This window comes from Telmatherina bonti, assembly GCF_933228915.1.
Source record: "Telmatherina bonti genome assembly, chromosome: 8".
In the NCBI taxonomy this organism is placed as follows: domain Eukaryota; kingdom Metazoa; phylum Chordata; class Actinopteri; order Atheriniformes; family Telmatherinidae; genus Telmatherina; species Telmatherina bonti.
This window is the reverse complement of record NC_136626.1, coordinates 31484461-31606888: the sequence shown is the minus strand read 5'-3', so window position 1 is coordinate 31606888 and position 122428 is coordinate 31484461. Positions and strand designations below refer to the sequence as shown.

General features: G+C 40.8%; 6 protein-coding genes across 9 annotated transcripts; 4 read left to right on the top strand and 2 right to left on the bottom strand.

The window, feature by feature from the left end:
- Positions 1 to 3573: 3573 nt before the first annotated feature.
- On the bottom strand, positions 3574 to 14236 carry ndnf (neuron-derived neurotrophic factor). The gene is made up of 4 exons (XM_079245351.1): positions 14093 to 14236; positions 7375 to 7569; positions 6861 to 6985; positions 3574 to 5710 (listed from the first exon to the last, which is right to left on the bottom strand). Exons 2-4 carry the CDS (start codon positions 7566 to 7568, stop codon positions 4314 to 4316), a joined length of 1716 nt encoding a protein of 571 aa, XP_079101477.1. The 5' UTR covers position 7569; positions 14093 to 14236; the 3' UTR covers positions 3574 to 4313.
- Positions 14237 to 43046: 28810 nt separating this feature from the next.
- cpeb2 (cytoplasmic polyadenylation element binding protein 2) lies at positions 43047 to 62757 on the top strand. 4 transcript variants are annotated; one of them, XM_079245057.1, is made up of 11 exons: positions 43047 to 44398; positions 45793 to 46062; positions 52585 to 52675; positions 54243 to 54293; positions 55073 to 55096; positions 56830 to 57003; positions 57081 to 57170; positions 57351 to 57469; positions 58319 to 58433; positions 59997 to 60178; positions 60271 to 62757. In XM_079245057.1, the coding sequence occupies exons 1-11, from the start codon at positions 43466 to 43468 to the stop codon at positions 60496 to 60498; spliced, it is 2277 nt and encodes a 758-aa protein (XP_079101183.1). In that variant the 5' UTR covers positions 43047 to 43465; the 3' UTR covers positions 60499 to 62757. The 4 variants fall into 4 exon arrangements, with proteins under 4 accessions (XP_079101183.1, XP_079101185.1, XP_079101184.1 ...); XM_079245059.1 differs by lacking the exon at positions 54243 to 54293; XM_079245058.1 differs by lacking the exon at positions 55073 to 55096.
- Positions 62758 to 65819: 3062 nt separating this feature from the next.
- Positions 65820 to 71764, top strand: c1qtnf7 (C1q and TNF related 7). Its single transcript, XM_079244693.1, has 3 exons — positions 65820 to 65916; positions 67257 to 67493; positions 71033 to 71764. The coding sequence occupies exons 2-3, from the start codon at positions 67265 to 67267 to the stop codon at positions 71659 to 71661; spliced, it is 858 nt and encodes a 285-aa protein (XP_079100819.1). The 5' UTR covers positions 65820 to 65916; positions 67257 to 67264; the 3' UTR covers positions 71662 to 71764.
- Positions 71765 to 73989: 2225 nt separating this feature from the next.
- cc2d2a (coiled-coil and C2 domain containing 2A) lies at positions 73990 to 91254 on the top strand. The gene is made up of 39 exons (XM_079245480.1): positions 73990 to 74025; positions 74227 to 74280; positions 74901 to 74981; positions 75064 to 75211; positions 75729 to 75820; positions 76463 to 76564; positions 76648 to 76725; positions 76815 to 77030; positions 77111 to 77267; positions 77351 to 77487; positions 77580 to 77711; positions 78725 to 78934; positions 79020 to 79126; positions 79202 to 79342; positions 79614 to 79770; positions 81531 to 81805; positions 81914 to 82091; positions 82206 to 82359; positions 82446 to 82593; positions 83723 to 83861; positions 83936 to 84139; positions 84221 to 84313; positions 84407 to 84498; positions 85014 to 85028; positions 86486 to 86653; positions 86724 to 86781; positions 86865 to 86974; positions 87991 to 88087; positions 88172 to 88270; positions 88346 to 88522; positions 88719 to 88733; positions 88870 to 89061; positions 89155 to 89244; positions 89326 to 89439; positions 90169 to 90303; positions 90386 to 90508; positions 90577 to 90635; positions 90707 to 90884; positions 90997 to 91254. Exons 2-39 carry the CDS (start codon positions 74275 to 74277, stop codon positions 91180 to 91182), a joined length of 4863 nt encoding a protein of 1620 aa, XP_079101606.1. The 5' UTR covers positions 73990 to 74025; positions 74227 to 74274; the 3' UTR covers positions 91183 to 91254.
- A 7-nt stretch (positions 91255 to 91261) lies between these two features.
- On the bottom strand, positions 91262 to 99313 carry fbxl5 (F-box and leucine-rich repeat protein 5). The gene is made up of 11 exons (XM_079245479.1): positions 99224 to 99313; positions 98427 to 98642; positions 96948 to 97043; positions 96595 to 96790; positions 96006 to 96191; positions 95700 to 95825; positions 94849 to 95003; positions 94685 to 94767; positions 93605 to 94333; positions 93022 to 93170; positions 91262 to 92387 (listed from the first exon to the last, which is right to left on the bottom strand). The coding sequence occupies exons 1-11, from the start codon at positions 99305 to 99307 to the stop codon at positions 92311 to 92313; spliced, it is 2097 nt and encodes a 698-aa protein (XP_079101605.1). The 5' UTR covers positions 99308 to 99313; the 3' UTR covers positions 91262 to 92310.
- Positions 99314 to 101783: 2470 nt separating this feature from the next.
- On the top strand, positions 101784 to 119958 carry nek1 (NIMA-related kinase 1). The gene is made up of 35 exons (XM_079244678.1): positions 101784 to 101918; positions 102011 to 102107; positions 102233 to 102330; positions 102530 to 102613; positions 102708 to 102775; positions 102881 to 102967; positions 103419 to 103473; positions 103701 to 103901; positions 103992 to 104064; positions 107565 to 107677; positions 107931 to 107996; positions 108315 to 108374; positions 108451 to 108498; positions 108707 to 108787; positions 108892 to 109088; positions 109179 to 109301; positions 109385 to 109487; positions 111474 to 111560; positions 112035 to 112118; positions 112222 to 112299; positions 113442 to 113537; positions 113638 to 113820; positions 113915 to 113968; positions 114067 to 114304; positions 114421 to 114546; positions 114623 to 114799; positions 114901 to 115038; positions 115127 to 115232; positions 115377 to 115453; positions 115542 to 115759; positions 116300 to 116457; positions 116711 to 117075; positions 117330 to 117463; positions 117568 to 117700; positions 119313 to 119958. The coding sequence occupies exons 1-35, from the start codon at positions 101802 to 101804 to the stop codon at positions 119324 to 119326; spliced, it is 4137 nt and encodes a 1378-aa protein (XP_079100804.1). The 5' UTR covers positions 101784 to 101801; the 3' UTR covers positions 119327 to 119958.
- Positions 119959 to 122428: the final 2470 nt, after the last annotated feature.

Below are 122428 nucleotides of genomic sequence, written 5' to 3'. Positions count from 1 at the left end.
TCTGCTGTCTTTTCACCATCTCTGTCCGAAAGTGTCTCTCAGCATTCAGAGTGCAGCAAATGCATCCAGCGACACTCACAGATACAAACAGAAAAAGCTGTGTTTTTCATTTTTATAGTAATTGAAATATTCTAGTAATTTAGTAATATTGGGACTTACCGAACAACTAAGTGCTCATCTTTGCTTTGCTTGATGAGTTTTCATTCAGAAGGTTACCTATGGTCCAAAGTCAGGAGAAGGCAAGATTTGGGGGGGATGGGGGGGAGTATATCAAAACAAACAAGGTGAGTTGGTGAGTAATAGAGGTGTTAGTGGCTCCTTCCATCACAATCTATAGAGATTGCGATGCCATGTTGAACACGAGGGAGGGAACGCCATCTTGTAAGGCATGCTCACTCAACATCTCTGTTTACAATCATTCTCGTCTGTTATATTTTGATGCATTTTGCTTAAAACAATAGAGGAGAGAAGAGGTGGAGAAGAAAAAAGAGATGGAGGGGCATCTAAGGAGTTATTATGCTAAAATCTGATTCTCCATTAAATCCATCCCTTATTTTTTCTGAAAGATTAAAATTACAATCCTTCCAGATAGATTCATGTTTTATTCAGGAATCGTAACATTCAATTAAACTGAAAATGTGTTTTTTTTGTTTTTTTTGTGGTAGCACGTGGTAAACATGTTTAATATTTGTTCTTGAGGAATAGAGTTGAATTGAGATATTTATTCCCTGATCCTATATTTAGAGCATTAAAACATATCCTGATGATTAATGCTGGAGTCCTGATGATTCAGAATCTGTGCAAACTAAACATTAGAATAACAAGTGAGGACATACAGCATGAATGTACCTCACAGTCTTTTCAATATCCTACAACTTTACACTTCACTGTTAACTTTGGTATGTAACCGCCCTCATTGTAAATTAGGTTGGGCACTAAAAACTTGGTTTTTATGGAAATTAGATCTACTGAGTCAGGATTAGAAATATCATGGCCCCCACTCCGCTGCTACACTAGATTAACACTGCAAAGCAATGTAACATGGGCCATGATATTTATTTTATTTTATTTTATTTTATATACAAAGATTAAATAATGAGAGAATAAATAAGAACTCTTTGACTTGCTGATTAGTTATGATACACTTGAACACGTAGCAAAGAGAAAAAGACCAGTCACACATGAGTGCACATATCCACACATACTGAGTAGCCTCAAGTACATGGAAAACTTTCTTTTTGATGTGGCCAAGAAAAGCAGCTGTTTCCTAAGAATTGCCATGTTTCCATCATGACTCTGATTCTGGATAGCCTCACTCCCATTTACCACCTCCACTCGCTGTCAATCAAGCACTTCTTGGTTGCAGGAAATGCAGCAAAGCTCCACCTGGCTTCCATTAACCTGCCGTTGCCCTGGAACAATGTGAAGGAGCTTCCAGAGAGCAGTGGGAGTGTCATGGGTATCCCTGTAAACTGCCACCAATAAAAGCTGGCCAGACCTGCTCAAATGTTATCTTACACGTGTGAAGGATATCAGCTGTGAAGCTTTTTTTTTTTTTTTTTTTTTTTTAAAAAAAAAAAGACGACCAGCTCTCTGGTGAGAGGTTTAGGATGGAAAAATGTATAGAGCAGATCTCACCTACATTTATGTAACCAAGAACATACAGAGAAACCTCTGTCTGAGAGCTTACCATGTGCAGGGCTCACTATGTTTATCTTTTGCACAGTAATGAGTGCAGGGCTTTGATATATGAGGTTTGTATATAAGTGTGTGGCAGAGCGAGGAGCGGAGAGAGACATGTAAGGCCATGTCATACCCATAAGTGGTGGAGTAATCACTGCAGTGCACGGAAGAGCTGCCTCTGATTTCTTGTGGTTCTTTTTATTTACCACCAGATTTGATTCAGGCTGATCAGTTGCATGAAACAAAACAAATGTAAAAGTTTGTGAATAATTACTTCAGATGAACCAAGGTTGCTAATACTGTGACTGGGTAACTGCACACGTGGCATTAAATGAAGTAATGTTTTATTAATTTAGCTTATATAAAATACAGGGTGTTTAATGGTTAGCTTGAATTCTGAGCTCAAAGTTGCAGCTTGTATTTGTCAGACAAAATTAGCTTCTTGTCCAAAATGTTACGCTCCAGCCGAGATGTCTTTTATAAATGCACTTAACAAAGAAAGGAATTAAAAAATCTGAAGCTGTGCTACACTGACAGAACTTTACAAGACTCATACTGGCATTAAACAAACCTATTAATGAAATTCTAAAATCCTTTTGTTTGCATAATACAGTCAGCTAATGGTAGATACTGTCAGCTACCGCGTATGAACATTTTAATTCATACAGGTCAACATACTATGGTGTCTAGTATTTTCTGTTTTGCAAACAAAACTCTAAATGTTAGCATGAACAAGATAGGCAATAGTGGCTAACAGTAGCTAATATGTAAACAAAACTAAACACACTTTGCAGAACAAAGACAACTAATGATAGCTAATGTTGGCTATCCTTCATGAACACTTAGTTGTTAGCTTTTTTTGTTTGTTTGTTTTGTATTTACCTTGAATTAACACTCCTAAGGCATTTTATGAAGTCATGTGTATTGTGTCATGCTGATGCTCAAACAACATGGTGCACGTTCATTTTTAGCCATAGCATGTCTCGTAGTTCAGATTCTTTCTTTTATTATGAACATTTTTAACCATTTATCATTATATGGTGAATATGTGTATATTTCTATGTTTCTTTATTTATTGTTAAGTTTCTTTTTAAGGTCCTTTAATTGATCCTGACTGAACATACAGAAACAAAGTGGCAAAACGAGTGAAAAAAATAACAGACCTGCTTTATTTGCTTACTGAAAGAAAAGAATAATATATATGTGATAGCTTATTATTTGAGATGTTTATAATACAATATGCAGAACCAGTAAAAAGTTTGGACCCACACACTCAGTCAAACTTAATGAGTAGATGTGTATCTTGTCAGGTGGTGTATATGGCAGGTTGAAGTTTTTTTCAAGCATTTTCGACCTGTTGGACCATTCATTGCTACACTAACATCATGTATTATTTAACATATAAAATGCAGTTTCTAAATTGACACCATCAGTTTTCTGGAGTCACATTATTGTATTTGATCATTCTGAAAATCATCATACAAACCAGTACCATGACTACTTCCATATAGACATCACATTTACTCTTGTAAACATGTGCATCATCAGTATTTTGTGATCTAAAAAGTTTCTGCAACTTTATCTTTTTCTTTTTTTTTTATTACACATAAGAACATGAATGAAACTCAAGCAGAAATGAAGAGAAGTATGAAAAGCAGTATGCAAAGATGCATCTCCTGCCGATCAGATAATCCCCGAAGTGCTTCTTTGCATCAGTGTCTGATTATGCAACCATGTTTCTTTAGAAAGGTGTCTCTTTAGAAACAATGTGCAGTGAACTCGTTCTTCTCGATGGTGACGTTAACTGCTTGGTAAAAGAACATGACACCCAGGGTGACACAGGGATTACTTGTTCTATATTTAGTCTTTATGTACATGAATATTGGCAGGACAGCTCTGTACATGTGACGCACACACACATACTCTCATACGCACGCACGCACACGCACACACACACACACACACACACACACACACACACGCCAATACAGTGATAATAACACAGATCTCCAGCACAGAACACATTTACAAGAAGGGCTCTAGAGCCAACACTGGCTGAGATACATAAGGGAATGTCTGAACTACCACAACTTCCTCATAAAACTGGAACTTTCTTGGAACAGTTATTACAGTCATCAATAAAAACATCAAAAAGATAGACGAGAAGTATAAAATAATTTAAAATCCTCCTAACACATGTAGCGAGTATGCAGTGAGATCTATACAAAGCGGGCAGCCACTGGATCTCCCTCCAGCCAACATGATTTGTAACTGAAGGATGTGACAAATATGACAGACAAAAGCAAATGTCATGCAGCAACAAAGAAACATACAAGGTGAAATATGATCTTCTTTGAAGTTCTGCCTCCCCGTTGGCAACATGGCGTCAACACGACAGGACTGCTGACAAAGCAATGGCCCACTCAGACGTGCCACAAAGAAATGTAAACATAAATATACAGGTTGATATCTCTCTACAAGCAGTTCAGTCACTGCCACAGGCCCACCAGCTGAGTGAGTAGTCAGTCTGTATACACTCCTTAGTAGAATATCACTTAGTGTTAAATAAACTTATTTAATATATTTATATATTTATATATATATAATAGATTTCTTCTTTGCAGAGTCATTTAGCAGTATTTCCTTGTTTTCACCAGTTTGCTCTGGTATTTCACAGAGTGACCACTGTGTCCCACCACGTAAACGTCCAGCAGGTAGGTCTTCCCTGGCTCCAGACCAGTGATGGTCTCTGTGGTCACAGCTTTCTGCAGGTTCGGGCTGTGGAAGTACTTGCACAGGACCTTTTCTGACTTCCTTCGGGTCTCTGGCCCGGCACACTGATTTTGCTCCCGTCGTCGCTGCTCTTCGCCGTAGTTGTCAGCCACCTCCTTACGGTAAACGCAGTACTTGTTGCGGTCCTGCGTGCCCAGCCAGGCCACCGTGACGGAGGAGCAGGTTCGCAGCTTGTCAAAGGCCTTGATGCGAGTATCCTCAGGAAGAGAAGGGAAAGGTTGTTTGCTGCTGGGTCGTGTGGTGGCAAGCAACTTCAGAGTGGAGGCTCCTTTTCGGTTTCCTCGCAAGCGGATCAGGTACTTGGCTTTCGGCTTACCCCGCAACTGGAACTGCCGTACTCCTTCAACGTTCTGGGAGAGCACCAGCTTGCCATCGCGCCTCACCTGCACCTGCACCGCATCCAGACACGAGTGGACAAACAGAGTGACTCTTTGGTGAGAAGACACAGGAGCGAAGCGCAGAAACTTGCTGCCCTTTCTCTTGATGAAAACATCCGATACTTTGCCGTCCTTCAACTCCAACGTCTTCTGGCGAGCTTCCTCTTTAGTGCGAGCAAAGGTTCCTACATACGCTGTGCTGGTGTTGGTAGCAGAATTCACAGCAAACACATCAAAGTAGTACTGAGTGTCTGGTTTAAGCTCTGACACTGTAAAAATGTTTTTATTGCCAATGCACACCTTCTGAATGTCTGATACTTTAGGCTTGACTGTGTACGCCCGTGAGATCTTGTTACTTGTAAGGCCTCTGTCCTTGCCAAAACCATTGTCAGGGGGAACAAAGCCAAAGTGCACAAAGTCAAACGGGTTAAAGTCTCTGCCGGGCTTGGGAGCCAACATAAAGGCATCATCGTTGCTGATTTTAGCCTCAGCAGCACACATGCTCTTGAAATTGTGCTCTTTGTTGATCACTACGCAGTACTGAACAGGTTGGCCCATCAGAGAGCCTGTTGGTGTTGGCTTCCAGGCCAGCGTGACAGTAGTACGGCCCAGACCGGTCACATCCACGCGGGGGTCGTAGGGCAGCTCCGGATAGGGCTGGTCAGACTCTGGAGTTGTGGTGGCGTACACCTTGAAGTTGCTGTCTTTCTCAGTAGACAGCAGCTCCAGCTGGTAGAGACCAGAGGGTGTGCTGGTTGCCACATAGGACTCCACATCATTACCCTTGTAGGTGAAGAGCTCTGTGCCCTCATCTACAGTCACCTGCTGTTTCTGCTGGTCCAAAGGTTCAGGCTCTCCTGGAAAGAAAAGCAAACACACACACCATGAGCTCTTTACCTGATATCATATCCAAACTGAGGTTACCAATATTCACACAGATCTGAAGCCATAGCCTTCAAATGTGTTCCTTCTATGTCCTTGATGACAAAAAATCTCCAAATTTCAAAATATTTAATGTTATGAGATCATGATGAATCTCTTAAAGTCTCATAGATGATTAGTTCCACTGACATCCCAGTCATGTTTTCACTCCAAACATCCCAAAGGATCACAGGTCAGTATTCAGTGGGCCTTCCAAGGGAAGCTCTGCTACAAAGAGGCGCCTTGTTGCTTCCCTTTGAAAGACACAGTCTGAGTTCTTACTTCAACTTGAGCAAGAAACCATAATATTATGTTTGTCAACCAAAAAGTGTCCTCAGCGGTGTACTAAAAGTTAATGCAAAAAAGATCTACTCCCACTAGAGATATCTAACAAAAAAAGGGCTTCTAAGACAGCAAGAAGCTCTGGCGTAACCAATGCTGCAGGACACCTTGTGAAGTCAGACTAAGTGCATACTGCTGGCACTGCTGTGTGCTGAGGTCATATTTGTCATTATTCTTTCAGTTCAGGATGGATTCTTTTCTCTTGAGGCAAAGCTCAATTCATCTCAACAGTGAAACCAACCAATAACTCATTCAGGAGTATTTGATCTGACAAGAGCACACACACACACACACACACACACAGGTGCTCGTGTATTGACATTCAAATATATGCTCACATAACACATCTATGTTCTAAACCGCAGCCTTAGTCATCTGGCAAGATCTCCTTTGCTGAAAGGACAGCGGCCAGATGGAGAAAGTTTTAATGTGGAGCACATAAAAAAAAGGAAGGAAGGCGGGCATAGAGCAGCAGGATTTACCTTAAGAAGACCAAAACAGCTTAAGTAAAGGGATGTAATGGCTTTGATTCAGTAGGCTGACAAGAGTAGAGCCCTTCTCTGAAAATTACAGACGTCAGACCTTATTAGTGGTCAGACTAGACACTATGACTGTGACTTAATTAAAACCCACCAAAACACAAAGCCTAACATCACGGTGTAGGTTAACCGTGTATGGGGGAGAGTGATATTTCCACATAACATGTCATTAACCTCTTCCACCACTGCCTAAAGTCAGTTATACCTGATCCCTCTCCACTGGGCTCTTCTGGCAGCTCCTGCAGGGTGAGTTTCCACTCCAGAGGAGCATCACAAGGTGTCACTGTCACAGACAGGGGTGTGTTGTCTTCCTCCACCACAAAGTAGTACCTGTGAAAATAATAGGTTACCATATGAACACCGGCATGAACCCGAGTACTGGACAGTGTATTTACGAGCAGACTGAGACAGCAGTGCTCAATAAGGCAGTGATATTGTTATCCCATCGACCTTGTTCACTCTCCTTCTGAGGTAACAGACGGTCTCATCTATTATTTAGTTTTGCTTTAGCAAAGAAAGGTCATATTACAAGGAAACATCTGATCTTTCTATGTATTTACACACAAAAACCATCAATGATTTATGTTTTTAAATGACAATCATGGCAGACAGCAGCCCCAGGTGGAAGTGGCTTATTTTTGCAGTCTTTAATTGTTGTAGGCTTTTAAATTAATGATAATGCTGTTCATTTAGTTAAAGTATGCTTGCACAGCTCTTACCTTTTGGGTGTGTCCCTGAAAAGGTATCCACTGATCTCAGCTCCGTCTGGAATGACAGAGGAGTCATGGAAGAGCGACTTGTCTCTGATCTGCATCTGAAAGAGTCCTTCATCTCTCGTGGGCAGTTTCTGGGCCAAAGATCCAAGCCCTAGTAGCATCAGCAGCACTGAGCTCCAACCTTTACACTGCCTCATTCTGGGGAAAAAAAAAAAAAAAAAAGAAGACTTGAGACTTGACTAGGAAGAATGTAAATATGCTGGATTTGACTTTTTTTGGTTGAATAAAAAGGCTAATTTCTGCCAATAACTGTGTTTGAACATGAAAATGAAAATCTAGTGATCAGTCAGTTAGCTTAACTGAGTATGGAAGCTAAACAAGGCAAAAGAGTCCATGAAGGACAAGTAAAACTGAAAAATGAACATTTTACTTTGGACTGTATTAATAGATCTATTCAAATGTTTAAACTTTTTAAAATACACGTTTTGGAAAAAATTAAAATGTAAAGTTGTCAGTTTTTGGAGTGAAATATTGAGAAAGCCAGGCTAAGCTAATTAAGCTAATTAACACCTGGGTTTAGCCTAATATTTAAAACTTAAACATGGGGGTGCTATTAGCATTTTTATATAACTCGGAAAGATATTTTGTTCAACAGCATCAACATTTTGTAGCGTTAAGCAAGATGGTATGATTTAGTAATCCTATTAAAATAAGCTTTTGGTAAATTTTCATTTTTATTCAAGCTATTGGAATTAGCAACGTGTTAGCCCTTGCATTCAGTATTTACTTTAAATTAAGCTAAGATATTTAGATGCTGGTTGTAGCATTTTTTATGTTAATGTAGCAGTGAAACACATCCATCCAATTTCCATAGAGCTTAATTATATCCAGGGTCAAGGGGAAGCTTGGTGCTTTCCCAGATGCTAGCAGGGGAGAGACAGGGTACTCCCCGTGCAGGTTACCAGTATATCACAGCGTGAAATAAAACATATCACTTTAAAAATAATTACTAAATTAGCCTGGTTAAGCTAATTAACCTAAGTAATAACTGAATTTACACTAATATGTAGACATGAGGGTTGGGTTGGCAACTTTTCATGTAACTCTTGAAAATATACTTGACCATTTTAAATACAGCATCAACATTTTCTGAACACTTTCTAAAACTAAACACAATGCTATGACAAAGTAAATTTAGTTCAGATAAGCATCTGGAAAATTCAGCTTTTTCTTTCAACCCCAAGGCATTAACTTTTACTTTTACTGTTTACTGCTAAGCTATTCAGCTGCTGGTTGAAGCCATTTTTACTGTTAACTCTGAGCAGGAAATCAAAACTCTTCTGTTCTTAAATACTGAAAAAGGCTCAAATAACCAAGCTAATTATTGGCTGAATTTAGCCAACTATTCAGCATGTAGAATCCAGGTTGGTGTCAGTCGGCTAAGAACTTATAGCCTTTTTTTTCCCCAAAAGTTTCAGCATTTTTTTTTTATTTTACAAAAATAAACAATGCTTTTATAAAGTAAAGCTGATTAAGATGGGTTTGTGGGTAAACTTGAGGGGTTTATTTATCACAAAAATTATCAAGGTGTTGGCCCCTTTTTTCTGTTTTTAAATCACGCTATGCTATTTAGCTGCTACTGCAGCCATTTTTGTCAAATTTCTGCTAAAGTTGCTTTTTTAACATTGAGAAAGCAGCAGATAGCAAATAAATGCCTGCGTTTATCCTAATTTTTAGCATATAAACATTGAGCTTGTGTCAGTCACTTTTTAGATACCTTTGGCACTTGTGCTGGTTGTGCTGTTCAGCTGCTGGTTGTAGCATACAAAAATCTTTGCTATTAACTCATTATGAAAATCAACAAATATGTTTTATTTCCGACTACTTTCATTGTTACTAGTGCTTTTGGCAAGCTAGCTCATGATATTCTAACCTGATTGATTGATTGTAGATTAATATCAGTATACAGGCATAGGTGTGTCAACATTTTGCATGTTACTAAAATTGGTCAGTGCTGCCTTAAAGCACATTAAGGAGAGTGGCTTTCATCTTAGTAATATTTCTAAGTCATAAAAAAATGCCAAAAAGTATTCTTTTTCCATTTAAACTCAATTTAGCATTGCCTTAAATAAGAAAAGATCATTTCGCTGAGTTGTAGCTAATTTTAGTTATATGCTTTAAGTAATTCCATGATTAAATGCGTTGCCATATTAGACTTTAAGTTTTACCCTTAACATGTAACAAAGCCCTCATTACAACAATCCAATCCATCTGTGGGAATTAGATTGTGAGAAACATAAAAGAGTAAATGTGTACTGCTGGCCACAAAAGAGAGGGAGGAATTAGATTTAAACAGGAATGTGTGAAGGAAAAGACATTGCTTAGCGCCCCAGGGAACCACACTTCAGTATTTCATAAAATTCTACACATAAAATATCCCCAATCCATGTCGTTTGAGTTTTATTGATGCTAATATAAAAATGTTTGGTGGTACAGCCCACAGTTGGAGCAGCGCTTAGGGGAAGAAGCAGCTGACTATGCCTGAGAGCCTCTCACGTATCCCTTGTCTATTGATTTTGCCCCATTGATTGCAGCTGATGGGAACGCCAAATCCCTGGTGATTTAATCAGTGTAATGATGGCAGATTAGCCAGATACTTTACTGCCATTTACTGCAAGCAAGATGGTGTCCTTTTAATGACCCCTCTCCCTCTCGCTGCCGAACCTTCCCTTTTTCCGTCTCTTTCTGTTGATCACAGGTTTTGTTTTAATCAAACAAATAATCTCTTTCACACTTATGCACAAACATCTTTCTCTTTAGGTTCCTCCTCATAAGTTCTCCTCCTTCAGTGCCTCCCGTAACTTGAATGGATGATTAGAACCTGCGGCTTCAAACCTGAATGGACCTCCTCGTTGCATGAGGGTTTATTTCTCCATTACAGCCCACTAAACATGAAAGCAAGAGGGGGAAAAAAAATCCCTTGACAGCTTCTGTCAGTCTCGGTCTCTGCTGTTGTCTGAGCCGTACCTCCCGTCGAACCACAAGACATCAGAGAGCAAAAGAAAAGCAGTCTAAGTGGTACTTTGAGGTTTGACTCATACAGTTGAGATCCAGTTGAGATCAGCTTGTCTCGTTCCACTTCAAAAAAAATGTGTCAGTCGCAACAAAGAGATGTCTATTAATACTCAAGACAGCTCTAAGGTGGTATGTACATAGCTGCTTGAGCTGTCTTTCATTCCAAGCATCCCCAAACACCCCTCAGACATAGCAAGATCCCCTCCCCTCCCTCTGCCAGCTAAGGCCACCACACTGATGTCACCGCACTCATACGCCGAGGCTTTTATCGGCCTTGTCATTAACACGTTTGATGACTACTGAAGGCAGCTCCTCATGTGTGACACTTCTCCCATACATACTGCAGCAGTCAGTTCCTCATCACAGAACGCAGAATATTGCAAAGAGATGACACCTAAACATCTCAGCAGCTGTGCCGGGGTCAGAGCAGTCGCACGAACCATCACAGTGTCAAAGAGCCTGCACACTGGAGGAGTCTTTAAAGCGAACGCCAGTTCTTGAAATAACATGCCAAAAAAAAGTGCATCTGGAACATATAAAATTTAATGTTTAATTAGAACTGCAAAGAATGCATGATTGCAGAATCATGGAGGTTTAATTTCAAGCTAAAGTAACGTGCAACCATGCCATTTTTGTTTCCTTGTTGCTCTTTAGATGATTGTTTACAGGTTTATGCTTCCTTTTTATTGGGACTTGCTGAGATTTTAGTGAAGAAAACATGTTGTATGATTTAATTGGAAAGCTGTGGAACCTAAAGAGCTGTGTAACTGGATTATAGGACAAATGTGACACTTGACAGTGTGTGGAAATGGTCATAAGCTTTTTTCCCATGGCTGTCTTTGCTAAATAAAACGTTTTAACCGAAGACTATGACCCCAAATCCATTTGAGAAGCAATGACATCCTCTCAACAGAATTTCTTTATTAAATAGCTTTGACCCAGCTCTAATTTTGGGGTCATTACAAGCAAATCATGTGCAAAGCCAAAACACTGTTCACACTTTATATTTGCATCCCTCAGATGGATGCAATTATTTCAGCGACAACAGTCTGCAGCGAAATGAAACTCATTCACAATCCCCGAAAGATTAAAGCAAGTAAATATCAATTACATGCTGCAATTTCCATCCACCTGATATCTGAGTGCACGTGTGTGTGAGGGGTGTGTCTCCACCAAGCACGTACTGATTACAAGCACACAAATCCTGTTTGTGGAGGAGGCTGTTGAACACAACGTGGGTCACATCTCGGCCCTATCGTGCGTGGAAGCACGTATGTGCTCGTGCATGTGCACAGTATGAAAAAGAAAAAAAAAACCTGCCCTGACCTCTTCTTTCTTCCTTCACTTTGTTTAACCAGGCTCTTTCTCCTTCCCTCCAACTCCTTGTCAAGATGGATAAGCCTCCTGCCTGCTGCCACATGGAGCTCATTACCAGAACGAGAAAGGAATAAAAGACAGTTTAATTTCTACACAAATAAAGAGACATTTCAGATTCCACCCAACAAGACGCCTGGCACTCGCTCGCAGGACCTGAAGCCTCCCGTGCGTTTTCCTAAAACGTCTGGGGGCAGATTTATGGTGGGTCCTCAGTGGAGTTCCATCACCGCTGTCACTTCAGGGCCAATGTGGGGATTACAGTGAATGGGTGGTGGGGGGCAGACCAGGAGCCAAGGACAGAACCACACAGGACCTGAACCTGTGCTACAGGCAGGCCAAACCAAATCAGGTCTGGATCTCTTGGACAGCTCAACAGCTCTTTTATGAACTGGTAGAGACTGTGGTAACAGCTCCGTTCCAGGAATAGAGATTTTTATCTGGCCTGTGTGTCCAAACCATCACATTCCTCTTTTCCACTCTGTGTATAAGTCTATCATCACTCAGAACCTGTCACCTCGCCATCCACAACATCGCTCGCAGTTCGCAGTTGGAGTTTCTGAGCTTCATCCACATCATCCGAGCCACAAAGGCTGGCACATAGCATCGTGGAAAGGAGAGCCTGGTTTCCTCCCAACCATTCCCTCCCCAACCAGTTCCTTTGGACCTTTGCTTTTTTTTTTTTTTGCATCCTGGAATGTCTCTATGAGGAGGGTCGGGTCGTAGGGCCGCTTTCTGCCTGAAAAAGCATTCAGATGGAATTGAGGGTAGGGGGAGTGGCGGGGGCTCTGACTGATGTGCTGGTATTGTGGCTGTGAGTGTGATTATAGATTACAAGAACAAATGCCCCCCCTCTCCCACTTCTCCTCTACCTCAATGGGAAAGTCATCCACCCACTGCCCATCATGTGAGAGAGGCACACACACGCTGCGTCGTGGGAAATGAGTCCATCACGTTCCGTGATGCTGTGCACAGAAAGCTTGTTCAGCAGCTTGTGGAGGCAGGCTCGGCCTCTTCTTGTGTCCGTCTGAGGGAGCATAATGAGGGGGCTTTGCAAAGTGAGCGAACCCGGGAGAGAAAGGGGGGGGGGGATGCGCATGGGATATGATGAATAATTTACCAAGGAAATAAAATTTAAAAAGAAAAAAAAAGCTGCACCCTTATTTTTCTACCACTGACTCTGGGTGTGTGACAAAAGGCAGGAGACTGTATTTACACTGAAGCATGTCACCTCTGTGGACGCGCAGAGCTGCAGCAACACTGGCGGAATTCTTTCAGCCACACTTTTTCATATGCAAATCACGGTTTAGTTACGGTATGCCACGCAGACCTTCCCATTTTAACACTTTTTCCCCCCGTTTTTTTTTTTTTTTCCCCTCTTTCTTGTTGTTCATGATTCATTCTCCTGAGAAAGCAGAAGGGAGGCAGTGTAGCTTCACCCGGCTGCTAAATACAGTTATTCAGATCCCCACTCCGGGTATGTCTCCCATTAGACACCGACTGAGAGGATCTCACATGGACCGGATGAGGAAAACAACTGCCAACATGAGCTAAACCCTTGATTAATTTGATCTGATTAAAAACAAATGTCAATATATTTTCCTTAAACGTATTCAAATGTATTTATTTTAAGTATATCCTCTTAGCTCTCCACTGCTTCGCCTAAAGGTCTATCACAGGTGCGTAAAATCACCCACGACTGAAACTTAGATCAGTAGAAACTACACTAAATATCAGGGGGGTAAGTGTTTCTCTTTGTAGTTTAAGTAGCAAGAGGGGGGAAAAGGCAACTGCTTTGACTCAGCTGGAAACGCTGTGCGTATTGATAAATTTATTGGGTGTTGTGTCACCTCTGGGAGCATGGGAACCGTCTGTCGGGACTGAGCCACAAGCAGCAAAAGGATTCTTCCGCAGTTTATCATTACATCAACACCACATATCAGAGCTTACAGAGATTTAAAAAAAAATAAAGTAAGGCTGAAATTAAAACAGCGTGCGAGTTGGGGCTTGATTGAAATGGGTTTGAAACTTTTAACTTCCCGGAGTTGTAAAACCGCAAAAACCTCTTCTTCCCCCTTTCAAAGGAATTAAGTTGAAGCAGTCCCGTCGGCTTTGATCTTTTACTTGGTTTTTTTAATGCATGTTGTGGATATAAATGAAAGCTTCAGAAAAGTTTTTAAGTAGTTTTTTTTTTCAGATTTCAACATTCCCCTGACGCTCCGGATGAAACGCTGCACACAAGACGCAAAGCATGCGGCATTTACAGTCTTACCTCTTAGGATATGGAAATACTAAGTTATCAGAAGGATGCTTCTCTTCTTGTTGTCAACACTCCTCTGAAATCAGAAAAAAAAAAAGTTCAAGAAAAATGGGTTTTCTTAGAAGGAGGGGAAAAAAACGTCCCTCTCCGGTGTGTCCGGTAGTTCCCTCCGTTTCCGCGCGTCTTGCTGGTGCCTATCAATCGGATTAGGCGACTGCTCTGATGCGTGTTTGCAGTTTTCCTGAGGATTTAACTGGTCTCTAGTGTGCAGGAGTGTTTGTGAGAGAGTGTGTGAGTGTGTATAAGTGGGTATCCCAAGTGCTGGCAGTGCGTCCCTCCCCTGCCGCGCCGCTGCTATTGAAACCTCCTCTGGATTGGAAGCAAAAAAAAACTGGTGCGAACTTCTTTTCTTCTTCTTTGCACTGTAGACTCAAACACACAGAACCAGCCCACTTCTTCAGGAGCACGCCACAAAAACCAGAACACCAGACAGTCTTCCCTTCTGTCCAAACTTTAGGAATAAGAACAAAAACTATATATTTTCTTTTTATTTAGATGCATTTCATTGGTAGCTTTGTGTCACCAAAGCATAAATCTAACGCCCAGTGGATGTTGGAGAGCGGGGTTCCCCTTCACACTTTTTATATCCTCGCTATTTGCTCTGATGCTCCCTGGAAATTATTGGTTTGGGCAGCAGCACCCTGCCAAAGTCACGCAACCCTCCAGGCTACTGCGCGCAGGCAAGTTTTATCACGGGCCCTGATACCTGGGGATGGTGTACAAACATGATCGCAACATGCTGCCGTTTTGCGCCTCTGTAAAGCTAATTTCTCCCTTTTAGAAGCAACTGGAATGTGGCACACACACACACACACGCACGCACGCACGCACGCCCAAACTTTAACTGATCAGCTGTGGAAAATCCCAGCGAGGCATCACCAGTGTTGTTGTTGGCTGTTCCTGTGTTGATGTCCTGAGAAGCAAATATTTATCCAAGATAAGAGCCATTGACTGTGTCGGAACTAAACTGCCCAGAAATTTATGACTTGATGGCTGTTCGCCTGTGAGGAGCAGGATTTAGAGGATGCTGCCGTTTCCTGCTGTGTTCCCCCCCACCACCACAGAAAGACCTTTTTATGCGGCTTGTCCGCAGATTTTATACACAGCCAGGTTGCATTCAGCATCCTGCATGACCAAAAAGGCCATTTCTTTTCCACTGTTTACACCCAAATGTCCACCAATAAATCTATGCATTTTCACTGATATGAATGTCAAGTGTTTTTCTTAAACAGTCATTTTTTTCTACAAGTTAAACAAACAGCTGAAAACATATAAAAGAAAGAGAGAAATTATACATGCATACACGGACATGTATGTCCCAACGTTATAATTTTAGGAAGATTTTTAGGTTTTTAACTTGTATGAAATAAAACCTCATATTTGAGATGTTTCTATCTGGAGGAATGCGGAGTGTGGCCTGACAGACAGAGTTGTACAACAGCGGCATCTAGCGTTTGCATGAGACATGACACCGTGTGAGGCGTTCACTGGTCACAGACTCACAATGAGCTCACTAAAGTTCAGTCTTATAAAGTCTGGAGTTAAATGGTCTGGTTTAGTGTTATTTTTCTTTCTGAAACGTAGATAAAGGCATGTTTTTTTTCTGTTTTTTTCTTTTATTACTAATTTGGACTGATTGACATAGGCTAAATCCTAAAGTGGAAACAGCTAAAATGAGCTCTTTTCTGTGCTGTAAAATCTAAAAAGTTGGCTTTACTTTTAAAAAAAAAAAAAAAAAAAAAAAAAAAAAAAAAGTACCAGTTGCTAAAAAAAAAAAACCAAACTAATAAAGGTTTTTAAAATTTGTGTTATCTGGAAAGATCTAAGTTTGTAGAAGTTGGTCCACAAAGCTGAGAATAGTTGTGAAGGCAACCAGATGTGATTAAATTAATGGAAATTAGAGCTGATGATTTACAAAACCTTGTTTTCATTTTTCAATACACACAAAAATTGAATATGAAATGATGTGTAGACTTTGCAAAACTGCTGCCGCATCACCAACCTCTCTGCCACCATGCAGCAGCTGTCTGTAAACCTGTTTTCAGACACAGGGATGCAAGTAAAGACCATAAACACATTGTTCTGCTATGACTTGAAAATCAAAGGTGTTAACAATCACCAGCAGAGATTCTAAAGCAACACATTTAAAATGAATTAAAAATAAGTTTAATCATCAGTCAGTGTTCATATAAAAAGATAAATAGTATTTTTTTAAGTCTATAACAAGGGTAAGCAACTACATACCTTGAGTTCACAGTCCTGCAAGTGTTTGGAGTTTCTCTGTTGCAACACACCTGACACAGACTTAATTAGCAGACCGGTCCAGAGCTTGATATTAAACTCTGCAACAGTCTGATAATTACCCACTGATGTGAGTCCTTGAGGACCAGGGTTGCTCGACCAAGATCTAGAGTGTCTGCGTAGGTCAAAACACTGCAGTGGCACCAGGATGAAAACAGCGGTGCCCAAAGTCAGTCGTCGAGGGCCATTGTCCTGCAGATTTTCCATGTATGCGTGTTTCAACGCACCTGGCTTACATTAAATGGATCCAACAACCAATTAAGTGATTAGTTAGATAGACCGATCAGACTTAGTTTAAGTCAGTTGTGATGGAACAGGGATACATGGAAAACCTGCAGGATTGTGGCCCTCGAGGACCGAAGCTGGACACCCCTGTACAAAAAGATTCTAGCTTTAATAAGTTTCCTCAGATAGAACGGACTCTCGATGAAATTTATCCACTTTTTTGTGGTCTTATGACTTGTTAATCAATCAAATTTAAAAACCTTTTGAGTAGTTTCATAGTTTGCAACGTTGTACTAAAAGATGCAGACAGTAAATCGCTTCTGCTTTGTAATCTTTAAACATTTGACATCAGCTAGAAATGAAATTATTAGATCATTTATTCATAATCAAATCGTCTTGGTCCAATTCAGGATTGCGGGGAAGCTGGAGCGTATCCCAGCAGTCGTCTGGGGGGGGGGGCAGACACCACGAACAGGTCGCCAGTCCATCACAGGATTGAAAAAAAAGTTTGGTTATTTTGAAATTCCCAGAAACATGTATCCCAGTGAACCTTTAGGTGTTTGAGGGCTTGCCTCTGGGGGATTTACCATCAGAGGTACTGTTGTTCTATCCTTAACAGTGAGTGCTTGTCTGTCTTGTAGTTTATAGCTTATAGCACCAGTATTGTACCTTAGGGGGGGGATTTTCACACTTTGGCTCTCCATAAACTGCAGTAAGTGTAATTCAGCATCCACCCTGTCTCTTCTCTGAGCTCTCTCCAGCCGGTAAAAGTCATTCCAACTCTAGTTTTGTTTCTTTGTGTCTTTTACTTACTTTGTCCAATGATGTCGTCATGCATCGTTTTGCTGGATGAGTAATGATGCACGTTCAGAACCGCCAATGTGTTGATCTACAGCTGTTGGTTTGTATCATAAAGCAAGAAACAGTTGTCAAGTGAAACAAGGAGTTTGATAGAAAAAAAAAAGTTGTTTTAAAGTGATAACCTTGTACAGAAATCTCTCTCTACACAATGTTCACGTGTGTGTTTTGTATATATTTGTATACATTTATACGTTTTATTCACAACTGACCATAGAAATCAGTTGTTGAAAGTGAAACATTTTGGCGTAACATGAAAAATATCAGCTCATTTTTCATGTGTCCGCAGCAACATGTCTTAAAACTAGTTTGGATAAGTCCATGTTTGCATTTGTGTAGCATCCCCTCTTCTGTTAAGGAAAATCTGTAAACATCTGGGAACCCAGAAAAGCAGTTGCGGAACCTTTAATGGAGGGATATTGTCCAGTTGCTGTCTCCCAGGCTTCTAGCTGAATCTTTCCCATTGTGCATTTCAACATGAACCAGTCCAGACGGCAGGAGACCAGTTCAGCAGCCAGACTCCTCCACTCTGAAGCTATGCTGTTGGAACAGATGTACTATGTGGTTTAGCTTCATCGTGCTGACACATGCAAAGCCTGGAAACGAAGTCATCAGGATGGAAGCAAACCTCTACGTACCTCTCCGTACTGATGGGGACTAAACGAATGTGCAACCCCAAACCATCAGAGCTGAAAGCTGTCAAACTAAACCCTGATAACAAGCTGGTTGGTCCCAACTTCTTTGGGATATTATTCCTTAATAAATCCCAACTTCTTTGGGATATTATTCCTTAATAAATCCCAACTTCTTTGGGATATTATTCCTCTATTTTTCGTCGTTGTGGAGCAAAACACCCAAACTAACTAAAAGCAACGACCTTCCTCTGCTGCAGATCCTGACATCTTCCTCCCTATCCGTTGTTCTCTTCTCTCTGCTCTCCTTCCTTTCGTTGCCTCTCCTGCTATAAAATCTGCAACTTGATATGCAACAGAAAAGGCTGTTTTACAGCTTTTACATGGAGACATTCGTAGCTCTCTGGACTGGTTTTGGAACTCAAAGAAGCTCTCGTTTTATCTTAAAATTGCAACCATGTTCTGGCTTGTTCCTAAAAAGTCACTGAAGGTTCAACTTTTTGTTTGGTTAAAAGAACATGTTGAAACATTTTTGACAAACATTTCGCTCCACTGGTAAGTTGGCTTAACTGTGCTTTATTAAGTCGGATTGTATTTCAGTGATTTTGGCTGCTCCCTCCTCATCTTCACAAGCCTAAAACCAATCAAAACATTTATTAAATGGCGGATAAGTTTAAAGTCAGAGATAAAAAAGCAGTTAATATGTTAAATCTGGATTTTTTTGTGTGTGATATAAAGTTTTTTATATGTTTTTAAGCTTACACTTGCTGGTTTGTGTGTGTTTGTCACGATTGTTACCGTTGTGACTTCCAGCAGCTTTTAGATTAAAAAGATGTGAAATTAACCGTTCTATTGGCCACAGCAAGCAGCTGTGAAAACAAATCTGATTTGGATTGTGTGTCCCTCACACACACACACACACACACACACACACACACACACACACACACACACGAATGCAAATACAGGCAAACACATTTACGCACCGACCCAGTGGATTACCAGAATCTTGAAAACGTATCCACACCAGGGACAGTTTGGTGCAGACGTGGGGAGTCGGAGAAGTAGGAGGTCTCCGCTTTCTTCCGCTGCAGAAACTGGAAAAAAAAAAAACAGAAATTCACATTTTAATAGATTTACAGGGAAAAAAATGCACAACTTATTTTAAAACACTCAAATTGTTTTGCAGCAAAGTCCAGTTTCACACGTCTGCACAACCCCATGTTGTAGCTGAGAGAGTTTATAGAAACACTGATGAAGATAATGTCTCATCTATGTGTGTTTCAGCTGAAGCTGAATCTAAACAGGCCAACACGCTGAGTAATGATGCACATAAAAATGGAACAGCATTCAAGTCAAAAGATGAAATTATTTATGTATTATGTATTACTCATGTAGCAGCCAATGAAGGTGTTAAATACTAACCCAGAAAAGAGGGCACAAGGCAGACAGATGCGCAGCAACACAATGTTATTTATGCATCAAATAAAAGCAAAGGTCATCTGAAAAAAGGACATTTAAAGGAAAGTTTAAAGGTTTTTGTGGAATAAGCAACAGTGACATTTTGAGTATCAACCCTCTGACAGAAACTCATCATAAACAACAGCTAAACAGAAAAAGCTACTGAAGTTATATTTCATGGAGTGATGCTACATAATAAATGTTAGAAGTCATATGAGTTGCATTAAAAATGGAATATAAAATTATTTTATATTTGTCTGAAGATTTCAGAAACCAAAACCTCTTGTACCAGTGATACTTTTCCAGCACCGCATCTTTTAACATTATCTGCTCATCTGACTTTACATGCACATGAACTTAAGTGGCATCTTATTCCTAATCCACAAGGTTTAATATGGTGTTTGCCCTTTGCAGCTATAACAGCTTCAACTCTTCTGGAAAGGCTCTCTGCAAGCTTTAGGAGTGTGTTTATGTTTCCAGAAGGACATCTGTGAGGTCAGACACTGACGTTGGCTCGCGGTATTCACCCCAAATGTGTCCTATCAGGTTCGGGTCAGGAGTCAGTCAAGTTCTTCCACACCAAACTCGCCCATCCATGTCTTTATGGGTCTTGCTTTGTGCACTGGTGAGCTGTCATGTTGGAACCATCCCAAACACAAAGTTGGGAGCATGAAACTGTCCAAAGTTTCTGAGTGTGATGCTGAAGCTTTGACAGTTCCTTTCATTGGAGCGGAGGGGCTAAGCTCAGCTCCTAAAGAGAAACACCACACCACAATCCTACACCAAACTTCACACTTGTCCTGGCAACCAGTATAACCAGGCTCATCCATCAGATGGAGAAGCATGCTTGCTCCGTTAAGAGAGCAGGTCTCCTCTGCTTTGCATCGTACTTTGTGATGTGTGGTCTGGATGCAGCATCTCTGCCATGGAAAACCAATTCCATCAAACTCTCTGCATTCTGTTCTGGTGCTGATATGAAGACCAGGTCTGACGCACTCTGTCTTTCCTGTCGTCTCCACCCCAACCAGTTGAGGCAGATGGCTGCCTTCCCTGAGCCAGGTTCAGCCGGAGGTTTTCTTCCTGTTAAAGGGAGTTTTTTCCTTCCCACTGTCGCCGCGTGCAGCTCAGGATGGGGGATTGGATCCAAGTCATGACTCGATACAATCAGTTGGTTTCTATTATATGTATGAATTGGCTCGAAATGATGTGTATGTTGATTTGTGTATGTAAAGTGCCCTGTGACAACATTGTTGTGAAGTGGCGCTATACAAATAAAGCTGAATTGAATTGAATTGAACTTGACATTAGAAAGTGGCAACCCATGATGTGCCTCATCATCCACTGACCCCCACTCTGTCGTAATACATGGTCTAAGTTACGGTTGTTTCTGATCATTTCCACTTGCTTTTACCACTGATAGTTGTGTAACACTTAGTAGCGAGAAGCTTCTGGACCTACTGCTCAGGTGGCATCTTACCGCGACACCATGCTGGAATTCACTGAGCTTCTGCCAGCGGTCCGATCTTTTACAAGTGTTTGTAAAAGCAGTCAGCAAGCCTGCTTGACTTGATACACCTGGAGATCATCCATCCAGTTATCTGGAAGGGTGAATGAATACTTTTATATCGTACGGATTTTTGCAAAAGTCATGTCAAATTAAAATTTTTTATAAAGCCCTTTTCTACGGTGGCTGAGAAGGGCAAAACACATTTGCACTTAAAACAAGATTACGTTTACATTTTTGGGAATAATTTTATATTTCACAAAACATTAAATTGTGAATTTAATTTACATTTTATAGAAGAAAAATGACAGCATATAAAAAGCAGTTTGCCAAGACAAATCTGCAAGTAGCAAAACACGCATGGAAATCTGCCAAACAAGAGAGCAAAAGACATCTCTTAAGGGAATGTCAGAAGTGACACTGTGATGCCTTTGTTGTACAAACAAATGATTTGTAGTTCAGTTCCACACAGGAAGTCAGCGGCGGTTCTTTAAGGACAAGAAGTGAAGACTGCAGGAGACGACGTTGCACAGCGGTCCGTAAGGTGGGAGTTCTCATCTCCCCTTTTCACAAACTGAGATCTGGGGAAAGTTAGAGGGGATCTGTGCATCTCAGAGGTCTGGAGGAAAGTGAAGCAAGAACAGTGTGAGGCTGACAGGTTTTTTTTAACCAGAAATGAGTGGCTGCAGCATTTTAGAGGTGACCAAGGGATCCCCGATTGATACACAAGTACAAGTAATAAGGAGGTGAGAATAGACAGAAAACATAAATAAGCACTTCAGAAGAATTTACTGATTTATGCCTGAAAAAAATAGATTGTCACATATTTTTAGGGTTAGAATAAAATATTCTTCTTATTTTTCTAAATGTTTGGGGTGAAATTTAGTGAAAGATTGCCTTGAAAACAACAGAACTGACCAGAGCAAACAGAATAACCTCAAGTTATTGAGGATTTAAGATTTCTTTTTTTAATATTGCAATTGTACATGTTGATCTGTCTTTCCTGTCCTCTCCACCTCCAACCAGTCAAAGCAGATGGCTGCCCTCCCTGAGCCGGGTTCTGCCGGAGGTTTTCTTCCTGTTAAAGGGGAGTTTTTTCCTTCCCACTGTCGCCGCGTGCAGCTCAGGATGGGGGATTGGATCGAAGTCATGACTCGATACAATCAGTTGGTTTCTATTATAGGATATGTATGAATTGGCTCGAAATGATGTGTATGTTGATTTGTGTATGTAAAGTGCCCTGTGACAACATTGTTGTGAAGTGGCGCTATACAAATAAAGTTGAATTGAATCGAATTGAGTATAAAATACATCACCATGTCGAGGTATATGATAAAAGCCGTCACATGACCATTTAGAAAAGCAACAGCAGATAAACTGAGTGTCTAACCGAACCAGACTTGGAGCGGGCAGCACATCTACCTCCGCCAGCTGAGGAGAAAGAGCAGAAAAAGATCAAAGAATGTCAAGTAGAAGACAGAAAAACCGCTATGTTGAGCGTTTAGAGGGCTTTAGATTAGGCCAGCACAGACAGCACTGTTAAGGTTCATCCTTGAACATTCATTCATGAATTTCTATACAAAATTCCACTTTTTTTAACCAAACATCATTTCCATGTCTTCCAGACATTTTCCTCAGCTGCCTTTTATCCCAGTAGCTTGTAACAAACCACTCACGCTTTCTGATTTAAGACAGAATTTGCTGGGTTTTATGATTTCTGATGAGCACAGGTGAGTTGTGACAACAACTTTGAGTCATCTCAGACTGTTTGCTGTTCGCTGTCTGTTGTCTCACAGCTGATCTCACACTTCCCCGTAGGCTCATTACTTCAGGTAATCCATTAATGCAGGAAGGATGGAAAGTATTACCCGACTGGTCTGAAATGCATTCAGATGATGCTCAGCTGAGCCTGGAAGGTGTAACCGCCATCACTCACCTCACATCCGTTTAAGCACATCTGAGAGGCTTCTCACTGCCCGCTGTGGAAAAGCAAGGGGCCATGTCTGCCTTTTAGCACTCTGCCTCCTCAGTACTGAGTTCATCATTAACTCAGCAGAGCTAAGAGCTTTTTCAGACAAACACCCACTCTGCAAACATCTCTCCCCACCATTTTTCCCCTCCTGTCTCCTCCTAAGTGGTGTGGGGAGGACAAACAACATGTGAACTCTGGCCTAACTAGAGCCGGAACACGTCTTGGTATTAAGACACACAGGTCAAAGTAAGCAGCTTTTGCACTGAAGGCATCGTCCCTGAAGAGAACGGCAAAACAGAGTAGGAGGACAGACAGAAGGTTACGGTTCAAGGGAAGGAATGAGGGAGGGAAGGATGATGGGAAGCTGGGCTATCCAAGCTTTACCCACCTGGCCTTCAACTGATACCTCTGTCAGCTCCGACAGAAAGAGCCTTTTCAGATGAGAAGGCCTGCAGGATTGGAAAGTTTCTGTTAATTTTGTTGATCTGCGGTGAAGAGATGTTGCAGAGGATAAAAGGAGATAAACATTCAGGGCATTCAGGTTCAATCAGTGCTTCTAAAAATAGTCCACAGGGCATCCTCCAAGTCACTCTCCTCTTTTTTTCTTCTTCTGCAGAATCTCTTTGAAAAGACTAAAAGCCACAATTGAAAGCAGATGAAAGAAGACAGTGGTGAGGAGCGCATGTCGTGTCAGCCTCTAGCTTCCTCTCATTATCCACTAAGGCAGAAGCTGCTGTTAGTGTTTGACTTCATCCTATTATGCACTGAAGGAGCAGCATGTCTGATGTGCCTAAAATACTCAGGGGACGGGGGAGGAATAAACAAAGGGCAACGTTTTAGACCCGCGAATCGCTTGTTCAGACGCAGGCAGATTCAGACTGCAGTCTGTTGAGGCTTTTTAGTGAAACTCTAGAGCGTAGCAGCTTCAGGCGTGGTATGTCCACTGTAAACACAGCCACGAGGAAGCAGAAACAAGCGGAGGAGGCTCTGCTCTCCTGACTGTTTTCTGTCTGCAAGCAAAGGGACAACAAACCAGGAGGAACTTCACATCATGTGTACGTTACACAAGGGGTTCTTTTTAATCATATCAATGCATGATGTTTAGCTCCATTAGCATGTAAATATGGCATTTTATTTGTGGAAAACATTGCATATAGAGCTAAACATGTGGGTAATAATCCATCCATGAACTGAAAGACAAATGAATGGCAGCCACTACGTGCTGATGAAAGAGTATTTTTTATTAAATATTGTTAGGAAATTGACGGACCATATTTACAAACAGGGCAGGTATTATAAGATTGTCTTCTTCCTGCTCCTTTTCAAGCATGGCTGCACAGGGCTGTCCAGTTTTATTTTGCTTTTGCACAGCCACGTGAGAAATAAACTGTGAAATGGAAACTGAATTTATTCAAGTTCAGCAGATTTCATTTGAGTCAGCCTGAATCGACAGTCAGTCCAGTGAGTTGCTTGGTTTTAACCAATTAATTTGAGCATGAGATGAGAATTTCGACAAAAAAATAAAAAAAATAAAAGCTGTTAAATATTAGGTAAAGTATCGAGTCATCATTGCTTCAGGAGATGATTTTTAATATTAGTAAATGCATCCTGAGATGTACAACACACACAATCTTACACCAAAAAGCTGCAGGAGCAGTGTGTGTCAGATTAATCACACCCTCATCACTTCCATAAAAACTAAGAGGATCAGTGTCAGCCAGGAGCTGCCAATCAAATGCGTTGTATTAACTCATCATTAAAAATATTTGCAATTTTCTCAGCCATGCACCTCTTATAAAGAACTAACTCAGCATCTTGCATCCTACCTGTACTGTTAGCTCTCTTTAGCCAGTTTTATCTTGACTATTGCTTCTTGCTCTGCGTCTGTCTTCTTGCATTTCTTCGCTGAATCTGCCTCATCGTGTTCAAAATGGCCGGTGTGTTTATATCTACTTGCTAGCATGTGACACAGCACTTAAAGCAAGACTATGTAGCATCGTTGATGAAAACCTGAAGTTTCTCAGCTTTGGGACCCTTCTGGGAAGCGGAGGCTCCAGAAATGCACATAGTAGCTGTAAAACGTTAAGTTTTACAACCAGAAAGTTTCATGAGCTTGATCACCTGCATAAAAGCAAAAGTTTAGTCATTTTGCTGCACCTTTAAGTTGTGTGTGCAAACAGAATACAGAGGAGGAAAGACATCAGCTATGATTCTACAGAAGCCAATGTTGCTGTCCATTGATATAGGAAGATTTATACGTTTTCCAGTGGAAGAAAGATTATTTACAAGTGGAAAATGTCACAATTGGTGTGGAGATGAGGACCCAAATGCAGGAACCGGAAAGCCAGGATGCAGGAAAGTAGACCTAACTTTAATCCATAAACAAAATGAGAGCAGAACTAACAAAATGAACCAGCGGTATAAATACATAGAAGAAGAAACTAGACACAGGTGAAACAAATCAGAAAATCAAACCAGGTGAACTAATGAACAGGAACCCAGACATGAGAGAACTAAACAAGGAAAACTATAAAACAGGAAACCAGAACTAAGGAGAAACACAAACTATCATATTCATTCATTCATTTATTTTCTAAACCGCTTAATCCAATGTAGGGTTGCGGGGAAGCTGGAGCCTATCCCAGCTGTCTTTTGGGCGAAGGCGGGGTGCACCCTGGACAGCTCGCCAGTCCATCGCAGGGCACAAAACATTATGACAGAAAACAATTGAGACAGTCACCAGTCTTCCCAGGAGAGGACATCTCTGCAACTCCTACAGAAAAAAACTGCAAAAAGTCCAAGAGCTGCAACCGCACAGGCCCCAGTTAGCATGTTAAAGGTTGACGTTTATGGCAGTAGCAATACAGAACACGGATCACTTGTTTGTTGGGATTAAGTGAGAAAGCACACCTTAGGTTTGCAAAGTTGCTTCTAAACAAACTACAACTCTTCTGGAGCAATCCATGTTGAACAGATGAGCAGGACATAAAGAGAAACCCAAACACAAGCAATCAGCACAAACACCTCACAGCAAATGTCAAGCATCAAAGTGGTGGAAGGCTAACAACAAGTTGTGCTCGTTTCGCAGCCACAGCACCAACACAGCTTGCAGTCGTGTAGGGGAGCATGAAAATATTCTGGAGAGAAATGTGAGGTCATCTTTCTGAAAGCTGAAACTGGGTCACACAACTGGATAATCAAATCTACAACGGAGTGACTGAAAAAGAAAAGAAGCTTTGTGATGATTCAAGAAAATCTCAGACATCAACCTGATTAATAAAATTAAACAAACGCTGCAAACCTCAATGAACTGAAGAAGCATTGGAAAGAAAATTCATTTAAAAGTTGATAACATCATTGAGAGGCTGCATGGTGGCATAGTGGTTAGCACTGTGACCTCACAGCAAGAAGGTCGCTGGTTTGATCCTCAGCTGGGGATGGGGCTCGAACGGTGGCCTTTCAGTGTGGAGTTTGCATGTTCTCCCCGTGTATGCATAGGTTCTCTCCAGGAGCTTCCTCCCACCATCCAAAGACATGCATGTTGGTTACTCTAAGTGGTTTGGATAATGACTGAATGTTGTGAAGAATATGATCCTTACAAATTGCTGCTGATAAAGGTACGTGGTCGTGAATATTATGTTTAGTTTTAACACTTGGTGCGATGTGTAACGTTGCTGCTCTTTATCAGAGGTTGTGTTCGCCGAATTTCAAGACCTGATGAGAATCAGAGAAGTTTTTATGTCCTGAAACATTCAAATTGAAGGTGTACTTACAAGGATATTGAGACGATAAAAAGACAAGACGTGGTTTGGTGTTCAAACATTAAGAAAGTAGATTTTCATAACATTCAAAGTATTTTAATAAAACTGATATAAGTTTATTTGTACGGTTTTACTACGCCAACTACTGTTAGCGCAATAACTCCCACCGCACAGGGTGTGTTTAACTGGTGAAACAGTGTCTTACTCCAACAACCGGTCACTGTATTGCAAACATTTATTGAATGTGCAACACACAAGCTAGCTACATTAGCCTCCACACGTAACCGTGTCGTTGCCAGGTAAACAACTGGAAAACAAAATGAACAAACAGAATATTAAAGCACGTACACTTGAAGAACAACACATGTACGTTATACATGAAATACATAGGTTTTTAGGTACAACGTCTCTTACCAGCTCAGCCTCACCAGCAAACAACGATAACTGCGCAGAAAGACAGATTCAACCGTAAGAGACGCAGACGGGCTTACGTCACGCCCTAGTTTTCACAATTAAAGCCCCACATACACAACACAGAGAAAATAATATAACAACTTAGGATAACCACAGAGTGGTGGCTGGCTGATAATAAACAATAACACATAAGCAAATACCCCAACACACCCCAAAAGGAGTTCACTCCACACATTATTAGTTTCCTTGATGCCGTGTGAGATTTTCCTCCCCGGTGATGAAATATAGTTCATGCTGTGACACATTTTCCCAAATGCAAGTTTTGAGGATCAGTCTCTGATAGATCTCCTTTCCTTTAATAATAAAAGGGCAACAATCCCAACCTGATTTCCATCTCTCTGATGAAAAACACCTGATCCTAATTTCACCTTTAAATTAACTGCTGATCCCCAGAGGCTCACATAAGCAGATACCCAGAGACATTTATTAGATCATGTTCCTCTATAATGAAATGAGTGAAATCACGTGGAGCCTTCAGCACGTATCAGATATCAGTTTTTTGCCTAAACTAGTCACAGCTTATATTTCATCCAAGGTTGTTCTTTTTGAGCTCTGAACTGCAACATTTGGAATACTGAAGTTAAAAAAGCACCTTTTAGTGTCCACATGGTTGTCTTTCTTCATTTGCTTCAATAGTAAAAGCAAAGTTGTGCTGCATGAAAGAGTGAACCACATCATACAACAGCATAGTGGATGTACATTTATGTCCAAATATCTCTGCTTTCCTCTATGTGGAGTTTAGGCTCTAAACATGTTGACTCTATTTCTGTTAACTGAAGTATAATATTGTAAAATTAACACCATTTAGATGTTCCTTATAATTAAGAATCTGTTGGGGACACATTTTTCTTTGTCTTTTCTCTGTTTTTTACTATTTGAGATGTCAAGAAGCATTTAAATTCTAATAAAATGCCCTTAAATTTCCAGAAAATTCCAATAAAATTAATCTCATTTCATGTGTCAATAGGACAACATTTATTTTGTCTTTAATCTGCAGCTTCAGTAGCTGTGATTTCCAAAAACAATATCAGCTTTCCTCTTGTCTGACAACAATTTCCCAGAGTTTCTGGATCGTGTTAACGTACACGTTCTGTTCTGAATGATAGATATTAACATGTATTAGTTCATTTCATGGTGAACTAAGGCAACAAAATGTTCCAGATCAAATGCAGGGATTTAATAAAATATGTTTGCCTGCTAAATATCTTTTATCAAAACAAATGTGACATTTTACAGCATAGTGAATAAAATATATCCCACAATAAAATTTGTTATTTAAAAGATGTGGGTTAATATTTTTCAGTGTTGCAACTAAAAAAAACAAACAAAAAAAACAATTTAGATTCAGTTTAAATAAATACTTGTTAATTAAACTCAGGGAAAAAAAAGAAAAACTGATCCAGGATCCATCATTCTTGTTCTTCTAAAATTGTAAATGTAAAACTAACTCATAAGTAATAATATAAATATTTAGAAATGTAATGGCGAGCCCAACTTTCATCCTGAGTATCCGTTCAAAGTATATTCACCTTGTCTACTTGTATCAATCAGGCAGGTAAAATATAACTGATTAATATTATTCAGTATTAAAACTACTTGTTATATTAATCTTCTCCAGTTAACCCCCAACCTGTGGAAGGGGGTCTAGGGGTTGTGTGCAATGTAAACTGGGTGGCAGCTGGGTGGCACCTCGGATGGTCCGACCCTCAGCAGCAGAAACTCACACTGGAGACTTGGAACGCCACTTCTCCGACTGTGTAGGAGCCTAAGCTGGTGTGTGAGGTTGAGTGGATCTGGCTGAATAAAAATGGACTCACATCAAGCCATGGCTTGGGCTCTGGAACCAGTATCCTCGAGATGGGCTGGCCACTAATCCATTCTGGAGTTGCTCCTGGTGAGAGGTGATGAGCAGGTGTGGGTATACTCATTGCCCCCTGACTTGGTGCCTAAACGTTGTGGCTTACCCCAGTGGACAAGAGTGTAGCTTGCCTCTGTCTTCAAGTGGGGAGACAAGTCCTACTGTTGTTTGTGCTGCTTTATGCACCAAACAGCACTTCAGACTGAGGACTCGCCCTTCTTGGAGTGTCCGGGGACTCGCTGGGGGACTTCTATGCTCACATGGGCAATGATAGTTGGTGTGTTTCCATTACACCTAGAATTGTGCAAAAAATAAGTATCGCAATTTTAAAAAAACATCAATGGAAACACCTACATTTTGAGAAAAAAAGTCTCAAATATTGCTAAAATGTTTCTACGCTCTCATGATGTGGTTTTTAAACATTTTGATATAGAAACATTGCAAAAGAGTAATGGAAACACTCTTTCGTATTTACGTATCCCCGGACGTGACAAGAGGGGTCATGAATAGTTCATTTCCGGTAAAAATGGCGCGGTGCGGAACAAACAACAGCAAATTTCAGAGTTTTAGAAAATAAAAAGAGGGAGAAGAGCTGCGAAAAGCCATAGCAAACTCTCCACCGCAAGTAGAAAACCCTCAAATAATGTTATGGCTATCTTGCATAAGCAGCAATTTTCATAAAATCTTGTAGAAGGAACGAGATTTCATGAGACTTGAGACAACTGCCCTAAACACTGTTCAAGGGAAACACAAATCTCAATTGTTGTTTGTCTAAACTTATAAATATCGCTTTTATTTTGCAAAAAAAATGTAGTGTTGTAGTCCAGGGTATACGCAGATATCCGGGGTATACCCACTTCTAAATCCCCTGTGATGCTTTTAGAATTACAAACGTCCCTACACATGTACCTACGTCACCCAGTAGCTCAGCTAAGGTTACCTATGCTACACTGGTGAGGTTAGCCATCAGCTGTTTTAGCTTTAACCTGAACATAGACATAAAAAAAATATATATATGTCTATTAATCTGTCTCTCACTGGTCAGTGTGCCAGTATTGGTTTAGTCTTTTCATAACTCTTTCTCCCTGAAACTGAAGAGTAGACATTGTGTGACAATGAGCAAATATAAGTAAAGTAGTCTTAGATGTGACTTTTTCTGAAACAGAGTTTTTTTTGGGGGGCTACTCATTTCTATTTTTAAAACAAGGGCAAAAAATTGAGAGTAAATCCACTTCTTGAGAGACCACTAGACCACTGATCCCTTATAATGTCTATTCAGGGGTCCTAGTAAGGAGGATCCGCTGGAAAGTCAATCCTCAGTTTGAGGAGTATGTGTGGTTTTCATCCTGGGGAACAGTGGACCAGCTCTATAGGGTCCTGAAGAGGCATGGGAGTTTGTGCAACCAGTGTAAGTGTGCTTTGTGGACTTAGAAAAGCCATCCGACCGTGTGTCCTAGGGACTCTATTGGGAGGTGCTTCGAGAGTATTTAGTGCCAGACTCCCTTGCATCAGCTGTCTAATCCCTGTAGAACCGGTGTTGAAGCTTGGTTGGCATTGCAGGCAATAATATGGATATGTTTCCAGTGAGGGTTGGACTCCATCAAGGCTTTATCATTGATTAACTTTATGGAAAGCATTTGCACCTGAGGTGTTGATGGGATCCGGTTTGGTGGCCTCAGGACTGTGTTTCTGCTTTTTTGCAGAAACACAATCAGGTTCTGTTGGCTCCATTGGGTCCTGATCTTCAGCTCTCACTGGAACAATTCACAGCCAAGTGTTAAGCAGCTGGGATGAGGATCAGCAACTCCAAAACTGAGACCATGATGCTCAACTGGAAAAGGGTGGAGTGTCCTCTCAGGGTTGGGAATGAGATCTTGCCCCAAGTGCAGCAGTTCAAGTAACCTGTGGTATTGTTTATGAGTGAGGGAGGGATGGAACCTGCATTGGTGACAACTCTGCATTGGTCTGTCATGGTGAAGAAAAAGCTGAACCAAAATTATAAGGTCTAGATTTACCAGTCGGTATACGTTCCTCCCCTGTGTCTCTTCCTTATAAGCAGGGTGAGAAGCTCAGTCATCCATGAGGGGCTCAGAGTGGAGTCACTGCTCCTCCATAGAGGAACAGATGAGGTGGCTCAGGCATCTGGTTAGGATGCCTCCTGGACACCTCCCAGGCATGTTCTCCTGGAAGTAGACCCCAAGGAAGACCCAGGACACACTGGGGGAGATTACATGTCTGCAGTGGCCTTGAAACACTTAGGGATCCTCCAGGATAAACTAGGGGAGAGGGAAGTCTGGGCTTTCCTGCTTAGACATTACATGTACTGTAATGTGTGCACAGTTGTATTTTAATTCAATGCTTAATCATCCACTTACACTTAAAAATAGTATAATGCTGAACTGTTGATGATGATGATGGATGTAATGGAAAATAGTCGACACAGTGATTCAGATTTGCAGATTTTACCCTGCAGAGAGAAAATGTTTGACTCATGACAGAGACATTGAAAAAGCCCAGCAAGGTGCTCATACTTTATTAGATTTGTTCTGCGGCTGTCAAGGACTACTTTCTACAAAGATGCTGGACATCTTTATGGTCAGTGAGGAAGATTTCCATTCCCATAGGACACTTTACCAAAAAAGACCATAAAATCTTCTCAAAGGCCATTCCAGAAACAATAAAACATCCTACTGGAGTAAACTCAAGTTAATGATATTGGAACACACACAGACAGAGAAATTCACATTCGCTGTCTTAAAGCACTGGTGACAAATTGACAGAAAGAGAAATTCAGATCCTTGAACTGAGAAATATATCAACTAGGTGCATTATGAAAATAAAAAACTGTCTCATGGATTTTAATGTGGGCACATTTACATGCAGTGTGAAAGCAGATGTGAAGAAAGTAAAACGTGATCAGAGTGGGCTGAAGAACCTGGTGTGAAAACCCCCAATGTCATCCTGGTTAAGGCCAAACGAGGAACAGGAGCAGAGATGAGTTAAGCGTTTAGAAAGGAAATGCTGCGCCCTGTTGGCCGGAGATTGCCATTACAACTCCTGTGAGGTAAACCTGAAAACACCTATCCAAATGTTGTTGTTGTTGTTATTATTAACTTAGTATAAAACTGGAATTATACATTAGAATTTTTTTTAAGAACTAAATTTTTCATTTAAAAAAAAGGCATGTTTATCAACAAACTGAAAAACACACTGGACACGACTTTCTGATGAAACAATTATTTTAAGTTTCTTCAGTCAGAGGCTTTAAAGGTGGAGTATGTAAGATTTTAAATATTTTCCAAATAAATTAACTAATAAAATAACTACAATCAGAATTAGATAGTTTTTTTTTTAACATGTAGGTTCCAGTCTGTCCATATTTGATGCATCATTGAATTACAAGTTTAATTAATGACAAATGACAAAAAGCACTTTTTTTTTTACTAGTAGGCAAACATTTAAGAAGGGTCTTTGTCATTAATTAAACTTGTAATTTAATAACACATCAAATATGGACAGACTGGAACCTACATGTTTAAAAAAACTATCTAATTATGATTGTAGTTATTTTATTAGTTAATTTATTTTGAAAATATTGAAAATCTTACATACTCTGACTATAATAACTCATTTATGCCAACCGACCACATGAGTAAGAAAAACAAACTCATTCAGGTTTTATTTTATTTAATTCAGATTTTTATTTGTTTTACACAATAATATGCATGTGGCATGTGTCATTGTTATTTCATTTTTTCAGAGTCAAATTCAATGGAATTTAGTTTAACTTATTGCATTTCTGTTCAGTAAAATTTAATTCAGTTTAATGTTGTTCAGTTCATTTTATTTTAATTCACTTTAAATTATAATTAAATCAGTTAGTTAAATCAATTTAATCATCGTCGCAATAATGTCACCCTAGGCTTATTTGTTGCTATAGCTACTTCTCCCAAAAAATAACTGAGGATATAAAAACTACATTTATTGGCAGCAACAGCAACAGCACTGTAATGAAAATTAAAAGATGATTAGATTACCCATTTCTGACAAAGGAATGCCGTTAGCAACACTGTTTATTTTAATGCTGCTGTTTGCTTCACTAAATTTATTTTAAATTATCTTTCTTTGTTTTTTCCTTTCTCTGAAAATGTGCTTGTCATGGCAGTCATAATGAAAACATTGAGTGTTCTGTGATGCTGTAAACATCAGCAGTAAAGTTCAGACCAGCTGGGATGATGCAGCTAAAGCAGTCTGCAGCTGGCAGGTTGGTATTCATGATCAATATGTTCGAAAAGGAAGAATCACATCAACACTAAAAAAAAATAAATAAAAAAATAAAAAGAAAAAAAAAGAAAAGAAAAAAATGTATGAATCCTACATTCTTCTTTGAGTTTCAGTTTCTGAATAAAATAAAATAAAATAAAATAAAATAAAATAAAAATTAAACTAAATTAAATTAAATTAAATTAAATTAAATTAAAAAAATACCTGACACCAGGCCACTTCTGGCTGACCTTTCTAAAGCATTTTGTCCGAGCCTCTTTATAAGCCTGCATAGGACACCATCTGGCACAGCTGCTGCTGCGTTCACCTCTCCAGCATCACTGGATAAAATGTCAAACTGAGAAACACAAGTCAGCAAAGCCAGAGGAGATTCAGTTGGGGGTAGGGAGGGTTTTTACAACATAAAAACCAACTCATTTTGTTTGATCTTTTAATTATTTTTTTTTTGATTGTTCAGGTTGTACAGGTGTTTTATTTTGTTTTTTTTTACCTATAATAAAAATTCAAGGGCTTTTATTTGTAAGAAACATCTCCTTTCTCTTTGCTAGAACAATCCCTCTACATGTAAAAACAAAGTCTGGCATGTGCATCTATCCATGCAATATCTGTACTTGTGCTAAAAATATTCTGTTAAGCCCTTAAAAGATCAAAATGCTGACTGGAGAATTACTGCCTTCTCTATAGATTACATGCAACCTGCTCATTGTGTAGCACAGATGCAAGTCGTACCACTGAGAGGCAGTGATGTCCAAATGTCACTGTTCAAACCACCACAGCAGCTCTGAGGAGGAAAACACACCAAAGTAAGAGATAGAGAGACATTTTCTGATTCATTATTCAATGGAAACATCTGTAGATGTAGATTCTGTGGAAATCTGGCAAGGTTTATCTTTAATTAAATTATTTTTTATTTAAAAAAAAATAAAAAAAAGATTGTGTCATCACTTCATCTGCTTGTGGGAACTTTCTCTCAGGCCTCAGCTGCAAGGTTTTCCATGTAAAGTCAGATTCAGATGCAGTTTGGATGCATTTTTAATGAGGTTCATCTCTTCTATGTCAGAGTAAAATTTATATTTGGATCAGGGGCTGCAAGGTGCCAGTAAAGCCAAAACCAGGATTAACCAAATTAAATCTAATTTTATTTACGAATCACTTCTCACATCAAACATCAACACAAAGTACTTTACAAAGTTTTCATCATAAAACATCATAAAACCAGATCATGTTTCCCTGAAAAGCTGTTTCTGGTAAAATTACAGTGATTTTCTGAATCCAAGACTCACCTGTTCATCCCAGTAAAGTGTTGGATTTCTTGGAGACTTCTTTTCACGTCTGGCTTCGACGGTCCGTCTTATTGAACGAGTTTTTTCCGTCCATTGTTGGAAAAAATCACCAAGAAAGATTCAATAGTTGTTTTTTAATGCAACTATTGTTTGTGATCTGGCTTATAAACACAGTTACATGTTAGACTGATATGGATCTAATGGGTTTGTTGCTTTATAACTGGACTACGATAAGTTGGACGAAGTAATTATTAGGCTACGTTGATTATAGCTTCATATATATTTTACTTACTCAGAGGGTCTTTAAATATGTGAAACTGCCTCAAACTACTTTACAAAAGATGGTAACTGAGCCACAATGTCTGAACCTGGTAGTAACTCTGATGAAGAGACTGGTAAGTTTTACATTATAATTAATTTCATGTTCTAGTTGCTTACAGATGTATTAGAAATATAATGATATTGAATTTTCATACCTCTTCAAGCTGTTGGAAATCATCTGCTGTCAGTATTTATCTTATCTCTGGTTGCTCTGCACCACCACCATTAACCACCTGGAAGGACCCGCTTCTCACACTTCAGGAAAACATTCATGCTCAATAAATCTGTTTTTACTTATAAAAATAAGATTTCCAGGCCTCACCAGTGGATTCACCAGTTTGTTCTTCTCCAGCAGAATCCATCTGCTTTGACAAATCCCGCTCAAGCATTCAACCACCACAGCAACTTATCAATCTTATCAATAAAACCTTCTCTGATGGCAATCAGACGGTTTGTTTTTGTTTTTTCTCTGTTTTTAGTGAACCTGCCTTTTATTCCAAACTATACCAGCAGGAAGCGTCAGCATGTCGGATATCGACTCAAGAACAGAGCATCACCAGTCACCACCTCTACATGGATAACACGTACTCGCTGATCCACACCACCAGCAGGGACATCTATTTATTTCTATTGGAAAGGGAATCTGCAGCCTGTTTGCAGCTTGTTACTTCTTTTAAGATGAAAAAATATAACAGTGCTTTAAGTGGAACAAAATAAGTGGTGGTACTCCCTTAATGTCCTCTCCCTTAATAATCCCTGTCAGTTTGTCACGCAACTATGGGACAAAAACATGGGTGATACTTACATGTAGATCTATACATTAATCTATAGATTAACAGTTTTATAGCACAAAAATGATTTTTTTTAAAAAAAAAAACAAAAAAAAAAACAAACACGGCATCAACATTTGCCAAATTCAAAGTGCCATGGAGACACTTTGATGAACTTCAAGCCTCATTGCATGGACATTAAAAATAACACTGAAAAGTAAATACATGAACTTAAAGTTCATTAACCCTTTCATGCATGAATTAATAATAAAAACAATGCAAAATTGTTCACATTTTTGGAAAAAAAAAAAAGAAACACTGAAGTGGTTTATTTACAGAAATACCCTCCTCATTCATGAATATGCAAGAAAAAAGCTTGCAAATAGGTGCCCACTACAGGGTCACTGCATGACAGGGATAAAAACATAAAAAGTTCTACATTTAGACTTATTTAGCTTATTACCAGACTAATTTAACAGTGTATTACTATTATACTTTTCCTCTGTGAAATATGTTTTTCCCATCATTAGGCCTGGTCCATGCAACTTAGCAATATTATCTAAGCTTTAATCTAGAAATAATCTTCAAAAACTCAAAATACTGACCAGCCATACGCTTAGATTGCAGCATCTGACCTTCATTGTCTGGTGTAGTAAATGACTGTTAAGTAGGACTACTGTCATCACTTAACTCGGCTCCAGTTTGTAACATTACAGCCGTCATAGTTTTATTTCTCCACCTTTCCTCACATTCAAAGCACGTCCACCTCAATGTGAACACAGAAGCGAGTGAACAATGTGACGTGCTGCGTGACGTTGTGGGCTACAGCAGGCATTCTGCATCTAAACAGGTCTTAACAATTTTTTTTTTTTTTAGGCGACTTTTTTTTCTTTTTTTTTTTTTTTTTAATTAAAATCAAGATATATAAGCTGTAATATGTAGTGAAGTTGTAGAAGGGTACACTGATTGCTGAAGAAAGCCGGTAAAAGTCCTGGTATGCACTATACGCTGTAAAAAGTAGTCCCGGTGTGCAAAGGGTTAGAATTTAAAAGTGCCGGTACTGTGTACCAGTGCGTACTGGCCCACTCAAAGCACTGCTTACCTGGGATTTTCTGTTTGCTTTTTGATATAGAAACTGATTTGATCAAACATACTTAAAATATATAGTCTAGATCAGTTTCACAAGAGCTATCATCCAACTCACCTGACCTAAATTAAATGGCTCCAACAGCCAATGAAGGTCTGCACAACGACTCATTAACATGAGTCAGGTGTGTTGTTGCAGGGATATGTAGCAAACCTGCAGACTGCAGGCCTTGTTGAATAGTCCTGGTCTGGATTTTCACCAAGTCTTACAGTCTTGGTTGTTTAAAAAGAAAATGAAGAAAAATTCAAACCAAAAAATCCCAGCAAGCATGTTCAAACTGGGATGCTTCAACAGAGCAATAACCATCACATGTTTCAGAAAAAGCTATTTGTTTTAAATGTACATGTAAAGCATGTTTCATTTCCACACACACACCGCCACACACACCAAATCCTGCAGAAGAACTGCCTACTCTGGTATCACTTTAGCCACTCGCATATTTTAGTTTAAACTCGTCATATTCATGTTTTAATCCAGACTTTTTTTTTATCTTTTCTTGATTTCCGTTCTGTTATCTGTCTTGTAACTATCTCGTTATGTGTGCATGGATGCAAACTGTCTTATGAAATGAGGAAAAAAAATGCTGCTCATTTGGACTCGACATCATGTGTTTGAGGAAAACTGCAACAGCATTATGCAAAACATGAACATGGTTATCTTAACTTATCTTTCAGCTGAGGTTGCGCAAAAAACAGAAATTAGCATGTTGTATTGCTACACCTGCCTGCTTTCAACAAAGCATCTGGAGGCCAGAGACACCTGTCAGTGATGACCCCTCAGCCCCCAGCTGCAGCTCTGCCCTGCAGGCACAAGAGAAACCTTCTTAACAATGCAGATGAACACACAAGCAGCTACATATACAGTGCATGTGCAGACACACATCTAATTGCATTACCTGTAATAATACACTGACAAACAGGTGCTTCCCAGATTTGATAAGAAACGCACCCCCTACGTGTGTGTGTGTGTGTGTGTGTGTCACTGGTTAGGCTATGGTCCTCTTTGTTTCTCCTTTATACAGCATTACAGACATTTCCATTTGCTTTAGACCCCTGTTTAGGGTTGATGTTAGTGGCTGCGTGTGTGCTATTCATTCACGTATTTGTGTGCAAATAGCCTCCCTTTGAGAAACAGAAGGCTTGAGGCGGTTATCTGCTCATGTGAATGTTTGCTGTTACAACAGGGGTCTGGCTTCTGTGCAGCAAGCAAAGGAAATTTTGTCTGACGTTAAGATAACACCATCTCTTCCCTTCTCTCTCTATCTCTCACACATGCAGACAAACACACACACATAAACAAGCGAAAGCCAAGAGAGCAGACAGATGTGACGCAGGCACAGTCACTGGAGAGCACTCATGGGAATATTGGGAACAGGATTAGAGGATGCGAGTCATGAGAGCGTTAAGACAAAGAAAACAGGGTGAGGTTGATCAAAGATGATGAAAGCTAAAATAATTTGAGCGGGACTGATCTTTTGACTTCACCTCAGTGTTGTCAGGTCTTATGCAACTCAATCATACTGAGGTGGATTACACCCTGCCACGCTTATAAAACGTGTGAAGCATGGCAGATGTGTCTGCTACCACCATGCAGAAAATCAGCCTTCTAATCTGCCATAAAATGCAAATATGAGCCATTCTTTATACTACTGGCAAGGTGTTTTTTTTAAAACCTTTTTGGAAGAAATAGTGCCTTAAAGAGGGCGTGACCTCTGCGGATGAGCCCCACAGATTGAACGCGAGATGATGTTATCCCAGCATCCGTTCTCACTGTATGCCAGATCACGATCGGACGTGGCTGTAACATCGTTATCGACACCTCCGACTTGTGTATCTGTGTTTTGCGTGTGCGCACATGTGTGACTGAGATGACTGTTTGCAGAGGCTTTATCAGTCAGCAAACACAATGAGCCATTCAGCGGCCAGAGAGACACAACAAAGGGACAATTTACTGCAACAAAGACACCTCCATCCTGGAGGCCATGCTGGGTGCAAATTAGAACAAAAAGCCTCCCATGAGCCTGTTTTATAAATGCCAGAGATAGAACAAGACTTGTTGGCCATTAGCCTTGATAAGCGGTTGAAGGGCCAAGAAGATTGTACACTAAAAATGATCGCTTTCCAGAATCCAGAATGTTTCGTACCTCCATCAAATATGCAATAAGGAAGTAAAAATTTGATGCTTTATGGCTATTTTGCTAACAAGGTGGGTGGCACCCTCCCTCCCTCACAAATCCACAACTGAAAATATCCATTACCTCTCAACTCACCTCAAACAACGCCTCCTTGTTAACAAATGAGAGGGCAGAACCAGTACCAGATGATACTTCTTCTTTTTCTGTTCTTCTGTTACCATCACACTCTTATATTGTAATGAATTAATAGAACTCAGTAAAGATATACTGAAAAAACAATACGGATATTCAGCTATTTGTGTGTCACAGTGCAGCTAAAATCCACTTTAACCTTTACAAGCAAGCTTAAAGTGGCTTTCTCTAAACTTTTGAAAGCATTTGTACATCTATTTAATATCAACATGCACACTGCATTGCAACAAAGAGACTAAAGGAGTTTCTGAAGGACTACACCAGGAGTTTTTCATTAAATTAAAGGTTCTATTTGATTACCATCAGCACTGCAGCCTGTTGTTATGTGACTTATTAGTGTTACATATTATGATCATATTGCATCTTTTCTGCCTATTATATTACAAATATAATCATTCAGAATAAAGGCTGTAATTCTGTGTTACTATGCTATGTTGTTGTTTTGTAATGCTGGCTGCAAACCAATTTCCCTGTGTGGGACAATAAAGTTACTTTGAACTTTGGTTCAGTGACAGCTTGTAAATAAACTTCCCTCTATATATATATATATATATATATATATATATATATATATATATATATATATATATATATATATATATATATATATATATATATACTGCAACATAAAATGTCAATTATGGTGAAATATAGTGAAACATTTAGCTGTGTTTGTAATAATGACCTCATGTTCACCTCAGAAAGGTGTTGTTTAGAGGTTTGGTTTTTTTTTTTGGTTACTAACTTCTCATCAGTAGTGGGATAATTGTAAGATAATTAATTTCACTTTAAGAATAAATCAACTATTCGTGCTGCACTTAAAGTTTGTTTATTGTTTTATAATCCAGTTTAGAAATCTGACTTCTTTTTGGCCTTCTGTATATTTTTTTTAATTGAAGATTTGAACATCCCAAACATTTTCTAAGTAGAGTATATTTATACTTGGACAAGTTACATCTAAACCATTGGAAAATGTGTTTTAATCTGAACTCTTTATTTGGCCCTTTAACAAAATGCAAAACAAACAATTAACAAAAATAAAGTTTGTCTATTTACCATCTATTATTGTATGATATGTCCAAATTATTGTAGTGCGTTGATGCGTTAATATTGCATCCACCAGGGGGGAGAAGACAAGTGTCAGATTGTTCTCAAAAGGGTTTTGAGCCATAGTTGTAGCGTAAAATGATGCAAAAGGTGTCAGTTACTGGATGTATTAAATGTAATACATGCAGCATTACAGGATTAATAATAACATGCAATGATTTTAAGAATCGGATTTCATTGCTCTGAATGTTTGGGGGTTCCCTCAGTGAAAGTAGGTCAATAGCGCCTCATCCCAGTGACAACTGTGCAACCCAAGCAGCACACAGGGTGGGTGCACCTCCTTCTCGCTGAGATTGGATTAGAAAAGATGGAACACACCCCGTCAATCCCAGAACAGAGTCATCACCACTGATGGATAAGTCTGTCAAACAGCTGATCAATGCCATCAGCCCAACCCTTCAGAACATACAGAGCAAGACAGAGCCTGAGTCAAACACACTAATCAAGCAAACAAAAGGCAAATGCAGATGACTTGTTGCTATGACGACTCCAGCTTGTGGTGTGGCAGCCATGCCCTCTGACAGAGACCTAAATAGATCTGGCTTTACCAACGTGGTGAAATTTGATATTCCTTGAAAGGCCAGGTGTTTCCAGATAACTAAGAAGAGCAGCATAACCTGATTTGAACGATGATGCGGCTCCTTGCGGTTAAAGCCTGCGTGCAGACGTGACATTTCTGCTCTCATGTTCCTTCTTACTGACACGGCATGTTTACATGCAGGTAGATACAGATGTGAAGAGAATATTCAGACGTCTTGGACTTGAGTGTCAAATTCTGCAGAGCAGCTGGAATCAGAGTACGGACCCCCACCCCCCCTTCTTCCTTCACTTAACGCCACCCAAGCGGACCCCCACCCCTCACCCCACCCTTAGCTCATCATCATCAGACACCAGCAGCTGGTAGCCTGCCCCCATTGAACTCCCTCCAGCACTTACTGGGGCCTGGCTAATCACTGGTGTTCGCCACCAGCCGCAGTCACTACACCTGCCCCCTCCTCCTTCCTTCCTTCCTAACTGGTGGAGCTGTCCCATCTGGGTCCTTGCAATGGGGGTGTTTTTTCACTGCTCAAAGCAGCTCAAGGTGGAGTGAGAAGGGAGGATGAAAAAAATGATGAGTCAAATGCCATCATCTGACATTTTAATGTTTTTATACTGTGGGAATGTAATCCCCTAAATGCACACAGCACCGCTGAATAACAATACTGATGGTATGGTAATGGTGATGAAAGTGATTCAGGACCTTCCTGTGTACACCCTTGGCAGACTCTTAGCAGTCATAACAATCATCTTTGTGGAATTTGTTTTCTAAAAATACTTCCTGAGTTCATGTGAGCTTATGATTATAAAGGCCGGTGTTTTAGTCCTCAGGTCATTTTGATTTTTTTTTTTTTTAAAAAGGTATTGTGAAGGTGACAATGCAGGGCGGTGTGCTGATTGGAGTTGGTGGTTAGATAAGTCATTATCATTAGCAGGGACCAGATGGCAGATTGATTAGGGACATTGCTTTGCTGCTCCGATTTCTGTCCTTCTCCTTCTCAGGCAGATACAAACAGCGATTTGTTCAGCTTTAGTTTTACAAAGACAAACGATCCTTGTCTGTTTTTTTTAAACAAAAAGAAAGACACAGGCACCAGATGACCTCCACAAAACTATGCCTTTAAAAAAGAAAAAGTTAAAAAAAAAAAAATAAAAAAAAAAAAGATAAAAGAATAGTTTGTATTCTAAAATGTATGAAGCATTCACAATTAATTTACTCAGATTTACTAAAAACCTTCTATAGCTTTCATCTTTACTCTTCTCAGTCAGATATTGTAGAACATAAAACATTCTCCATCTTTCATCCACACAAAAATAGAAATGGCCTGTAGTCATATAGTGCTCCTGCTGCTGCTCTGGTGGCCATTTAAGAGGGAGATCATATGGTAGGGTTTCCTGTCAGCTTTGAGTACAGAACAGGCGATGGAGATTCATCTCCCCTGACACGTCGCTGACATAGAAAACTATATTTAGCTTTTTGGCGTCCGTGCGTAAAGTGACGCCGCCGCAGACGCACGCACAATGGTTGTGAACTGAATACTGATAAGCTCAAGAAAAACTGGACTAAATGTAGTGTGTTGATGTTGAAGCTTGTGATGACCAGCAGACGTGGCACATTTATCCGCGTGTGACACGGAAAGTTAGAAGCTTTACTTATCTGGCTTGTGATGCAGACTATCAGAGGTTCTGTGATGAATAAAAGAAAAATGTCTCTGGGTGGATTCAGCCTTGTAGACAGACGTTTATGCATTGGTTATAAGCAAGCTAACAGCTCTGTAGACTGTCATCCTGCAGAACAGCCTGGTTAGCAACTATTTATGCTGATAGAATAATAAAGTCTTATTGCTGTAATATGCCAACAACGCGGCTCGCCCTACCGTGGGCTACTTTTCTGGGTGTAGTAAGGGTGTAGGCCTACTGCACTTTATGAATAATGAAAAAGTGACGTAAACAATGCGGTCCTCTTTGCGGCTCAGGCTTGGAGGCTCGAGGCGGGCGCACAGAGGCGTGATGCGGCCGTGACGTAGTTTTGGTCGGGGATCTTTAATCCTCTGCCGCAGCAGCACAGCCGGTTACCAGAGGAGGGGGTATCACGGTCGGACTGGAATGGACCGCACAAGGCTAGGCTAATGTACAAGGCCGGAATATCTCGGTCTTTAGATAAATAATAATATCACCGAGAAAAACAAAAGGTTAACGACACGAACGAGGCGAGTATATTCATTAGGCCAAGACCCCCTCCTCGCTACGCTTTTAGCCTTCAGCCTATTCACAGACATTTTTCCTGCTGGGAAGACCACATAAAAACTGGGGGTTAAATTAAATTTTCATGAGCATATTTTCTCCATCTAAACGTTTTGTTTTTTTGTTAGTGTTTCTAGTCGGCGCACGGATACTCCGCGTCGTCCTGCCGGTTTTCCGGTGAGCAGCTTCTTCCCCGGTTCGCCCTTCACAAGCGTCGCTCGTCCCCGCTTTTCCTGTCAGCTGCTGCGCATCAGCACAACATGCAGGATGAGCCTGTGGGGGTGACAACCACGCAGTTACCCCCGTCATCCGAAGAAGAGGACAGCAAATCTGCAACGCAACCGAACCAAACCGACAACCTGCTGAGCTCCTTCACGTCGGATTACAGCCATCCAACCCAGAAGCCAGCTTTCTCCCATTTCGACCGAGAACATTTTTGCCCGACGCCGCAGTCCATCTGTGACCTTCAGCACAGCCGAAAGAGACATCAGCAGTTAAGTCAGCACACTGAGTTTATCCCAGCAGAGTTTCCCCCACCCCAGGGACATTTCAGTCACCTGCCGCAGAGGCAGCCCTTCCCCGCAGCCGACACTTGCGCCGCCGACCACGGCGGCTCTCCCGTGGAAGAGGCTGAAGCCGATGCTGCGTCGTCATCGCCCTCTTCCGTCAATCTGAACAAGATCCAAATGGACTCCCCCATCGCTCACCATTTAAATAACGGCAATGGCAGCAGCAGCAGCAGCACCGGCAACATGTTGTCCGGAGGTCTCGGCGCCGCTTTCCCGAACCTCCCCACCCAGGAGATACAGAGCGCCAGCGGGGGGTCGTCTTCGCCTTCCCTCCCTGGATTCGGCACCCCTTGGTCGGTCCAAACCAGCTCCTCACCCCCACCCGCACCCAACCCCATCAATCCCATCCACGCGAACGCCATTAACCAGATGCCCAACACGGACTCTGAGAACAGCTTCTACCCAGGTATCCCTTCCTCTATCAACCCGGCCTTCTTCCAGAGTTTTTCGCCGGTGTCAACTAATCCGTGCGCCGGGATTAACGTGCAGGGCTTCAGCGGTCCCTTCTCGCCTCAGATAAACGTCCCTCAGCAGCCGCAGAGTCGCAGATCCCCGGTCAGTCCCCAGATGCATCCCCAGCAGGGTGCCTTCCTGCAGCAGAGGAACAATTACAACCAACACCAGGTGAGCTGCAAGAGAGCACAAATCAACACGAAGGTGACACATTGTGAGAGGCAAATCTCCCATCCAGTTAATCTCCATGTTAAGTGACCAAAATAAGACACCAAAACCATCCAGACCTGTCATTTCTTTCTTATTTTCATCTAAATGAAGCCCCTGTAAATTTGATCTGAAGACAAACACTTGGATGTGTTTAGATTACAGATCCCCTTGTGACACAGCAGAGCTAAAAGCCTAAAAATGTGTGTTAATGCGTGTGTGTGTGTGTGTGTGTGTGTGTGATCGGGTGCATGCATATACAATTTAAAGCCACGGTCTTTGCAGGATAAACGGTTCCTTTCATAATGTATCATGAAAAAAAAAAAAAAAGAAAAACGCATGATGCTTTATGCAAGGGCCCAAGTTACTATCTGAGGCGAAGGGAGGGAGAGCTGCACAAGGGAGCATCGCTGAATCTGGCTGTTGTTCTCTCCTGGAAGCTGGCAGTGGGATGGAGTCACATGGCACCAGACCATCCCTGTCTTGTGGTTCACTCAGTGGGAACACAAAGGCTCGCAGGGTTCTGTGTCCTAAATGGATGCCTATTTGGGTGAAATGAAAGCATCCAGTATGTTGGCGGCGTCATGGCAGACAGTTTCAGGGGATGTGGAAAAGACATCAACGGCAGAAGCCTGAACGTTCTGGTTATGCAGCAGCTTACGAGCTGGTAGCCACAGCTTCAGGTTACTCATGTGATTTGCAATGTGTGTGTGTGTGTGTGTGTGCGTGGGAGCTTGTGTGTGTGTCTGGGTGTGCCTGGAGTGCATCTGGTGTTGTTTCACCAACCTCTAACCCCCTTGTCTTGACTCCAATGTAAATATATTTGCATTAAACCATCACAAACAACACAGTCACGCAATTGTCCCAGAGATCATGTGATCACACTCCAACTGAATCAGAAAAAAACATGGCATGCACAGAATATGATTTTTGGTGTGTTTTCTGCGTATGACCCTTTGTGCAGTGGTAGAAGAGCTCCTTTTAAAAGCATATTAAGAGCTGAGCATACACATGAGGCAGACAGTGATTTTCTACATGGGATTAAGCGTGACGAGACTCAGTGTATGATGCATAGGAAGGGGACACAAAGTCCAGGTGGAGGGAGAGTGTGTAAGTTACAGTGGTGGTGTCGCAGGGCACGGGATACTTAGTATTAGTCTTAAAGCCCTAAATCTTCTTATCTACCCACCCGTTACAGGAGCAGATCAAGTTAGCCAGTGGCTGGTGGGTGGGGTGGGGGGGGTGTAGAGTTACAGGATAGGATTAAATAGAAGTAATATACATTTATGTGTGAGTGCAAAAGAGAAAAAAAAGGTGGATTTGCTCCTTGTAACCTCTCCTGTGGCTCTCTCGTGCAGCCCATGGTGAAGCCATCTCCGTGGGGCAATCACCAGGGAAACGGCTGGGGCTCCGGAGGGATGTCTTGGGGCCGAGACCACCGCAGAGGGAGCGGCATGGGCGTACCTGGTTCGGTCAGTCACATCTCGCCGCTGAAGAAGCCGTTCTCTAGCAACGTCATCGCTCCGCCCAAGTTCCCCCGCTCTGGAGGATCCCTGGGGCCGAAGTCCTGGATAGAGGAGAACATGTTCCGTACAGACAGCAACAGCAACACCTTGCTGCCTCTGCAGGTTCGTGATTTCGGATTGTGTCTGGTCCCGGCTGGCTCCGCGTGATGATTGGTTTGGCGTGTGTAAAGTGTGTGTATGAACTGGGAGATCAGACCAAAGGCAGGATGAAGTCACTTGGTAAAAACGGCCAAAACAGACTCTGCATGGTGAGGATTTTAATCAGCTGGGAGGAGTTGTAATTTAAGTTTCAGGGAACTAACATCTTATTTATGAATCAATTTCAGGTTTCAACTAAATGCAAAGCCTTTACATGGTTGTTTCATGCTCACACCAAGAATATCACCATCAGAAAGTATATAGTATATAATAAACCTTTAGAAATGAACATATAAACATATTTTGTTTGTTTTATGTGATGCAACTGGACATTTAGATTCATGAGTCTACGCTGCATGTAAGCCTTTTTTTACACGTGCACTGCTTATCCTTATTAGACATTACCAAGAGGAGCGGCATATGGAAATGCAAATTCTTGAGTATGTTTGGATGCAAATTATATTCACTAAATCCTGTCCCCGAACAAAATAACCATATATTGTCCAACCAAGTTGCTCTACGATTGGTTCAGATAACGAGGCCTGTAGCAATACGCAATAAGTCAATTAATCGCAAGGTAAGAAAAAATGTGCTCGATAAGTTTGCCGGACGCAATCATTTTCATTTGTCTTTCTTTTCTTACCCAAAGTGAGCGAGTGTTTTAAGACAATATGAACTAAACACGGCAAGACAACAGACTTCCATAGACCTTAACAAACACTAGCTCCATCTTCCAGAGAGTCCACAATCAACTGCGGTGTTTAACCGATAATATTGTCAAAAAGGCGACATTTTAAAAAACGTCGCAAACATTTCAGACCTAGCATGATTCGCCTGGATGAACATGCATGTTACAAACGGCAACTTTACAATGACGTGAAAAATGACTGAAGGCGATCAAAGACATTCAATTTTTACCATTCCACCTCTGGTCCAGTCCAAACATGTCCCCTTATATGAGTTTTACCATAGACTAAGTAACTGTGTTACATGGTGTTTAGAGACCACATGTTCCAGATCACCACGTTGCCAAAACCACAGGAGAAACACTGATCTGTTTCAGCAGACCGGGTACTGGATGAGCATAAAATAGTCTGCACATCGAGCTAAATGTTCTTTAGAAATTAAAGTATGTTGATCTTTGAAAGGGTGTACTTTCATTATTATGGGATTATTGTTATTTTAGTTGAAAATGGTCTCAAAATGACAACAATAATCCCCTAGTGCAATATTATCGTGTATCACAATCATTTCTAAGACAATTAATCGCATGGCAAGATTTGTCACCATGACAGGCCTACAGATAACTGGACATCATCGGTCCTGCCTCTTTCACCCTCTGCTCAGCCACCAAGCTTCACTTTGACCAGGAAATATTCCCAGTAAGGAGAAAACAGCTGACACAGGTGGTTTTCTGTGTAAATAGATATATAAATAGATATATAAATAAAAATATATTTTTTTATTTATATATAAATAAAAGTATATAAACAATATATATAAATAAAAATATAAATATATAATTAAAAATAGCTTATTAAAAAAATTTAAAATAAAATTATTATTAAAAATACCTTATATATAAATAAAAATAGCTTATTAAAAAAAATTTAAAATAAAATTATTAATAAAAACTACCGGGCTGCACGGTGGGGCAGTGGTTAGCACTGTGGCCTCACAGCAAGAAGGTTGCTGGTTCAATCCTTGGCTGGTTTGGTCAGTGGCCTTTCTGTGTGGAGTTTGCATGTTCTCCCCGTGTATGCGTGGGTTCTCTCTGGGTACTCCGGCTTCCTCCCACCATCCAAAGACATGCATGATAGGTTAATTGGTCACTCTAAATTGCCCCTAGGAGTGAGTGTGAGCGTGAGTGTGGTTGTTCATCTCTCTGTGTGGCCCTGCGATGGACTGGCAAGCTGTCCAGGGTGTACCCTGCCTGTCCCCCAAAGCCAGCTGGGATAGGCTCCAGCTTCCCCGCAACCCTGAATTGGAATAAGCAGTTCGGAAAATGAATGAATGAATGAATGAATAAAAATACCTTATATATAAAAATAGCCCTTTGCTATGAGAGAGGGAAACTCTGGAAAATGTCTGGGCATGTTTCTCATGATATTGTCTGGAGTTTATGGCCACATTTCTCATCTGTGAAACTGTTTTAATCTCCAGAAAGCTTCATATCCTCTGAAAGCATTCAGCCACTGGCTTTTAGACACACTACAGAACTTTTGCCATTTTCCCCGTCATGCGCCCCCCCCATCGACGGCTGATCCAGCATCCATCCTACCTGTCCTGTTAGCTCTCTCCAGCCAACAAAAGACGATCTTACAACTTGTGACTCTTGTTTTGTCTCTTTCTTTGCTGAATCAGCGACATTGCATGAAGCCAAACGTCACGTCACATCTGGGATGTAAAAGTTGTATCGTGTCGGTTTCTCAGCCTTCAGATGCTGCTGGGTTGCAGCGGCTCCAGAAATGCACATAATAAATGTCATTGTGTCATCCAACAAGTCCAGGAAGCAGAGTTTTTAGGTCAAGAAGTCACAGAATGCTGCTTTAAGTCTTCTTCGCTGACTGCTTATTTAAGTGCTAAAATATACAAATCCTGATGTTAGGACAATATTCCACTGTATATGATTTACCAATTTTTTAAAAATCATAATCAATACTGTGTAAAATCTGTCAGAGCAGTGCTGTGGTTTCCCATAAATCCAGTCTAAGAATAACAGCACTCTTTCCATGACTCACTGAAATTACACTCACAATATCACTTAAATAATTGTACCGAACTGTAAAGTTATTGGCGGTATCGGTGCCAAGAAGTTCAACACTTCCTCTTCCAGGAAACAGGCCCGACTCAGTGGATTGTTAATTTCCATAAACAGTGTCGGAGCAGGAATTTTTCACATTCCAAGTCTTTTCCTTCCTTCCTTTCTGCTTAATGTTGTGCAGTCAGTGACAGACTGAACTACCGCTGTGTCACGTTTTTGACATAACACAGGGATGAGCTGCACACAACAGGAGGAAGTTCCTAAAGCGCTCGGCGAGCGTGTTACGTCATATTCATATTTCATATTTCTGAACAATGGTCAGAAAAGTAAAAAAGAAGCATCTGCATAAAAGTTCCCATTTCTTAGTTAATTCCCACGTAAGCTTTTCTCAATCCAAATCTTCAAGCTGTCATGAAAGCTACTCAGGATTAGCTTAACTGTCTTGTTTAAAACCATCGGTTTGGTGACTTTACTGGAAAATAAATCAGATTTGTACAAATGCAGGTTTTGTGCTGCATCCTGCGTGAGTGTGGGATGTCTCTGCTGATGATGCTGATAATGTGTTGACCTGGAGTGAAAAGCACCGGAGTCTGTAGGGATGAATTCCACATACCCCCAAGAGCTTTTTTTTTTTTCAATTTGCATCTGCACCACCGTCGGCAGAGCTAATGCAACACAACAGCCAGTCAGTGGTTCAGCAGGTGAATCTAAGCTACTTCCTCCATCGTTATGGACTCACTGCAGCATGAGCTTCACCTGCTATTTCTGTTGTGCGTTGCTGTTCATACAACCAATGTTGAACCATAGACTGTGTATAGAGATGGGCGGAGCCTCTGTGACGTCATCCGTAGGTTTCTGAAGAGCTGAATTGAAGCTCGGTGCGCGGTTCCTACCATCGCCATCTTGGCAGCGTCGTGCGTGTCGCCTCAACCGGAAAATTGAAAATATGGGCAAAGAGGTGGAGCTGAGAGGGGGGCTGTGATGGCGTCATGGTGGATGATTGACATCGAGCAAACTCCGAGCTTTATGTGGCTAAGAGCTAACCGAGCTAACAGGAGCTAACCAGCTAACGGAGGTAAGCGGGCTAAAGCTAAGTCATGTTGTTACAGGCTAAAATTAGCGGTTGTTCTACGTTCTTCTGACTTAAAGCGGGAGATTGGTACCTGTCAATCAGAAGGACACGCCCCTAAATGTGCCGAACTTCGAGATTAAATTACTTTTAAATGGGCGAGTTAGAAAAAAATCACTCCCCCTACAGTTGTCATGAAGGTAAACCTGACCTATTAAAGCTAAAATGCATTTTTGAACCAGGCTGTAAACATGTTTATTTCTGCTGTGAAGTTGGCCTTTTTAACATGGGAGTCTATGGGGGTTTGCGCTGTTCTGCAGCCCCTAGTGGATGAAGGGGGAACTACAGTTTTTCGTCCATCTTTCATATACGGTCTGTGTGTTGAACCAATCTTCACTTGTTGATGTTTAGACGTTTATGATAATGCAGGTTTATCTGAGGTGCCCTCCTTGGTCGTACCCCTCTGGTTTGCAGAAGAAAGACGCTCTTTTTCATATCCAGATCATAGTGTAATGTCTTGCCATCGAAATGAGCCCCGGCTCGAGGGAGGTGCAAAGTTCATTGTCTTGGAAAACACACGGAAGAACAAAATGTCCCACTCATGCCCATCTTTAACAATATATGATTAGCATCATATAGAATATGAAGGAAAGGAGTTTAAAAATAAGTAATGAAAACACCTGAAATCCTACGTAAATTATATGATGTCTGGATGATCACGGCTCCATGATCCGTAAGAGAAAACAGGCACCTTATTTCTGTCAAACACAGGGGTAGGGGAGGATCTGGGACTGGGCCAGCGTTGCTGACAGTTCCTCTGGGCTTAGAGAGTACCGTCGTTCAGGAAAAAATGTCAAAAATATGTGGACACCAGGTAGAGCTCTCCCCCTGAAACAGTAGTAAGACTATTTAAAAGCTTCAGTCTGGAGTATTATAGACAACCCAGATAACAGACAGGCATGTTCGCGCCCCTTTTGGTTGTTATGGCTCTGTTATGACACGGGCCAGTGTTGCGTGGGCCAGAAGTGGACCAGAAGTCTGTTGCCAGCCTGGTTCAGATCATAGTAAGTCTCCTGTGGGTTACATTTGGCCCATATGTTACTTTTCAGCCTGGATGTAGATTACTGCAGGCATTTTGTGGACCAGAAGTGGTCTGAATACAGGAAGAAGCCTGCCTGAATAAAGGTTAAAGCAATTTTGTTTTGGGCTGGATTTCAGAAGCCACACACACATTTAGTCAATGACTTAAAGACGCATTACATAACTTTAACTTTACCTTAAAAATCTCGTCCTGGACTTGTACAAAGACACAGTGACATCTATCATGTGCATTTCTGGAGCCGCTGCTACCCAGCAGCATCCCAACACTACATAACCTTTACAACCGAGACGCAATGTGACATTTTGCTTCACGGTACAACAAGGAACTGGCTGTTCTGAAAACGCAACGTTGCTGATTCAGCAAAGAGATGCAAGAAGACTGAAAAAGAGTAAAAAAAGAGACACAAGAGTCATAATTAGATCGTCTTCTGCAGGCTGCAGAGAGCTAACAGGATGCAAGATGGAGGCTGAATTAACCGTCGATGGGGGGGCGCATGACGGGAATATGACAAACATTTTGTAATGTGTCCTTAAAGAAAAGGGAAATTTAGGGTGAACAGAACCTGTACATCTGCGCCAAATGTTTTTATCTCCAAACAAGAAGCTCTTTGCTAACTTCTGGTTGATGTTAAAATACATTTAAATTGGAATTTCATTAAACGTCCCCTTCAGTAACACAGTTAAGTCACTTTTAATTGCAAGTAATAATTTTTCTCAACAATATTTCACCAAATTTTCTCATCAAAAGATCAAAATCTTCTCAACTAGACTAACTGATCAAACATTTTCAGCTGGAAATAAGCTGATCATATCAGCTTCTCTGATATGGCACATCATTTAATTCAATCTGTGTTTTCTATATTCAGATTTACTTTCACTGTGACATAAATAATAATATGAAAACAACACATAGATCCTGTAAATCCAGCCTGGAAGCTTCAACCTGCCGCTGTGTTTGGTGTAAAACCAGCTTCACACACAAACATTTCACGCCACAACAGGCTTCTCGTTCACTTTGACCTCAACAATGTTATGTTTTCTAACCGCATTGCAGATCCTCTGCAGGTTCGCAGTTTATAATCTAACAAATTGCATGTCTGATCTCATGACTGGTTGTTGGTACGATTGCGTGCCCTCCATCAACTGTCAACACATCGGATTTGTGCGAATCCTACTTAAGAACTAGCTTGCTGGCATATTTATGGAATTATAACCTGCTTCCAAGTTGTGTCGGCCCTGGTTTCCATCCTCTTTGTCTGCCTCTGGGAGCCTTATCAAACATCATGGGGAATCCATTGCATGGGCCCCTTGCAAGCTTACCTTTAGACTTTTAAACCGGATAAATACGGAAAGAATGTTCATCTGAACGTGAGGTACTCGCACATGTAAATCGCCTGCATGTTAGGGCGAATAGCTTTGCTTCAGAGCCTTTTTTAATAAGGAGCAAAATCATAAAAGTGTGCTGGAAGTGTGCAGATTTAATCAGGCGTCACAGTGCGCGCTTGTTAGGTCAGACTCTCCATGTAAAAAACCTCACACTTGTGTTTTTCAGGACCGCTCCAGAATGTACGACAGTCTGAACATGCACTCCCTGGAGAGCTCGCTGATTGACATCATGCGAGCTGAGCAGGATCCCATGAAAGGTAAGATGGCCTTTCCCTTTCAGCATACGAGGTCAGAGCGAGGCGATCGTGTTCGGGGAGGCGGAGTGGTTCGTTTGCAAGGCCCACTGCACACAGAGCTGTGTTGTTTTTCTGCACACAAGCTTATTTTCTCCCTGCTGAGAGCTTAATACTTGTGCCACCAGCTGCACATTTACATGACCTTAAAGCTCTGATCCTGCTGCTGCTTAACCTGGGCAGCACACAGAGCTGGCTAAGAAGCGGAGAGCAGGCGGGAGAGGAAGTATTGTGTTTTTCTTTGCTGATTATCTAATTACTCTTAGCTGATGTATGATCATTAAAACACGTCACATAAAGCTTTAGATTATTGAACTAAAAGATATCTGAATATGTCCTGAGGATCCTTGGGAATTATTCCTCACCGTTTGGCAGTGGCGAGCGGCGAATGTACTGCAGGGTGACACTTTCGCAGCCTCCGTGCGCTCAGCTGCTGAACATCAGAGGAGCAGTGTCAGATGACTGCGCCTCTCCTCTCTGGCCGCTCATAGCTCATTTACAGCCTCGCCTCACTTTACAATATCACAGAGAAAGAACATGACCGGTGAAAGCAGACATGCGTCGAGCTGTCGCTGGTTTGCATGCGTGTCCAGCAACAAGCACAGACGTTCTGTTTTTTTCTGATCATTCGACCTCAGCTCTTCTTCGTTTGGTCGAGTTTGTTGTGTTTTTCCTGCCGGATTAGTCGGAGGGGGGACATGGGAATGCAGAGCAAAGCGAGGGACATCTAGGCTAATTTTAGATGTGATTACACTTTCACACACTGTACATGACAGCCAAGAAGGGGGGGGGTGAGAGGGAAATGGGGTTGCAAAGGTCATTTATAGTATAGCTGCAGCCAACACTGGACAACAAATTATAAAGCTAAATTTACCAACGTAATACTGCAAGAATGTTTCTTAAATTAACCACTGAAGCTTCGAAGCCTGCAGCATAAACATTTTCATGCATTTGTTTTGATTTGTTGTTTTATTTTTGACTCCACTTGCAGTGTATTTAATCTCCAGAGACGCTAACAAGAGTTTGAACATTTTAGACTTTGCTAGTACTTAAATAATCCTGTATACACATTAAAAAAAACCTAATCTTTGTATTTTAAAGTAAGAAATGTTTTATTATGTTGTCTTTGCATGTGTTATAAAATCTCTTAACATCCAACATGTTTATTATCAACTATTTTCACATTATGGACTCTTTTAGACTAAAATAAAATACAAAAGATGATAAGAATAATAAGCAGGTAACTCATGAATTGTTCCAGCTGTGACTGAACGATAAACATGACGTGAAACTGATGTTGAGGTTGCCGTATGATCTGACATAAATGATGAGTTTTTTTTTCCTCCTTATGCCATCAGTAAAGATGTTATATAACATTTCCAACACCGTCTCAGGCTGTTTTGTGTGTTCTACGTCCATGTCCATGTTGCCGTCCTCTCCATCTGCCCAACGTCTCATGTCTGTGTTTGGATCTGTTTGTATGTCTGTCTAAATATACGTGTGTGTAACACATGTGTGTTTCTCATGTCAGGCCGTGTGGGATGCCCAAACCCCGGGGCTGACGGCCTTCTCATGCTCAATGGTAATTATCTCTCAGCTCCATGTCCCTCCGTGTCTCCAACTCTCATGACGCGTCCTCTGTTTATATAACCTTAATCAACACTCATGTGTCTCATGACCACAAGATGTGAAGTGTGTATGTGTGTGTGTTTGTGTTTTCTTAATTTCATCACAAATTTAGCCCTTTCTAATTGCACTCTCATGACAATATTGCTTCCATTGTTATGCTGAGTCATGAGAGCTTCCAGTGGCCTCGAGTGGTTCCCGGCGCGATCCTCCCTTTAAGCTGAGAACAAACGTTCCATCTCATGTGGACACATATTACTATGATGTTAAATCTGAAAATTTGTCTCAGTAGGACGCAAATTCAGGTCAGACGGCAGTCCCAAATAAAAATTTGAGAAGAATAATCCTGTCTGATGTTTGCTGTTTCCTCTGGGTACGCTGCAGTCAGATCTTTATTTACGCTCCTGTTCGGAGGCAGTTTGTGGCTCGTGTTTGATGCCACGCGTGTTGCTATGTGTGTGATGAAGGACATCCAGGAGTCGTGCAGTCGGTCTTCAAAATGTTTATCTTTCCGGTTGTGAAACAGGTCAGGATGCTTTTACAGAAAATAAAAGAAAAACACTCAGGTGTAGATATTTCCCTTCATAAATATGTGTATTTACATATATAATATATATTTCTTGAGCGGTGGGTTAAAGAGGTCATGTGGTGAAGGTTTTGGTCTCTTTTTACAAATACCCTTTGATAAATGTTTGCACAGCTGAAATATGCATTCTTGTGCTTTTCTGCATGCAGCCAGGAGCTATGGGAGACGCCGAGGTAAATTCAGCTTTTCCAGTGTCTTTGTCTTCTTGTGCTTTGTTCTGTTTTATTACTTACAGTAAACAAATCCCAAACTGAAGCCTTAAGTCTGCAGTGAGACCTTATTGTCTTTCCACTTTCAATTTGTAGAAGAAGACATTTACCTGTTTTTTTGTCTTTTGTAATGACATAAAGCTGAAAACCTAATTAATAAATCATGATTGGTGATTAAAAATACAAGAAAAACACCACGTCTTAGTTTCCAGAAGTGCATGAAGACAAGGGTTTCAGGTTTGGTCATTTAATGTTCAGACCGTGGCTGTGCCGCCTCCCTGTAGAATCCCAAAGCATAAACGCTTTATTGTGACTTATTACTGTCTGTACTAGATGTAATGGGACATGTCTTCAGTCTGATATGTTTGGTTTTTTATATTTTGTTTCTCAAGGAAACATCTTTCATTACACCCTGCAAACTGATCAGTTACTCTCATGTTAAATCACTACTACCCGTTTGCTCGCACTATAACCAGGTTGATGGACCAACACTATGTGGTGCTTCCTCTGGCTGTGTAGTGACATAGCAAACCCATGGTAGACGTGTCCATTGAGAGTTCTGCTACAGAAGACATGATGGTGCACATCGGTTTTGACTGTGCACAGTTGCTAGCTCTGCATGGACTAATAACCAGTTGTCTAGTCGAGCTGAAGTAGGCTTCAGCTAGCCAGCTAATGAAGCTAACACACTGATGAACGGCTGCCTTCTCTGTATGTGCAAATAGGCGGCACTTACACGGATTTTTCTGAAATTGCTCTTTAATTTGATTTTAAAATAATTATGCTGCACTTTGTCTTTTTTTTTTTTTTACATTTGTTTATTTATTCACATCTTAAAGTTCCTCTTTGTAAAGTTTGCAGTTCCTCCTTTATTAAATCACGAGAAGTTAAAACAAACATATACATTAAAAATAGAATCGCATTGCAATCTGAATTTTTTAAAAACAAATTTTCTCCGGTGCCAATTCAATTTAAATTGCAATTCTCACAATTCTTCAGTATTGCTGATTTTGTATATTAAAAACAAAATAAATGTACAAAACTTTTTTTTTTGGCTTGTCATTTTTCTTGATTTCAATGAGGAAAAAACAACACAGTAGCCAGACCATCATTCTGCCAATATAACGCCCAAGAAGACAAGTAAAAAGATCAATAAATACATTTTTTTTAAAAAACCAATAAAAATGACAAATATTTTATTATGGATTATATTTATTTGTTTGAAAGAAAAAATGATTTTTTTTAACTAAAAATGTATTTTTAAAGTTGTGAAGCAAAAAAATCCCTCACTCTGTGTATTTCCGATTTTTAAATTCGATTTTCCCACCCCTAATCTCTACCCAGTGTTAAAATGGTGGCTATTGATTATTAAAAGAAAATGAAAATGAAGAAATAAATGGTTGAGCCTATAAATCTAATCTGTCAATGGCTACATGAGAAAGATTTTTTTTTTTTTTTTCATTAGCCAAGTCTTTGACCCAAAGAGTTCAAGCTGTGATAAAAGTCACAGGAGGCGCAACTAAATACCAAATGAGATTTATTTTGGGGGTGATGATTGAATTTCTTTTATAAAGCCAGAATATTCAGCTTCCTCGCTTTTATTCATTTGTTTTTACTAAATAATAAACCAAAGTAAAGTGTGTTTTAGTACCTTTTTTGCTGCATCCTCACTTGCTTCTTTTTTTTAACCGTACCAGGCCGCTCCTCTCTCTTCCCCATTGATGACAATCTGCTTGACGATGGCCATGGCAACCAGGGTGTCCCAGGAGTCCTCGGCTCCCCTAACTGTTACCCCCACCAAAACGGGGAGCGCATTGAGCGCTTCTCTCGTAAGGTGTTTGTGGGTGGTTTACCTCCAGACATAGATGAAGGTAAGGATGCTTGAAATGATTTATCCATCATGTGCCTTTCTTTTCTCCTCACTCATCATTTTTTAATGCTCCCTCAGATGAAATAACCTCAAGCTTTCGTCGCTTTGGTCACCTTGTTGTGGACTGGCCACACAAAGCAGAGAGCAAATCCTACTTTCCACCTAAAGGTACTGACAGAAGCGCTGAGCTGTTGTCTCTAAGCCCAGCTGGGTGCACATTGATATGAGATGGATGGAAGCTAGGCTGCAAAACAAATTATTTAAATTAGCTGAAGACTAATTATGATCTGCTGTAGTTTTCTATGTGTTGAAGCAGATATTAAAGCCCTGGACGTGTGTTTGTCCTAGGATATGCATTCCTGCTGTTCCAGGAGGAGACCTCAGTGCAGGCTCTGATTGAGGCCTGCATGGAGGAAGACGGGAAGCTCTACCTGTGTGTTTCCAGTCCCACCATCAAAGACAAACCTGTAAGTTCCCGCAGCTCACCGAAGAAAAGAGAAATAACTAATATTTCCCCTCAGGCCCAAAAGCAATCATTTAGAGCATGTTCACGTCTAGCTTTTTCATTCAAATCCGAGTCCGTTTGCTCTGAAAGTGCGCTTTGTTTGGGGAAATGTGAACACACACTCAGCCAACCGACAAACGCAGGTCTCGGGCTGCTTCAAGCAGACCAAACACAGGAAGCGGACTACAAAGCAAAGTTTATTGTGAGTTTACTCCACAAGCTTTACCTGCGCCACAGGTAAACACCTGCTGTTCTTCTGTTCCATTTTCCCACACAGAACTGGGAAAAGGGCCTTTGTCTACTCCGCTCCGACTACGTGGAACTCTTTTCAGAGAGACTGGAAATTGTCCCAACTTATTTATTTGAACGGTTTTAAGTCCAGAGTGAGAGATTTTGAGATGTCCTCCTTTAGTTGTAATTGCTTTTAATTACTTGTTCTGTTTAAGTGGTAACATGTAAATTGCCTGTAAGTCTTGCTGCCTCTTGGCCAGGACTCCCTTAAGAAAGAGGTTCTTAACCTCAATGGGACTTCCCTGGTGGAATAAAGGTTAAATAAAAATAAAAAAAACACAACCAAAGTGACCACGACAGTTTTGCTCGGCAGAAATAATTGAGGGGGAAAACGTGGAAGAATTTGGTCCAAGTTGTGATAGAAATCTGACAAACTGCGATCGGATGCAGCTTCATTTATTGTTTGCCTTTGGTTTGAGACGTGCGGCGTGGAAGCAGTCTTGGTCCAGAATAATGCAGAGTCGAGCAGACCATCCTGATGTGACGCATCCTCAATCTTGAATTTGACTTTTCACACCAGGTGCAAATCAGACCGTGGAACTTGAGTGACAGTGATTTTGTGATGGACGGATCTCAGCCCCTTGATCCTCGCAAAACCATCTTCGTGGGAGGTGTCCCTCGTCCTCTGAGAGCAAGTGAGTACGCCCAGTTTGCTCAACAGACGGAAGTAGATTGCAAACACATTATTCCCTGGCAAAGATCAGACTTCACTGGTTTACTGGTTTCCTGAAAGGTATGGATGCAGTTATAGAGACATTTTCAAGTTATCTGATTGGTTCAGATAGAGAGGATGAATGACAGAGATAGGGAGGGTGGGAGGAGGGCAACCCCTGATTGGTACATGTGGTAAAAAAAGGATGAGATGGGGTGACGGAGGATGGATCAGGAGGAGGATGGAGGGATGGATGGGAGAAAGAAGAAGGATGGAAGGGTGAGAAAGGGAATTGGGATGAAAGGGTGGGGAGGGAATGGTGGAAGGATGACAGGGTGAATGGATGAGGAAGAAGGAAGACAGATGCATAAGGGATGAGATGGGTGGGGGGGGGGGGGGGGGGGGGTAGAATGAAAGGATGAACAGGCAATGGAGAAGAATGGAGGATGAAAAGAATAATGAGGGAGAGGAAGAAGTTGGAAGGATGAATGGGTGAGGATGGATGAAGGAGGAGAGGATGGGGAAGTGAGGGGAAGGATTAAAGGAAAGAAGTGATGAAGGATGAAAAGATGCTGGATTGAAGTATAGATGGATTAGCAAGGGGGAGAACAGATGGATGAGGGAGGATGAGTGACAGCCAAGCAGCAACCTCCAGTGGTTAAAAGTGAAGCCTATGTGGAAGTGCATAAAACTGCAGTTCCCCCTTCATCCACTAGGGGCTGCAGAACAGAATAAATCCCCATAGACTCCCATGTTAAAAAGGCCAACTTCACGGCAGAAGTAAACATGTTTACAGCCTGGTTCAAAAATCCATTTTTGGTTTATAGGTCAGGTTTACCTTCATGACAACTGTGGGGGGGAGTGAATTTTTTTCTAACTCGCCCGTTTAAAAGTAATTTAATCTCAAAGTTCGGCATATTTAGCGGCATGTCCTTTTGATTGACAGGTACCAATCTCCCGCTTCAAGTAAGAAGAACATAGAACAACCACGGTTTTTAGCTGGTTAATAACGTGACTTAGCTTTAGCCCGCTTACCTCCGTTAGCTGGTTAACTCCTGTTAGCTCTGGGTTAGCTCTTAGCTACAGGCAGCTCGAGTTCACTCCATGTCAATTTTCTACCATGACGCTCACAGCTCCCCTCTCAGCTCCACCTCTTTGCCCATATTTTTTATTTTCCCGGTGAGACAACACGCATGCCCCTGCTAAGATGGCGATGGTAGGAACCACCCACCGACTTCAATTCAGCTCTACAGAAACCTACGGGTGACGTCACGTTGGCTCCGTCCATCTCTTTATATACAGTCTATGATGACAGCGATAGGGAGGGAGGGGTTGTGAGACATACAGAGCTGAGGTGGTGAAACAGGTATAAGACTCACCAGGTGATCGGAGGTGTAGAGGAGGCGTAGCCACAAAGTTGGCGGGTTAGCTTCATTTTAAGAGCTGCAACACTGTTGTACAGCTTCTCATCTGCTTCACATCCTGTCATGTCACACTTCGCCTTATTTCACACTTCGACATCCTTTTTTTTCCACTCCGTGATTAGTTGAGCTGGCCATGATAATGGATCGCCTCTACGGTGGAGTCTGCTACGCCGGCATTGATACAGATCCAGAGCTCAAGTACCCTAAAGGGGCGGGACGAGTGGCCTTCTCCAATCAGCAGAGTTACATCGCCGCTATCAGCGCGAGATTCGTCCAGCTGCAGCATGGCGACATCGATAAACGGGTACGATGTCGCCGTCTTTAAAAGTTACCACAACCTTTATCTAATGGTCCGTCATGAGCACGCACATCAGCTGTGTATGCTCACGTCTGCAGGTTGAGGTGAAGCCGTACGTCCTGGACGACCAGCTGTGTGACGAGTGTCAGGGTGCACGCTGCGGAGGGAAATTCGCCCCGTTTTTCTGCGCCAACGTGACCTGTCTTCAGTACTACTGCGAGTTCTGCTGGGCCAACATCCACTCCCGTGCAGGACGAGAGTTCCACAAGCCGCTGGTCAAAGAGGGCGCTGACCGCCCACGCCAGATTCACTTCCGCTGGAACTAGAGATGTGACGACACGGTCAGAGGAAAGGGAAACCCTGGCTAAGAGGAAAACAGAGCTCTGCCTCTCCTGCTTACCTAAGCTATCAGTATAATCAAGTGCATAACACTAGACAGTATATACACAATATATATAGCTATATATCTTTTGTAGCAGCCAAACACCACAAGCCTCAGTTTTTCACCAAAACCCCCCTCACATCTCAGGCTCTGACAACTCTACAACTCTTTTGTGGTACTTTCATCTTTTCTAAGAGAAGATTTAAAAAGAGATTGATTTTTGTAGCTTTTTATTATTATTATTATTATTATTATTATGATTATGATTATGATTATTATTTTTGTATGTGAGATTTAAAGTAGATCCAGGAATGTTTTTGCATGGGGGCAGCTTGTCTGTCTGTTTGTCTGCTGCTAGCAACCACACAGTGCGTTCAGTGCACACTTTTCCGGGAAAACTCTCCAATGTCGACGCCTGCCACAGGTCATTTACCAAAGGTAGCAAAAATTATAGGAAGCGTAAAAATCGACCCATTGTCGCCGCGAAACAAACCTGTTTTTTTTTTTTGTTTGTTTTGTTTTGTTTTTGTTTTTTTTATGTTGCCACGAGCTCTTTCTTCTTTTTGGAGAGTATATTAAAGAAAAAGACAATAGGGTTATGTTTTTTTGCGCTCATGTTGACCTGTAGAGTGATACCTCAAAATACAAAAATCTGGTTCCACAAACTGTATTCAACATTTATACTTAACAAGCTACGTTAGGAGCTTTTGCTGCTATATATACATATATATGAATAGATGTTTAGGTATATTTAATGCCATTTATAAAGCCGAATCATGTCAAATTAAATGCAGTATGCACTTGACCACTTATGGCCCCCATTGCCATAGAAGGAGTTTGAGTGCATGTAATCACGATAGGCTTAGCTACAATAAATAGCATGCAGGATAGATGTGAGAAAAACAAACAAACAAACAAAAAAAAAAAAGCAAACCACTGAAATCATACTTAGGCAAGCCTAAAAATTTTGTAGTGAGTAGCATGATCAGTACAGAAGCCTAAGAGGGAAAAAAAATCTGATGAAGCAAAATAATTAAAACCACGTCATATGTAAACTTGCATGCATCGATGTTTCTCTGTTGTTTGATCTGTTTACATAATATCAATACAAAAAAAAGTGATATTGGTTCAACCGTAGACTTAGTGGACGCCATCTTTCAGTGGCTTGTATGGCGGAAAAAATAAGACAAAAAACAAAAAAACAAGCTGTTGATAAGCAGAGTGGTGTTCAGTGGTTTGTGTTTGTGTTGTCCATGTGCTGTGTGACTGTTGTTAGTGGAAACTTAGGCTCTAGTTTAATAACCAACACGATTACAAAGAGGAGAGTCTAACAACATGCCTTCACCCTTCCTCCCTTCTATCTTTGCATTGTTCCAAAGGTTAATCTGAGAACGCAGACTGCTTATTTTATAACCTTACGTGGCTGCAGATCCATAAAACTATGAAAGCTGTGGCCCAGTTACCCGGCGATGAAGCATCTTCGCGTCTCCTCGCCACGCTCACACTGAGGAAGATGACGGTTAGCCTCTCGGCGAGCCAAAGACAAAGCTCTCGTTGTTTATATACTGTTTGTTTGATTCTAGAAAGACTCTTTACAAACTGTTTAGGGACAATCTTTCTGTGAGGACGGCAGCCCGGCCGTCCGCTCGGTACTGTACAAGTGTGTCGCTCTCGTGTCGTTTCTGGGTTTTAGTGTTCCACGCCCCCGTGTGTGCTCCTCAGTGACAGTGTTAAGGCGTCAAAAAGTGTGTACTGTTATTAAACCTTAATGGGATGGAAACTTAAAGCTTATTTTCTTATAGCCGGGTCCGTTCTTATTTAAAAATCATTTGTGTCTACTACTTACCCATCACTGGCCCTTCAATATGTTTTGGATTATATATATTATGCACTACTTTTCTATAACCTTCTCTTCCCGCCTCCTTTCTTCTTTACACCCTGGAGTGGTTTCAGTGCAGATGTATGCGCCACCTATTTATAAATGTATAGATGATTTATTAAATTTTATTTTTTCATGATTATGTATTTAAGATGTAGCGTGAAGCAGTGGTCTTAAGTTATCTTTGTTCTGTGTGAGTAGAGCAAGATCCTGATATTTTCTAATATATTCTAATGTAATCTGGCTGTTGCGAGGACCGGGAGTCAGAACGGCATCGCAGGCTGTGGTTCGATAAAGCTCCCGCTACCTTCCTCACCCCCTTCAACCCCCCCCCCCCCCCCCCCCCCCCCCCCCCCGTCGTGGCTTTAATTCTCATGGCGTCTGATGATGTTTGGATATCGTCACCTGTAACACTTGACTCGTGCAGTTTTTTTTTTTTTTTGTGAGGTTCTATTTTCTATGTTAAACACTGTTACTTTGTTCTGTATGTGTCCTTGTTTTTGTAAAAATCATATTTATTTCACTATTTTTGTAGACAAAAAAAAATGACTATTTGATTTTGATTGTATTTTTCTATTTAAATAGGACAAATATTCCGATTTATTTCCACCCCCCCCCAATTACGTCCAAAAAGTTCTGTTCAGAGGCAAAGAATCATGTCACGAGTGGCATCATTGAAGTTTTTTGATACACAGTTGATTCTTCTTTTGGTACACATGACAAGTTTCATTTGAAGGAAGGAAACACGAAGGTTTTATTTCATTCTGGGAAGACACTTGAGATTCTCCCCCGTTGCATCGAGGCCCCGGCTGCCTGTCCTCGTAGATGCTCTGAAACTTGAATATAACACATTTTGAAAGGCTGACTAACCTCGAATCTGTGTTGTGATGTGCAATACTGTTTCTAATGTTTGTATAAAAAGTAAGAACTACAGTGTAAACCTTTTTAATGCAGATTTATTTTTTTCATTGCATATTTTGCAGATTTCTGATCCACAGTGTCATTTTTTACTGTCAGAAAAAAGAAACCCCGTTTTTTCATTGCAAGTATTTTTAAATCCAGATATCTTTGTACTGATGTAAATGATTGTAGTTATTTTGGATAGTGTTTTGCTAACTAAAGGAGAGACTTTTTCATGCATATTTCTATTTCCTTTCATCTTGTTTTATCCTGCATTTTTATTTCGTTTAATAGTAGCAAAATTCTTGGAATAATTTTTCATATTTAAACGTCATTGGTATTATTTTGTATTTTTACGTGAAAACACACAATATATAATTTAAGATGCTAATTGCTAAGATATTATTTTGAGTTGGATTATTTCTAAAGCTAAATATTTGTAATTTTATTGTTGAAGTGACTAATTTCTAAATCAGAGTTTGTGTATAGATTCACACAAGTGGTTTATGAGGTGTTTGGATTGTAATTATTACTGAATGGTTCTTTGATATGCAAAATGAATATCATGTTTATTTTTATTTTTGTTGGTTTTGTATTACAATGGGGTGTTGATTACAATCTTTTTTTTTTTCTTTCACTTCCTGAATAAAGACCCATTCTGTTTGGACACAACTTGGTTGCATATTTTTTCTGTTTTTCCTTGTTTGGCTGCGGCTTCTGTCTGGGTTTTATGTTGCACATAGTGTCATAAAACAAAGAAAAAGGTCTCAAAAAAGTTAACAGTATTCAACTTAAGTTTGAAACTTACAGAACATGTAAAAAATTCTTGTTTCACAGAGATTATATCATGAATAGTGTTTTAGTAGAATAATGTAATGGAAATTCCTTAATCTCAAACTACTTCTTTGAAAGAAGAGTTAGAAACAGTGGTGGGAACACTGCGACATAACATATCACAGTTACCTTTCGAGTTACCTTTATACACTATTTTGTGTCCATTTGAGCCAATATTATTAATTACATTTTAGTTATTTCACAATAGTTTAACACCCAGTGAGTTAAATTATACAAAGCTGTACGTGACAATCTATAAATATACATATGTAAACGCATACACATGCAATAAAATGCAAATGCAAAAATATCTATATTCATAAGTACATACCTACATACAAACTCATATGTACATACATGAAAAGGTATGAATACCTATATATACAACTATACTCCTACATATATACATTTGTATTAATATACATACAGATATATATTTAAAAATGGTCAGATGTGCTTAAATATGGGCCGTTATTCTGTCTACCTTGTTCTAACATTAATATGAATGAGTTTTTGAACATGTATAAAGGATGTGAGTCAGGTCAACACTGATTTCTCCACACTCTTACCAGCAGTGTTGAGTCTGTTTTGTATACTTAATTATAATCAGAGGTGTTCTAAAGTAACTCACTAACAATTTCAATGCATATTCCTCCCAAAAATGAAAGTTGATATTAGTAAAGACATTTTCACATCCCACACTCATCCATCACTTCTATTCCCAGATCTTTTTCCCATTAATTTTTAATATGATTTATTTGTTTAGAATATGATCAGTTTGTCCTATTAAATGTTTTAAACTTGGATTTTTATACATTAAGATGTGCAGGATCAGGGGATGAAGTTATTGGAGAGACTTTTTTCTGTAACTTTTTCTTTTTAATATATATATATATAACACAGTTACTTTCTATCCTCTCCAACCAGTCTGCCCATTCTTCTCTGACCTCTGACATCAACAAGACATTCTGGTCCAGAAAACCACGGATCGCTGGATATTTCCTCTCCTTCAGAGCTTCTATGTAAACACTGGAGATGGTTGTGTGTGAAAATCCCAGCAGGTCAGCAGTTTCTGAAGAACTCAGACCAACATCCACACTGCCTTCAAAGAGACTAAGAACTTTCTTCCTCCTTTCTTCCTCCTGTTCAGCAAGTCATCTTCACTGTGTCTGGATGACTGAATGCATTGAGCGGCTGCCATGTGATTGGCCGATTAGATATTTGTGTGAACAAGTGTACTTCATATGACAAAACAAACCATCTGACATCATTTTTGGCGCCATCTAGGGACTAATGTCAAACACACCTAGAAGTTCGACACGCTGAGGTCAGCTAATCACAAATCAGGTCTGTCATGTGTTGACTTTATTCTGCAGGATGTGAGTGGCTGGCCTCTGTACCGAGGCTCACACTAATCACACCAGTCCTCTTGCATGACATAATGGTGTTGGAGTCTGAATGCATACGCTGTGTTTTGGCTTGATGACAGTTGTTTGCCTTGGGAAGTTTATGGAGCATGGAGAAGGGAGTGGATGAAGGGGGAGAGAAGTAGGAGAGAAGGAGAGAGAGAGGGAGTTCAGGCTGCTGCTGCTGCACTGTGAGATGGTGTCAACAGCAAAGCAGCTGAGATATGCAACCAAATGCATAAGACCAACATGTCCACCGTGGACTCATCCAGCGAAAAAGCCGGAGACAGTCAACAGTGAGAGTTTTCATCAGCCCTGAAGAAGAACAGCTGCAAAGTGTGGGGTAAGAACACATGAAATGTTACGTTCTTATCAAGAGAAGATGCTGCATGTGCATGCACGCCCTTATGTAGAGTATTGTTGTTTCACACTGCAACTAGGGTATGGTAAATAGCCCTACAAAAACAAGTTTAATACTAAATTGGTTAAAATATTAGGACAGGAAATGCATGGATCAAGAAGGACTCAAACTCTCATTGCCTGTGGTGGGTTTAGACAGGATTTGCTTTGATCTTAGAGAAAATTATGTTTCTGGATTCTGAAAATGAAAGAAATTCAGAGGAAAACCTGCAGCAAGACTTTAAAACAAATAGGAATTTGTTTGGGATCGTTGCCTGTAATATCAGGTCTTCCTCGACTGTCTTCACGTGTTATAAATGAGGCCCACTTCTTGAAAGAAAGTCATTTTACCAATGCTGGCATCATTTCTGCAGAGCGGAACTGAAAGGCGGGGCTTCTCAGTAATTAATACCCTAAAAAATCAAAAACACTATAATATCAGCACTGTGGCGCTGCATAGAACTGCCTGCAGACATGTATGTGTAGAACTTGTCTGATGTGCAGGCGTGCAGCACAAATAGAGAAAAAATCTGTTTTATGTGCAAAGACTGGGATGATCTTTCTCTGAAGACCTGACACAAATGTTCCATCACCGGCGCTGACCAGAGACAAACAGCAGATGCAACACTAACAGCCTTACACCCACGTTGGCAAACCTGCCAAGAATAAGCTTGTGTATTAATCATATCTGCAAATCTCACGACTGAAACTCCCTGCAGATTTCTCACAGATCACATTTTGTCAGTATACGTCCGTATGATTTCATTAGAGTGGAATGTTTGATGTGCAACATCTGTCAGGTTCCCAGAATGAAGAGAAACCCTAAAGTTCCTGCCTGCAGGATCATCATCACCTCTGTTACTTTCTACTGATTCTGTCTGTGAAATGCAGCCGAGTTTGTGTCTCCAGTTTTCTACTTGATTGTAAAACATCTGCTCAGTGCCATTGCTTCATGTTTAGGTCCCCTTGACAGAAACTGTGTCATAGCTCAGGAATGTTTTAGGGGGAAAAAAGACGGCTTGGAACAGAGACAAAGGTTTCATTTGAGATCTTTCTCATGTAATTCTGCGATTGGATGAAAGTCAGGAACCAAATGCTCCAAATTATGAAATCCCATCTGGCCTAATGCTGCATTTGATAACAAATTAAGATTCATTGAGGCGTAATGTGCTTTTGCTCTGCAAGTATTTTGTGGGAGTTTGGAACAGAACGTGAGGAAACAAAGGTTTATCTGTGGAAAAAACGCCGTTAGATGTTGTGTTAAAGTCTACTTTCCCTCCGCAGGTGTGAAGATGAGGGCGCTGATGGGAGTAATCTGTCTCTGCCACTGCGTCTTTGGACATCTGTTTGAGACCAAGCTCAAAGGAGCGCCACGACTGGTCTGCAGTGTCCCAGGGCCACCGGGCTTGCCTGGCAAATCAGGTCTCAGCGGGCCTCCGGGAGCAGTTGGGAATGTGGGTATCCCAGGAAGAGATGGCAGAGATGGCAGGAAGGGGGAAAAGGGAGAAAAGGGAGACACAGGTATAATACAAAGCATAAATAGACAGTTGATGTGTGCTGATAGAGAATTACTGCTATTCCTTGCGAAACCTGACAAAGAATGGCTTTGTTATCTCACAGCTGGCATCAGCCTGAGAGGCAAAGGGCGCTTCACAGCTCATGCACTTCACAGGAATTTAATTACTCAGTGATATTGTAGTCAAATCATGGGATTTGTATAAATCAGCATCTGCTGCTGCCTTAAATATGAATGGCAACTCAGTATGAACTCTGATTCTTAAAAAACACTATTAAGATGGACAGCTGATAGCAAGCACAGGCACTGTGCTTTAATCCATTACCTCCTGAGCATATCAGTATATCTTTCTAATAAGAGACAGAAATTCCTAAAAAGCCTGTCCTAAGTCTGCTTACTAAATTTCATGTAATGTGTAAGTGAAACACCTGCTTCAGCCTTGTTTTGTGGCCAGCATTCACAGAGTAAATCTGATTAGATCCAGCTACCAAAGGAAGGAGCCAAGGATGGTTCTGGAAAGGTTTTCACAAGAATGGGCACAGAAATTACACTGAAATGACGAGAAGAACTTTTTCTGAGCTAAATCACAAGGTTTGCAAGTGTTTCTTCTGCATTATTGGCGACTTAACTTTCCACATTCATCACATCTGGTGGCTTGATGACCTTAAAATGTAAACAGTCAGGACAGAAAAACATGTGATAACACAGGCAGGCTGTTGGTGAGATGATGATGTATAAATGCCGCATTATGATCAATCCTCTGCTTTTATTTTACCTTCCTTGGTTCATCACTTTGTTCACCTGTGGTCGGTGTAAAAGCACTTTAAAAAGAAATTTATGATGATGATGAATAATATGGTAGTATTGATGTAGAACATTATATAGAAATACATTGCGTGATGCATTCATTTGCACCTCTGCATCTGAAGAGTACCCAGGTAATGTTTGGATACACTATATATTTGTGCAATTTTGATTGTTTGTTCTTGGGGTTCTTGGTGGTAAGTTTAGAAATCACCTGTAATATGGTTGTTAATATTTAGCTCTGAGCCTATACCAAGATTCCAGACTTAATCCATTACTTTTGGCATTAGTGACTAAAGCTGAACACTAAACTTTAGACCACAGGTGTCAAACTCTAGTCCTCGAGGGCCGGCATCCTGCAGGTTTTTGTTGTCTCCATGCTCCAACACACCTGACCGACGTTCATAAATAAGTTGACAAGAAGCTGCTGGATCCATTTGGTTTGAAACAGCTGTGTTGGTAGTGGGAAACAACAAAAACCTGATGGATTCCTGCCCTTGAGAACTTTAGTTTGACACCCCTACCAGACCCTCTTCTTTGGGTTCCTGAAACCAAGTCATTTCAGATTTAGCTTTCTTAAAGTGGAACTATTATGTGCATTTCAGGCTAATTTATTTTTATTTCTGAGCCCTGTATGGCTGGGATTGATCGAGTTATTGTCACAAATCGCTTCATTTACTTCAGACCAACCCTCTCCGTAGGCTGTCAGATCAGCCTGTGGGCAAAACGAGTGGATTGAGACTCTTCCGCATTAAGCCCCGCCTCCTGCCAATGCACTATATCGGGAGCGCGCACCGCACCTGCTTTCGCCATCATTGTAACATCTCATAACCAGAAGAATTAGGCTAATATAAACTCAATAAAAAAAACAAAATACAATGTCAACACATAGCATACAGCCCTACATGTTAGAACCTGAATCAGAGCCTGAAAACGAAGTGGAAAACAGCAACCCACAGCAACGAATGCAGCAGGATGTCTCTCTTTGGTAAACTCACCAGCCATCGTTGGAAATAACTTTATCCGACGTTTTCCACCCGCCTGATGTATTTGTACATGCCCTTGTTAACCAGTAGAAGGTAACCAATCACCGAACCTTATCCCCCGGGACGTCACAAATTTCCAAGTAGAAAAAACTCTCTAAAACGAGCGTTTTTCGTCACCATGGAAACCGAACGGAGAGCGTGCTGGAACTCAAACTCAAACTCAAACATGCGTTTAGGTGATAAAAAAAAACAAAAAAAAAACGGTGCCGTTCACATGTCTGATGAGGATTCAACACTGTGACACTGTAGAAAGCTCAGAAAACTCCAAATACCATAATAGCACCCCTTTAAGCTAAATACCTGCGTATCCAGCAAGCTGAGGATAACACATAAGATTTGTCAGGGGCCAGAGTCCCTGGTGAGATAGTGCTATAGAGCTGAGTGTTGTTCCCATATTTATCAGAAACATCATCTTTTTTGTCATTATTCAAAAAGTAAAGCAAAACTGAATGCAATTAGTTAGAGTCAGTAAGTTAGCATGTAGATACTGAACAATTAGGGGGCCAGTATGGATCCTTGGGGAACTCCTTTGTCTGAGTAGATCTGTAATGACCAATAGGAAAGTCAAACATCTTTAGTTTTTTCTTTGACATTATACAGGCCAGGTATCAGGGAGTTATCTCCAGTTGATTGAAAATGTTGCAGCTAGAATCATTACTGGTACAAAAAGGCACTTACACATTTTACATGTGTTTGCTTCTCAGCTCTGGCTTTGTGTCAGATTTTGTACTAACTTTAAACTTGAAGTGCTTAATACTTATAGTGCCCTGTACTTAAAAATGTCCAAGACTTGCTGATCTAATCGGCAGCAGTTAAATTATTTTCAGTATTTGGTTTATGATGCTGCTATTTAAGAATGAAAATACTATTTACCCAAACTGTAATTGTACTTCTACGCTATATCAAACTACAGGACACAAAATAAGACAAAAATGAGACATCTGAAGCATATTTTTAAGAAATTAGAAATTTTTTAATCTGAAAAGGCAAAGTAAGTCAAGGACAGATTTTTTTTTAGGAATTGGGAACTGTTTCATCCGTCTCATCTGGGTTTGGCTGTTTTTATGTGAACAGAGACTCGTTAAATCTCCCAAACAGGCCTTCAAGTTGCACATCACAGCTTTTCAACCTAATGAAATTAGATTCTGTAATGTGGTAGGTCCTGACCTTTCCAAAGGTTCCCACACCGCAAGCAATTTATCATGATTATTCACAGATTTCTTTTCTTAAGATTACTGCAGAAGTTAAAGCTTCATCAGGACAGGATGCCATAAGGTTTCCTCACTCAACAGGAATGACAAACTGATGTTACCTAAGAAGTCTTCACTACAATAAATCTGTCAGGGTTAAATACATGTCCCACTTCTGTTTTTTCCATCTGTAAAGAGTCGTAAATTTCTGTACACACCTTCACGCTCGCACAAACAAAGTGTTTCCTTGCTCCAGGGTGGATGTGATGACGGGATGGAAGATAGTTTGGAAAAATCAAGCCAAAACTACACTGTTCTAACATCAAGGTGGCTGATCTCCAGTTGTGACTAATTGCATGACTCAGGATAGAGAGCTGTGCTTCCACTGATTTAAGAGTCTGGTTCAACAAGCCTGGAACTTCCTAACTGAGTATTGACCAAAAGAGCAACAATGGCATTTCGGCGCTGCAGAACTGACCTTCTTATCTCATGTGTCTGTTTCAGGGCTGAAGGGCAGGGTAGGTCCAACAGGTAGACTTGGAGAGAGAGGTGAACGTGGTCCTGCTGGTAAACGAGGCCCTACAGGCGAGAATGGAGAGACAGGCCTGCCTGGTCCTACAGGTCGTGACGGCGATAAGGGGGACAAGGGCAAACGAGGACCTCGTGGAACTGCTGGAGTCTGCAAATGTGGCAGCCTGCTTCCTAAATCTGCATTCTCTGTGGGAATCACCAGCAGCTACCCTGCTGAGAAGACCCCCATCAAGTTCAACAAGGTCCTGTTCAACGAGGGCGGACACTACAACCCACAGACGGGGAAGTTCATCTGTGCATACCCCGGCATTTATTATTTCTCTTATGACATCACACTTGCCAACAAACACCTGGCCATCAGTCTGGTGCAGAATGGTCAATATCGCATCAAAACATTCGATGCCAACACAGGAAACCATGATGTGGCATCTGGGTCCACCGTCATGTACCTGAATCCTGAAGATGAAGTTTGGTTGGAGATCTTTTACCATGATCAGAACGGTTTGTTTGCAGACCCTGGTTGGGCTGACAGTCTGTTCTCTGGCTTCCTGGTCTATGCAGACACAAACTACTTTGACACACTGGCAGAGGACTATGCATAGAACCTAGAAAACACCAAACAAACCCACAAACTGCAAGTCACTGTTGTTTTTATAGTTCTAAAACATATTCACTATAGCCAAACTATATTTTTACTAATCTTTGTACTGCTACTTATATTATTAGAGACCTGTCTTGTGATTCGAGATTACAATATTTAATAAACTTTCTGATTTAATGGAGTTAAAGTCAGGTAAATGACAACATGAATAAATATTCCTGACAGGTAAAGCACGTGAAGAGATTTTAATGTCCTGACTATTTCATGGTTTTCTACATTTCTTTTCAGGAAATTAAGCGAGGATACAATGTTTTCTTCTAAAGTTTCCAAAAATAATGAAAAATGTTTCTGGTTTGGAAAACAGTTTGATGAGGTTTTATCACCTTTTTTTTGTAAAAATGATCCATTCAGTACTTATTTTAGTGAGGAAAACCCTACAAAGTTGTTATAAAAATCTGAATACTATTAGGAGCATACTTCTAAGATTGAAGACTGAATGTTTAGAAATATGTCAAGAAATTAAATTTGCTAGAATAACTGCATCCACTTCAAGTTAGCATTATCTAATCTAAAGCTTACCATAAAATACGTCCAATGATTTTTTTTGTAAACCATATTCCAGATGTAAATAGGGGGCACAGTTCATTGTGCCCTCTAAAGATTAAATATGGAAAACTTTAGTCCATATGCTAAAACTCTGTGGCATGTAGTTTTTAAATTAATCAATGTTTTAAAAGATATTCATACTTATTATCAGCTCAGTGTGCAAAGAATTGTAAGTCTATATATTATATATATATATAGTATATATATATATTTATATTTATATATACATAGATAGATAGATAGATAGATAGATAGATAGATAGATAGATAGATAGATAGATAGATAGATAGATAGATAGATAGATAGATAGATAGATAGATAGATAGACAGATAGATTGATTGAGTTTTTTGATTGATTGATTGATAAAATTGATTTCTTTCTATTTATTTTTTTTTAAGGAAAACATACAGAGATCATTAGCAGAATTTTTAAATCTGTAAGTCACTTGGGTACCAGGAGGAATAAACTGCCTAAAACAAAAATTAATGCAAAAACACAAAAAGAGCTACTAAAATCCATTTAAAATATATTTTTCCAATTAATACATGTGACCATTTTTTCTTTCATTTCTAAGCTACTTTGTTATTTTCCCTTAGTTTATTCATAATTTCATTTTCCAGTTACTTTATTTATGTTTATTATTTCAGCCCTGCTTTTACAATATTATTATATACATTGCCCTGATTGCCTAAATCATTCATTTGACCTTTTTGTTCTCATTCTATAGTGTATTTTTCATTTGATCTTTGTGTTTTCTGTTCATAGAGGTATCTATCTCTGACCCCTAAATCAGTGTTTTTAAACCTTTTTTGAGCCAGGGCACACTTGTTTTTTTTAACACTGAAAAATCACAAGGCACTCCACAAACCAAAATGTTTTTTTAAAAAAACAAAACAAAAACAAAATTTAAAAAAAGTCCATATTATTATTACTTTTATAAAGTCCATCTTGTCAAAGCCTCTTGAATACAAATCAGATAAACACAAGAAGAAGGAATTTTATTATATTTCACTGGGGCCTGTTCGGGTGAACACAGAGCTGCTTTTTAGACCATTGAGGTGAAATTGGGTAATTTCTCAGGGCACACCCAATAATCTCTGACGGCACGCTAGTGTGCCACGGGACAGTGGTTGAAAAACACTGCCCTAAATAACACACACAAAATAAATAAATAAATAAATACATTTTTAAAATTCTCTCTGTAATAACCCGCAATAGAGAATGTTTGGTTTTTATCAAATGTTTGTGCCTCCTCGGATACTGTAGTGGGTGGATCCTGATGGAAAAAGGAAGTCAATATTTTGATTGACATCATGTCTGGCGAATGGTTCAACTCCATTTAAGTTTGTATGCACCAGCGCCATGGTAGGTGGAGGAGTAGTTTATGTGGTTACTAGGCAGCGCTATAGGATTTTATTTGCCTGAAAAATAAACCCTGAAAATATAAAGTTTAACAACAAGCTACAAGCATGTAAAACCTTATAAATTAATGTAAAGTATTTTATGTAAAGCTACCAATCAGTTTCGGGAAAATATTCACCAAACTGGCTTCCTCAAGGTAGTTTTTCTGTTCTTTTAATGGACTGAATCGCTGATGTATTTGCATTTCTACGACTTTTATATGTTTTTCAGATATTGAGGTTGTTCTAAAACAAATACGTATATCTTTTTATAGCGAAATTCGTGAAAAACTGCAAAAGAAACGACGGGCTTTGCAGGCAACCTTAGCGAAAAACAAAGATGAGGACGACGTCCAGGTAAAATAATACAAGCCTTTTTTTTTTTAAGATGATAAATTCTAAATATTATCTTTAATGTTTTATTGTCAGCCAGCTACCTAATTTAAATCTCCCAGAACAACTTGAAACAGGTCTTAACAAGTCTCAACATGAACTGGAGGTCTCAGACTAGAGCATACCTGGGTAGAAGTATTGCTAAATCTAACTATGACCCAATAGGCTCTGGTTCCGTCTGCCAGGTTGGCTGTGAGGAGCCGACAAACTACGATGAAGGTTAGTTTGTGTTTTCCAGCTTAGACTGTAGGCTTTGGTTGCTCTCCTCTGTGTGCTGCTTGCTGCTCAACGCCAAACTCCTTTCCTCCTCTCCGCTTCCGTGCTTTCTAGCTGTAAAAAGCCGGATTGTTGCTGTTTTTTTTTCTAAGTACTTCACCTTGTTACTTCTTAAGGAAGTTGAGATCTTTTCACATCTGCACCAAGATGTTGCATATCTTCTATAAGTCTGTTGTGGAGAGTCCAGTCAGCTTTGCAACCATCTGCTTGGGGTAGTAGCATCAGAACCAGAGACTTGAAGAAAATCAACAAACTGATCAAGAAAGCTGGTTCTGTGCTGGGAGTAACTCTGGAGCCGCTGGAGCTGATTGTCCAAAGAAGAATGCTGCACAAGCTGATGAAGATGATGGAGGATTCTTCACACCATCTCCACAACACAGTGCAGAAACAACAAAGTGTGTTCAGTGAGAGGCTTCTTCAGGTCCGATGTAAGACTGAAAGATACAGAAGATCATTCCTGCCAGCAGCCATCAGCCTCCTCACAAGACCTCCTCAAGTTAATTGTATACTACAGTATTGAATTTCATTTTTGGGGATTAATAAAGCATTTTCATTTCATTTAGGAACCTGAGGACAGCGAGGAAGACCCTGGGGAGACGCTGAAACGCACATTGAGGGCTCAGAGACTAAGGCGAAAGAAAAGGGTGCATCTCCTGTGATTATACATTTCCAGCTGTTTTATACCTGTCAAGACCAACACAGCTGACTGCTTTGTGTGTTTATTAGTTGCTCGAGCAAAGTTCAGCCCAGGAGTTTCATGGTGACGATGTGGAAGAGGTTTCTACTGTTCAGCACTACAGTTTAAATGAAGCATCGGCTGAGAGGCAAGATGAGTCTCTGGATTTGTCAAGACCTTCAACTGGATCTCAGAGAGGTTTGTGTATTAGCCAGATTGCACCAGGCATTTCAACACATCTCTATTAACCCCTTGTTACTGGGCTTCATTTTGCTGCTGTACAAATCAAAACAAAGCTTATACATAAATGCTGAAATCACTATGGTTTTAGATATTTACAGGTTTTTGGATCTGCTCATCAGCTTAATTGTTACAGATTTTCTAATAAGACATAACATGTAATTTATGTGATATAAGAAAGGAGAGAACATATTTGTGATTCTAGGCTGTCTAGCAAAGTTAAGATTAACAAAGTACAGTTGGTACTACGGACTACTCTGAATGCAGAAATATAAAGATGTGTCTAATATTCAGTATTATTCCCTAATATTCAGTATCATTCCACCCTTCCTGATGCTTCTCATCATGTGTTGCAAGAACAAATGTCTTGGCTTGGCTGTGTTTCCAGGAAAGGATTAGATGCAACTCTTCAGATTTGCTGGATCGAGCTGGAAATGTTTGGATTGTTTCATGACATGTTTTGTGTTTTTTTTAGGTCTCTCCTTAAAAACTCAGGATGCTTCCACTTCTCAGCATTTAGATGAATTTGTGACACGGCACTTTGAAGAGAAGCTAAAAGCAGCAAGGGTACTTTTTTTGTTTCACAAAATATCCTCTTCTGTTTAATTAAAGCCTTGTCTGTATGAATCTGAGTTTTCCGTAACAGTTTTTTCTAAATGTTTACGCCCATGGTGTCCATGATTACATATTTTGGTTGCTTAAATTCAAGGTATCTTCAACCTCCAGCCATGTAAATACATATAGAAACTATGGTCTGAGTTTTGTCTTGAGCACAAGGCAGCAAGGTTTTGTGGTTTTTAGGCATCAGATTGTGTTCTGTTTTTTGCTGTGTTCACATGTCAGCTGGAGATGTTGGCAAGAGCATGCCAGCATCAATGTTAATAGGACTTTTTTATGTGTTGCACACCAAACAGTAATGAGAGGAGATCACACACAATAGCAGGCACCTTTGAACTGAAAAGAGAAATGGCCTAGAATATAAGCTAAAGTTAGCTGACACTGTTATGATTCTGAGTGTTTTGCATTGCCACAAGCTGTGCTGTTTAGGGAAAAACAGGAAAAAGTCACTGGGATAAAATACCCATGTTCATGAGGACAAGGCATTAAAAAACCAGAACTCGTATTCATCCAGAACATGTCAACATGTGTACTTGCTAGTCTGTAAGGTAAACTCTAAATAGATCTTTCTGTGTTTATACTGCATTATAGTCTAAAGTTGAGAGACTTGAACAAGAGGAAGCCACTGCAGAGTCTGTCAGTCGCCTCCAAAGCCTCAGAGACAGAGACACTGTAACCAGGTTTGACAGAGAGGTTAGTAGCTACTTTACTTAAACCACAACTGGACACATGAAATCCAGTCCAACAGTGAAGGTTTATTCCCAAATGCTTCCCAGGTCGATGCAGGCAGAGCAGGACATGATGCCCCTCCAGCCCTGAGCACCAGGGTCAAGTTCAGAGAAGCTGCAAGACGAGTAAGAATTATATTCAAACTAGAAGCCTTAATGTACAAATCATATTTCATGTGTTTATTTAAATACCTTTTTTTTCTTTGCTGATACAGGTAGGAAAGGGCCTCCCAACTACAGAGGAAGCATACAATTTCTTTACATTCAGCTTTGAGCCTGATCCCCCTGATGAGACAGAAAGGCTTGGCAAGAAAAGAGAAAAGCAGAGAGAAAGCACTGAGGAGGACAGAGATGAGGATGGAAGTGAAGAGGTTGAGAAACAGGAGGATGCTGATGCAGAGGAGGAAGATCAAGATGAAAATCAAAACCAGGTAACAAACCAACCGGCTATTTGCAGCTGTTGTGTAGGTGCAGCTGAAGAATGGTAAGTGTGCTTCATCCTATGTCTTAGGATGAAGAAGCTCCTCTGGTACGAAACGAAGAGGATTTATTTGTTATTGACCAGTTGCCCCAGGATTTCTTGGAAGTGAAGAAGGCAGAGTATATCAGATACCGAAAACGTGTTCAGCAGGAGAGTGAACTCCTGTTTACGCCGAGCTTTCGAACAGGTAAACGTGTGCTGTCTTAACTCCGTTGCTCTCAGCTCATGATAAAGTTTGTCACTGACTGGAAGTATATGTCGTTTTCACAGTTCCAACCTCTGTTAAACTCCCTGAAAACATGAAGCCTCGTTATCTGGAGGATGAGGGCCTCTACGTTGGGGAGAGGCCCCCCGTCTCTGTGACCAATGAGAACATTTTGGAGAATCGCATTTTGAAAATGAAGGAGGTATTGTCTGCGTAGACACCAGACGGCTAAAATATTGCCATGCTGTAGTTTTGTTTCTGCTCATCATTTTGTTTCTGCTTGATATTATACAGGGAAGGAAGTGGTTTGGAGACGATGGGAGGATTATGGCTCTGCCTGACCCCATTAAGGAATCATCCACCAGACCTCCCCTCTTTCACATGGAGGGCGACCTGGATCCTGCGCTGCAAACTGTGTACAGGAAGGTCAGACACACATCTACTGCAACAGTCACTGACACCACCACGCACATTTGTCACATCGTACACTAAAAGTGATGTAGCGTCCTCAGATTAGAGCCTTCTCTGAACATTTTGGTACAAAGAAGCGGGGGTAAATAGGGCGTTGGTTAGCAGAGATGCAGCAGAGGTGAAAGCCAACACATCTGTTACATTTCTTTCTTGTGACAACAACTTTCAGCATAAAAAAACTCTTAACTGTAGGCTTTAAAAGTTATAAAGAATGAGGACTTGCTTTTTTTTAATCAGAACTGGAATTAAAATGAAAGTGGTAGAGTATATAAACTGGGGGTGGGAAAATTGAATCGAAAAATCGAAAATCAGGATTTTTTTGCGTCACAATTTTAAAATCGATTTTTTTATTTTTGTTAAAAAATTGATTTACTTTTCAAACAAATAAAAATAATTCATTATAATTTTTTTTTTTTGTTGTTGTTTTTATTAATCTTTTTACTTGTCCTCTTGGGCATTATAGCAGCAGAATGATGATCCGGCTACTGTGTGTTTTTTTCCTAATTGAAATAAAGAAAAATGATGAGCAAAAAAATAAGTTTTACACATTTATCTTGTTTTTAATCTACAAAAATCATCAATATCGAAGAATTGTGAGAATCGCAATTTAAATCGAATCGCCAACCAAAAAAATCGGAATCGAATCGAATCGGGACAAAAGCATATCGTCACAGCCCTAGTATCAACACTTGTGTGCTTTAATCGCTCAGCTCTTGGTTAGCTCCACATGTTCATTTTCATTTTAGAAAAAGACATAGCTGAGTGTTAGTTGTGTTTTTGGTGTTTATGATGCATCACTGTAATCCATGATTTTTCATTATTGCTTTTCCAGATAGTTTGTAACAATTTTCAGTTATCTAATACACACGTACACACACATTCAGGCAGAGTTAAAGTCCTAAATCTTTGTCATGATAATTATCTTTTTCCTGAACACTGAAAACAGACGGTTTTATTTTGTCCACCAGGCTCTGAAGTCCAAGTATGCAAACCAGTACATTGGTGGTGCAGCAGACCCTGAAGGAGACTACCAGCTCGACGTTGATGTCTCTGGTCTCATCTTCTCCCACCACCCACTCTTTAGCCGTGAACATGTCCTGGCAGCTCGTCTAGCTCAGCTGTACGACCAGTACCTCACCAGGCAGCACAATAATTTCACAGGACACCTCACAGACAAGGTAAACTCCAACAGACAGCTGTCTCGTCATTCCCATATACTTCAGACCAGTGTATCTCTTGTCCATTTTCCTCGTTTGCCATCAGTTGAACGGCTTAAGGAACGCGCTGCGGAATATAGTGAGGATCCATGGTGGGCAGAGCATCACTCAGGCCATGCAGCAAAGGATTTCTGAGTACAGCCTGGAAGTGAGGTGAGGTCTTCGTACGAGTCCTGCTCAGATTAGAAACGTAACCTGGAAACTGAACTGTATGTCAAAACGTTACAGGAGCACTCGGCAGCTGCGAGATGCCGAGCAGGAGAAAGACAGGACTCTCCTGAGGAACATAATTAAAGTTTGGAAGGAGATTAAGGTGCTAAGAGACTTCCAGAAGTTTACCAACACGCCATATAAACTCTACCTCAGAAGGTAAATGCTAAATATTTCCAACTATAAAGTTACATTTTAGACGTTTAATTTCTGGAAGCAGTTTTTTTTATTTTATTTTTTTTATCTAGAGTAGTTTCTCTCCGCAGTAGCTACCATATGCTAATTATTAAAGGCATATTTTTCTGATATGAAATTTGAAATTTTTCCTAAATCTATGAGCAGAATGTAAAGTCTGGTCATTTGATCAATTTGTAAATTTTTTTTTTGTATTATTTTGATTAAATTGATGTGTTGTCTGTTGCTGGTGCAGAGAGAATGTGGATCGAGCATCAGATGAGCAGCAGTATGAGGGTGAAATCTTATCAGAAGTTTTGGAGTTGGAGGCAGAGAGTGAGGAAGACTACCAGAAGAAGCTGGCCGAGTACAAGAAGCAGCTGGAGGAGTGGAAGCTCTGGAAAAAGAAGCAGGTGCCGACCAGATAGAGCTTAGCTTTGGCTAAGCTAAGTAGAGGTTTTTGGGTTTTTTTAGGGTTTTTTTTTTGGGGTTTTTTTTTCATTTCAACACTTTAATAGGAAAATACATTTTTCTTAAAGGCATCTTTATTCTGGCTCTGGATGTCTTGTTATGACACAGCTGTAGAGCTTTAAAAGGGCTCATGGTCCGAGGTGTGTGAGCTGGCTACCCATCCAGTTGAGCTTTGTGCCTTAAAATATTTTTTTTTCCCTTTTTCTTATTTATTTTTAATGTTTTTTAACTGATAAAACCCAGCTCGTGAAAAATTGTGAAAAAGATAACTCCTTTTTTTTTTTTTTATATGAGGTTAATATGATATTTATTACAAAGCATTCTGGTGTCCATTAAAGCTGGGCTAGGTAATCTTCCTCAGAGACATTGTTTACCAACAACACAGGCAGCTGTTTCCTCTTTTTACAGCCACTTTGAATTTTTAACATTTCTTAGATAACTTTGGTGTTTGTGTTGGTTTGTGATTAGCCATCTCTGACTTTCTGGAGGAGACTTCCTGCCTGTTCAGACAGGAAGCTGCAGCAATCAAACCACCTTTGACTCTCGTCTTACTTTTCTTGTCTATTTGGCTCAGACAAGTGGAAAAAGTTTTAGATTAGCAGGAAAAGCAGATCACACCCTCATATAAGGAAATTTCATAATATTCTGTGTTGTACATCTGATTTTTATTGTCAAATCTGTTTTTGTTTTTCCTGATTACGGAAATCATTAAGCTTATTCTTATTCAACAGTCTAAACCTTCTTACACAAGCTCTCCTGCTGTTTCTTCAGGAATAGCTTCCCAGGTTTCTTGAGGACTTTCCCAAGCTGTGCTGCTCTTTGCTTTATTCTGACAACCGGATCTTCATCGCTCCATCATACCTGTAGTCACTGCTTATTGGTCCAGTTTCATATGACGTACTTATCTCTCTCTTTTTGTCCACGCTTCCCTTCTGTAAGAATAGCTTCCATTTGTTCTTTCACTCATTTCTGATGAGACTACAGTGAACTTTAGACCTTCCACTGAAGGTCCAGATGCATCTCTTAGGTATTGTGTCGGGTTTTTAATGACACTTTGCTGTAATATTCTTTCAGGACACGGTCTACCTTGCAGAGAGATGACAGGTTTTCGGTTAGTAGGTCTTTAGCAATCAGCCTGTCAGTGCAAACATATTGTTATATTCTGTCAAACTATGTTATCTCTGACTTTTTATGCAACTAAAATGTAAACACATTAGGTGTATTTACAAGCAGCTTCTTGTAAAGATGTAACTTTAGTTCCTGGACTGAGTAAGAAAACATGGTGTCCAAAAAAAGACCTTGGAAAAAACCCTGCAGAATTATTGCTCAAGTCCACAGGTTTAGGAAGGCCTATAACAATAAATTACTTGTTGCACTGGACTGTTTATTATAATAAGTAATTATGACATAAGGTTACACAGTGGTGTAGTGGTTAGTTTGCATGGTCTCTCTGGCTGCTCCAGCTTCCTGCCACCATATAAAGACATGCATGTTAGGTTAATTGGTTTCTGTAAAATTGTCCCCAGGAGTGAGAGTGAGCATGAATGGTTGTTTGTCTCTGTGAGGCCCTGCGATGGACTGGCGACCTGTCCAGGGTGTACCCCGCCTCTCGCCCAAAGACTGCTGAGATAGGCTCCAGCTTCCTCGCGATTCATCCGACTAAGCGGTTCAGAAAATGAATCAATGTTTATTATGTTTTCAGAAAACCAAAAAGAAAAAGAGAAAGAAGAAGAAGAAGAAAGGACAGGTGCAGGATGACACAGAGGAAGAGGATGAAGAACAGGAAGGGAGCGAATCAGAGGGGCCCCTCGAAGAAGGTCCCCCACGGCCGGAGCCTCCTGAGAGGCCAGACTTTAGCTTAATAGAGCAGCAAGTGAGAGAGAAAGCCTCCAGGATACGGAGGAAACCTGGAGAAGCCGTCCTGATCCCAGAACTGTCTGCATCAGGAAGCATCACTGCCAGTGAACTCTGCCCCAGGTAGTGATTCTGACACAGACAGCCAGTTAATCCACAAGTGTTTTATTCCACACACTTTAAGGCCGGTCCCCATTGCAGTTTAAATTAAGTTTTTTTTCTGTCTTTTAGGGCTGAAGTAGCTCGAAGAGAAGACGTTTCCAAACGATCTCTTTTCATCAAAATCCTTTACAACGACAAGGAAGTTTCCCAAACAGACAGCCGCTCCCTGAGCACTGACTTCAGGGTTCACTTCGGTCAGATTTTCAACCTCAAGATACTTAATTGTCCCCAAAGTATAAATCTGCAGGTACAGTGAAGAGAAGCTGATGGTACCGCAACACAATAGTCTAGTAGATGGCTGCTGGATTTCTTTACTTTTCACCATCTCTGCCCTTGTGTTTGTGTGTGTGTGCATGAGCAGGTGTTTGAGGAGATGGGATTGTCCTGCTCCCTCCTGGCTCAGGTGTTTGTTCCGGTACCAGATCCCTCAGTTGTCACAGGCAACGTCCCGATTGAGGAATTTGAATTCAGCAGCAATCAGAGAGTGATGTTTGACCACGAGGGAGTAGGAAGTGGTAAGTGTCCTTATTTGACATAACTTTAAACCTGAAGGTGCCCCTTCTCTCTTCCTCTCTGACTCTCTATCTCTAATAAACCTCAGATGTACCACTGTCATTTGAAGCCGACGGCAGCAACAAGCTGACGCTGCTGACCTCTGGGAAGCTGTCCTGCTCTGTATCATGGGGGATTGGCGAGGACGATGTGCCGCTCGCACCTCCGGTTTCCCAACATCATGGTGGCATACACAGGTAGTCCGTCTCACAGAACACATGTAGATTTTACATCATTTTTCCACAGGATACCACAGATGGTTGCTCCCGCGTTTCTACAGCTGTCAGCTTTGTGCTTTATACGCAGCAGGGCCGTTTCTAGCTTTTTGCAGGCTCTAGGCAAGATATTGTTTGGGGGCTTCTATTTTGTCAAACTGTGATGAAGATTTTCCGAACCATTTAGATGGTCTTCTATCTACCATCATGCCACCATCTCTTACAGTTCTTGAGCAAAACAGGCTGCAGGTACATGTAAAGATCTTTAAGCTGAGCCAAGAATTGTACTAAAATATTTCTTGTTATGCTATTTACCAAAGGCATAAGGTAGCTACATATAAATAAATGTATACATGAATTTGATTCTAACATGTTTGATTGTTTATTAATGCATTTGGATTTATCTGGTCAAATAACAAATTATTATTCAACCTTGTGAAATGTAATTCCACACAATGCTTTTGATATTTCGCCGGTTATTGCAACTATATGCTGAACAAAATATGGGAATAGTTGCTTTCTCTTGACTGCGGTTGACCCTCTCTTTTTTACATTTATTATGCTATCAATATAGAGATACAGTTGTACAAAGTCTGAAAATAAAGTATTGTATCAAAATTGTACAAATCAAAAGTTAACAATGGAACGTGAACAAAACCAGAAAGAAAGAAAGAAAGAAGAAGAAAAAAAAAAAGAGACCCACATAAAACACAAAAGACTCACCATAGCACATCATCACTCATGAATTGGTGGTGTAGGGACCAGGATGCAAACAGGTTAAAAAGTAAGCAGCTCTACCACCTTTAATGCAACAACCTAATATTAGTATAAAATAAAAGACCAACCACTGCTTACTATTGCAGTTACTTTATTTAGGCCAATGTTTATTTTTAAGCCTATAAGGGGAGTCATAAACACACAAGATAGTTACAGATAAAAACAGACATTTTATTTCTTCCTCAGAAAAAGCTGAAGATGCAGCTTTGGGACCCCCTGGTGGCTTGGAGGCCCTAGGCATCTGCTTAGTCTGCCTGTAGCAAGAAACACCTCTGATATGCAGTGTATTATCTAAAGAGTTTATGTAATACTGACTGTTGTATCTGTGTTTTAGTGGCTTGGGCCATCTCGATGCCGTCACATATATCGGAGCATCGGGGTTATATGACATGAAAAAAATCAGTGAATGGGCAACACAGTCGCGACTTGACCCAAACGATCCGAAGAACGCCTCTATCATGCAGCTTCTCAAAGTAGGTATCCAGATACAACTTTCAAAAATGGATCAAAATTGAGAATCAGATAAGTGTTTGTTTTCCACTCTCAGGTGGCCAGCAGCGGAGAGGTAACGGCTCCAGAGTACTTCCGTCTTGAACATCTGCAGGAGGAGTTTAATTTTGTGCCGGATGAAGAGCTGGAGAATTCCAGAAGACTTCGTCTGCTCAGGCTGAGGAACCAGGAAGTTGCAGAGTTTCGCAATTACAAATTTGTTCCTGCTTTTGACAGAGAGGTCTTGGATAAGGTGTTCTATGTGCGTTTTCCGGCCAGTGAAGTAAACGACAAAATGAGAACAAGTTGAACCTAAATTAATACCGCTTCTCTTTTGCCTTAGGAGTATGAAAAAAGGTTGAAAGACGAAGATGTCATTGACACCAAAGATCATTTGGATTCACACCGAGCTTTAGTGGCCAAATACCTTCAGAAGGTGAGCAGACTGCTTGTGGTGGAAGGAGTGTTTCTTCTCCAGTGCTGACCACACCAGTACCACTTTACTGCGATGCTGCTTTTTCTCCCATAGATCAGAAAATCGGTCATCAACAGATTTCTTCTCGCCAGACACGACTACATCCTGTCTGACTTAGTGGTTGAAGAGGAGATTCCAAACATTGGGTAAAAAATTGATGCCAGACTTCATTAACAGACTAAATAACTCATCCTTTATAGTTTGTTTGTTTTTTTTTTATCTTCATGCTTCATGTAACATTGAACATAATTCCTTCTTGTAAAGACAAAGACTGATCCGAACGCTGATTTTTGCTTTATTGCCATTACTGATTTCCAACTCATCCATCTCATTCTAGTTACAAAGCGTGCCTGATGCAGCTTTGATTGCATTGAAAAGTCATATAATCAAGAAGAGGGACGGGGCCAACAAAGGGTTTCTTGGCCCCTCACAGCTTTTTAATCTCTTATGGAAGCAACCAGGATTTTATTTTGCACGAAAACATGACACAGAAAATTAAAAGCTGTGATGTTTTGAGCAGATTTAGACACAACTACAGGCAACAAAGCCAGTCACGCTGTTGGGTGTTACCCTACACATTTTTTTTTGGCATAATTAAAACTGAATGCTCTTCTTCTTCTTTTCCATGTTTCTGCTTTTCTCTTCCCACTCATTTTTTCAGTGGTGCAGGTTCAGGGTATGTTCTTAGTGATTTCTTCTTTTCCTCTCCCACCCCTGTGTATTTTTAGTTTGAACTCCCAAGTACCAGTACCATAATGATTATAGACACTTCGCAGTAGTCAGTCCTCTCAGGAATTTGCTCAGTTGTTGCTATTTTTGGGGTATTTTACTTTTAAAAGGTAAAAACATTGTGTAAGTTATAAATAATGGGCACAGTGAAGAGAACGTTTACAAAATCCCAGTTTTAAAAAGTTTGAGTTCTGCAGAAATGCGAATAAAAACACCTACACATAGAAAACACGTCAAATGTTGGATATCAGACATTTCATTGTCTCTGCACGCTTCTAATCTGAAGCCAATGTGTTGTAATAGATGCAGAAAGTTACTTAGCAATGTCTTCCTGAAATGTGCAATACGTTCCCTGATTTGCAGCAATACCTTACCGGGTTCTACAGCTTCTCTCCTCGAAGGCCACTGTCTTGCAGGTTTTAATCATTGCCCTGCTTGCACGCACCCAGCCGACATTAATGGCTCATTAACAGGATTGAACTGAATCAGGTGTGTTATAACAGGGAAACAACTAAAGTCTGCAGGCTGGTGGCCCTCAAGGACTGGAAATAAAGAACCTTGTTTTGTTTTGCTGCATTGATGCTGCCTTTTAAGGTGTGTGAGTTTCCAGTTCTGTGTGCATCAATGCACCCCCTATCTATCGGAGATACTTCTGAACTAAGTGCAGATAACAAGCGGCTTAGCAGTCCAGGCGATGCAGCATCCATGTGCAGAAAGATGCCTCTGACTACGTTAAAGGATTTTTTACCGGATATTTGGCACCTCTTTTAGGAGCTTTCTTTATGCCCAGTCATTTTACAGACCATCTGCCAAACGGCTACAGTTCCTGCAACCTTTTGAGACATATGGCTACCATAAAATTAAGATGAGAGGAAATTTTTCAGAATATAGATAAACTTTCAACATTTTGTCTTTCATGTTCAATCATAAACAGATATTCATCTGTTTGATTTACAAACCATTTCATTCTGTTTTAGTATACATTTTAGCTTATGAACTTTGTTATTTTTTTTAATTTAAGCTGCATAAAGATGTTAATTAAGTTACTAATCAAAATATTAATGTATGCTTTCACCTAGATATCAGGAAAACAAGAGCTGCACTTTTTTATATTAGTTGCTAATTGTCAGGAAAAGGGAACTAAATGTTTTTTTTTCTTTATAACCAAATACTGCCATTAGCATTTAAGAATAACTTTAACAACAACATGCTTCACATATTTATACACAAGTCCTGTGATTGTCAGAGTGTAAATACCTGGAGGTACTGAGTACTGATAGTGTATAATGATCCCATCCTATAATTTCTAGGGCTAAAATGAGCTTTTTCGCTCAGACATTCTGGTTTGTTTTACTTTTATCAAGATAAAATATAAAATGAAGTTTGCATTGTTGCCACAATCAGGATACTGGGAATTAACCTGTTCAAGCTGGCTGAACCCAAGCGACCACTAAAGCCTCAGAGGAAAGAAAGAAAGAAGGTGACAGCTCAGAATCTGTCGGACGGAGACGTCAAGCTGCTCATCAACGTCATCCGTGCCTACGACATTCCCATCCGCAGGCCCCAGAACAAGTGAGCGCCGCCAGTCAGTATTTAGAATAATTAACATTTAGATCTCTTAACAAGATGGCTTTCATTTCAGTAGACCGGGACAATCTTCACAGAGTGCCCTTCAGGACAGCGATTGGTATCTCAGCCAGGTACAGAGCACACGCCAGCTTGATTTCCTAAATGGCACCAGTGTCGTTTACAAGAAATAAAGAATGTTTTTTGTGAAATGTAGGTACAAGTGAGACCATTTGTGGAGGTTTCCTTCCAGCGCATAGTACTTCAAACAACCACAGCTGAAGGACCAAACCCGAGCTGGAACGAGGAGCTGCAGCTGCCGTTTAGGTGAACAATTGCAAACCTACTGGTTTATCTTCCTGTTTTTTGGTACAGAGTTTTAAAGATTTACAACAGTGAACATGTACTCTATGAGATCCAGCTTGGTAGTACTGGGACCTCCTTTTTCCTTCAGAACTGCCTCCATTTTTCGTAGCATAGATTCAACAAGGTGCTGGAAGCATTCCTCAGAGATTTTGGGTTGTATTGACATAATGGGGAAAAACCAGTTCAAGTTCAGGAAAGCGGTTGGAGATGATGTGAGCTTTGTGACATGGTGCATCATCCTGCTGGAAGTTTCCATCAGAAGATGCTACACTGTGCTCAGAAAGGGATGGACATGGTCAGCAGCAGGACTCAGGTAGGCTGTGCTGGTTAAACCATAAATGAGGCAGGAAAATGTCCCCCATGCCATCACACCACCTGCAGCCAAGGTCGGATGGATTCATGATGTTTCCACCAAATTCTGATCCTACCATCTGCATGTTGAGCTGAAATGGAGACTCATCAGACCAGCAACGTTTCTCCATCTTCTATTGTCCAGTTCTGGTGAGTCTGTGTGAATTGTAGCCTCAGTTTCCTGTTCTTACTGACAGGAGGGAACCCGCTGTGGTCTTCTGCTGCTGGAGACCATCTGCTTCCAGGTGGCCTTTCCACCTCTTCTGACATCAACAAGACATTCTGGTCCAGACAACTGCTGCTCGCTGGATTTTTTCTCTTCTTCAGACCTTCTCTGGAAACACTAGAGATGGTTGTGTGTGAAAATCCCAGTCGATCCACAGTTTCTGAAACACTCCAATCAGTTTGAACTTCAGCTAAATCTCTTGGCCATGTCTACATGACTAAATGGAATGATTTGCAGCCATGTGATTGGCTGATGTTTATTTTAACTAGCAGCTGCACAGGTGGACCTAGTACCCTGGGAAGATGGTATACCTCCATGCATTTTTCACCCACATGAAAAAAAAAGAGTGAGTGTACAACAAATCAGCTCACACACTGTGGTTTGATGAACTTCTCTGCAGCGCTCCCAACGGGGACTACGGTACTGCCAGCTTGCAGTCGGTCAGAGACGAAGTCTTCATCAACGTATTTGATGAAGTGATTCATGAGATCGGAGTGGTGAGTTCACATCGCCACTTTCTCTCTCCTCACTGTTTCATATCCTGCTCCTCAGATTGCTTTAAATGGTATTTTGTTCCACAGAATGATAACGAGAGGGGTTCATCCATTCACACCCAGATAGAGAAGCACTGGTTGGGCTCCGTCAAGATTCCCTTCAGCACCATTTACTCTCAGTCCAGGGTAAAATTTATGGTTTTTTACAAGTAAAAAGTTGCAGCTGAACTTGTGGTTAACCTTTCTCGCTGCATCTGACAGATTGATGGGACGTTCAAAGTGAACACGCCAGCTGTGCTGCTGGGATACAGCAAGGAGCGGAGCCACGGTAATAACGGCGGCTATGATGTGTTACGCAACCTGAGTGACGGAGCCTTTATTACACTCTTCATCACTATCGAACCTCCGCTGATGCCGGGAGAGTCTGTTAGAGAGAAGGCAAGCTGTTTCACTTATGGATGGATTGGGGCTCATAGTTCATTCTGCATCACTGCGCTTGTTTCTTTTTTTTTCCATTTTTCTTTTTCTGACAGATTTATGATTACTGAGATCCATTTCAGACTTTTTTCAGTAGGTTTAATTTGTTCTTGTCATCCTCTTTCATCATTCTTTGGTTTTTGCTCTGCTGCGTTAGATTAAGGAAGTAAAGGTAATTGTTCATTAAGACCCAACTCCTTTTTTATTTTAATATCCATTCACGGCATACATTTCTGCATTATTTGTACATTTATTTACCCACTGCTGGTCCATGTTCATCTGCAGTAACTTTTGTCCCTTTAATGCAGTTCGAGAGTCATGAGGACGAACGTTTACTTCAAGCTTCAGGGAAGTTTGACAAGGATGCAGCTCTCTGCTACCCGGACCGACCCTGCATCACCACGGTGACTGACCTCAACGGGAAGACGGTCTTCATCACTCGTTATATACGACCACTCAACCCCCCACAAGAGTTCCTTGATGAATTCCCGAACAACCCTGTGGAAGCCACGGTCTGTATGACTGGAGTGAAATTAGGAAGATGTATTTCTACTTGACTTGCATCCTGTCGGTTGACACTTGTTCCTGTGCAGTCACTGATTGCCAGATTTGTGTCCCTCCTACCGTCTCTGCCGGACCAAGTCTTATTTTCTCGAGCCTGCGGCCTGTGGAGCACCTGCGACGTGAGTGAAACCTCTTTTATGGGTTTTATGCGAATACGAGGAAGAAAGCCCATCTTTCAGTGCCCTGTTGTTTTTTCTCAGCAATTCCTCACTCTGCTCGCGGGAGATGAGGAAGAGCACGCTGTGCTGCTGTGCAACTACTTCCTGTCTTTGGGCAAGAAAGCCTGGTTGGTAATTGGCACCGCCATACCAGAGGTGGGTGACTTTTACATGTTTATCATATGTAAAAGAAGTATATGGACTTTTCCATGTAATTTTCCGTAAAAGTTAGAAGTTTTTTTCCTGCTGGTCACTTTGCCACAATTCCACTGACAGTTAACAATAAAATCACTGCAAAGGTTCATTCATACAAATATCTTGGTTCCATAATAGATAATAAATTTACATTTCGACCTAACACTGAACTGATCACAAAATGTCAACAGCGCTTCTTCTTTCTCCATAAACTACAGGTTCACCAGTCTTTATCTCAGCTTTCCATTAATGCTTCATTAATTTCATTCTTACATTTCATATAACGGCTTGGTTTCTAAATAAAATCACCAAATAGGGCAGTGAAATTATAAGCCAACAACAGCAGCCTCTTAAAGACCTTTATGACACCAGAGTTGTGAGAAAAGATCTCCTCTGACTGAACCTTTACTACATCCCGCTACCTTCAGGGCACTGGTGCAGATCCCTTTCATTGAGGACAAAGCTTCCTCTAGTTTCATCCCAACCTCTGTTCATTTGCTAAACTGATCTGGAAACTGTGGCTCTCAATGTTTCCTCGTGTACTTCCTGTTTTATCGTGATGAACCGTATGAATGGCCATGTTATGTATACATATGTTTTAATCTTATTTTGTCAGTAGCACCGTCTCCTCTGCAAATGAAGTTCCTAACGGATAAATAAAGTGATTTTGGTTTGATTTTTACTTGTCAGGGACCCACGGCATACGTCCTAACCAACGAGCAGAGCCGCTACCTTATCTGGAACCCCAGCAGCGGCCAGTATTATGGCCAGTATGACACCTTTTGTCCATTGAAGACAGTTGGCTGTTTGGTCAATGCTGACAATGTGAGTAAAGAAAGAGCAGCTCCGTAATGTTACACCCCTCCATTTCATAGTTCTTATAGTGTTTTTCTTACTTGTTGCTCAGGTTTGGTTCAACATCCAAGAACATGCGTTACCGATGAGGATGAGTTTTGACATCACAAAAGCCAACTTCTGGAAACCCTTTTTCTCCCGATCCTTCTCCCACCCTGGGCTGTCCAGTGTCCAGGTGAGGGTTCAGTCTTTAAATTTACATTTAATACATTTTTTCCAATTTCAACCAAGTTTGTCTTTCAGCCAGAGGAGCTGGTCTATCAGCGGACAGACAAAACGGCTGCTGCAGAGCTTCAGAACAGGTGAGTGACTGCAGCGAAGGCCGTTGCCTCTCTTCCTGCATCAGGTTACATAAACATTTTGCTCTGTGTAGAATTGAAAAGATTTTGAAGGAGAAGATCATGGAGTGGCGCCCTCGTCAACCAACCCGCTGGAACCGCTACTGCAACAGCACCCTGAAACGGTTCCTGCCCAAACTGGAGCTGGGCGGTGGAAAGGAGGTAGCTGAAGGGCACCGGCACGAGCTGCAGAGCCTGCTGGGAGACTACAGGGTAAGCACGAAGAAACAGCTGAGTGACTACGCTACAAGTCTTCCAAAATGTAAACAAAGGGGCCGGTTCAGATCAAATCCTGTTAGCGTCTTTTTTTTTTATTTCCTTTTAGATTTCTGGGTTCCCCCTGCACATGCCGTTCTCTGAGATTGGGCCGATCATCGAAGCAGTGTACAGCACCGGCGTTCACAACATTAAGGCATCCAACGTGGAGTTTGCCCTGGCTGTGTATGTGCATCCCTACCCCAACAATGTCCTCTCTGTCTGGGTGTACCTGGCTTCACTTGTCCGCATCTGATACGATGACGCTCTCCTATCTCTGAGTGCAGATAAATTATCTGATGACGTTTTTCCATCTTATTCCAACACTACATCAGAACCATACATATAGAAAAATACATTTTTCAGTAGTTTTGTTTCAGACACTATTTTGTGACTTACCTACTTTTTATAATTTATGCAGATAAAATGAATCAGAATTTGTGTCCAAGTCCTTTTTATTGTGATGAAATGAACATTTCCAGTAGAGCTCATGCAAGACTTTAGAACGAGAAAATAAATCCTGCAGCAACATGATAAAGCAATAATGTACACAGTAGGGCCCTCCAGTGTGAGGGATTAATCCAACCTCTCTGCAAAGCTTTCAACTTCTCTACAAGGTTTTCAGTGCTGAGCACATCAGATCTCTACTCTGTGAACATTTGTGCTTTTTTTTTTTTTTAATATCCATTGGAGTGCACACTGAGATTAACAAATCTGAATCAAATATCTACAGCTACACTTCTCTATCGTACCAATTCCTATGTCTGTACTGCTCGGGTCATGACCTTTAAATCTGTGTGCTCCACCAGGTTGACTTGAGCTCAAAAGGTTTCCACTGTGATGTAATAGCAGGCAACCGTGAGCTTAACATCAAAGTATGGCAGCACATAGTCAAAAGTTGCATTTACAGACAACCGTTGACATACAGAAACAGTCTGCTTTGATCCAAAGGAGCTTCAGCTGTTAAATTTTCCACAACACCCGCTCCAATCAGCAATAACGATGGGAAAAAAGGGAAAACCCTGATCCTACAGCAGACTATGCTGATTATTTTAAGGAAGAAGACTTGAGCAGAAAATTAAACAATTTAAGGGAGAAAAAAAACATTGCTAACACTTGTGTTTTACTTCCTTACTTTTTTTTCCTCTCAAAAATCAACAACAGCAAAAATGACAATTTTACACACTTAAAACCCATTACTACCCCCATTGTGTTTTCCTTCTCTAAAGGATTATTTCCACTAAACAGGTGCGGAAATAGCAGGAGCAATATTACAGTTTCATCAAGAAACATGTTTAAGTGATGCAAAATACAGCAAATGGTATTCCCAGGATAAAGTGCAACAATAAGGAGAAGAGAGAATTTAGAGTGGAGCTGGGCAGGGTCACTCTCCAGAGCGACAGCAGGCTCTGAAACCACACTGCAGGTTCTGGCAGCCGCTTGCTGTGTCTGCATGAGGACCTGGAGACAGACACCACACACTGGTCATCTCCTGGTCTACATCATTTATACAAATACATACATTATTCACGAACGAGCTCCATTCCTACCGTTATGACATAACCCCTACCCCATATTGCCCCCTTGGTCACTAAATAACGATCGAAATCCATCATATGAATAGAAAAACAGTACAATACGCACTGAGGCGTCGTCTGTGTCACGCATCCTAAGAGCTTATATGGACCCTTGTAACTTCCAAACTTGCTCTGTTTTGATTTTTAATGTTTATTTAATGAGCGTCATTAAGTTGAAACAACTTAAGTCGGGAACTGTGTAACCTGAGGCCCGCCTGTAGTGTTTTAGTGGTTATTGATTACATTTAATAAAGCCAGTAAAAAAATAAAGCCAGTAACTGCAGCACACAGTGGATTAGTTAAAGCTCTGACAATGAAACCTGAAGGCATCATAGCAGCGACTGTAATGCTGACTTACCTTCCCTCTCAGCAGCACTGGTTACTTACATCAGCGCAAATACTACGCAAGTAAGGTTAGGTTATAATGGCTTTTTATTTAGTTTTATTCAAGACACCTTACTAGATGAAAAGTGTGGGATAAAAATGAAATGTCCTCCTGTTAGTTTTGCTTGTGTTACCGTTAATGTTGTCGCAGTAATAGAAGTGTTCATCATTGAGGGAAGGACAGGCTGACACCAGCTCCTGCAGCCCCACCTCAGTGACGAAGAGACAGCCAGACAAGTTGAGATGCTCCAGGACAGGAAGTCCTCCACAACCAGACAAGGCCCTGAAACACACACACACACACACCCAGACACAACACACACAAATGCAGCCTTATTACAGGTTCAGGAACATGTAGGCCAGTGGAACATCTAGAGGAACTCTGTTAATCTAGACTTAGCCTAGTAAGGACTGTCTTGTAGAGTATAACACCTGCAATGTGGGACACTCACAGTGTGACTACATTTATGAGCAAATTTGTACTTTTTCCCCATTTAGATATGTGACTAAACAAGTCTAATCCTCACTTTGTATGTAAGAAAGGTTTCAGAGAGAAGAAACCAATCACAGTTAAGTATCAACACTCAAGCTGCTATGCTATCTTCTTTTTTCAGGTAGGATTGGTAGAACAGTGATGTACAATTACATCCAAATAACAAATTAGCTGGGAAATTACGGTATATTTTTTGTTTTAAGCACAACAATGCATGTCATTACCTCAAGCCTAAGTCAGTGACTTGATAACATCCAGAGAGACTGAGAAATTTCAGCGTGCGCTTGGCCTCTGAGCAGTCAGTCCTGTTCGCAGGCTCCAGACACTGCAGCACCCCTAATGGGGAGCATTTAGTCCGAAAATCTGCAGTTCTGCTTCTGGTGGTGCCTGAATCACTTTGGGGCCCTGTAAAGGTCCTGAGGGCCATGTCACTAGAGCAGCAGCTGGAGTGACCGCACAACATCTCTCCAGAGATGGCATACTGCTGATGCAAATAGGAGGCATCTGATCCTGTCCTGTTTCTGCGCCTCCTGCCCCTCCTGCAGCAGCAAGAACCTCCCACAAACTGGGTCTCAACAAAGTTTTCGGGGAGAGACACCCCACCCTGGCGGCTCCACTCTGCGGCATCTTCAATATCACCAAGGTTGGAAGTGTCCAGAACCAAAACCTGTGTTGGGATGCAGGCGGCGCCCCAACGGCCAGTTCCATGCTTGAAAATGATGGCTTGCCGCTTTCGCCCCACTGGATGCAGGTTCCTCTCATCCCTGAGGGTGATGGGTACCGGGGAACTTTTTAGTAGCTTAGCCTGACGGTCCAAACGCTTGTCTGAGCAAGTGGAAGACGTGAGGTCACCCAGGCCAATGGAGAGCTTCTTTAGGGTGTTATCAGTGATCTTCTCACATCCCGACAAATCCAGGTGGACCAGAGAGCGACAGGCTCCAAGAGATGACCAGCTGGATAAGAAAGGAAAGAATAGAAGGAAGACAGCAAGGAGAACTGAGCTTATTACTTGTTACTTTTTTTTTTTTTTTTTAAAATACTGTTTTTAGGCCTAAGTATTTTTTAAAGTAATCAAATTTTTTCCACCAAAGTATGGAGCAGCACTTTCAAAGAACACCTGAACCTAGTCTCTCTTCACACACACACTCACTCACTCAACTCAAATACCCCCCCCCCAACATGAACTCCAGACCCTAATTTCTGCCTTTTAACTGAGGCATGAAAATATGAATGGAAATAAACATCTGGTTTGAGGCTGCTGTGAGGAAGCGAGCGCCTTTATCAGATCGGAGACTAATTTTTACCTGTCGAATGCCAAATCTGTAACATCAGTCTGGGTCAGGTCCAGATGCATGATGTTGGGGCAGAGGCTGATCATCTGACGTACCTGATGAGAAAAAAAAAATGTTTTCACAAAACAGCTTATTTTTAAACAATCGCGTGACAAATGTAGTTTTTCACTGCGCACCATTTTACTGGAGACTGTAGAGCTATATGCCAAAATAATGGACTTTACAGATGGGCCCACAGCTGGAAGAAGGTTCTGGATAATCCCATTCAGGAGCCGCTTTTCTCTCTGTACAGTGCTGATTGCAAGAGAGCCTTCTTTATGACCTGAAACATCTGAGGAGACAAAGAGCTTTAACAATGACTGAAAGAGTGCAGTTCTGTCGGATGTTTACATATTTTCTTCCTGACAGAAGATTGGAAAAGAGATCAGTTAAACAGCGACCCTTAAGTTTCACGTTAAATTCGCTGTCATCTACCTGGGAAATGCAAAAGAAAAAAGCAGAAAAAGGACAGATGCCACCATAAAAACAAGAATGACAGGAAATTTGTGTATCACATCTGAACTGACTGAAGCTGTTTAATAAAGTTTTGTAAAAGAACAACTGACTGTTTGAGAAGAGAAACAAGAAAATGTGGGAAATTTAGGGGAAAAAAATAGAAATCTTTATTAGATATTTGGAGGTTTTTGCTTGGTAATCTTACATTTTACCTTACAGAGTTAAAATGGACAAAAACCCTAAATATCTTGGTTCAGCAAAAGCCAACATTAAAATAAAAAGATCATAATGATTTTTAGGATTTCACTGATTAATGATACATTTAAAACTTTTGTACTGATTAAGCCTTTTATTATATCAATGCACAAGAATCTATTGTTCCAGTAATCTCTTGGTCTGTCTTTCACAGTCCTGTTTAATGGTACACTCAGAGTAGGAAAATTTTATTATTTTAACCATTTGATGCATTAAATTATAAGTTGTCCTGTTATATACAATGTTGTTTTATTTGATAACAAAGCCTCAGACTCACCTGACTCATCAACATCAGCATCTTCATCCCATTCCTGATAGGCACGGCCCTCATTCTGCCGACTCTTCACCCAGTCATCGTCTGGCTCCTGGTCAAGATCCCCAGGTGGGCCACTGTAATAATCGCCTACATTACAGAAAAATATTTATCAGAAAGCACCACAGAATATTTAAATAAAAGCGATTAAGTCCTAGGAAGAAAAATAAATAGCTACCAAACAGATCTTAAAGTGAACAAACATTAAACCAAATGAGTCATCAGCTTATGTTTCATTAACTGCCTTCACTGTGAGAACACGCCACATACCTCTGGCCCAGTGCACAGGATAGAGGTGCCTCCACAAAGAGCCGGTCTTGGCCAACTGTGACCACGAGCTGCACACTTGACTGCAACGACACAGATCGTCGGGGCCCAGATAGCGGAAGAGCCTCAACATAATTTCTGTAGGAAGCTGGGAGATGTAGGTCGAAGAATTCCTGTTCTTGTCCAGCTCTGCAGTGGAGGACAGAACAGTTCAGCTTCAGAGCCTCAAATGCCACAAAGATAATCTGCACTTTTTTACAAATGTCATCCACGTTCCAAGACAATGGGCGCTTTCATTAAGCTGAAAAATAATTATGGCAGCAATAAAGATGCCTTTAAATGTCAGACTATGCACCATAACATTCAAGAATCTGAGTATTTATATAAAAATGACTACGTACATGCCTGTATTGTTTACTTTAATGGGTAAACTATTTAGTATACTGACAGTAACATACAGCAAGAGGCAAAGACAACTGGGGACAACCTGAAGAACTCAGGTTCAGATACGGGAGAGATGAGGCACTTTATGGTACTGAAAATAATGTTTTTTTCCTAAGACATTTAAATGTTTGCAAATATACCAACTCACCATAATCTGTCTTTTCATGATCTGCATATTTAAAGGCTTTCTGCAGCTCCTCTGCCTGCGTCCACAAACTGAAGCCCTTCAGCACCTCTGCAGCACAGTCCAGTTGCTGCTGGTTGCAGTGCTGTGCTATCACCTGTTTTTTTATGTCCTTCAGCTCCTCGTAGGTGAAGTACTGCATAAGCATAGGCTGAAACACCTGAAACAAATCTCCTCAGTTTGAAAACAGCTTGCAGCAGAGAAATTCATGAGGGTATCAACAGATGCATTTCTAAAGGTGACATTTTCACCAATTCTTAGGGAAAAATCAACAATTAAAGATTTTTATAAGAAAAGTGTGGCTGAGGATCTTGTACCTCTTCTTCCTCCTTCATGTGGGGCAGGAAGTCTTGTGTGAAAGCCTCTAATCTCTCCTTCAGCTGCTGGGCATAGTTAAGCTGCTCATATTCACTCTAAAAACACAAAACAATTAATCCATGACCTGTGTCTGAAATGGAGCTTTTGTTCACTCATATGCTACTTCCTATGAAATGGACAACAATTCATCAGTGTAGTCAACACTGAGCAGTAAATGTAGATTTCTGACACTTGAGATTAGCATTTTGCATCATCGCTGACAGAAAATGAGTTGTGTAATAGACTTTCTGTCAAATCTGTAGACACTGAAACACTGAATTGTGGAATAGCTGGCAGACAGCAGTGTACATGGTGTCTATTTTTGTTCTATTGTGCTATTTTTCAGGGTTCAAGATCTGGATTATTATCTTAGACACTGTAAACAAGATTTGAACCTTCTCAGGCCCACTTACATAATTTCCTAAACTTCTTTTGATTATCATTTACAGAAAGGAATTCAGTTTGTTTTGATCAAACTATTTACAAATATAGCAGTATTTATTTCCACTGAAACACTTTCTTTGGGGCAGGAAGCAGGATATTACTCCAAAGTAAAATAAAGTTTCTATTTTAGCATCTGGTACAGCGGAAGTTCAGATCTACACAACTGCCTGATGCTGGAACGCCCTTTTTTTATTTTGCCGCCAGCTTTAGATAGAATAACCGCTGTCTCCAGTTTAGCATCTCTTAAAAACTGCTTTGCTTCCAAAACCCAGCTCAGCATATTGACATATGCGCCACACAGTTTACTTCACAGTTCTAACTCTATAAAACTATATTAAAAGCTCGTTTGATCAAACTATATTAAGCCTTGTGCTAAAAAGGCTGGAATACAAGTACAGATAAAGAAAAAAAAATTCCAGTTTTTACAAATTATACATGAAAAATACCTCTGATGATGGTGCTGCAATGTTGTGTGTGTTTGCAATTACATGATGGTGACTCTAATAACATAGTGTCACCCCTCCATCGAGCATCATGCATCGGCTGAGCTGTGTAAAACCTAGTATGAGCTCCCTCTAAGTCAAGTCTAGCATGCAAGAAGTACCATTTAGAGGCTATGACATGACCTTAAACTAGTGGTTGACATTCATTCATTCATTGTCCTAACCACTTAGTCCGATTAAGGGTTGCGGGGAAGCTGGAGCCTATCCTAGCAGTCTTGGGGTGAAAAGCAGGGTACACCCTGGACAGCTCGCCAGTCCATCACAGGGCCACTCGAAGACAAACAACCACCCACACTCACTCCTAGTGGCAATTTAGAGTAACCAATCAACCTAACATGCATGTCTTTGGACAGTGGAAGGAAGCTGAAGAGAACCCACGCAAACACGGAGAGATCATGCAAACTCCACACAGAAAGGCCACTGCCCAAACCTCCCCCCAGCCGAGGATCGAACCAGCAACCTTTAGTAGCTGACATATCTCTACATATTTACCTTAATGTTATGCAGCCCTTTTTCAAAGAGGGATAGCATTTCTGAAAGCTTGTTGTCAGAATGCACATTGTAGACGGTGCAGCAACGCTGTTGCAGCAGGCCTATAATGTACTCATTCTCAATTTGTTCATGCATCTTGAACTCCTTGAAGGTGGCGCATAGTGACTGGAGAAAGGAGCGGAAGTCATTGTTGTTGGAAAAGTTGGTTTTTGACAGCTGCAAAAAAAAAAAAACAAAAAGGAACAAAGTTATTAATGGCAAAAAGCTTATCTGTATATTTGAGACTTGTATTGTACACCGACTCACGATGTTCGCGCATCTGTAGTGCATTAGATGCTATCCAAAATGTGTTTACCTAACAGATATTTTTTAAAAAAAACTCATTTTAACGAGCAGCCTGTTCTTGTTTCCATATCTAATGCAGCTCTGTTGGGATTTGAAGCTGCGCTGTAGCAAGTAAAACGAGTTACACTCTTGCAATTAGGGCTAACAAAAAGAAGGTACAATTTAGCTGGATGGAGAAGTGTCTGTTAAAGTCTTATTAAAAGGACCATAAAAACAATGTGAAAATACAAGTCACGTCAACATATGTGTAAGGATTTATTCACAAATATGCATAAAAGTGTCGAAACACTCAAAGATACTCATAGTCTCAATCCTTAGTAGCTAAACGTACATGCTAACGCGAGCTAACGTGCTAGCTGGCGTTCACTCCTCCTCTGTCAACATCGTCACGTTTTACTTTTTGGAACTTTAAATTTATAACAGCAGCAACAAAATCAATTATTTCTACAAACCTTTTCGCAATAGAGGCCCACCAGCTGCTTCATTCGCCAGTGTGGACCAGTAAAAACATCCACCTCGTCCGGAAAGGGAGCCATCTTCACTGCGTCATCTGCACAATCTGCAACACAATCAGACACGGAGGTGTGCGCGAGAGTGTCACGTGACTGCAAGTTATAAATACGTACAGAAGCTTTTAACATTTCACATATAAATTCACCATAGAAATGTCTTTCTAGTGGAGAGTACATGTGTTTATATTCTAGCAAATGTGTAAACTCAACTCAGAAAATCAGTTTGGGAGAATTGACACCAAACCTCAGTTACAGTCAGACAGAGCCGTTTGATGCTATAGGCAGACTTGGCGAATGCAGAGGGCCTCCAAGCCACCAGGGGGCCCCAAAGCCGCCCACCCAGCCTCCCCCGAGGAGACCCAAAATGCTTGCTTTCATCCTTCATCTGTAGCTATTTAGTGTGTTTATGACTCCCCTTAAAAATAAATGTTGGCTTAGATAAAAACAAACTGCAATAGTAAGCAGTGGCTGTTTTTTTCTTTTATTTCATTGTGAGGTCATTGCAAATGGGGAGGCAGTTGACTCAAGTGGTGGAGCCACTTGTCTTGTGGATGTCTTACAAACAAAGGCGCCATATGGGGGTGGGGAGTAAGGAAGATTCTAAGGGCTCCATGACTTGATAGGGGCCCAAAAAGATGTACAAACTACATAAGAAAATCATTAAACCCTCATTAAAAATAATAAATACTTTTTTTCTAAAGGTTGTAATAAAATACAGCAGTAATATAAACTGATAAACCATATATATTTAAATAACCTAGTTAGATATATCCACTGCCATTTAACCCTTTGAAGGGCACTCAATGAAATACCTTCAAATAGAAATTTTATCCTAAAATTGTCCCTCTGGTATGAACCAAGACCTCCATTCTGTTGTTACATTACAAAAGAAAACAAAGTGATCAAACATAGTCACTTGCTCCATAAAGGGTTAAACTCAGCCCTAGATCTTTATTGTTTACATGAAAAGCTATTTTTGATCAGCTTTAAGCAATTGAAGCAAAAACAAAAATCTAAAATTTGCCATCAAGTGGTGAGGTCTATGCCATTGTCTTTCATGGGGCCCAAAATTCCTGGTGGTGCGCCTGCTTAAAAATAAATGCATTGGAGGCACAACCATGAGACGGGCAAACAGCTGATAACTTTGCAAATTAAAAAAAAGCCAGAAAGTAGATATTTTGACGATGATACACTGTAACTGTTACTGTGAATAATGTGCGTTATTATTAGGTTTTATGGTGATAAGTGTAAGACTAAGGGAATTTAGCATTGCATTAAGTGTTGCTCTGTTGGATTTTCTTATTCAAAGTAAACCATTTTTTAAATAAATACTTAATATTTTCTATTTATCAATATAAAATGGACATTTTTTTCCTTATATTATAGTTTTTTTTTAACAGTTTAACTTGCTGAGTGGCTCAACTTAAAGATCTCTCAAAAATAACTTTTAACAGAAAAAAGAAAAAGATCAATTGAGGAGAAAAGGCATTAGCTGCTGAAAGCCCTGTACTCACAAATAGTGGTACTTTGACAAATGCAGATTTGTCTATACATTTTCTGCACACGGTTAAAATGTTAAATACAGTTCTACGCCCCTGAAAATATATATATATATATATATATATATATATATATTTTTTTTTTTTTTTTAACATTACGGCCATTTCAAACTTCTGGCAAGCTTTGATGTGTGAGCAGAGTAGAAAAAGGTTTTGCTTTTCCTTTATCGTAATTATCTCATAGTGAAAGTGTTAGAGCTAAGCTTGATAACAGGAATTGCTGGTGTTTTTTTGTTTGTTTGTTTGTTTGTTTTTTGCTAAATGTACTGTTTTATGAAAGGTTGCTTTATGTGAATTTTGCTTTTCTGTAATCTCCAACAACTAAATCTAGGGAAGAAATATAAATGCGCTTTCACGGAGTCGCAAGCTTACTTTTGACAGCTGGTCGGTATATGGTTGCTAAGGAAAATGTCCACAGCAACAGTCCCTTTGTGGGCGGTTGTCAGTCGTCGGGAAAAATGATTGACAGTTATGTCCACCAATCATCTATCGAGAATGGCGAACCTGACCAATAAAAATGCAGAGAAACATAGCTTAAGTTAGATTGAGAACGCGAAGTAGCAGAACGCCTGTGAGATAGCGCCGAAAAGAAACACTAATGGTAAGACAAGCGTTAGCCATTTACCAGAAATTGTACACTGCTGTCTTGTGAGTTTATTTAGTTATACTATTAGTAGGAGTTTCGAAAATTGACGGGCAGTTATTTATTTTTCTTATTGAGGACGAGTTTGGTCTTCTATCTTCGTCTAGCCACCCTGTAAAGGTAACATTAGCTATGTGGTGGTTGTGTGTGTGGTCTCAGCATCACAACCCGAATGGAGCAAACCTCTTTATGTCTCAAAGTCAGTGCGATTCTGAACAGTGGGTGAAAATCCAGTCGTGCTGTATTTGAACTCCAGCCTCATCATGTTGTTGATGTTGTTGCAGACCCAGCATGAGAAGCCAGTCATCCCAGTAACATGGACAAGTACGAAAAGGTGAAGAAAATTGGGGAAGGCTCATTTGGAAAGGCTATCCTTGTCAAATCCAGAGAGAATGGACGCCAGTATGTCATCAAGGAGATTGGCATATCTGGAGTAAGCTTTAACCAGAATTTGGACACATTTAACATGTATTAGTGTGAGCTCCCTTTACATATTAATCTTTTTTTTTCTTTTACATTTGACAGATGTCAAGCAAGGAGAGACAAGAATCTCGGAGAGAGGTTGCTGTTCTTGCCAACATGAGTCATCCCAACATTGTTCAATATAAGGAGTCTTTTGAAGGTATTCACAAAATACAATTAGGTTACTTGCTGATGGTAGGAGTCCCATAGGCAGTTTATTGAAATAATGTGATTTTTATTTTCCTGTGATTTTTGTTCTTCCTTTTTTGTCTATTTTTATGGAAGAGGGGGGCTGTTTGTACATTGTGATGGACTACTGTGAAGGTGGAGACCTGTTCAAAAAGATCAACTCTCAGAAGGGAGTTTTGTTCCCAGAAGAGCAGGTAAGCCACTAAACTGTAGTCATGAATGTTGTGACACTACTTGTTGAGAGGTTGGAAGAGCGTACTGATGAGATTCCACATGTTTTTAGTCAGCTGATCCTTTTCTTCTTGGTTCTGTTGTGCCATTAGAGTTACAAATAATGCATATTGTTGATGCGGATGCTACATTTTATGAGTTACTGTTCTCTCTCTTTCTAAGATCCTGGATTGGTTTGTGCAGATATGCTTGGCACTGAAGCATGTCCATGACCGCAAAATACTTCATAGGGACATTAAATCACAGGTATCTCTTTCCACGTCACAGGATCTTTCTCAAAGTGAATCATTGATTTCCATTATTTTTTGCATTCACATATCTTGTAAAAATATTTGCGTAGAATATATTTTTGACCAAAGATGGGACCATACAGCTTGGGGACTTTGGCATTGCTAGGATCCTGAACAGGTAAGAGCAGTGTTGTCTGAATAGATCTGCAGGTATTTATTAAGATGGGACATGTGGTTGGTAAAGCAATGACAATTTTCCTTCTGTTCTTCTCTTCTTTTTCAGCACTGTAGAACTGGCAAGGACATGCATAGGAACGCCATATTACTTATCACCAGAGATTTGCGAAAACAAACCATACAACAATAAAAGGTGTGTAATGCTCTGGAGTACCAGGGTTAGGTATTTGTTTTATTTGTCATAAATTGGTATTCAGTGTTATCATGAACCCATTAAATTCATTGTGAGGGGATTATATGTTGTCCTCAAGGTGATGTCAGAAATATGTGTCCTCTTTATAAAGTGCACATGTTTGTTTACATCTACAGCAGGATGCTAATATTGATTTCTTCTCAAACTATTTTAGGCATGCATGTAATTTAATCCACTTTAGTTACTGCCAAGAAAGTAAAGTAAGCAGTATCTGAGTGTTTGATCATGTAGTTTTCACCACACTGACGAACCAACCATTAAGTTTATTATAAAGAACATAAACGGTTTGCACACAATGTTGATACCTTACTGAATGAGTGTAATCTTACCCCAAAACTTATCCTTGTTTGTCGATTTGTATGTTCTCTCTCCTCTCATTTCCCTCTTGCAGTGATATTTGGGCCTTAGGGTGTGTCCTGTATGAAATGTGCACTCTTAAGCATGCAGTAAGTATTCTGTGTGTGAACTGTTTGCATATTAATGTACATTTTACGCATCCTCTGGAGCACTGCAGTGCTCACTCACGTACTGATTTTAACCTCTACCCTGTATCTGTTCTGTGTGTAGCTGATGAAGATCTGAGTTTCAGAAACGTAGTTTCGGGCAGTCCTTGTTGGCTTTTCTGTGTCACCGTATTAACTCGGTGTATGTATGTACATGTGTTTCCTCTTAGTTTGAGGCTGGCAACATGAAGAACTTGGTTCTGAAGATTATCCGTGGGTCTTATCCTCCTGTGTCTGTTCACTACTCCCAAGATCTGCGCTCTCTGTTGGCGCAACTGTTCAAACGCAACCCTCGAGAGAGGCCCTCAGTCAGCAGCATACTGGACAAACCTTTCCTTTCCTGTAGGATAGAGAGGTTTCTCACACCACAGGTAGACTGCACCATTTTCTTTTAATACTATCTTAATCTGCTTTAATCAAACTCTGATTTTGAAAAGGTATTTCTTGTTTTTTAACTTCAGATCATTGCTCAGGAATTCCGCCATACTTTTCTTCACAAGCAGCCTAAAATGGGTGTGGCACAAGCGTCATCAGGTAAGCAAGCTGCAGAATCTTTCTTGAATTCTGCCCAAAGAACAACCAAATCAGAAATATTTAATATTCTGCATATAAAATGTTTAATCCCTCATATGAGGGTCAAAAGCAATCAGCAACAAGCAAATGCATTTGTGACATTACATCAGATAAATCATAACATTATGACCTCTTAAGCTAAATATTGTTAAGGTGGCTCTTGTATTGCAACAAGGTATTCATCCTTTCAGACCTCTGAAGGTGTCCTGTAGTATCAGATACCAAAAATATCAGCAGCAGTCTTTCAGTGCTGTCATGACTTTGTTTCCCCTCTTGAATTGGACTTTGTTTTAGAGAACTGTTCTCAGATGAACAGTCTGACTGAGATGTGGGGGTTAACAGGCCAAGTCAGAATAATGGTTTCCTCTTCACGTTCCTCAAACAATTCCTGAACAGGAAGAGTTATACTGGTCAAACAGGTCACTGGGAATATTTCCTTGTAGGTTTATAGTCTCCAGCAATGTTTAAAATGAAAGCCAAGTAAAGCACAGAAAGGATTATGAGATTCTTTTTTTCATTGTTGTGGGTCAGAAAATCTTGGAAAAAGAAGTATTTCAAACTAGAATTCTGTATTTATTTTGCTTTGTTAATCAATATTTTGGTCTATATACTTTATGTAGATTAGTGCTTCACATGACAGATGTGTTGTAAAGGTCAGGGTGGCTCAATTCAGTCCTATAAAGTCCACAGTCCAGCAAATATTCCGTGTATCCCTGCTTCAACACAGTTGACTCAAATTGATGAGTCATTGTGCAGAACCTTTTAGGTTGTTAAACCCATTTAATTTGATTCAGGTGTGTTGCAGCAGGAATACCTGTGGGTTACGGCCCTCATACGACCGATATTAAATAACAGAGTATAGGTCATACCTCAGCAAAGCCAATTGGGATCAGTCAATTTCCTTCATTAAGAGAGGGATGTCTGGGCTTCCCTGCTTAGGCTGCTGCCCCCGCGACCCGACCCCGGATAAGCGGCACGAAGACGAGACGAGACAAGAAGAGAGACACAAGCCGTTCATCTCAATCTAGCTTGATGATTAGAAGAAGAAACCAAAGAAACTGTCCAGCTGTCCAACTCGCCCATTATTAGTACAAAATTTAATTAAAAGATGAATGAAACCCTGGATGGAAATGAATGTTGTGACATTGCATAAACTCAGCTAAATGCTGACAAAACAGATGTGTGCAACTGAAGCTAAAAGTGTTTTTTATTTTTAGTGATTTTCTTTTTGAGTCACAGCATCCATCCTTCCATCTTCTGCCGCTTATCTGGGGTCTGGTCGCGGGGGCAGCAGCCTAAGCAGGGAAGCCCAGACTTCCCTCTCCCCAGCCACATTTGCCAACTCTGCAGGGGGATCCTGAGGCGTTCCCAGGCCAGCCGGGAGATATAATCCCTCCAGCGTGTCCTGGGTCTTCCCCGGGGTCTCCTCCCAGAGGGACGTGCCCAGAACACCTCACCAGGGAGGTCCAGGAGGCATCCTGACCAGATGCCCGAGCCACCTCAACTGGTTCCTCTCGATGCGGAGGAGCAGCGGCTCTACTCTGAGCCCCTCCCGGATGACCGAGCTCCTCACCCTATCTCTAAGGGAGAGCCCGGCGGAGGAAACTCATTTCAGCCGCCTGTATACAAGATCTCATTCTTTCGGTCACAACCCACAGTTCATGATCATAGGTGAGGGTAGGAACGTAGATCAACTGGTAAATCGAGAGCTTTGGCTTCTGGCTCAGCTCCTTCTTCACCACGACAGACCGGCGCAGAGTCCGCATTACTGCAGACGCCGCACCGATCCTTCTGTCGATCTCACGCTCCATCCTTAACTTACTCATGAACAAGACTCAGAGATATTTAAACGCCTCCATTTGAGGCAGGACCTCACTCCCAACCCGTAGAGGGCAATTCACCCTATTCCGGCTGAGAACCATGGTCTCAGAGGTGCTCAGAGGTAGAGGTGCTGATTCCCATCCCAGCCATCCCAGCCACTTCACACTCGGCCGCAAGTTGCTCAAGTGATAGCTGGACGGTCAGATGAAGCCAACAGGACTGCGTCATCTGCAAATAGCAAAGACCCAATCCTGAGGTCACCAAGCCAGATCCCACCTCGGCTGCGCCTAGAAATTCTGTCAATATAAGTTCTGAACAGAATCGGTGATAAAGGGCAGCCTTGGCGGAGTCCAACCCTTAGACATTGCCGGTAGTAAGTCCGACTTACTACCGGCAATGTCATAACATTTATTATAAATTATGAAAGATTATGTAAGTTTTCCTCATGTGGAAAGATGCACAGTGTGATGAACTAATGAATGTTAGTGACCATGTTTTAAAAAAAAAAAAAATTCACATAATACAAAATAATAATATATAATTTCCCTCAGGAAATGCAGTATTTTTCATTCATTCTTTGTCAGGGGGGTTTAATTAAAAATGGTGTCCTGTTTGGTTCAGTTCTGGTTTGTGTTGTAGAAAAAGTAAAAACCCACATTTTTTTTTTTTTATGCAGCTATCACTCCTCAGTGTGCTCTGCACCCGGTGTGCATTAACAAATCTTGGGAAGCCATGATCCTTTTGCTGGTTTACAGGTCGCCCCTCTTGGTTATGCAGGTGTCAGATCCAGTCATGCCGTAGCCACAACTTGATCTTTTGTAAAGCCAACTGCAGTTTCCACATCTGCACACTTCATTCTGGTTTCAGAATATTAACTTTAACAGTCTTACTGCTAATTTCCTGCCTGATTATAACTGCATGATTATTTATTCAATATGTGTTTTTAATGCTGAAATTCATCATTGTATATTTCACAGAAGTGGCATATGAGAAGAAAACAGTTAATGTACTTGGTTACTGATTGTTAGTCTTAGCTGCTGTTCACGCTGATCAATGTGCTGTTTTAACTAAGACACATGCAAAGTTTTCTTTTAACTCTTAAATTACAACTCATTTTATACCTCTTATCTCCATTCCTTACTTGTCTAACCTGCTTCACGTTACTACTCCCTCCCGTACCCTCAGGTTTTCATCCTCCATTCTTTTTTTTTTTTTTTCCTTTTTACAGAACAAAAAGGATTTATATACATATACACATATCCACACGCTCATGTACATATACAGATGCACATATAGATACATACTCAAATACGCATAAATATATTCATTTTACAGTTCCCTCTGCCCGTCTCACCACCATGGGGAGCAGAGCCTTCAGTCCAACTTACTCCCATCTGAGCTTCAGGACACTGACTCTTTCCCATTATTCATACTGGCCTACTCTCTTTAACCATTTTTAACTTTCTGCCTTGCTTGTCTTGTCCTAATGTTCTTTTTTTTTTTTGTTGTTGTTGTTGTTGTTTTTTGTTTTTTTTAATGTTTTTCATTTTTATGTGTTTTTGTTTTTCTTTTTGTAAAGCAACCTTGGGTATAAAAAGGCACCAAGAAATAAAATGTGTTATTATTATTTTTATGTACAGCCCAGAAGATTACAAAACCAGCCAGCAAATATGGAGTGCCTTTAACAGTGAGAAAGGTTGCAGATGGAGCCAAAAAGCCATCGGAGAGGAAAGCAGCTGTAAAACACAAACCAGTAAGTAGATTGTTGATGTTGATGAGTCTTGAGCAGCAGTCATGGTTTTTCCCTTTTTTTTTTTTTTTTTCTTTTTTTTTTTTTTCTTTTTTTAAACTTTATGCTGCTTGGTGTTGAGCTCTGTGTCTAATTACAGTGGCCTTTCCCATCTGTGTGTGTGTGTGTGTGTGTGTGTGTGTGTGTGTGTTTGTAAGTGTGTTTTTGACATCATACTTTGTTGGCAACCTCTGAAGCCCCGTGTTATGTTGTTCAGGCCCCTCTCCCAGCAGCCCCTCAGAGAAGAGTGAGTCAAGTGGAGGAAGAGAGGAAAAAACAAGAGGTACATCTAAGTGCCCCATGAAACCCATGTGCCCTGTTCGACTTTCCTCCTCCTTCTCTCCTTATTCACCCACACATGTGGGTCATTCCCAACCAGCATTGCTAGTTTTTTCTCCCTCCCATTATGCTTGATCCTCACATCCACCTGTCTTCGGCTCCCGACCTTTTCGGAGTGTTCTGCCTGAATTGGCTTTCTCTGAAGCAGCCTTTTCCTTCCTGACCTGCCTGCCCTGTGACAGAGCAGTCCTACTGCTTGCCTCAAAGCAGATCTCCTCAAGCTATCTTCTTGTATTTGAGCTGCTGTTGTTTCATTCTACAGGATGGCGTCAAAAAGAAAAGGCTGGAACTGATTGAAAAAGAAAGGAAACAGAGAGAACAGGTGAGCATATCATTTAGCCTCAGTATAATGTCTGATAGGTTTTGTCGTCTGAAGTTTTCTGATCCGTCTCCTTCAGATGTACCTGTTAAAAGCAGAGCAAATGAAAAGATACGAGAAGGAAAAGGTGAGTGGGGAATATGTCTAATATTCCCATCTGGATGTGTGGCAAGCTAAAAAAGGATAAATGTAATGCATATCCTGTGTTTGAATCATTGTGAAGTCACAAGGCTTTATGTCAGAAAATGGATACGGATCAAAAAAAGCAAGAGGTTTAAACACTCTATGGCTTCACATAAGACTGGATAGAAACCTGAGTCTGTGATCTCTTGCAGATCAATCGAATAAATCAAGCCAGAGAACAGGGCTGGAAGCATGTCTTGAGTTCAAGTGGAGGTAGCAGTCCGGAAAGGAAGGTAATACATATCTGCTTCGACAAAATGCTGCTCAGGGGTTGAAAATATTTCAGTGCTTTATGACTATTTCACTGTTGGGCTCATAAAAAAAATTCTGTACTCAGTGTTTTGTAAGATGTGGTAAGAGGCCTGGGGGTGTTGGCCGCCCTGTCTCAGGCCCTCTGCTCGGGGTTTCTCCGGCCCTTATCCCCAGCAAAAGGCCATATGAACACTACCATGCCGCTCTAGATCAAATGGCTAAATCACAGCCTAAAGGAGCCTGCAGAGAGGGCTCCTCGACAGGAACTGGCAGTCCAATTCGGTGAGTAGAGGGGTGTTTTGAAAGTTGGTTGAGGTGTATTTTAAAAAAAAAAAAAAAAAAAAAGGTAATGGTATCAGCTCTGTGTGTCAGAGGTGTACCCGCTGCTGCAGGCCCAGTGCTGCCAAACGGCCCGTCCCATGATCTCAACCCTGACACAGTCAAAAGAGAACTTCAGAGGCTGCAGCATGTTTCTAAACATACGCATATTCACCGGTGGGTTTATCAGTAAATAATCATGTTAAAAAAGCTTTTTTATTCTGTAAAGGCTTGTTGTTATTACGGTGTTCTGTTTTCAGGCAGCGTGGCCAGATGGGAGCTGAACGTGCCTTTCAGGTTGAAGAGTTTTTACAGCGAAAGAGAGAAGCCATGCTCAACAAAGTCCGAGCTGAAGGACAACTGGTATGTCTTATAACTCTGTATGACTTGATTGAATGCCCCATGTAATCTGTAACATTATGCCTCACCCGGTATTTACCCCCTGTTGCTGAAATGCTGAATAGTGTTCATAGCCAATAATATGAATCTTGACCTCTTCTTGACTAGTTCCCATTGCACAGGGGGTATGTGCAGTACAGAAGATCTGTGCAGATGCTAGGAAACTCTGATCCCAGCATGAAACATACCAAAGTGACAGCAAAAAGCTCTGTTAAAATATTCTCTTAAGCATTGCTACCCAAACAAAACACAATTCAAACCCCAAGCAATTATATGCCACAAAAACAGAAGAACAGCACTGTCCACTTCAGAGGTTCTGGTAAAGTTTCCACTTCAAGCAAAACCACACAAACAAGGTGTTATAAGAAAGGAGAGACTCTGCTGGTTACAAAGACGTCTGTCTCATCACTGTGACTCTGTGTCCAAGCAGCCAAAAGAGGACAAAAAAATCACAGTTCATGTATGTCTTAAGTTTTATCCCACCACTAAAAACTTTGCTAATATGTTCTCCAATGACTCTGTCTTTGTTTGATGTGAATCATGAGGGTCCTGGTAGTTTCCATCAAGATGAAGGAGGTTTTATAGGGAAGTATTTACTCTTCCTGTCATATTATCTTGGGGTTCCCTTCTTTTTGGATCCTCACAGCATTTCTAAGGTAAAACCCTGTGATGGATCCAGGTTAAGGCCAGATTATCTTATGGGCACGGGCCCAGGGGCCCACACCCATTGGGGGCCCACGTAGGGCATACACCAGCAGTTTGGACATGAAACAAAATGTATATAAAAGCCAGATAGTTACACCACAGTGTTTGTCTTGCTACTGGTACCACTGGCTGAGAGATGTCATTTCAGTGTATCATTCACAATTTTTACAATGTTATGGTGTGGAACGGGGCACCTATAACACTCTGGGCCCAGGGGCCTGTGCACTTCTGGCCCTGGTCCAAGATGAAGCTTCCTCTCGCCCGATAATTGCTGGTATAGACTGTAGCTTTTCCATGACCCTTAATTGGATTAAGCGGTACAGAAAATGAATGAATGACTTTGGGGGGCCCATTCCTCATCTCTCCCGGCTCTGACCATTGATAAAGGTGTCCGTTAGAATATTGCAATGTTGGCCGATGGCTTCTTGTGATATTTACCTGTTCAACACCTGTAAAACTGTTCATGGTTACTGTGCAATTACACAGCTCCTCATCAGACATCACTTTAATTCCTGGATGAATGCGGTTGCTATCCAGCCAGTAAACATTTACATTTTCTATTGTGTTCCAAGTGAATTTACTCTGAAGCAGGTGTCTTGGGTCTGACTTTTCTGTATCAGTCTTGCATATCTTGGCTTTCTCAAGATTTCTCAAGTTAATACATACAATCCTTTTTATTTGTGAATTTGTTTTGAGTTTGTCATTAAAGATAAAGAAAAGCAGCAGAAAAACAGGCCTATTCAAGAAGAGGTTAAAGTTTCAGAAGGCAACATTTCAAATGGTTCATTGTAACGGAGCTCAGTCATGTTTTTTGGGTTTTGCCTTTGCTGGAGTGAGCTCAAACCCACATTGTTTGGGAAATTCAAATATAAAGTCCTTTCTGCTTTGTTTCTGTAGGATGTTTAAATGAGTCCTTGTTTGTTGACACATAAATCTGTCAAGCAGAACAAGTACATTGCTGTTTGTTTTGGAGCTCTTCTGTTCTTGGCAGAAATGTGCTAAAGAGCCGGCACACACAGCAAAGGCTCAACTTCTCCTTAGTTCAGTGGTGAACAAGTTTGTTGCTTTATAGTAACTGGTTGATTAAATCTGGTGACCATATATGTATGAGATCACATATAGTTATTGGATTCACTAATGCAAGAATATGGATCAGCAGAGTTTAATTCTATTCAGCCCGAACTTGGAGTAAATGTTACAATTGGATGTCGGGGCTTCCATCCTTATAAACTGAACTGTAAACAGGGTACTCGACAAAACCTGGCTGCAATCTATGGAAGCCGGGCTGGTGCCATCCGGTGCAGGCGGCCTAAAGTCAACAAAGAGGAGGAGGTAGGAGCCCAGACCTGAATTACCAGCCTCACTCATAGCACGTCTGGCTTGGCATGTCTCATATGTCTGCACAAAACTCCCTTTGACACTCCCATGATTCCACCCAGCAGTTCAAAGTCGTCCTTGTGTAATGTTTGCTGTTTTACACTACGGCGCCAGGTGTTTGATCCCAACGTTGGCTGTTGTTCCATTTCAAATAATCATTCCAGTTTTGTTGAATTGTTTTTGGATTTATATATATTTTGCTTTTGTAATTCATGCTCAGTTTGTTTTTTCATGGCATTGTTGGTTTACATGAGTATTTATATTCTGTCTGATTGGCTGATGTTGATCTAATGAAGGGCTAACAGTGGCATGTATTTGTTTTTTTTTATGTGTGTGTGTATAAATGTGACACCAAATATCAATTCCATGCCTGAGATTTTTTTCCCCCCCTCACCATTCAGTCGGTAACATTTGTGTATTTGTTCTCAGGAGTACTTGGCAAGACTCAGGCAGATCCGCTTGCAGAACTTCAATGAGCGTCAGCAGATCAAAGCCCGACTCCGAGGAGAGAAGGTACATTCACCCACCCTTACAGTCTGTGAGGGCCTGCAGTGAGAGCATTTTCATCTCCTTCTGACATTTCGCGTCCTGCCTGTTGTTGCTTTGTATGTTTCAGTACGACAGCGATGGCTCTGATAGCCAGGAGTCAAGTGAAGAGGCAGAGCTCAGGAGAAAGAAGATAGAGGCTTTAAAAGTGAGTCTGCAAGTAGCACAGAGTGATTACATACAGCATTAAGCAACATTTATCTGATAAAGAGTCAGACTTTTAATGTGTTAATTGTAATTTAATTGCAGGAAAAAATCAGCATGTTAAAAAAAATAATAAATGCATATCATCTCCAAAGTGCACAATTTCCTCACCGATCACATTGCTGCACACGGTAGACCGCATTAACTTAGCAACTTTAGCGCTACATTTAGCCATTTTTCTGCCTCTTCTAGTGAATCTATTTGATAAAAAAAAAACTCAACAAGTCTAGAGACTTCTTTGATGATCTTAGAGACTTTAGTGAGCAACATTAAAGAACATGTAGTTTACCATCCCTTAGCAGCAGCAGCAGTTGCGTAAGCTCCTCCCCATCCGAAAGAACACACAAGAAGCTTTGTCGCTCTGGCCAGATTCAAGCAGGAGGTGATCACCTCTGCTCCTCCACTGATTGATCCCATCCTGGTCTACTGTCACACATTTTTAGGGAACCGCTGAAGCTGTTAGTTAAAGTACTTAAAATATTATTTTAACTGTAGGTCTATTAAGTTCAGGGATTTTTTTCTATTTCTTTTTACAGTGTTAAAATTAAATTGATTTTTCCAGATATTAGTAAAGCCTGAATATATAATGTTAATATCTGTGTGTATTATTTGATTCATCCACTGAAATCAATTTAAATAGGAAAAAAAGTGCTTTTTGGGGCCGATGTTATGTAATCAAAATGCTATTAATTGAGATTTATTAATTACAGAGCCTGTAATTAATTACTTACTTCTGCCAAGGAGGTTATGTTTTTACTGGCGTTTATCTGTTTGTTTGCATTTAAGATAACTCAAAGTTATGGACGGATTTTCGTGAATATTTTTTAGGAGTTACTAGAAATGTGAAAAGGAAGAACTGATTTATTTTGTTGGTGATCCGGATCGCCGTTTGGATTCAGAACCTTTTTAGGACTGAGGTTCTTGGCGGAGGTTTGCTCTCTCTGAGTGCTTTTCTAGTTGCATTATATTTTTTAATTGCGTCCCACTCCTACTGATAACCTTATGACCCGTTGAGGTGGTTGTTCAAAAGAGAACTTGATGGTCTGAGGAGGACTTAATTCTTCTATATTTGTATTTCCAATTCAGGCACAAGCAAATGCCCGTGCTGCGGTACTCAGAGAGCAGCTTGAAAAGAAGAGACGTGAAGCATACGAGAGGGAAAAGAAAGCTTGGGAGGAGCATGTATGCTTCCATTCTTTATTCTACTTGAATGTCTAAAGCATTACCTGTCTTAAAGACCTCCCCAGTATAAACCAGTGATGGCTGTTGTGTACTGTGAAAGCTTGCAGCTCGAGAGGTGAAGGTCAGCACTGCAGTAGCAGGAGTGTCATCTACCTGTGACACTCCTCTTCCTCAGGCCAGCCCCTCTCAGTCAGACCCAGCTGCCAAAGCTTCAGCCCTGCCTGCATCCAAACCCGGCGCCTCCGCTATATCCATGACTGCTGCTCTGAAGAATGTTGGGGCGGTCAGTATATATGCACAAAGTCTATCACAGCATTTCCACTTGATTTTTTTTTTCTGTATGTATATAAGTTTAGCATTTTGTGTGTATGTGACAGATTACTCCACCGAAAGAAAATCTGAATGTACCAGAAACTGCTACGACGATACAGGTGTGTTCATTTTTCTTAGCTAATACACTTCAGTAACATTTTTTTAGGAATGTCGTCCTTCAAAAAGATCATTTTCGCTAATGCTTTCTTTGTACCAGAGTGAGAAAAAGCAGATTCTTCGCAGACTTAACCAGAACCTAAAAGCCCAGTGCCCAGCTGAGGAGGTGGAGTCTTCTCCAGCTCCTACAGAACCAAGTCCTGCTTCTTTGCCTAACCAGTCTGACACTGAGAAACATCCCCCTTCAAATGGAGATCGGAAGAAGTGGGAGGCAGCAGAGCTGCCTGTGCTTCCTGTGGCGCAGCAAACCTTACAGGAATCGTGTGCCACAACCAGCAGTGAGTCTTTCCAACAAAAAACATTATAAAAAGAGTCAAATTATGCTGATACACTTGGAGAATGTGAAAGTCTAGAGGCAGTTCTGCTCACTTTCCAACAAACATTTTCTCCTCAGCCACATCAGCATCTCCAGAGGACAGACCGTCCTCTGCAGGCGACAGGAGAAAGTGGGAGGCAGGCATCCCGCTGGTCCTTTCTGTTGCCCAGCAGACATTAGAGGAGACATTCATCACCACCGTCGGTGAGTGACCACCTTCACTGAAAACATGCCTGACCATCTGGAACTTAGTTTCAAGCCCACTCTTTGCATGTCACAGAGCAGACAGCAGGTGAAGTCATACGGATGGACGGTCCACTGGATCAAGCTCCCAGGAGGGTCTGGGGAGCAAGTCCAGTATGTCAGGTGATAAGGATGCTTCAGGAGGCAGAGCTCCAGCCGCTCACCCAACCACTGGAGACTATTACCGCGTGTGAGGACGAGTTGTCTCGTCCTGGTTGGTTTCATTCACTTGTTGTCTTTATTTTCTCAGAACTCAGAACAGAACTATTATTTCAGTCTTTTCTATGCTATTGGTTCTGTATGTTAACTTAGCAGCAGCTGACAGTGAGAAAACATCTAGAGAAGCGTTGACTCCTGCTGTGTGTCAGAACATGGCTGCTGAAAACCAGAATTCAGATCAGAAGACATCTGTTGCCAGTGCACCAACTCCACCCGACCTTACTGATATTCAAGGTGAGTATTTCACTCAGAATGAAATTGATTAAACTTTTGTACAGGTAAAATGTTTATTTTCAACGCTGTGTGGCCTGGATTTCTCCAGATCCAGCGGACTTGGAGTCAGTGGTTTTGGAAGAGAGTCCTGAACAACCCTCGCATCGTGCAGCTGGTGTGCAGCAAGCGTGGGAGCAAGATGTCCAACAGCAAATGTGATCATTTACCTTCCCTAAGAACATTATTTTTGTCTTTTTCACATCTACTGACTTAAAACGTTATTTTACTGCTGCAGCAGTCGAGTAAAATGTTGATATTTCATGTACCGGTGTTTGTTAAGCCATGTACTTCTCTTGTAGGCCACCTGAGGGCGCTATAATACCAACACACACCAAGGAGGTTGAGAAAAGTGCAGCGAAACCAGCTGAATCGTCTGGTGAGATTAATGTGTAGTGAGCCTTAACCACTTTTTTCCAGTGTCATTATAATCTTAATTAAATCTTCCTTTCCTTTACTCTCGGCAGGTTTAGCCCAGAATGAGGAGCCCCTGTTTCTGAAGATTTGCTCACCAGCCCACCGGCGCACTGCTGCCTTAGCAATCCTCTCTGCCCAATCCTCCATGGATGAATCATCCTCCTCTCTGGCCTCTCGCTCACGATCCGTCTCCCCTCTGCGCTCCAAGCACCAGGATGCCCTCCTCATTGGTCTCTCCACGGGCATGTTTGACGCCAACAACCCAAAGGTGATCAAAAGCAGTAACTTGCACTAAGAGTTGGATTGAAAGTATTGCATAACAGTGTGGGTTCTGCAACTCTTTTAGAGTTTGAGTGATCGGATGTTTCCACACTTGGTCTTCAGGGTAATGTAATGGAAGAGGCTTGTGTAGTGTTGTGGATGGGATCTAATTCTTTTATATTAATGAGGGGGAGTTGGAAAGAAGCCAGAGTAATTAATCACGTCGTCTGAATGTGCAGTGGGTGTCATGGAACAGAAGAAGTATCTTTCAGCACATATCTTTCATAACCTTTCTCTAAGTTCTGTAGAGCTTTTTCTAATATACACACAAAGAGGCACATGGATATAAACATGTCACAATACCAAAACACATTAATCTGACTTCATTCCCTATAAAATGCTTTGTTTAGTCATTGTAATTTGTTTTACACTGGCATATATAAACTGATATGTTGGCTTTTAGTCTTTTCTTCCTGCATCTCTTAAAGGATTTAGTCTATTTAAGGCATGTTTGAACCCCTTCACTGTGCTTGCTTCATGCTGCCAGATGCTGCGTACGTGCTCTTTGCCAGACCTCAGCCGACTCTTCAGCCCCCAGCAGGATGCTGCAGTGGCTAACAAGACAAATGCTGCCCCAGAAAACAACCTGGAGATCGAGGACCTGGAAGAAGGAGCCAAAGACGATGACCAGTCAGAGGCTGAGGAGTAAGACACGCACTAATCAAATATTTAAAGCAACAACATGCTCCAACATGCCTGATTTGAACAAATTACAAGCACCTATAAAGGAAAATCTACTTTCTGTGTAATATATCACGTGCATTCTTCCAGAATATTTAGTTTATCTGTAAATATCTCAGTTCTAAGCCTGCATTCTTGTGACGGCAGGAGCTTCCTGTCAGTTTTCAAATGATTAAACACTCCCAACACTAAACAATATGTGTGTTGTGTTCCTCAGTGCATATGAAGATGAAGATCTGCGAGACATCCGGGCCTCTATGGAGAGACTGCTTCAGGAGGAGGGCGACATCGCACGGAGCCTTCCGGCCGATGGAGCCGGAGACTTCAACGGAAATCCTCCAGAGGATGGAGACCAGGAGTTTTTTAACAGGATGGCAGCTGATATTGAACGGGACAATGATCAGATGGCTGTAGACGATGACGACGATGAGGAGGAGGAAGAAGAGGATGATGATGATGATGAGGATGAAGAATGCTCTAATGGGAGTCCTGCTGATGAGGAAGCTGGGGAGTTGCTTTCTAATGGTGTGGGAGAGGAGCACCACAGTAATAACAAGCAGCTCAATGAAGAGTGGCAGTCAGGTGGGAGGGGATGTCGGGGCTTGATGAAATTAGACGACCTAAGCAGTTTTTAATTAAGTTGGCTCATTATATTCATGCAAGAAGCTACATCAGTTTTACCATTTTGTCTGATTGTTTAGTTTTCACATCCTTATGATTTTGCAGAGTCATAAAAAACAGCAGAATATTTGTTAAAATAAGCAGCTTTAGTGGTTTTTGTGTTAATAATAAATGTAAGATTAGCTGGAGAACTGATGCACTCTGCTCTGCTGTAGATGGGAGCGGAGAGGACCAGGGTGGAGAGGCTGAACATCATGACAGCATCTTCAGTCGTTTGGAAGAGCTTCGCTTCAACCTGGAGCAACAGATGGGTTTTGAGAAGTTCATTGAAGCCTATAACAAGATTAAGGTATTAATTATTAATCATTTCTCTGTAAAATGTTAAAGTCAGTGGCTGGAACAAAGCCCTGGACATGGTGACTCACTCAACTCTTCTTCTTCATATTCTCCAAGGCGATACATGAAGATGAAGATGAGAATATAGAGCTGGGCTCCAGCTTAGTTTTTAGCATCCTTGGAACTGAGCACCAGCATCTGTATCCCAACATCCTTCATCTAGTGATGGCGGACGGAGCTTATCAGGAAGGTTAGTGACAGCAGCAACTGATGTAAAAGGTTGTTCGAACTGTTTTGATTTCATTCATTTTTATTTTCCACAACACCACTTCCTCTTGTGTTTCCAGTTTCTTTTGTTTAAGCTACAAAATGCATACAAGTAAATAAATAAAAAAAAGTTTCTTGACTGCTGTCCCCTCTCGTCAGCGTGTGGCGGCACCAGAAATAGACGTTTGGGGTGTTGAGAGGTTTGAAAGGTTTCTCCTAAAGACAGGAGCCGCCTTCAGATATGTTTTCTCACTGAACATCTCAATTTAACATCTTGTTTGATTTCTATTTTTACCAGCTCTTGAACGAAAAGCTGCACATGTCAGAAAACGTCCCTGAGGACATGTCTTTAGAACACTGAAAGATGTGTCTTGTGGCTCCCACCCATAAACTTCTGCAGAAGCTTGCAGACAACAAACACAGGCTCTGTGGTATTATAGTCTTAATAACCTGTTGCATTCAACGCCCAACTCGGATGACACGTTTGTAGGTTTTAATCTGTGCTAATGCCCCCTCTTCTTATTAAATGTTGGTGTTTATCATGCAGGATTTTATTAATTAGGATTAAAAATTTAACAGTCAAGTGAACATTAGTTTAATTTTTTCAGTCAGTGCTTTCAAGTTTTGACTTAAGCTTTGTGTGTGTGTTATTCATTAGTTCAATTATGTTTGCATCCTTTTTTTTCTTATCTCTTCCCTCACATTAACTGCAGTAAAACAGTCACATGTCCAATTTATCCACTTTCAGTCACTTATATTTCTCATCTCAGCTAGTGAAAGATGTTGAAACTGTAAATAAAAGCTGGCTGCATGTCAATATGCGCTCTGAGTGGGTCTGAGAGGTGCCCAGATCTTCCAGAAAAGGTCCGCTGGACTGAGCCACAGCAGTGCTTTAAAGCTAGATACCAGGATTAGTAAACCTGAAGCAAGGTTTCTAAAATGCTGACTGTTCTCCTCTCAAATATTGTGTGCATATTCTAGCATTTGCTGACTCCAGCCAATCAGAAAGCACAGCTGAGATCGGAGATCAAGTGAACTGGATGATGATTTACCAGCAGAAAGCATCTTCAGATACGCACGTTGGCAAAGAGACAGTTGTTGGGAAAAAGTGGCTGTAAAACTGTAAAAAAGTTCATACTTAAAGGAAGCTGGTCCGTTTCAGATATTCTTAGATCCATAGACCTCATTTTGGCGAACATGGAGGATTAAAAAAACAAAACAAAAAAACAAAATCGCCCTGTTTTCTATTCTCTGAACCCCACAATGTCTGCAACATATACTGGACTATAGTACTGTGCGTGCGTGTGTGTCTATCCGCCAAGGAAAAATTTAAATATTTCAGAGAAAGTAAAAAGTTTTCTCCTGCGAATAATTTCTGTCTTTCATCCCTGCTGCCATTTTGCTAACAGGTGGTTGATGTTCGCTTTACTAAATGTTGTGTTAAGTATAGTTGATTTATGTCAGCGGTTTGTTCAAATCGTCCGAAACAACAGCAGTGGTATTAAGTACATTAGATGTGCGTTCATTCTCACCTCATGTTAAGTGAAGTTGTCATTTCTTTTATTAATAATGAGATTTTCTTGGTTCTGTTGCAGATAATGATGAATAGCGTTTTTGGAGATGGAGCTGCTGGCAGCGAAGACAATCTGCTGGCCATTCGATGTCTTCCCACAACTCACATCTCTGGCAGAAGGATCTATGCATGAAAAACGTGGTGGCTGCACATCCTAACAGACTTTCAGGCACATTTGCATGATATAAACCCAGAAAAATCAAGACTGCGTTTCATTCTTCCACTGGAACTTTTTTTTTTTTTTTCTAACCAGTGTTCATTCATAAGTGCATTATTACATCTGTGTTCCTGTTAACCAAACTTCATATGGCAGTCTATGTCTGCAAATGAATGACATGTATGTAACGTCACCTATGTGTGTGAACTTTTCTGTTTCTCTTTGCTGTCGGTTCCTAAGTGACACTTCGTTGTGGCGGATAAGATCTGGTCCTCTCAGGTTCTCTCATTCTTCAACTATCGCTTCAGATCGCAAACCGGGTTACTCCTCAACACAACTACAAAACAGATTAACCTCCTTTTCTTACAAGACTTTTCACCAAACCACAGGTTAAATATTATCTAATACATTTTCCACGTTTCTTACTGTTTACTCAGATTAAATAAAAAGGTGTTGGAGTGAGACTGTTGCCATGGCACTGTAGCAATACGGCCGTGTACGATGTGTGGGCCAGGTCAGACTGAAACAGTTGTTCTGATGGTAGAAACAGTGTTTAGATGCTACTAATAATTTATGCTTGGTTACAAAGTAAATATTGTAAATCTTTTTATGGAATAAAATTTTTTAAGAACTTAATTGCTTTTTTCCCCCTTTTTTTTGCTGCATAATGAGACCTGACATTAAGGTGTGTAAGTTACAACTCTCGAGCATGACGTTGGGATGCTGCGTAAAATATAAAAACAAACTTAATGCAATGTTTTCCAGTTCTCATCAAGCCTTATTTTATTCCCAGTAGAACATAAACAACATGTCAGGGGCTGAAACTCACCAATATGATCATTTAATGTAAAATAGTTAGAATCAGATGGTAGTAAAGTATCTGTAAACATAGTTCCAGGATTATGTTTAGCATCGTCTAGCATCCTCTTTTAACATCTGTAAACATCTGGGAGATGAGGAGACCAGTTGCTGGGGTTTTAGGCGAGGAATGTTGTCCTCTCCACCCCAACCAGTCGAGGCAGATGGCTGCTCTCCCTGAGACTGGTTCAGTCGGAGGTTTTCTTCCTGTTAAAAGGAGGTTTTTTTCCTTCCCACTGTCGCCTTGTGCACGCTCAGGATGAGGGTTTGAAATGAAGTCATGATTCAATGCAATCGGTTGGTTTTTATTATAGGCTATTTATGAATTGACCTGAAATGATGTTTACGTAAAGTGCCCTGTGACAACATTGTTGTGAGGTGGTGCTAAACAAAAAAAAGCTGAAATTGAATACACAGTCCTGGACCTTTTTCTTTTTTTTCTTTTTCATGATGCTCCAGATGTTTTGTACTGGTGAAAGGTCTGGACTGCAGGCAGACCAGTTCTCCTGTGAAGCTGTTGTAGTGGATGCAGGATGTGCTTCAGCTTGGTCCTGCTGAAATCTGCAAGGTTTTCCCCTGAAAGAGATGTTGTCTGGATGGGAGCAGATGTTTCAGCATTGATGGAGCTTCCCAGATGTGGAAGCTCCAACCCCATCCCATCAGAGACGCAGGCTTTTCATCTGTCCACTGATAACAAGCTGCAGACTAAAGAGGAGAGGGCTGCCTGGGATGTCTGCGTCTTCAATCTGCAGGACATGTTTTCCAGTGTTTTCCACTTTGTCTCGGACCATTTTAAATGAGCTTTTGTCCAGAGAGGACGGTGGTGTTTCTGGATTGTGCTGACGTATGGCTTCTTCTTTACATGACAGAGCTTTGACCTGCATTTGTGGATTTCAGGGTGATCTGTGTTCACAGTGATTTCTGGAAGTCTTCCCGAGTCCATGCAGTGATTTCCAGTAGAGAATCCTGTCTGGTTTTACTGCAGAACTGCCTGAGGATCCTGAGTTCACCAGCACCTAGTTTTAATCTTCGGCCATGCCGCATGAACACAAAGATTCCTTCTGATTTTCTGAAACTTTTGATGCCATTTCACACTTTACTCCACCATTTTTAGACTCTGATTGTAGATTGGTGAAGCTCCCTTTCAGCAGACACCCTTTCAGGCAACTGTGGTCATAAATCCAGGTGGTCATGCAGGTATCCACCTGGAATTTATGCTTCTTCTCACTTACCAGAGCAGTTTGAATTAAAAGCACAAGATAAATCAAAGAACATGATCCTCAAAGTGCTGCCTTATTGGTCCAAATGAGAGTGGGCTCGCTGAGGAAGGAAGATGATGCTGATGATGAAAATATGGGTTTGAAATGTGCAAATCATTTTAATCTGTTTGTCTTTATTTAGAATCAGGGTTATCAATGAAAGTTTTTGTTGAGCCTTTTGTTAGGAATGCATTGGGAAGGATTAAAGGGAGCTGCTCTGCCTTTCACGCACCTCAAGGCTGACGTGCCACACGTGAGCACATCAGGCTATTTTCATCCTCAGCCCTTCAGCAGAGCACACACCCCTCTGTCAGCGTGCACAATTTATTCATTGCTGCATACCTTGTGGGATGGCTCAGGCCTTTTCTAAGCGCACGTCCGATTCAGAGCGACAGGAGAAGTTGTGGAGGATGGATTTGTGATTTTAACTTTAGATTTGTCCAGAGCCGTTCATTGTTGATTTAAAGTTAAAATGGCATAAAAATTAAATGTTCTATCATCTAGATATTTTCATTTTCTATGTTTGACTTGACTGAAATTCTACATTCTACACCTCTATCTACTAAATGTTGTATTTAATCAATTAATTACAAGAAAAATGATCAGTAATGAGCTAAAAGCGAGCAGCTGGTGGGACAGACCCTTTGGTTTTTTCTTTCTGTTTTGTCCCTGCAGCATGAAGTCCGCCGACTTTTTGAACCTAAGCTTTGGTCATTGGCCAGCACATATTTTAAACCTGAGTCAGCCTGTTTTATGTTATACAAAATATGGAAATACAACACATGAAACATACATGTGTGCCCTGCAGGTTTAAGCTTCCAAACTATCAATTTTCTACTTATTCAAGCTGCTTGTCAAGAGCCA

Coding starts and splice junctions, on each gene's coding strand:
- ndnf (XM_079245351.1), bottom strand. CDS start 7,568: ATGAGGCAGTGTAAAGGTTGGAGCTCAGTGCTGCTGATGCTACTAGGG. Junction 6,986..7,374: donor TTCAGGGACACACCCAAAAG/GTAAGAGCTGTG, acceptor TTATTTTCACAG/GTACTACTTTGTGGTGGAGG. Junction 5,711..6,860: donor GCCCAGTGGAGAGGGATCAG/GTATAACTGACT, acceptor TTTTCTTTCCAG/GAGAGCCTGAACCTTTGGAC.
- cpeb2 (XM_079245057.1), top strand. CDS start 43,466: ATGCAGGATGAGCCTGTGGGGGTGACAACCACGCAGTTACCCCCGTCA. Junction 55,097..56,829: donor GAGCTATGGGAGACGCCGAG/GTAAATTCAGCT, acceptor TAACCGTACCAG/GCCGCTCCTCTCTCTTCCCC. Junction 58,434..59,996: donor CCCTCGTCCTCTGAGAGCAA/GTGAGTACGCCC, acceptor CTCCGTGATTAG/TTGAGCTGGCCATGATAATG.
- c1qtnf7 (XM_079244693.1), top strand. CDS start 67,265: ATGAGGGCGCTGATGGGAGTAATCTGTCTCTGCCACTGCGTCTTTGGA. Junction 67,494..71,032: donor GGGAGAAAAGGGAGACACAG/GTATAATACAAA, acceptor TGTCTGTTTCAG/GGCTGAAGGGCAGGGTAGGT.
- cc2d2a (XM_079245480.1), top strand. Junction 86,782..86,864: donor GCGATTGGTATCTCAGCCAG/GTACAGAGCACA, acceptor TGTGAAATGTAG/GTACAAGTGAGACCATTTGT. Junction 89,062..89,154: donor ATGAATTCCCGAACAACCCT/GTGGAAGCCACG, acceptor GTTCCTGTGCAG/TCACTGATTGCCAGATTTGT.
- fbxl5 (XM_079245479.1), bottom strand. CDS start 99,307: ATGGCTCCCTTTCCGGACGAGGTGGATGTTTTTACTGGTCCACACTGG. Junction 98,643..99,223: donor TGGGCCTCTATTGCGAAAAG/GTTTGTAGAAAT, acceptor TTTTTTTTGCAG/CTGTCAAAAACCAACTTTTC. Junction 94,334..94,684: donor ACAGATTTGGCATTCGACAG/GTAAAAATTAGT, acceptor TTTCTTATCCAG/CTGGTCATCTCTTGGAGCCT.
- nek1 (XM_079244678.1), top strand. CDS start 101,802: ATGGACAAGTACGAAAAGGTGAAGAAAATTGGGGAAGGCTCATTTGGA. Junction 115,760..116,299: donor TTGACGCCAACAACCCAAAG/GTGATCAAAAGC, acceptor TCATGCTGCCAG/ATGCTGCGTACGTGCTCTTT. Junction 117,076..117,329: donor CAATGAAGAGTGGCAGTCAG/GTGGGAGGGGAT, acceptor GCTCTGCTGTAG/ATGGGAGCGGAGAGGACCAG.